General features: G+C 39.3%; 3 protein-coding genes across 7 annotated transcripts in view; 2 read left to right on the plus strand and 1 right to left on the minus strand.

Moving 5' to 3' along the window:
- Positions 1-1,955, minus strand: part of LOC133640371 (kinesin-like protein KIF26B) — a 71,384-nt gene extending 69,429 nt beyond the window's left edge. Inside the window, exons 1-2 of one of the 2 annotated variants that reach the window (XM_062033755.1) lie at positions 1,728-1,955; positions 1,312-1,562 (exon numbers count right to left, since the gene is read on the minus strand). In XM_062033755.1, the coding sequence (XP_061889739.1) occupies positions 1,312-1,500 (189 nt within the window). In that variant the 5' untranslated portion in view covers positions 1,501-1,562; positions 1,728-1,955. Of the gene's footprint in view, positions 1-1,311; positions 1,653-1,727 lie in introns of both variants that reach the window. The other variant, XM_062033754.1, reaches the window with a different exon arrangement.
- Positions 1,956-7,822: 5,867 nt separating this feature from the next.
- On the plus strand, positions 7,823-34,524 carry LOC133640919 (heterogeneous nuclear ribonucleoprotein U-like). Its single transcript, XM_062034619.1, has 14 exons — positions 7,823-8,342; positions 10,617-10,731; positions 12,465-12,544; positions 16,657-16,796; positions 16,897-16,996; positions 18,708-18,820; positions 22,300-22,563; positions 22,646-22,765; positions 24,463-24,591; positions 24,658-24,826; positions 24,884-25,174; positions 26,597-26,898; positions 26,963-27,100; positions 33,923-34,524. Exons 1-14 carry the CDS (start codon positions 7,949-7,951, stop codon positions 33,971-33,973), a joined length of 2,406 nt encoding a protein of 801 aa, XP_061890603.1. The 5' UTR covers positions 7,823-7,948; the 3' UTR covers positions 33,974-34,524.
- A 14,853-nt stretch (positions 34,525-49,377) lies between these two features.
- On the plus strand, positions 49,378-97,435 carry hmbox1b (homeobox containing 1 b). Of its 4 annotated transcripts, none has more exons than XM_062034700.1 (10): positions 49,378-49,602; positions 69,224-69,868; positions 87,609-87,694; positions 87,824-87,934; positions 90,642-90,795; positions 90,938-91,020; positions 91,134-91,229; positions 93,988-94,082; positions 94,301-94,384; positions 96,359-97,435. In XM_062034700.1, exons 2-10 carry the CDS (start codon positions 69,225-69,227, stop codon positions 96,500-96,502), a joined length of 1,497 nt encoding a protein of 498 aa, XP_061890684.1. In that variant the 5' UTR covers positions 49,378-49,602; position 69,224; the 3' UTR covers positions 96,503-97,435. The 4 variants fall into 4 exon arrangements, with proteins under 4 accessions (XP_061890684.1, XP_061890685.1, XP_061890686.1 ...); XM_062034701.1 differs by having other exon boundaries at positions 93,991-94,082; XM_062034702.1 differs by having other exon boundaries at positions 96,325-96,430.
- Positions 97,436-105,000: the final 7,565 nt, after the last annotated feature.

Here is a 105,000-nt window from a genome sequence, read left to right on the forward strand (position 1 = left end):
ATGGCAAACACAAAATATGCAACATTTTCCCCAAAAATATCTCAAACGTGACGTAATTGGAGCCTTGAATAGGTCAATAATTCATAACGACACTGATTTTGATTAGGGATGTCCGATAATGGCTTTTTGCCGATATCCGATATGCCGATATTGTCCAACTCTTTAATTACCGATACCGATATCAACCGATACCGATATCAACCGATATATACAGTCGTGGAATTAACACATTATTATGCCTAATTTGGACAACCAGGTATGGTGAAGATAAGGTACTTTTTTTAAAAATGAATCAAATCAAATAAGATAAATAAATTAAAAACATTTTCTTGAATAAAAAAGAAAGTAAAACAATATAAAAACAGTTACATAGAAACTAGTAATTAATGAAAATTTGTAAAATTAACTGTTAAAGGTTAGGACTATTAGTGGACCAGCAGCACGCACAATCATGTGTGCTTACGGACTGTATCCCTTGCAGACTGTATTGATATATATTGATATATAATGTAGGAACCAGAATATTGATAACAGAAAGAAACAACCCTTTTGTGTGAATGAGTGTAAATGGGGGAGGGAGGTTTTTTGGCTTGGTGCACTAATTGTAAGTGTATCTTGTGTTTTTTATGTGGATTTAATAAAAAACAAAACAAAAAAAAACGATACTGATCATAAAAAAACGATACCGATAATTTCCGATATTACATTTTAACGCATTTATCGGCCGATAATATCGGCAGACCGATATTATCGGACATCTCTAATTTTGATTAATTATTATTTTTTAAAGAAAGAAACAGCCCGCATGGCAGCTTTGTGTTATTAGAGTAAACATTGCGACATTTTCTTGTTACATTTCACCTGTTTGCTCTTTTATACCACTTATCATGTTTTTCATTTTTTTCAATCCTATTTTTAAAATGTGCCGTGGGGCCGTTAAAAAAATGACCTGCGGGCCACAAATGGCCCCCGGACCGCACTTTGGTCACACCTGCCATACCTGGTTGTCCAAATTAGGCATAATAATGTGTTAAGTCCACGACTGTATATATCCGTATCGGTTGATATTGGTATCGGTAATTAGGAGTTGGACAATATCGGATATCGGCAAAAAAGCCATTATCGGACATCCCTAGTTTTTAGCATTCAATCAGACATTATTGTGAGGTTTTGTATTAGTGTTCCTAAAAATCAGATATACCGGCCCCCAGGCACATTTTTTTCTCTAAATTTGGCCCCCAAGTCAAAATAATTGCCCAGGCCTGGTCTATATATGGTACCAGTATTTGACAGAGTCTACATGGTACCGACCTTGCAGGAGAAGTGGTGATGCACGGACAGGCTGAGGGCTTGTTTCTTCAGAGCCACAAGGGTGGCTGAGCATCTTTCACAGCTTGCGTCTTTCCTCTCACAAAGTCCAAGTCCGGCACTTCGGTGTCCTCCTCCGGAACCAGGGAGAGACTTGTAGGACGGGACGGGCTCGGCTCTGTGGTGGTACATGCTGGAGGTCCCTGGACCAGCTCCTTTTGGATGCCTCAGAGTGTGCAGGACGCACAGTGGAGCTGGAGACAAAACACCAGGACGCATCAGAGCTTCATCGGTCGACGTTGCAACCACACCCACGAGGATTTGGATCAAACGGATCGGAGCCACTACACACAAAGCAGTATTTTTTTTTTTTTTAAAGTTCATAAATCATGTTTTTATTCCAATGAAAGACGACTTACCGGGAGCTTTCCTCCGGCCGAGGCAGTAAATGTCGGACCTCCTCCCGTCACTGACGACATGACAACTTGTTAATATTTTAAAAAAGATGTCCGAACAAAGGCGGGCCCGCACTTTGCTGAGTGTTGTGCCGACGTTTGGCTCGCCGAAGGCGGGAACATTTCCTCCCTCTTTGGGCAAAGACGCGGCGGGAGAGTCCGGAGAAGAGGCGAGAGAGGTGCGTGGATGAAAGTGTTGCAGACGGGAATGAGCGCCGCTCGCACGCTCGTCAGTTCACACCTTCAGTGTGCGGCACAGGTCGCCAGAGGGCGCCAGAGTGCAAGCTGCAGCATCATGATGACGCTGCTGCATATAAACCACTTTCGGGCGGCTTGGCCATACATAAGATTTTATGTTAGAGTGTTTTACTTGTTTTAAGTGTGTTGGTCCTAAATGATCTCAGTAAGATATTACAGTTTGTTGCTGAGATTTGATGACCTATATTGAGCAAAACATGCTTGAAACTAGAATATAAACTGATGCAAAGCTCTGTCATCAACACTCACAAGTATAGAACTACTTTTTTAATGTAATAATTTCTTATTTCAAGCATGAAAAAAAATCATGATTTTGACACATTTGTGTCTCATTATTAAAACAGATGACAGCCAAATGGACTTTGCTGTTTTATTTTCAATGTGTGAATGTGAGTGTGAATGTTGTCTGTCTATCTGTGTTGGCCCTGCGATGAGGTGGCGACTTGTCCAGGGTGTACCCTGCCTTCCGCCCGATTGCAGCTGAGATAGGCTCCAGCGCCCCCCGCGATCCCGAAGGGAATAAGCGGTAGAAAATGGATGGATGGATGGGCGGCTTGATATGGAAGTAGAATTGTCTCACATCAACTTATATATACCAATATGATATTAATTAGGGATGTCCGATAATGGCTTTTTTGCTGATATCCAATATTCTGATATTGTCCAACTCTTAATTACCAACACAGATATCAACCGATACCGATATATACAGTCGTGGAATGAACACATTATTATGCCAAATTTGGACAACAAGGTATGGTGAAGATAAGGTCCTTTTTTTAAAAAAATGATAAAATAAGATAAATAAATTAAAAACATTTTCTTGAATAAAAAAGAAAGTAAAACAATATAAAAACAGTTACATAGAAACTAGCAATTAATGAAAATGAGTAAAATGGACTGTTAAAGGTTAGTACTATTAGTGGACCAGCAGCACGCACAATCATGTGTGCTTACGGACTGTATCCCTTGCAGACTCTATTGATATATATTGATATATAATGTAGGAACCAGAATATTAAAGGCCTACTGAAATGAAATGTTGTTATTTAAACGGGGATAGCAGGTCCATTCTATGTGTCATACTTGATCATTTCGCGATATTTCCATATTTTTGCTGAAAGGATTTAGTAGAGAACATCGACGATAAAGTTCGCAACTTTTGGTCGCTGATAAAAAAGCCTTGCCTGTAGCGGAAGTAGCGTGACGTCACAGGTTGTGGAGCGCCTCACATCTGCACATTGTTTACAATCATGGCCACAAGCAGCGAGAGCGATTCAGACCGAGAAAGCCACGATTTCCCCATTAATTTGAGCGAGGATGAAAGATTTGTGGGTGAGGAAAGTGAGAGTGAAGGACTAGAGGGCAGTGGAAGCGATTCAGATAGGGAAGATGCTGTGAGAGGTGGGTGGGACCTGATATTCAGCTGGGAATGACTAAAACAGTAAATAAACACAAGACATATATATATACTCTATTAGCCACAACACAACCAGGCTTATATTTAATATGCCACAAATTAATCCCACATAACAAACACCTCCCCCCTCCCGTCCATATAACCCGCCAATGCAAATCAAACACCCGCACAACACACGCAATCCCACAGCCCAAAGTACCGTTCACCTCTCCAAAGTTCATACAGCACGTATATTTCCCCAAAGTCACGTACGTGACATGCACATAGCGGCACGCACGTACGGGCAAGCGATCAAATGTTTGGAAGCCGCAGCTGCATACTCACGGTAGCGCGTATCCAACTCAAAGTCCTCCTGGTAAGAGTCTCTGTTGTCCCATCTCCACAAGCATGCGTATCCAACTCAAAGTCCTCCTGGTAAGAGTCTATGTTGTCCCAGTTCTCCACAGGCCAATGGTAAAGCTTAACTGTCATCGTTCGGGAATGTAAACTATTAAACACCGGCTACGATGTAGCCGCTACGTGTTTGTGTTGCTGCAGCCCGCTGCTAATACACCGCTTCCCACCTACAGCTTTCTTCTTTGCCGTCTTCATTGTTCATCAAACAAATTGTAAAAGATTCACCTACACGGATGTCCAGAATACTGTGGAATTTTGCGATGAAAACAGACGACTTAATAGCTGGCCACCATGCTGTCCCAATATGTCCGCTACAATCCGTGACGTCACACGCAAAGGTCATCATACCGAGACGTTTTCAGCAGGATATTTCGTGGGAAATTTAAAATTGCACTTTACTAATCTAACCCGGCCGTATTGGCATGTGTTGCAATGTTAAGATTTCATCATTGATGTACAAACTATCAGACTGCGTGGTCGGTAGTAGTGGCTTTCAGTAGGCCTTTAATAACAGAAAGAAACAACCCTTTTGTGTGAATGAGTGTAAATGGGGGAGGGAGGTATTTTGGGTTGGTGCACTAATTGTAAGTGTATCTTGTGTTTTTTATGTTGATTTAATTTAAAAAAAAAAAAAAAAAAACATTTTTAAAATAAATAAATAAATAAAAAAACCATACCGATAATAAAAAAAAACATACCGATAATTTCCGATATTGAAGTGAAGTGAATTATATTTATATACGCTTTTCTCCAGTGACTCAAAGCGCTTTACATAGTGAAACCCAATATCTAAGTTACATTTAAACCAGTGTGGGTGGCACTGGGAGCAGGCGGATAAAGTGTCTTGCCCAAGGACACAACGGCAGTGACTAGGATGGCGGAAGCGGGAATCGAGCCTGGAACCCTCAAGTTGCTGGCACGGCCACTCTACCAACCGAGCTATACCGCCTATACCACCTATACATTTTTTAAAGCATTTATCGGCCGCTAATATCGGGAGGCCGAAATTATCGGACATCTATAATATTAATACACATGCATATATTAATAAATATACAAATACAAATGTGAAAAACAAATAAATAAATAATTTGTATAAATAAACGCGTATTTGTAAATATATTTTTGAGATTTGAAAATATATACAAATAAAATGTATAAATATAAAAATGTGACCTACAAATAAATCAATAATTTTTATAAATAAACATGTATTTGTAATTATATTTCTGAGATTTTAATATAAATATGCTTGATTTTGTATTTGTGTTTGTATTGAACTTGCAAATGTGGATCGCTTTTTTGTAGGGATGTCCGATAATGGCTTTTTGCCGATATCCGATATTCCGATATTGTCCAACTCTTAATTACCGATACCGATATCAACCGATACCGATATATACAGTCGTGGAATTAACACATTATTATGCCTAATTTGGACAACCAGGTATGGTGAAGATAAGGTCCTTTTTTAAAATAAAAAAAAAATATGATAAATAAATTAAAAACATTTTCTTGAATAAAAAAGAAAGTAAAACAATATAAAAACAGTTACATAGAAACTAGTAATTAATGAAAATGAGTAAAATTAACTGTTAAAGGTTAGTACTATTAGTGGACCAGCAGCACGCACAATCATGTGTGCTTACGGACTGTATCCCTTGCAGACTGTATTGATATATATTGATATATAATGTAGGAACCAGAATATTAATAACAGAAAGAAACAACCCTTTTGTGTGAATAAGTGTAAATGGGTGAGGGAGGTTTTTTGGGTTGGTGCACTAATCTTGTTTTTTTTTATGTTGATTTAATTTTAAAAAATAAAATAAAATAAAAAACGATACAGATAATAAAAAAACGATACCAATAATTTCCGATATTACATTTTAAAGCATTTATCGGCCAATAATACTGAGTGAGTGTAAATGGGGGAGGGAGGTTTTTTGGGTTGGTGCACTAATTGTAAGTGTATCTTGTGTTTTTTATGTTGATTTAATTTTAAAAAACAAAAAAAACGATACCGATAATAAAAAAGACGATACCGATAATTCCTGATATTACATTTTAAAGCATTTATCGGCCGATAAAATCGGCAGGCTGATATTATCGGACATCTCTAATATTTATACATATACATATATTAATCAATATAAAAATACAAATGTGATATACAAATAAATAAATAATTTGTATAAATAAACGTATACTTGTAAATATATATTTTGAGATTCGAAAATATATACAAATAAAATGTATAAATATAAAACTGTGACATACAAATAAATCAATAATTTTTATAAATAAAAGTGTATTTGTAATTATATTTCTGAGATTTTGATATAAATATGCTTGATTTTGTATTTGTATTTGTATTGAACTTGCAAAAGTGGATCGCTTTTTTGCTTTTGTGTCGATGAGACATTCCTCCCACAAACCAGATGCACAAATAAATGTGACCTACACACTCCCCTGAACAACCAGCAGAGGGCACTGCAGCCTGATAAGAGATCCGTATCTACATCGGGACAAGGTCATTAACGGCATTGATACAAAAAAATAAGCAGCTAGCACGGTCTTTTAGATTAACTGGATGAATTAGCATTAGCTAATACAACGCTAACGTTAGCTAGTTCAGGCCCGTTGTGCGTTCTTATTGTTTTTGTGTAGAGAACTCCGGGCAGTCCTGCGGTGTGTTTACTTGTGTGCGATATCGTGTGCGATACAAGCAGTCCTGCAGAGTGTTTACTTGTGTGTGATATCATCTGCGATACACGCAGTCCTGCAGTGGGTTTACTTGTGTGTGATGTCATGTGCGATACACTCAGCCCTGCAGAGTGTTTACTTCTGTCATATCATGTGCGATACAAGCAGTCCTGCAGAGTGTTTACTTGTGTGTGATATCATGTGCGATACAAGCAGTCCTGCAGTGTCTTTACTTGTGTGTGATACAAGTAGTCCTGCAGAGTGTTTACTTGTGTGTGATATGATGTCCGATACAAGCAGTCCTGTGGTGTGTTTACTTGTGTGTGGTATCATGTGCGATACAAGCAGTCCTGCAGAGTGTTTACTTGTGTGTGATGTCATGTGCGATACACTCAGCCCTGCAGAGTGTTTACTTCTGTCATATCATGTGCGATACAAGCAGTCCTGCAGCGTCTTTACTTGTGTGTGATATCATGTGTGATACAAGTAGTCCTGCAGAGTGTTTACTTGTGTGTGATATCATGTGCGATTCAAGCAGTCCTGCAGCGTCTTTACTTGTGTGTGATACAAGTAGTCCCGCAGAGTGTTTACTTGTGTGTGGTATCATGTCCGATACAAGCAGTCCTGCGGTGTGTTTACTTGTGTGCGATATCATGTGCGATACAAGCAGTCCTGCAGAGTGTTTACTTGTGTGTGATATCATCTGCGATACACGCAGTCCTGCAGTGGGTTTACTTGTGTGTGATGTCATGTGCGATACACTCAGCCCTGCAGAGTGTTTACTTCTGTCATATCATGTGCGATACAAGCAGTCCTGCAGAGTGTTTACTTGTGTGTGATATCATCTGCGATACAAGCAGTCCTGCAGATTGTTTACATGTGTGTGATATCATGTGTGATACACGCAGTCCTGCAGAGTGTTTACTTCTGTCATATCATGTGCGATACAAGCAGTCCTGCAGAGTGTTTACTTGTGTGTGATATCACCTGCGATACAAGCAGTCCTGCAGCATCTTTGTTGGAGATGTTTGGAGTCTAGATTAGATACCAGCAGGGCCGAGTCATCCGCTAACTGCTTCTTCCTACTCCTTTTTCGGACGTGCTATAATGAAACAACTGGAAATATGTGACGTGTTACATTGTATCGTATGCATGTTCGAAATAAACTGAAACTGAACTGAACTGAACAATGTTGTTGTTATTTAGATGCGCTCTTATTGAAAGGAGCGGTAAAAATCCCAGTCATTACGGTAGTGACGTCACCGCGAGACACCCTCCCCACCCCTTTATCCTACCCTGGTGCTGTTTGGCGCAGTTTCTACTCGCAGCGACACCCGCTGAACAAAGGCCGTCCGGTTATTTATTTCTTCATTTCACATATTCGTCCATCTACGACCAAGGCAAGATGAGTTCCATCAACGTGAAAAAGCTGAAAGTGAACGAGCTGAAGGACGAGCTGAAGAAGCGCAGTCTGTCCGACAAGGGGCTGAAGGCCGACCTGATGGACCGCCTGCAGGCCGCCTTGGACGAGGAGGCCGCCGGCGACTCGCTCGACCAGAAGGCCGCGGAGGACGAAGGCGTGGAGCAGTCCACCGACCAGGAGTCCATGGAGGAAGAAGAGGGCGAGGGTACGGAGGCTCTGGCGGAAGAAAGCATGGACGCGAACGACGTGGAAACCCTGGAGGAGGCGGAAGACGAAGAGATGGACGACGACGAGATGGACGCCATGCTGAAGCCCGACGCGGACGACTTGGAGAAGACCGAGGCGGATGATGAGGGTGAGCCGGAGGCCGCAGAGGGTGAGTCTCCCGATGTGCTGCTTGCTACATTCAATCTGACCATATACAGAAGGCGCGCTGCACGGCGGCCATGTTTTGTTCAGCACGGCGGCCTGACCTTAGCTTCAAACGGACGCCTTTTTAATAGCAACACATCAAAGCTCACATTATCTCGGAGCTCGACCTTGTTTTACGTTCTTCCCTCCCCGCTGATAAAATAAAAAAAAATTGTGAAATTTGGACAAAAATGTGCGTCGAATAGGCGACCACGTGACTTGGCTAATTAGCTAGCGAGCTAGCGGCGTTTTCTTTGTCTAGAACCGACCTGGGGCGCTCATTAACCGGATGGTTAAATCGATGCTTTCTGCTTAAAAAATAAAAATAAAAAGGGTTTTTGTTTTTTGTGCCTCGTTTATATTACTTTTTCGACGTATATTTAAGAAGTACAAAACAGCGTATTTTCCCGTTGATTTCTTCAGGGTTAAGCCCATTCGCCAAATGGACGGTCTCGACATGGACATTTAAAAGCACAGCGATTTGTTTTAAAGGGCATTGGTATGTTGAACTAGAGAATATAAAATCATGTGGGATAATTGTCGCTAAAGATTACTTACATACAGGTAATCTGAAATGTTTTAAAGTATCGGCCGCCATTTTAACGACACCGAAAGTATATGAAGGGAATGGGGGGTGTCAGTGAAGCTAGCAGGCTCACATTTCCTTGCATGGTGCAATAGCCATTTACAAACCCCGTTTCCATATGAGTTGGGAAATTGTGTTAGATGTAAATATAAACGGAATACAATGATTTGCAAATCCTTTTCAACCCATGTTCAAGATATTTGACGTTCAAACTCATAAACTTTTTTTTTTTTTTCAAATAATAATTAACTTAGAATTTCATGGCTGCAACACGTGCCAAAGTAGTTGGGAAAGGGCATGTTCACCACTGTGTTACATGGCCTTTCCTTTTAACAACACTCAGTAAACGTTTGGGAACTGAGGAGACACATTTTTTAAGCGTCTCAGGTGGAATTCTTTCCCATTCTTGCTTGATGTACAGTTTAAGTTGTTCAACAGTTTGGGGGTCTCCGTTGTGGTATTTTAGGCTAAACAATGCGCCACACATTTTCAATAGGAGACAGGTCTGGACTACAGGCAGGCCATTCTAGTACCCGCACTCTTTTACAATGAAGCCACATTGATGTAACACGTGGCTTGGCATTGTCTTGCTGAAATAAGCAGGGGCGTCCATGGTAACGTTGCTTGGATGGCAACATACAGTATGTTGCTCCAAAACCTGTATGTACCTTTCAGCATTAATGGCGCCTTCACAGATGTGTAAGTTACCCATGCCTTGGTCACTAATACACCCCCATACCATCACAGATGCTGGCTTTTCAACTTTGCGCCTATAACAATCCGGATGGTTCTTTTCCTCTTTGGTCCGGAGGACACGACGTCCACAGTTTCCAAAAACAATTTGAAATGTGGACTCGTCAGACCACAGGACACTTTTCCACTTTGTATCAGTCCATCTTAGATGAGCTCAGGCCCAGCGAAGCCGACGGCGTTTCTGGGTGTTGTTGATAAACGGTTTTCGCCTTGCATAGGAGAGTTTTAACTTGCACTTACAGATGTAGCGACCAACTGTAGTTACTGACAGTGGGTTTCTGAAGTGTCCCTGAGCCCATGTGGTGATATCCTTTACACACTGATGTCGCTTGTTGATGCAGTACAGCCTGAGGGATCGAAGGTCAAAGGCTTAGCTGCTTACGTGCAGGGATTTCTCCAGATTCTCTGAACCCTTTGATAGCACGGACCGTAGATGGTGAAATCCATAAATTCTTGTAAATATGTTGTCTTTGTAGCATATTCAACTGAATATGGGTTGAAAATGATTTGCAAATAATTGTATTCCGTTTATATTTACATCTAACACAATTTCCCAACTCATATGGAAACGGGGTTTGTAGTACAGTACCCTTTTTAGGGTTATGCTTCTCTTTTTTTTAAAAGCACAGACCTGTTTCCCCATCCCCTGTGATCACTGTTCATAAATGTACAATAAGACCAGTTTGCCTTGTAAACACCATCTGGTCATTGCAGTTGTCTCACTTGACTGTGTAAACTGTGTAACTATGATGAGGTGTTTCCACTTTTAAGCTAAATGATGGTCGACTTTATGTAACTGATCTTTAAGCGGGCTTTGTGGGACTTGAACCCCACTGCCAGTCCGACCTCTCTCTCACTCAAAGGAGCACCTCATTCTATATCTTTGTTCTATTTTCAAAGGGGATGCGGACAAAGACACGAATGCTGATCAGAAGAATAAGAAGGGTGTTAAGAGACGCCGGGAGGAACATGGAAGGGGCTACTTTGAATTTATTGAAGAGAACAAATACAGCTGGTAAGGATGGGACAGAGCAAAATGGCCTTCAGCATCCCTGAAGTGCCATCCATAGCTTTGTTGACATGTATTGGCGTTAAATGCCAATGCACATATTTATATATATATATATATATACACCTAGCTAAAGGAAAATCCTTTTCATAAATAACCACTTTCTCATGTTTTGGGGGTTATCCCTCTTACTGCTCAAAGAACCTTACCATTTATCTTTTTACAGTGCCCATTCACATTGTTTTCACTGCAATTCTGTAGCAGACGTGCACCTGTAAAGTAAATTTTACGTCTGTTCCTCATGACACTTAATGTTTTGGTAAGCCAGTTGTGTCCTCAAGGTGATTCAAGGCTGCCCTCAAAACAACCCAGAGGGATGTAGCAGATGTTCATTGAATGGAGGGGCGGGGCTTGGCTGGGGTCAGTAGCTGAGAATTGTGGGAGGAGGGGTCCACTGCTGCAGGGTCGCACACAAGGACGCTGCAAAATGTTTATACGTCCACGGAGGAACTCGCTCTTGACCGTCCATCGTTTGCCTCGCAATGATCAGTTTTTTTCCATTACCCCCACTCTTTGTATGAAGTCAAGATGCTCTTACTGTCTCATGGATCGTGTCTTGTGAGTGAGTGATTTCATGGTGTGTGCGTGCAATGTGTTTTACAAAGTTGTTTTTGTTTTCCCCCCATTATTCCCCCCGTGCTGGTGACATCATGCATGGTGCGCCTGTGTACGCACATACCTTCTTCCTGACCAGTGTCTTCATTAAGTTATATGAGATGCTTCATGCTAATTTTCTGCCATTTAACACCTAGTTTCCTTTATGTAAGAGTAGGCACAACTTCCAATTATTTATATAAATATTGTAGTAGTGTAGTTATTGCATATGGCATGTTAACAGTAGCCTGTCATGAGCATTTAATTTATGAGTGGCAACCAGTGTATGAGTTTTTATGAGTGGCAACCAGTATATGTGACCCACTGGCTGTAAGTAACAGTACTGAGCTCAGTTTTTTTATAGCCCCTCCTATACACACCCCTACAACTCTACTAGTCTTGCCCAGGAATGCCTCATCTTTAAGGAAGAGTATTCCAAATGGACAAGGTTCTATAAACCCTCCAGTGATTTAGGGGCCTGATACGGATTGGTAAGTTACTGTAGCTTGCATTTCTCCACATGCATTCAGTCAACACTGTGACAACTTTAACTGCATTTTATCAGGTCACATGCTAAAGAATACAACACAAATAAATGAAACCAATTCCGTATTTATTTGTAAGATTAAAAGTGGATTAATGATTTAGGGGCCTGATACAGATTGGTAAGTTACTGTAGCTTGCATTTCTTCACATGCATTCAGTCCACACTGTGACAACTTAAACTGCATTTTATCAGGTCACATGCTAAAGAATACCACACACATAAATGAAACCAATTCTGTATTTATTTGTAAGATTAAAAGTGGACCATTAATCTATAGTTATTCATCAAGACTTGGAGAGTAGCTGTTTTCTGTATCTCTTGCATTTAGATTTCATTGGATGCTGCAAGGTAAGTGTCTCCCAAGGACCACAATATACGCCCACAAAGGGTTGTAGCCTCTTTAAATGTTTATTTTCGCTCTGTTCCCCCTACTTCTTTACAGCAAGTGGTACCCCTGCAGCTCAACTTTGCAGCAAGTGGTACCCCTGCAGCTCAAACGACCATCATCTAATTGACTATATGGTCTGTCTTTTTTCAGGGCTTCGTTTAAGTCTCCCGTACCACCTTTGGAGGAGGAGGATGAAGAGTTTGACGAAACTAAAGTCTGCTTGGACAACTGTGAGTAACCTCGTGGGAATTTTTCCTTTCGTACACAATCATTATGAGAGACAAGAAAACCAAAGGTTTTTTTTTTGCATTCCAAGTAGCAAAAAATTGGTTCGCTCTTGATGGCTAGCAATTCAGCTAATGGTAGTGATCCATTCTGCCTCTAAATCGCTTTAAAAATACATTAAAAAAAACACCAACAGTACTTCATTTACATTCTGAAACCTGTATACAAACCAAGCTGTAGTGACATTGATATTGTAAGATTGAACAACTGGGGAACTTTTTTTAGCGTAGTCACAGATCGTCTTGCAATGGCATTAGCCGTAAAGTAGCTAAGGCAAGAGGTGTGCCCACTTTTGCTTTAGCAGTTGAATGGACTCACCCGATATACTGTAGTCTGTTGGGCCAGCTGTCCGAGGACGTTTTTTTTTCAAGTTGACTTTGGGTTAGCACTCCATTTATGTCGAAATAGCTTGGCTTCAAGTTCCAAATTTGCAGCTGTAAGCCACGCCGACCTCACTCTCTCGGTTTCTGTCTGCTCCAATGTTTCTCTCTCTCTTTGTGCTCTCTACTATAAGCAGTAGTTCATCCTCCGTATATCCATCTTCAAAAAGATACGCTTGTAAATCCTCCTCTACTATAAGCAGTAGTTCATCCTCCGTATATTCAGCTTCAAAAAGATACGCTTGTAAATCCTCATTTATCCAAAAATAGTCGTCTTCGTTGTTTGTTACCGAATTTGCCATGATTACAACACACATTTGTTGCCGGAAGTCGGAAGTGTACTGCTATGGAAATGGAAATAAATAGAAAGATGTTCTGGTAATGCATCAAATGACCAAAATATGGTAAACACTTTAATGTCATATGCAGTTGAGAGAAATATCATGAGAGCAACGTGTGTATACTTTTAAAAGGCAGTGTCAGTTGCCAAGCAATGTGACGTCAGCAAGGGGTTCACTGTATTTGTTAGCTTTAACAGTTCGCACTGCAGCAGCTGTTTGTCAGCTCTGACGGCTGTTCTGTTGAACCTTTTCACCGGCTCGTGCTTCCTCTGGTTAATAAAGAGAAGCTGGTACGTTGACTTCTTCCAAGCGTTTTTATAATCTTTAGGATCCTAAAAAAAAGGCATGTGAGAAATCTCTCATGATTGTGAACGATGGGCTAAAAAAGTACATTTCCCCTTTAATGTAACTGAATGTAGCGCTATGGAAATGTAACAGCCACACCTTAAAAATAAGTGGGTTTTTTTACGTGAAAAGTAATATAATGTATTGTAGCCTCCAAAAGAAGTCAACGTCTGATGCTATTTTTAACTTTTATTGCCAATCTTATTCTAACAAACGGCACAATTCCAACAGGTTTTACCTCCTTAGCAAACACTTTTGTCTCCGTGCTTCCCAGTGCACACAATACTTGTTTTTTCCCCCTCAATCCGCTTTCAGGCACGGACAGTGTATTTGTGATCATGGGAAAAATTAACATCAAAACATTACCACCAGCAGATCGTTATATAATTAATGGATTTATATAGCCTATTATGTCTGCACTACTGACTAGTGATGCACCAAAATACTTTGGTTGACGAAACAGAATGTAAACAAGACGCACATGAGTGTCTGGAGCTTAGTCGGCATGTCTGCAATGTGGACGAAACTTTATAATATAACCCAGCTATACCACCAGACAGCCATCTACAAAATGTGCAAATATTAAAAGAACAGTGGCAGCTTTTAGGGAGAGAAAGTCCAACTGGAGCAGCAGCGCCAAGCAAGTGTGACTTCATGCTCGCTGCAGCTATTTTTGTCAGGGACAGAAGTAGAGTCTCTAACCACGAATAGTCTATAATAACACCAGAAAAAGGTGCTAGATTGGTTGCTAGTCGTTTTAAATAAAAAAGTAATTTAAAGTCTCGAGGCTCTTGAAAAATTCTCAACAAAGTGCATTGTACAATAATCAGCAACTATGGCAAAAATATATGTTAATACTTATTAACAGATTTGTTTTTAAATGTTTATAGATTTTTGAGCCATTTCAAAGATAATCGTATCATCATAGCAGATTACGCAAATGACGCGATAGGATCTTGTTGACTACGCCCCCACCGCCACAGGTATCTTGGCAGTCTCGGGGAAACCCTGCTACACCTTGACTTTTATTCTTCTGTTTTTGAGTATCAAATTACTGCTCTTATTTGCTCCGCTGCCCACCAGATGCGCGTTCTTCTGCGTTTCACTGGATTCCGTTTCGACTTCAGTCGGTGAAACCAGGATCATACTACCGTTTGAAGGCACCGGTAAACGTGCGCCTCCAAAGCATGTGTAGCTTCACAAACCATGAAGGCTTTCATTGGTCGGCTCATAGAACACTCTCAATTCTGACAAAGAGCTCTAAAGTCCAAAAGGCGGCCCTGTAGCCACTGCGATTAGGTTTAAGGTTTTTTTGAATGGCCAGTGGTTAATTGTAGAAATCAACCCAAAAAAAACCCATCAAATCTGGGAAGATGGAGCAAAAGGCATAATGTAAAGAGAAAACTTGAATGTCGTTTGGACCAACTAATAACTGGATTTATTACAAAATGCTGTTATTTTTTGGTACTGGTTCCTAATTGGATTGGTCCAGAAAGACTGTTAAGATTCTGGAAAGATTAGTGAACTATATTAGATAGCGCTTTACATCGTGAAACCTATTGTCTACTTCTTTAATTTACATTTAAACCTGTGTGAATGGCATTGGGAGCAGCTGGATAAAGTGTCTTGCCCAAGGACACAACGGCAGTGGAGTGGGGATCAACCCTGCAACCTTCAAGTTGCTGGCACGGCCGCTCTAGCAACAGAGCCACGCCGCTATCTGTATTTTTCTAATCCCGCTGACCGTGGTAATTATGACACGCTGTCACGTTTAATTCAAGTACCGCTGCTACGCATAAAAAGTACACAAGTTTGTAACACAACAATATTTCCTCTTAGTCCCTCAAAGTCCCACACGCTAATGACTTAGTCAGTTTGAAGTGATCGCGGTTTACTCATTAACTGTCCTCCCAGCGATCCAGTAATCCACAGGCCGATATTAACCCGCTCAAAAAATGAAAATAATCACTGGATCTTTTTATTTATATAAAACACATTACACAAACACTCAATATGGCCACTAGTCCGTCACTTAAATACTATTGTGTACAACATAAACACAGGTAACAATTCCTTTTGCTCCATAAATCACACACACTTACTATGCTAATTGATTGTATTGACTTATATATTTGATATGAGATATTAAAGGTCTGAATGAATGTGAATGCCATACATAAATTATTTTACAACTATTTAATATATTATAGGGACAATCGGTGGAAATAGGTGGGTTGTAATTGTAATGAACATAAACCCAGTGATGGATCTATGTGGTCTTTACAAGCTGATGACATAAGTTAATTGCACCTTGCACTGCAACACTTGTTTAAGACTTAAGAAGCAGGTGTTGATTACAGACGTGCCTGCTGTGAGATATTATATCATTATTTTGCTGGCTTACAACCTCTTGTGCTGATAAAAATTCATATTTTCACATATTTTTTCACCACACAAATTATGCATAGTACCGATAAGGATACCCTTGAATACCGGTATTGATACAATCCTTAACGGTTATCCGTTTGAATAAAACAAAGCTTTGTCTGTAAATACGTAACAATTTATTTAGCCTATCTCCAAAACTACAAGGGATGCACAATATTTTTCCCCAAGCTGACACCTATCTGCTACTCAAGGCCAATGCCAAAAATTGTATTTAAAACAAGATATTCAGATTTAACTTAAATTTGTGCACACCTGACGGTAAGAAAGACTCGAAGGTGTGTTTGACAAAGTGTACCTGTAGATGACATCATTACCATGGTAGTGCTGACATCTAACATCCATAAACCAATAGTGACTCTCATGTACTTATTTCCATCTATCAGTATGCAGGAGTGTGGCGACCAAGCATATAGCCCCAAAATAGTGTTTTATTTGCAGCAGCAGGCACAAAGATTAGTAAATTACAGGAACTTATGCGCATTGTAGGAGGATTTTGTAGGAACCCTGCAGATGTTCATGTATTGTCTGTGTGTTGCGTCACAGACAACTGCGACCTGCACTTTAAGGTGTCACGAGACCGCTACAGTGCCTCATCCCTCACCATGGAGAGTTTTGCTCACCTCTGGTCCGGAGGAAAGGCCACATACGGCATAAACAAAGGCAAAACCTGCTTTGAAATGAAGGTACGTGGAGTTCAGAGATTTGTTTTTTTATGTTGTACTGCAGCCATTTCCGTATTGCAGTTGGGTAAAAAAAAATTGTAACGCATGGTTTGCCTGACAGATCACAGAAAAGATTCCAGTGAAGCACATTTCCACCAAGAACATGGGAATCCATGATGTGCAAGTTGGCTGGTCCCTGTCTGCTGCGTCACTGATGCTTGGTTGGTTTCTTCAATATTGAACTGTGTATTACACCATGCATGTGTTGCAACATTTCATGTACAGTCCATTTACCAACTTAGTAGGTACATTAACAGCGCTTGTAAATAGGAAGATAAATAGTTTCTCCATACAAAACAATGTACACATGAATAAAGGGGGCCTGTCTCGACAAAAGTGTCACAATCGGTAGGACGCCAATACAGAGCAAAAAATAAATAACAAAAAGCGCTCTCAAAAAGGAGTGAGGAAAAATAAGTAAGGATGCACACTTGAGATGTGAAGAAACAGATCGCACACAGAAGGTGTAGAGAAGTAACAGTTAACACTACATGGCAACGCCAGGACTGAGCCACAGAAAATGAGAAGCGTGAGTGGAGCCAAAGCAGAGGGAATACTCTATTTTCAGATGCACCAAAATTTGGACATGGACGATTTTAAAATCGATTTGTAAACGTCAATAATCGATGATCGGTTTACTTATTGTAAATAAAGTAATGCAGACTGTTTGAAAATTTGACTGACAGCAGCTAGCCACCTCACCGCGAGATCCGACCAGCTCCTTTATTTCAGGGAACTAATGTTCCAGTTTAGCACACATTTCCATTAATTTAATCAATTTGGGATTCATTTAACTGTTTGTTATTACAATGCGCTGTTTTTAAAGTTGCAAGTGATAAACGTTAATCGAGTGAAATGAAAAGAAATGTAAAACTGCATCAATATTATATATTTAAAGATGCATCAATAATAATTTTTTAATCGAGTCGTAGCTCCTAAATCATAATAAAATCGTGGGGTGCCCAAAGATTCCCACCTTTTGGGTGAACTGGCGCCGAGTGAAGGGACTGGAAATCCTAAAGCCCCACTTAAGAACTTTCGGTTTTGGTTGATTTTGGTGGCAGTATTTTGCCAGAGGAAGACCACATTACCCATGAGGGCTAGCACATGGTGTCCGCCGTAATATTGTCTCAAATATTAGGTCTCTAATGGCTATACTGATGTTAAATAGCAGACACTGTCAATGAATGATCTTGGATTGCGCTACAAACGCGACACTACTACCAAGAATGTATCGGGGCGGATGCAGGTCCGAAGAAAAAGACAGGCGGGAGAGTTTTTCCAAAGGAAGTAGTATGGAACTGGGAACTAGTATTTTGATTTGAGCATAGAAAGTCACTTAGTAGTTTAGCAGGAACAGAGCCAAGGCAGCTTTTGGTCTGAAATTCCCCGTCTTTGAGCTCACGCCAGCGAGTGACAGCGGGGACAATGACGATCCTGACTGTCCTTTTAAGCTCCGTGTCTCCTCGGATAAAACTTTTCATTTCTTTGGTTGTTTTGGAGCTTTGACCATGAAAGCAGTACTTGCACATAGGCGTTCGCATCCACTTCTGTATTTTAAAAAATGGGGAAAGACAGAGTGATGTATGCCTTAAAGCAAGTCAGCACATATGTATTTTTTTGTGTGTCAGGGTTCCTTCCCCCCCTCCTAAAAAACTCTTAAGAAGCACACAAAGTAGCAATTAGCTGAGTAGCTAACGGAAATCAATATGCCTACCCACAGTTAATGGTCTTGCAACAAAGCATATTCCTATTCGGCCTGTGGTTCGTAAATGGAAAAGTTAGGTGACTTCATTTGAAGAGTAGATCTTTATTAGAGAATATTTGGGCTTGTTGACTATGGCACTATGATGGACTCCAATCACTGCTTAGGTGAAAGCGTCCACTCCTACGCCTACTCTGGGAAGGGAAAGAAGACCACAAACTCTGTGACAGAAGACTTTGGTGAAACCTTTGATGAGAATGATGTCATCTGCTGCCTTGCTGTAAGTCCATTTGCTTATTTGGTCATTTGTCAGTTCGCTCTGCATTCTAAAGGAAACTTTTGCCAATCTAATAATGATTTATTCTCTATTTTGTGTATCCAATGAGGATTTATTCAGGGGCTGAACCAATAAAAGGATATATCTATCTAACTTTTTTATATATATATAGATAGATATATCCTTTTATCAGTCCAGCCCCTGTCCAAACATTTCTTATATGTATGTATTAGGGTTGTTCGGTATACCGGTACTAATAAAGTAACGCGATACTAATTGATTGAAATCGGTACTAAACTGCCTTTTGAAAAGTACCTGTACAGTTCTTTCATCTAAGTGCTGCTGTGTGGCGGTGACTACAGAGCCGAGGCGCATGATGTTGAGTGTGTCAAAACGCACACACAGAGTGCATACAAGCAATAACTTCTTGGAAAGGGAAAATGGCAAAAAAAAAAGACAATTCTACTGGTTAATAAAGCGGGTGTGTGAAGTGCCATACGGCGGTATTTGGATTTCAAAACTAACGGGTAAAGTGACTCTTCAAACAAGGAAGCGCCGCGCTTCAAGTGTTGCTTTAAAACACGCCTCGTCTCGCCTTTGCTTCTGGTTACTTTATTATTAGTTTTGCAGCCCACAACCAGACCCATTCATCGCTTTACTGCACACTGAGCTCGCTCCTCTCTCTGTGCATGACCACTCACTCACTGACGTCACTCAGACAACATGTTGACATTCTCGCAAACACACATACTGTTTGCTCATAAGTACACCAGCTCCCCTGTTGTGCACGTGTAGATACGTAATATGTAGATACATATGTAGATGTGTAGACGCGCACACAGCTGCTTGGCTTGATGCCAAATATTAGTGGAGTTAAGACCGCCCATTTAACGTCCACTAGTGCAAGTAAAATGACTGAATTTGGTAACAAATTACTACAATTTGTGTTTTATTTTTAACAGAAGTGTTTTACCTGCTATATGGCTTATCTGTACATTTATCCATAGTTTTGTTTTTAGTACTTACTAATAATTATATTTTTCTTAAAGCACAGACCAGAATTGGCAACCATAAATCATGAAGCATTTAATATCTTGTTAATAAAGTGTTTTTATTATATTCCAATCTAATCCTTGATTATGGCAGACTATATGTAATATGGAAAATTGTAAATTGTTTGAGTGCAACAATAAAAACACAATGTGTTTAATGCCCTTTAATTTATATAATAACCTTCTAAAATTGTTCATTGAGTGCAATAGGAAACATGTGTTAATTGTATTGTAATATTTTCTGTTAAAATTAAACCATAACTGGCACTTTTTCGTAGTTCCCTTTTATTTGTAAAAGTATCGATATATATTTTGGTACCGGTACCAAATTATTGGTATCAGAAGACAGTAGCAACTAAACAAACAAGCTGTCTTTTCTTTAATCCCTTCCCTATATCGAGTACCGGTATACGGAAACAGGTTGGAACTAAAGTGTAGGAATGTGTTAAATAAAATAAATTACAAATATAAGTGTGCTACTTTGAAATAATATTAACTTTGTCCAATAATATTTAAATAACTACATCACATAAATTCCTTTCCACACTTAAATAAGAATAACCGACCACAGCTGCATCATCCTGGCACTAAACCTGCAGAAAATAGTTCTTCTCAGGTTTCTGTTTACCGTATTTTCCGCACCATAAGGCGCCCCGTGTTATTAGCCGCACGTTTAATGAACGGCATATTTCAAAACTTTGTTTACCTGTTAGCCGCCCCGTGCTATTAGCCGCACCTACGCTACGCTAAAGGGAATGTCAACAAAACAGTCAGATAGGTCAGTCAAACTTTAATAATATATTACAAACCAGCGTTCTAACAACTCTGTTCACTCCCAAAATGTAATGTGCAAATGTGCAATCACAAAAATAGTAACACTCAAAATAGTGCAGAGCAATAGCAACATCAATAACTCAACGTTGCTCATACGTTAGTGTCACACAACACACAAAATAAACATTTAAAGCTCACTTTCTGAAGTTATTACTCATCTACAAATCCCTCAAATTATTCTTCTTCGGTGTGCTTCACTTGTTTTTTGACACCATCTGTGATGTGGACGCGCATGCAGTCGTAGATCAACAGGAACGGCGCTGCGTGAAAAAAGTCACCCGGTGTCTTCGCGTAAACGTCTATCAACCACTCGCTCATCTTTTCTTCATCCATCCATCCCTTCGAGTTAGCTTTTATGATGACGCCGGCTGGAAAGTTCTCTTTTGGCAAGGTCTTCCTTTTGAATATCACCGTGGGTGGAAGTTTCTGGCCGTTAGCATGGCAAGCTAGAACCACAGTAGGACGACTTCTCATTCCCTGTGGTGCGAATATTCACCGTACGTGCTCCCGTTGTATCCACAGTGCGGTTCACATGAATATCAAAAGCCAGTGGAACCTTGTACGCGTGTCTCTTAGTAGGAGACATTTTGTTGTCTTTACAGAAAAACAAATGAAATTAAATATCCGCGAGCTTCTTCTTCTCCGGGGGCGGGTGCTCACCTTGGCGGTTGCTTACAGTAGAAGAAGCGCTTCCTCTTCTATGGGGCGGTTGCTTACCGTAGAAGAAGAAGCGCTTCCTCTTTTACGGGGAAAAAAGATGGCGACTGTTTACCGTAGTTGCGAGACCTAAACCTTATGAAAATAAATATGAATATTAATCCATATATAAGGCGCACCGGGTTATTAGCCGCACTGTCTGCTTTTGACAAAAATTTTGGTTTTTAGGTGCGGCTTATGGTGCGGAAAATACGGTACACTTTCACACTTTGCACTATTGTCTTACACTTTAGCATTTTTTACATATTCCTTATTTTGTACCTTCATTTTAAGAGCTTATTGTTGAGTGTTCAATGTAACATTACTATTTTGTTTACATTTTCCATTGCCTTTCCTTTTTGTCTTGATAGCTGAGGGATTATGATCAGTTAGATTTCAAATCAAAATGTTTACATTTCATAAATTTTTCTCCCGCTCTTTATTTTTCATAGGTCATAGAAATATCAAGTATTGGAATCGTCCGATATAAAACACTTATTCTGTATCGCCCAGACCTACTTAACTCTATATTTGTGTATCCAATAATGATGTGTTCTATATTTGTGTATCCAATAAAGATGTGTTCTATATTTGTGTATCCAATAATGATGTATTCTATATTTGTGTATCCAATAATGATTTATTCTATATTTGTGTATCCAATAATGATTTATTCTATATTTGTGTATCCAATAATGATTTATTCTATATTTGTGCATCCAAAAAATTGTTATTCTATATTTGTGTATCCAATAACATTTTTTTATATATGTGACTTATCCAATAATGATTCTATTCTCAGAGGACAGTACCATTTTCCAGTTGGGAAGTTTGAGGTCCTGCACGTCTTTGCCAACGTTGACTTAAATGCCAAGACTTGTCGTGTGTGGCTCTGTGTAGGATTTTGAGGGGGAGGAGGTGGTTCTATCCTTCTCCAAGAACGGCGGGGAGCCGGCCGAAGCTTTCCGCGTGATCAAAGATGACCTAAATGGCCAGGCTCTCTTCCCTCATGTCATGTGCCACAACTGTGCCGTGGAGTTGAACTTTGGCCAGATGGAGACGCCGTACTTCCCGCTGCCCCCAGGTTATACTTTCATGCAGCAGATTCCTGTTGATGAACGTTTGCGTGGGCCTCAGGGTCCGCAGACCAAGGCCGACTGTGAGGTAAGTGGGTGAATATCGTGAGGAAATGTCATATAACCTGATATTTGTGTTAACATCTTTCCATCCTCCTTGTGTTGTGTAGATCATAGTGATGGTCGGTCTGCCGGGGTCAGGCAAGACAACGTGGGTGAAGAACCACGTGCAGGAGAATCCTGGCAAATACTACATCCTGGGAAGTGACACAATCGTGGAAAAGATGATGGTAAGTTGTAACAGGCTAGTTTTAGTAATACATTCTCATACTAAGTCTTTCATATTATTCCTTCGCCTGGGCCCTGCTGCCATTCGGTGCCGTTACTTGTACATTTCCCTGACTTAGTTCATTATTTCCTATCTTGTAATGAGACTAGAGATGTCCTATAATGGCTTTTTTGCCGATATTGTCCAACTCTTAATTACCGATTCCGATATCAACCAATACCGATATATACAGTCGTGGAATTAACACATTATTATGCCTAATTTTGTTGTGATGCATTAAACATTGTAACAAGGTTTTCCAAAATAAATCAACTCAAGTTATGGGAACAAATGCCAACATGGCACTGCCATATTTATTATTGAAGTCACAAAGTGCTTTTTTTTTTTTTTTTTAAACATGCCTCAAAACAGCAGCTTGGGATTTGGGACATGCTCTCTCAGGGAGAGGTGTGCGGGGTTGAGGGGGAGAGTAGCGGGGGGTGTATATTGTAGCGTCCCAGAAGAGTTAGTGCTGCAAGGGGTTCTGGGTATTTGTTATGTTGTCCCGAAATGTGTTTGTCATTCTTGTTTGGTGTGGGTTCACAGTGTGGCGCATATTTGTAACAGTCTTAAAGTTGTTTATACGGCCACCCTCAGTGTGACCTGTATGGCTGTTGACCAAGTATGCCTTGCATTCACTTGTGTGTGTGAAAAGCCGTAGATATTATGTGATTGGGCCGGCACGCGAAGGCAGTGCCTTTAAGGTTTATTGGCGCTCTGTACTTCTCCCTACGTCCGTGTACACAGCGGCGTTTTAAAAAGTCATACATTTTACTTTTTGAAACCGATACCGATAATTTCTGATATTACATTTTAAAGCATTTATTGGCCGATAATATCGGCAGTCCGATGTTATCGGACATCCCTAAATGAGACATTAATATGAAACTTTGTCTGTATTTTCCAGGCTATAAAGCGGACTGGTATTAAAGCTGCGCTCACCAAAAATTAGGAAAAACAATTATTTATTTTTTACATATACTATTATTACATATTAGCCGCACCAGACTATAAGGCAGACTCAATAACTCCACGGTGACATTTTGGTGAATTTACGAAACTGAAACAATTAAAAGTATGCCCTTGCAGACTCTTGTAAACATGTTAGCATATTAGCAAATGCGACGAACACTAGGTTGATTACATTAAGATAGCATGTACAAATATGCATGAAAACACTCCTACAGACGTCACACATGGGACGGTTCAGTAAGTAAGAACTGTTTTAGTTGCATTGTAAGACGTACAAACGTAGCTTGGAGAGATGAATGAAGAATCCTTTCAAGCAAAAACGCTGTGGGAAGGGTATACTTCCTGTTCAGGGCACAAAACGAGACATACTTTTCAACCCGTGTACAAGGACTGCTTGTATCGCACATGATATCACACATTTAGGGTTTTTTTCTTGATATTGGAGCAATATCCGTATTAACTATTTAACCCTTTGTAGCTAAACCGGGTTTGACATTCTTAAAACCGTTATTCCCAACCACTGTGATGGGGTGGGAAATTCTGCAATTCAAAAAATAAATGTATGATTACAAGTGTTTATGGGTGCCAGCAACCTGTTGTGACGGACTGAAAACAATGAACCGACCTTCCACTAATGAAGGTTAAGAGGCATGAATTAAGAGAATATTACATCATTCTGTCTCACAGATCAACAACCTGAACCGCCAGTCGAAGGAGTTCACCAAGCTGACTGCCATTTCTCAGCGAGCACCACTTTTTTTGGGAAAGTTCATTGAGATTGCTGCCCGCAAGAAGAGAAACTACATCCTGGACCATGTACGTGAGCAACGAGACGTGTGTGTGGCGCGACATACGAGTCAACTTGTTTTCTTCTTGCTTCAGACCAACTTGTCCGCTCCGGGCCAGAAGAGGAAGATGTGCTTGTTTGCGGGCTTCCAGCGCAAAGCAGTGGTGGTGTTCCCGTCTGAGGAGGACTACAAGGAGAGAGTCCAGAAGAAGGTGGAAAGTGACAGCAAAGAAGTACCTGAACACGCTCTTCTCAAGATGAAAGGTGAGCAACTCCTTGAAGAAACGCAGAGAAGATGCTGACTGTGTCTTTTTCTCCCAGGCTTCTATAGTCTGCCCGAGGAGGGCGAGAGCTTCAACGAGGTGCTCTTTGCAGAGCTGCAGAAGGACGACGCCGTCAAGGTCCTGGAGCAGTACAAAGAGGAAAGCAAGACGGCCCTGCCGGCCGAGAAGAAGGCCAACCAGGGCAGCACCACACCTAAGAGGGGTGGGGGCCCCCGTGGTGGTGGAGGCGGCGGCCGCGGAGGCAAGAACCAGTTTGGTCGTGGTAGCGGTCCTGTGCAGAGGGGCGGAGGTCGTGGAGGCTTCCAGAACAGAGGCAACTTCAGAGGAGGTACCATTCTCAATTATTCTGTCTTAAGGGACTGAAATGTTAATTTTTTTGTCTCAAGATAGTTCTCTACTAACCAGGGTTTCCGGGGGTCATTAAATGGATTTTGGGAAAAATGAGGGTGCATTAAATTGGATGTCCAGAGGCATTAAAACACGTCATACAATTGTATTCCTGGGCTGACAGTCAATAAGTCCATTCATAGAACCTATGGTAACTTTTTTGTCATGGATAAATTGCTATGTCAGTTTCTCTTTTGTCTCTGGGTTTCAAACTGGACACAAGAGGTTTCAGTGAAGCCTCTTGTCAGTCAATCACAATCTGTGTTTTGGTACACACACCTTTTCCTGTGTGTGGTAGTGGTCGTAGTAAACAACGACCTTGATGTTGTTCAATACAAGGCCCACATTTAATGTTCTCATTGCATCAAAACCGTAAGAGAAGACCCTCTCAAAAAAGGTGGGCTGTGCAAACTTAGGAAATTATGTCAGAACAAGCTGACCAATCACAGCTCTTTATTTTTTTCATACATGAAATCCAAACAATCGGAACATAGACAAATATTTTTCTCTGTAATTTTCAAACCGTAATTAAGAAATTGAAACAAAACTACCATAAAGAAAGAAAAAAACTAAGGAACACGTGAAAGGGATAACAAAAGAAAATAGACAAAAAAATAAAAGCATCTTATTACAATTTTTAAGATGTCTGTGTTGGAAATTCTGTCTTTTAGGATGATTTTTTTTTTCCTTAGTCATTAGTGAACGCTGACGCAAAGCTAGATTTTTTTGGACGTGCACGTATAGATCTGCAGTTACGCAAGAGGATATTAGAGGTGGGAATCTTTGGCCAGCTCACGATTGGATTACGATTTAGGAGCTACGATTCCATAAAAAATTGATTATTGATACATCTTTAATTCATGTATATTGATGCAGTTTTACATTTCTTCTCGTTTCACTAAATCACTTGCAACTTTTAAAAACTGCATTTGTAATTAGAAATTCCATCACATTTATTAAATTCATGGAAATGTGTGCAAAACTGGAACTTGAGTGTCTTATAATAAAGGAGCTGGTCGGTGAGGTGGCTCGCTGCAGTCAGCCAAATTTGACAAATGTCTTTTATTTACATTAAATTAATTGATTATTGACGTTTACTAATCGATTTTATAATCATCCATGTCCGAATTGCGATGCATGTGAAAGTTGATTATTTCCCCCACCTCTAGTATATATGTATGTATACAAACACGTGGGTATGAAACTCTTGTAAGTGGCATTAAAAGGGCGTAAAATAAATTATGAAATGTCATGTGGTGAAACCCTCCTAACAATAAAAATGCTAGTACGCTGTTGCCGCTAACATCTCTCAATTTGAGAAGCGCTGCCATAAAGTGACACGTCACACATTGTCTATCTGCAGCGCCCCCTCGTGGTGGCTACAGCCGTCCTCCTCGCGGCTTCCTGCCTCCCCCGGCCTTCAGAGGAGGCTACCCCAACCGCGGGAGCTTCCACCGTAGCAGCGGCTCGATTCCCATCCTTGGCGGATCCCCCCGAGGTGGAGCCATGAGGGGCAACATGGGACCCCGAGGCGGCCACATGAACAGGGGCGGCCACATGAACAGGGGCGGCCACATGAACAGAGGCGGCCACATGGTGAGAGGAGCGGCGGGCAGAGGAGGAGCTGGCATGGCTCGTGGCGGAAACCGAGGACATCCCAACCAGGTTTGCTTCAATCTTCAAACTGCTGACACAGTATTTTATTGACGCGACATGTTTTCTTGGCCAGTTTCAGCAGAGAGGTGGCGGCCGTGGTAACTACGGCAACAAGAACAGCAATTTTAGCAACAACAGGACTGCCGGCAATTTTGGCAACAGGAACGGGATGGACAAAGCTCAGGCATTCAACCAGAGCTGGCAGCAAGGGGTCAGTACAACACCACTTTTATCTGACATGTTTCATCTCTCATTTGATTATTCATCAGCTGTATTGGCAGATATTACAGTTAATAAATAGGTTTCCGATGACGTCATAATAATAATAATAATACCTGGGATTTATATAGCGCTTTTCTAAGTACCCAAAGTCGCTTTACATGTAGAACCAACCCATCATTCATTCACACCTGGTGGTGGTAAGCTACTTTCATAGCCACAGCTGCCCTGGGGTAGACTGACGGAAGCATGGCTGCAATTTGCGCCAACGTCCCCTCCAACCACCACCTATCATTCATCATTCAATTCACTAGTGTGAGTGGCACCGGGGGCAAGGGTGAAGTGTCCCGCCCAAGGACACAACGGCAGCGATTTTTTTTGGATGGTAAGAGGCGGGGAGCGAACCTGCAACCCTCAGGTTTCTGGCACGGTTGCTGTACCCACTACGCCATGCTGTACCCACTACGCCATGCTGTACCCACTACGCCATGCCGTTCATCCGACGACGTCCGCCATATTGTGTCAAAACTTAACACAAACCCGTTCAAGATTAGACAAACAAACTGTACAGGGTTACAGAACAGGAACGCTGATGGGTCGCCAAAGGCGCCCCGTAAAAGATAAAAAGGTAAAACGCTGCGGAAGATGAGTAAAAAAATACAATCTAGACTGGGCTCCTAAGGGGGCCTAGTCTGGAGTGGGAAAAAACCTCCATGCAATGCACACAAACACGTTACATTTAATCACGACAACTCGCAACAGAGGGGCGGGGAGTTGGGGCCCTGGAGGGCGACTGCTGCTATGAAGCGCTGCCAGCCGTCCATCACCATTGTATGCAAACACTTTTAACCAAGCACACCTCTATTGTTATTTTTGTGCAAAATGGGTCACACGTGCGTCGTGTGGGGTTGTAGAAATTGCGCAAATTCAGCACAAGGAACCTCAAAGTGCTACGATATTCCTAAGGGCATTGTAAAGCAGGCAAAAGAAAACCGAGCAGCTGTCGACAGAAAGGCTCAATCTGTTGCTGGCTAGAATCAATCGAGCTGGATTTACTCCCGATCCAGCAAAACGACACTATAAAGTTTGCACTGATCATTTTGTGCTTTGAATTATGTTGTTTTCCTTGTCGATGGTAAAGGCTGTTATGCAATTGAATGTGTTTATCAATCTTCCACAGTTGTTTATTAATATTAGGGGGAAAAAGCAGACCTTTATGATGTTACCCACCCAAACTGGGTAACATCATGAGCGATGGGCACACATTTATCTTCCTTTGTAGCCAGTTTAATTTCCTCACAAAGTAATTGTACGATTTCAGCGACTTGTAGACCTTGAGCACATCCAGAGTATAGGCACTTACATTGTTCACCAAATAGTTGACGATGTCCGGGTAACTTATATCAGGGTAAGATTCGTCTTTTCCCCATCTCATACAGATCTTTATCCTTCAACTTCAGTAAATCCCTGGCTTTGCAAACCCTATCTAACGTCTGTCTGTAGGAAACTTTCACGTCCTCTTTCAAATTTCCCGAAGTTGAAGTCAATTGTCGAAGCAAAAGTGCGGAAAATACTTAGAATAAACAAAGTTAAGACACAAGAGATGGCGGCTGCCGCGAGGTTTACCCGAGATCCTTCGCTAACGGAAACCCATGTATAGTGAAGACTCGCCTTCATTTGTGAAGAAAAAACTTAACTTAAAAATGTATATTTTTCATAGTGTGTCTCATAGTTACTCTACACATTTTAATTGTGTTTACTTACAGTTATACAGTAATATAGTGCTGGTCAATTAATGGAATTTAGATTTCGATTCTGTCTTTTCACGATCATGAAAATATATTAATCGGAAGAAAAATGATTACGGGCCACACAGCGTGCTTGTGACGGTGAAACACGAGGAGCAAATGAGTGGTTGGAAAAAGCACGTCTACTAGAAGTTTGGGATGTCACCATGGTTACTACTTATACTTGACACAGCGCCATGGTTAATCTACAATCACTAAACTCGACCAAAAAAGTAAGACACTCGAATTCTGCGTTGACGTAACTGAGTCACATAATTGGCCAATTAAACGAAACCCGCTATTAGAGGCAGAATATCGGGGAAATTGACATAAATGAAATGTTGTTATTGTGAGGAGAAGAAACATTTGTTTGGGACAATAATGTGTCGTGTCGCCCTCAACCAGCCCCGACACACTCAGTCACCCTGCCCTAAACTAAACAATGTCGAGACGGCCCTATGAAACAGCGACTAAACTATGGAGTTAAAGCGAACAAGAACAATCCATTCTCCCACAACACATGTCAAATCTGCCTATGTTGTTGTGAACGACATCATTGATGTAAGTACAAACCGCAGTCGCCACTTCAGAGGCACTCTTTTCATCTTACTGAGACATTTACATAATTATTATGCCATCCATCCATCTTCTTCCTATGCTTTGACCTAAAATACCGTATTTTCCGCACTATAAGACGCACCAGATTATAAGGCGCACCTTCAATGAATGGCCTATTTTAAAACTTTGTTCATATATAAGGCGCGTAGAATAGACGCTACAGTAGAGGCTGGGGATACGTTATGCATCCATTAGATGGAGCTGCGCTAAAGGGAATGTCAACAAAACAAATAGTGATTGTATTGACACTTCTACTTGCTGCTCTCTGTTCAACAACCCACTGTTCCAGTTTGTCCTCCAACAGTAGCCATCTCGCTTTTTTCCCTCGGAAACTCTGTTTAGTCTTCTTTACTTGGCGCAGGTCATCATGTTGCTTCCTCCACTTCCGCACCATTGATTCGTTAGTGTTAAATTATCTCGCTGCTGCTCTATTCCCGTGTTCTGCTGCGTGACTGATCGCCTTGAGTTTAAACTCTGCGTCGTAAGCGTGTCTCTAAATAGGAGCCATTTTTGGGTCTTTACATAAAGTTTAGGTCTCGCAACTACGGGACTTCATTTTCCGCTTCTTCTACGGTAAGCAGCCGGCAACTTCATTTTCCCCCGTAGAAGAAGAAGCACGGGGCATAATGAAGTCGGCGGCTGCTTACTGTAGTTGCGAGACCTGTTGTGGCTCAATATTGGTCCATATATAAGGCGCACTGTCAGCTTTTGAGGAAATTGGCTGTTTTTAGGTGCGCCTTATAGTGCGGAAAATACGGTACTCATCAAAATTTTACAAATAAGTATTGCATTTAATTATTGTCCCGATCAGAATTCAGCTTTGAGCCGAACGTGAGTGATTGGGTCAGAATATTCCAAATGGCATGTTTACATGAAGCATTTGTATTCCTTTTAGGCTTTTAATCCGATTAAATCTGTCCATGTGCACCTAGAGTAAAATGTGATTTTGATCACACTCCAGTGTAAACACGCACAGGCCCCAATGTGGCTTTGACGTCACTTGCATGCGCAGGTCAATAAAGTGAAGACAAAGGAAGTTGACCCGGGAGGAAGTCGCTACTACTACAAAATAAAAGTTGCCACACCTGAGAAAAATTATATTTTTTTTATGTGAAAGTAATGAATGGATGTATATAGTGTAATATATTTGGGTGGGCTGTAATATTTTAATGGCTGTTAAGTAGAGGAGACAGCGTGGATCTAGGTGAGCTTTATTTGTCAACTCACGTGGATGCAAATAAGCCACAGCGTCAATTCCGGTCCTTCAACAATTACTATTTCTTCTGGATCTAAATATATATTCATATATTGCATATAGATGTTATTTGCGCACTATTGACAAGTGATGCACCGAAAATTGGGCCGTCGTGAATAGACTTTGCGCACCGAAACCGGATGTTGTGATGAAGTATCCGCCTCTGCTGGCGGTCTGCGTCTTTCCCCGCGCACACGAGTGACGTAGTTCGTCCGAAGATGGCGCAAAAGTCACATTAAAGGTCACGTTGCGTTTAGACTGAAGTCACATTTGTAAAGATCAGATCAGATTTGCACTACCTCCTGAATCTGATGTCAAAAGATCCGATTCGCAGCACTTGCAGCGTTTAGACTGGCAGAACAAATCAGAATTGGTGTGCAGAGTAAGAAAATAGACAAAAAGGTGGTGATTGGCGAGAAAAGTAACGCACTGACAAGTGACGACCGAGTAACGGATTGCGTAAACAGGATGTGACGTAGAGGGCTATGCCTCTCCTAATGTGTGGACTGTACTGCACAGGAAGTGATGTCATAAAAATGGCTTCCAGCAGCACACAAAATGAATAAATGAAGCAGCACGGAGGCATATTTCACAAATAAAGACGTTGGTAATTGGAGGTTCCACATTGAGAATAATATATGAATAATAATTGTCAAGGATTCGCCTCATGATACTATTAGACAACTGCCAATACATTTGATGATAAAACTGTTTTCATGTACACTGTAAAAAAAATAAAGTATTTTACTGTTAAAATTTTACTGTAAATATTTGTTTTTTACAGCATATTATTGTGAATTGCAAAACAGTACCACAGTTTTTACCGTATTATTCTAGCAACTGAGCTACCAGTCTTCTGTACCATCAAATCTAAGGTTGTTGTGTATTACTGTAAATGAAAAAATGGTACCATTTATTAAAAAAATAAAAAAAGATGTAGTACATTTCTGGAAACTGAACTTTAATGTTTTTTTTACTGTAAAATCTGCAGTTGTTTATTTTATTGTGTATTACTAGTGTAAACGGTACCAATTTCCATATGGTTGAGTTCTAGAACAGAGCTGTCTGTTTGTTTTTTATTATATTTTTACAGTGTACAGTTTCATGGATAACTTGATTTGAAAAAGGTCAGATATTTTTATTTCAACAAAAAAAAGTTTGGAAAATATGATATATCCATACATTTTCTACAGCTATATTTGTTCCAATATTAGATGATACAAAAGTTTAAAAGTTATGCAATTTCATGCAGTACATGCATTTTTATCTGTCACAATGGAACATATACACTTGGTAAGAAAAGATACTTGATTGATGCATATTTTAAAAATCCAGGCTTTGATGGCCATCTTTGGTATAATATTAAATCAAGCCTTGACTGGGGATACAGTGCCCTCTGCTGGAATTACAGCTGCAAATTACTTACTAGTGAAGTTGAAAAAAACTCTTATAAAGCAGAGAAAGATGAACTTGCTCAGATGTTGTCGACTTATAATTTGATAGACAATGGTTAGGTTTTATAATGATTCTAGTAATAAATGGGTAAAAGTATCTTGGTTAATGTAATTAATGGGTTAAAAGTATCTTGGTTAATGTAATAAATGGGTTCAAAGTATGTTAATGTAATAAATGGGTTCAAAGTATCCTGGTTAATGTAATAAATGGGTTAAAAGTATATTAATGAATGTAATAAATGGGTTAAAAGTATCTTGGTTAATGTAATAAATGGCTTAAAAGTATATTAATGAATGTAATAAATGGGTTTAAAGTATCTTGGTTAATGTAATAAATGGCTTAAAAGTATCATGCTTATTTAATAAATGGCTTAAAAGTATCATGTTTATGTATTAAATGGGTTTAAAGTATCATGGTTCATGTTATAAATGGGTTTAAAGTATCATGGTTAACGTATAAAAATGGCTTAAAAGTATCATGGTTAATGTAATAAATGGCTTAAAAGTATCATGCTTAATGTAATAAATGGGTTAAAGTATCATGGTTCATGTAATAAATGGGTTAGAAGTATCATGGTTCTTGTAATAAATGGATTAGAAGTATCATGGTTCATGTAATAAATGGGTTAAAAGTATCATGTTTCTTGTAATAAATGGGTTAAAAGTATCATGTTTCATGTAATGAGTGGGTTAAAAGTATCATGGTTCTTGTAATAAATGGGTTAAAAGTATCATGGTTCTTGTAATAAATGGGTTAAAAGTATCATGGTTCATGTAATAAATGGGTTAAAAGTATCATGGTTCATGTAATAAATGGTTTAAAAGTATCATGGTTCATGTAATAAATGGGTTAAAAGTATCATGGTTCATGTAATAAATGGTTTAGAAGTATCATGGTTCTTTTAATAAATGGGTTAAAAGTATCATGTTTCTTGTAATGAGTGGGTTAAAAGTATCATGGTTCTTGTAATAAATGGGTTAAAAGTATCATGGTTCATGTAATAAATGGTTTAGAAGTATCATGGTTCATGTAGTAATAAATGGTTGAGAAGTATCATGGTTCATGTAATAAATGGGTTAGAAGTATCATGGTTCATGTAATGTCTTAAAAGTATCATGGTTAAGGTAAAACAAATGTCTTAAAGGTATCATGGTTCATGTAATAAATGGGTTAAAAGTATCACGTTTCTTGTAATAAATGGGTTAAAAGTATCATGGTTCATGTAATAAATGGGTTAAAAGTATTACGTTTCTTGTAATAAATGGGTTAAAAGTATCATGTTTCATGTAATAAATGGTTTAAAAGTATCATGTTTCATGTAATAAATGGTTTAAAAGTATCATGGTTCATGTAATAAATGGTTTAGAAGTATCATGTTTCATGTAATGAGCGGGTTAAAAGTATCATGTTTCATGTAATGAGCGGGTTAAAAGTATCATGTTTCATGTAATGAGCGGGTTAAAAGTATCATGTTTCATGTAATGAGCGGGTTAAAAGTATCATGGTTCTTGTAATAAATGGGTTAAAAGTATCATGGTTCATGTAATAAATGGTTTAAAAGTATCATGGTTCATGTAATAAATGGTTGAGAAGTATCATGGTTTATGTAATAAATGGTTGAGAAGTATCATGGTTCATGTAATAAATGGTTGAGAAGTATCAAGGTTCATGGGTTAAAAGTTGTTTTTGGTCTGTGCAGTTCTGGAGCCAGAAGCCTTGGAACCAGCAGTACCAGCCTGGATATTACTGACACTGTTCTAAAGGACTGTTGGTCGCTCTGAAAACCACTCAAGCCACGGACCACCTTTTTTCCCCTCCCTTCCTTTTTTTCACACAATCTGCTTTTAAGAATCTTAAAACAATTCCCGACAAAGAACGTGACTGACGAGCAAACGTGGTCAACATTCCACTGCGGAGGAAGCAGAGAAGATCTAAAGACACTTTTTTTATTTGTTATTTTCCATTTCATTTGCTTCTCACTCCTTTTAAACATGCTTTTAATATACAGAAAACACAATGTTTGTAACATGAAGAACCACAAAGCTTTAGTTTCACACCTTTGTGACATTTTGTGTTTGTTCTTTTGCTTTGTTCTGCCGAATTGTAAATATTTGTTTTAAAGTGAGAGCTTGTTGGAAAGGAGCACACTGCCTGCGAGATCATGTCCAAGTTCTGGCTGCAGATGAAAGTTCACACGTTCATATTGTTTTCTTCAAATTACAGCAAGTTTTGTGCTCTATAAACTGTAAGCCAAACTTCATAGATATACAATAAACTCAACATTGGCTCTTTCTTAAATTATTTCCTGTCCAGTCTATGAATGTTCTCATTCACCATGTCATTGTCATCTCAGGGCGCTCAATTGTTTGCAACTGGACTGTTTGGTTTCTTAGAATACTTTTCACCTCTCATCTGAGTTGACTTCATCAGTTCATGATCTTGGACTTAGATCGCTCACATCTAGTCTTAGACTTAGTTTGGTCACATCGAGTATTAGACTTAGATTGGTCACATTTAGACTTAGATTGGTCACGTCGAGTCTTAGACTTAGATTGGTCACGTCGAGTCTTAGACTTAGATTGGTCACGTCGAGTATTAGACTCAGATTGGTCACATCGAGTATTAGACTCAGATTGGTCACATCGAGTCTTAGACTTAGATTGGTCACGTCGAGTCTTAGACTTAGATTGGTCACATTGAGTATTAGACTGGTCACATCTAGTCTTAGACTTAGATTGGTCACATCGAGTCTTAGACTTAGATTGGTCACATTTAGACTTAGATTGGTCACGTCGAGTCTTAGACTTAGATTGGTCACGTCGAGTCTTAGACTTAGATTGGTCACGTCGAGTATTAGACTCAGATTGGTCACATCGAGTATTAGACTCAGATTGGTCACATCGAGTCTTAGACTTAGATTGGTCACGTCGAGTCTTAGACTTAGATTGGTCACATTGAGTATTAGACTGGTCACATCTAGTCTTAGACTTAGATTGGTCACATCGAGTCTTAGACTTAGATTGGTCACATTGAGTCTTAGACTTAGATTGGTCACATCTAGTCTTAGACTTAGATTGGTCACATCGAGTATTAGACTTAGATTGGTCACATCTAGTCTTAGACTTAGATTGGTCACATTGAGTATTAGACTGGTCACATCTAGTCTTAGACTTAGATTGGTCACATCGAGTTTTAGACTTAGATTGGTCACATCGAGTATTAGACCTAGATTGGTCACATTTAGACTTAGATTGGTCACGTCGAGTATTAGACTCAGATTGGTCCCATCTAGTCTTAGACTTAGATTGGTCACATCTAGTCTTAGACTTAGATTGGTCACATCGAGTATTAGACTTAGATTGGTCACATCGAGTATTAGACTTAGATTGGTCACATCTAGTCTTAGACTTAGATTGGTCACATTGAGTATTAGACTGGTCACATCTAGTCTTAGACTTAGATTGGTCACATCGAGTCTTAGACTTAGATTGGTCACATCGAGTCTTAGACTTAGATTGGTCACATCGAGTATTAGACTTAGATTGGTCACATCGAGTCTTAGACTTAGATTGGTCACATCGAGTATTAGACTGGTCACATCTAGTCTTAGACTTAGATTGGTCATATTGAGTCTTAGACTTAAATTGGTCACATCGAGTCTTAGACTATGATTGGTCACATCAAGTCTTAGACTGGTCACATCTAGTTTTAGACTTAGATCGGTCTCATCTAGCCTTAAACTTAGATTGGTCACATCTAGTCTTAGACTTATATTGGTCACATCCGGTCTTAGGCATGGATTGGTCAGATCTGGTCTTAGACTTAGATCGTTCTCATCTAGCCTTAGACTTATATTGGTCACATCTAGACTTAGATTTGTCACATCATGTCTTAGACTTAAGATCGGTCACATCTAGTTTTAACCTTAGACTTACATTGGTCACATCTAGATTTAGACTTAGATTGGTCACATCGAGTCTTAGACTGAGATTGGGCACATCTAGTCTTAGACTTAGATCGTTCTCATCTAGCCTTAGACTTATATTGGTGACATCTGGTCTTAGGCATAGATTGGTCACATCTGGGGCCGTATTTATCAAGCTTCTTAGAATTACTCCTAAGAAGTCTGCTAAGAGTTGACTTAAGAGTAAATAAATTCTTCGCTGAAAGCTGCACTTAAAAGTTAGTTATCAAGCGTCTTACTCACACTTTCAGCGAAGTGTAGGACTGAATCTTAAGTGTCACACTCAGAGCTGAATTACGACATTACTATGTGCCGTAAACGGAATTTTAGGTGACGTAATTTCTGTGTCCAAAGAAATGACCAATCACGGAAGGGAATCCGTTGTCTAAGAATAAAGAAATATCTTAGAAATATTTAAGTGGACAATGGGAGTGTATATTTTGACAAACTACAAAATAATACAAAACAAACTAGTCCCCGCACTCGCGCTACCACTCCCTCTCTTCTCTCGCCCATACACTGACGTCACTCACCTCACATGTTGTCACCTATTAAAGGGCCACACACATACGCTACTCTCATAACATTTTCTTTCCAATTCATTAATTAGGCAACTAATTTGAAACTGGTGTGGGTGGCTCTATATATACTAGCCCATTGCAGCCACATGCAGAAATCAACAAGGAATCGAAAATGATTAAATCTGTGACAAAAATAATACCCGCTCTGTCTAAACGATACCGTTTGATCAGCTGCTCGTCATCAAACAAAGCTAGGACATCCTTCCGCTCCCTGAACGTTCGCGCACGTCTCTCTCGCCTCAGTGCCATCCCCTGCTGGCAACTCCTAACCACTTAAGACACCTCTGAAGGTCTCTTAAATATCGTGGAGAGTAGGAGTGGTTCTTAGACTTAAGAAAGTTGATAAATAGCTTTTATTCTTAAGTTTGAGAGTAGGACTAAATTTCGCAAATTCTCAGGACTTAAGTGTAAAATGGCACTCTAAGACGCTTGATAAATACGGCCCCTGGTCTTAGACATAAATCGGTCACATCTAGACTTAGATTTGTCACATCATGTCTTAGACTTAAGATCGGTCACATCTAGTCTTAACCTTAGACTTACATTGGTCACATCTAGTGTTAGACTTAGATTGGTCACATCGAGTCTTAGACTTAGATCGTTCTCATCTAGTCTTAGACTTAGATTGGTCACATCGAGTCTTAGACTTATATTGGTCACATCTGGTCTTAGGCATAGATTGGTCAGATCTGGTCTTAGACATAAATCGGTCACATCTAGACTTAGATTTGTCACATCGAGTCTTAGACTTAAGATCGGTCACATCTAGTCTTAACCTTAGACTTAGATTGGTCACATCTAGTCTTAGACTTAGATTGGTCACATCTAGTCTTAGACTTAGATTGGTCACATCTGGTCTTAGACTTAGATTGGTCACATCTGGTTTTAGGCATAAATCCTTACACTCTTAATGTTCATAGAAGTGTATATAGAATACTCGATCAGAAGATATGAATATTTATGACCATGTGATTTACTTTATTGTCAACATCAAAACTTGCGATGTTAAATATTTGATATAAAAACAATAGTTAAAGTGTAGTGTCACGTTTCAGACGTGCGATCTGATGTACGTGGACAATTCTGACATCTGCCCCTACTAGCTTCATATCAATGCACGGACACGCCCCTTTGGACTAAGCTAGTAGGGGCAAAGCAGAAATCGACTGAATTGTCAAGTAGCGTTCCTTTACAGTAGGACTCAAGTTATATTAATAATAATATTTTGTAGCTATATTAAAGTCCCCAACATTTGTGAGAGTCCATTTTACATGAAGTATGACAAATATGAAATGTTTGTTAGCTAGCAAATTGTAATGTATTTGAGTTTGAATAATATTAATGTCAATTATATACATATAAATAACAAACATTGACATTGTTTAAACTCAAATACTTTATAATTTGCATATTTGCTGGCACTTGTTCTTTTTTTTTTTTTTTACAAATAAAAGTAAAAATAATTTTAAAAAGTAAAAAAAAAAAGAATAGAAAAGCAAAGTTAAAAACATGATGTATATGGTTGTATGTATATTCTGGCCACTTTGAATTTTTTGGCACTTAAAACGTAAAAAAAATAAATAAATCAAACATAAAAAACAACATAAAAAAAAAAAAATAAGTTTGAGAAAAATTTTACTAAAAAAAGAAACCAAAGAAAGGTTACTAAAAATATATACATTTGAAAATGATGTATGTACAAACAAATTATATAAACAAATACAATTTTATATATATATAATTGACATTAACGTTAACATTATTCAAACTCAAATACATTACAATTTGCATAAACAATTGATGAGGACGTTATTGTATGACAGGCAGGTTGCTGAATCCTACTTAACCACTAGATGACGACAAAGGTACATTATACGTTGTACACGCACAATCAGCATACAATGTGCGTGGTCGCCATCTAGTGGTTGTTTTGGGGAACTTCGGCAAGCTAGACTCGGGAAGATTCATTCCCCATCGTGCATTGCGGCTTCCACAAGCGCCGTCAAAACAAAACACACTGGTACAAAATAATTGTCAACTTCCTGTTGAGAAACATCGAACTTCAGTATAAAAGTGGTTTTAGATAAATATAAAAAGTGTGTGCGTGTTAATGGAGACAAAAATGACGAGGAAGCTTATTTTCCTTCCTTCGTACTTGTCGCCTTTTTTCGTTTGTGACGTATACAACCGTGTCGCCACTGTGACGTCATCCTGCCACGCCCCCCACTTCTGAACTCACAAGGCAACATTAAAAATACAGTATTTTGTCATTACGATTATATTATTCATGCACACATCTATGAATAATATCTATATTTACCATGATCAGCCCTTAAACATCTGACAGTAAATATGTGCTGTGACGTCACTTGATTAAAAAAAACATGTTTAGTGTATTTAGCAAAGGGCTTCACAATAAAAGCACAAGATCCTGAAAGAACAACATGGCGAATAAGTTTTTTTTTGTTTTTTTTTACCAACAACGGTGACTCCGATGGCCAAGAGGAGGGCGATACAACAGATTTTTTTCTTAACATTTATATAATGTGTGAAAGTGAGTGGAGTGACGCCGCCGCCTCAACATGTCACCATGGCAACATGGAGCGTCTCCTTTGGCTCAAATTTTAATTCTTATTCAATCATAACAAACTTTTACTGGTACTTTCTTACTTTTCTCAATAAAATTCTGATTCATGTTGCTATGTTAATATAGTATTATATTAAAGTTCACAAACTATTATATGATTGTTAATAAAATACTACATAAAGCTAATATAGTATTATATTAATTTTCATAAACTGTTATATGAATGTTAATATAATACTATATAAAGCTGATATAGTACTATATTATTGTTGATATAATATATGAAAATATAACACTATAATGCAAACATAGTATTATATTAATGTTCATAAACTATTATATAAATGTTAATATAATACTATATAAGGCTAATATAGTACTATTTTATTTTTTATATAATATATGAAAATATAACACTATAATGCTAACATAGTATTATAATAATGTTCATAATGAGTGTTAATATAATACTATATAAAGCTAATATAGTACTATATAATTGTAAAGCAAATAGAACTAGATGTTTCAATCCCTTTGGTAAGTAGGAACAATCTTGACGGTAGCAGTCGGTGTGGAGTGGTGAAAGGGAGGGTAAGTATGTCATTGGGGTCTTCAGGTGGGCACCCTGCTTCATCGACGTTTCGTTGATTGAAGCCCACGACGTCTCCAGAGGGCTCAACGATGTACCTAGAGTCCCAGGTACACCCCCCTCCATGCCATACCCTCCATATCCTGTTGGACTCTGCATGGCAGGGTCGTCCTTTTCCCTGAGTCGGGCCTAAGCCTGACCGCATACCATTGTCTGTCATTTTACTGCCCAAATGGGGTCCTTGCGCTTAATCCAGAGCCAGTTGCTGGCTTTTTCGGCAGCTCTTGACATGGACTTGATAGTCTGTTGGAGGGAGCGTCCTTTCACCCCCATTTTTCTCAACAGACTGATGGTAGATGTGGCAATAAATCCCCTGCATCCCACCTCTACTGGGAAAATGCTGGTCTTCCAGCCGTTCTGGGATGCTTCAGCTGCCAGGTCAGAATATTTGTTGTTTTTTTTTGTCCGCTAACTTTTTGCAACTCAACGCTAAGAAAACGGAAACGCTGATTATCGGTCCTGCTCAACACCGACATCTATTTAATAATACCACCTTAACATTTGACAACCAAACAATTAAACAAGGCGACTCGGTAATGCGGGATGGTTTTCTGTTGGCCCCGCTGTGGACTGGACTCTCGCTGATGTGTTGGATCCACTGTGGACTGGACTTTCACAATGTTATGTCAGACCCACTCGACATCCATTGCTTTCGGTCTCCCCTAGAGGGGGGTGGGGGGGGGGGTTACCCACATATGCGGTCCTCTCCAAGGTTTCTCATAGTCATTCACCGACGTCCCACTGGGGTGAGTTTTTCCTCGCCCGTATGTGGGCTCTGTACCGAGGATGTCGTTGTGGCTTGTGCAGCCCTTTGAGACGCTTGTGATTTGGGGCTATATAAATAAACATTGATTGATTGATTTGTTTCCCTTCGTAAGCCTCTTCAACCCCTTCTTCCCATGGTACTGTCAGCTCCACGACATAAGCCAGTTTTGCTGTTGGAGACCACAGAACCATGTCTGGCCGGAGTGTTGTAGCCATTATTTCTGGGGGAAACACAAGCTTTTTATCTAGGTCCACTTCCAATTTCCAATCTCGAGCCGACTGCAGGATGCTTGCATTATTTGGTGTTGTTTGACACTCTTGATGTTGGCCAGCTGGTACAAATTGTGTGAAGTGGACCTTTCCTGCTGGTGTTTGTGGGAGATTGTTTGTGGTGGTTCGCCTCTGTTCCAGTGTTGATGCAAGCTCTCTGAGTACTTGGTTATGCCGCCAAGTATAGCGTCCTTGGGTGAGACTTATAGTACACCCTGATAGGATATGCCTTAGAGATGCAGGTACTTGACACAGGGAACAGGCGGGATCTTCTCCGTACCAGGTTTTCAGATTTATGGGGGACGGTAGCAGGTCGTACGTGGCTCTGATGATAAAACTCAGTCGTGCTCTCTCCATCCGCCAGATGTCATACCAGTTGAGCTTTATCTTCTCCAGGCTTTACCAGTTGGTCCATCTCCCCTGCTTGGCCATTGAGACGGCTTTAGCATGTCGCCCTCCCTCCTCCTGTCTCCTGACTTCCTCTACTACTAGCCGTCTCTTCTGCTCTGATGTTGCTTTGTGCCATAGGGGAGGTTTCGGGATGAGTCCGAGCCCTGCTCTCCCATGCTGTACTTGCCCAACCACATCTCTGAATTGAAGAGCAGACTTTGCACTCTGAACAGCTTCTGATGGAATCCACTTCCTTCCGGCTGTTACTCGGGGGGGCCGCTGTTCGAATGACTGCATCCTCAGTTTCAGTTAGCGTCATGACCAGCCTTGCTTTGGTGCATTTGAATTCTTCCACCAGTCCTGAGATTGGTCATTCCAATTTGCCATGCCCATATAGTCCAATAGAACTGAAGCATCTTGGAACTCCAAGCCACTGTTTCAGCTGTGTGCTTATCACACGTTCCTATTTTTCAACCTTGGTGATGGGGATTTCGTACACAGTTAAAGGCCACAAGAGTCTTGGGAGTATGCCAAATTGAAAACACCACAACGTAAGTTTTCCTGGCAACAAGGTTTTATTGATGCGATCCATGTAAGTGATGGTATCCTTTTTTAGTTGCTCAAACTGTTCGGTGTCTTTGAGCCTTGCGTCGTACCACCTTCCCAAGCTCTTTACTGGCATTTCTGAAACAGTTGGTACTGGTGTTCCGCTGACATGAAATCTCTGGTCTGTGACTTGGCCTTTCACAATGGAGATACTTCTGCACTTGCTGGGCTTTAACTTCATCCGTGCCCATGTTATATTTGAATGAATATTTAATTAATATAATACTATATAAAGCTGATATAGTACTATATTATTGTTGATATAATATATGAAAATATAACACTATAATGCAAACATAGTATTATATTAATGTTCATAAACTATTATATAAATGTTAATATAATACTATATAAAGCTAATATAGTACTATTTTATTTTTGATATAATATATGAAAATATAACACTATAATGCAAACATAGTATTATATTAATGTTCATAAACTATTATATAAATGTTAATATAATACTATATAAAGCTAATATAGTACTATTTTATTTTTGATATAATATATGAAAATATAACACTATAATGCAAACATAGTATTATAATAATGTTCATAATGAGTGTTAATATAATACTATATAAAGCTAATATAGTATTATATAATTGTTGATATAATATATGAAAATATAACACTATATTGCAAACATAGTATTATATTAATATAGAATTAATGTTAATATAATATTATATTAATGTTAATATAATACAATATTGTTAAATATAGTTTTATTGTTAATGTAACACTATATAAAGCTAATATAGTATTATATTAATGTTGATATAATGTATGAAAATATAGCACTATATAATGCAAACACAGTATATTAATGTAGAATTATGTTAGTGTTCATATATTGTATTAATGTTAATATAATACAATATTGTTAATATAGTTTTGTTGATGTAATACTATATAATGCTAATGTAGTATTATATTAATGCTCATATAATATATGAAAATATAACACTATATAATGCAAATATAGTATTATATTAATACAGAATTATATTCATACAATATATAAATTGTAATACAATATTGGTAATATAGTATTATTGTTGACGTAATACTATATAATGCTAATATGGTATTATTGGGGCGGCGTGACTCAGATGGTAGAGCGGCCACCAACCATGTCACTGCCGTTGTGTCCTTGGGCAAGACACTTGACCCCCCTTTGCTCCCAGTGGGAAGTCCACTGGTGTGTGAATGTTTGAGACTCCCTTGCAAGACCTTCTTCATCTCAGTGGGACTGTCCTGACTAAAGGATTCAGTTGGTAACACTGAATAGTTCCATGACTAAATGTTGTCTGTGTTGGTCCTGCCATCCAGGGTCTACCCCAACCCCTTGTCCAGGGTCTACACCGCCCTCCTTGTCCAGGGTCTACACCGCCCTCCTTGTCCAGGGTCTACCCCAACCCCTTGTCCAGGGTCTACACCGCCCTCCTTGTCCAGGGTCTACTCCAACTCCTTGTCCAGGGTCTACACCGCCCTCCTTGTCCAGGGTCTACTCCAACCCCTTGTCCAGGGTCTACCCCAACTCCCTTGTCCAGGGTCTACCCCACCCCTTTTGACCAGGGCCTACCGTTGTCCAAGGTCTACCCTGCCCTCCTTGACCAGGGTCTACCCTTAAAAATAAATGGATAATGCTAATAGAGTATTGATGCTAATGCAGTATTGATGCTAATACAGTATTGATGCTAAGAGTATTGACGCTAATACAGTATTGATGTTAATGCAGTATTGATGCTAATAGAGTATTGATGTTAATGCAGTATTGATGTTAATGCAGTATTGATGCTAATAGAGTATTGATGCTAATACAGTACTGATGCTAATACAGTATTGATGCTAAGAGTATTGATGCTAATACAGTATTGATGCTAAGAGTATTGACGCTAATACAGTATTGATGTTAATGCAGTATTGACGCTAATACAGTATTGATGCTAAGAGTATTGATGCTAATACAGTATTGATGCTAAGAGTATTGACGCTAATACAGTATTGATGCTAATACAGTATTGACGCTAATAGAGTATTGATGCTAAGAGTATTGATGCTAATACAGTATTGATGCTAAGAGTATTGACGCTAATACAGTATTGATGTTAATGCAGTATTATTGCTCATACACTATTGATGCTAATACAGTATTGATGCTAATACAGTATTGATGTTAATGCAGTATTATTGCTCATACACTATTGATGCTAATACAGTATTGATGCTAATACAGAATTGATGCTAAGAGTATTGATGCTAATACAGTATTGATGCTAATACAGTATTGATGTTAATGCGGTATTAATGCTCATACACTATTGATGCTAATACAGTATTGATGCTAATAGAGTATTGATGCTAATAGAGTATTGATGCTAATACAGTATTGAGGCTAATACAGTATTGATGCTAATAGAGTATTGATGTTAATACAATATTGATGCTTATAGAGTATTGATGCTAATAGAGTATTGATGCTAATGCAGTATTGCAGCTAATAGAGTATTGATGTTAATACAGTATTAATGCTAATAGAGTATTGATGTTAATACAGTATTGATGCTAATAGAGTATTGATGTAATACAGTATTGATGCTAATAGAGTATTGATGTAATACAGTACAGTATTGATGCTAATAGAGTATTGATGCTAATACAGTATTGAGGCTAATACAGTATTGATGCTAATAGAGTATTGATGTTAATACAATATTGATGCTAATAGAGTATTGATGTTAATACAATATTGATGCTTATAGAGTATTGATGCTAATAGAGTATTGATGCTAATGCAGTATTGATGCTAATGCAGTAATATTGCTCATACACTATTGATGCTAATACAGTATTGATGCTAATACAGTATTGATGTTAATGCAGTATTATTGCTCAAACACTATTGATGCTAATACAGTATTGATGCTAAGAGTATTGATGCTAATACAGTATTGATGCTAATACAGTATTGATGCTAAGAGTATTGATGCTAATACAGTATTGATGTTAATGCAGTATTAATGCTCATACACTATTGATGCTAATACAGTATTGATGCTAATAGAGTATTGATGCACAGTATTCATGCTAATACAGTATTGATGCTAATACAGTGTTGAGGCTAATACAGTATTGATGCTAATATAGTATTGATGCACAGTATTGATGCTAATACAGTATTGATGCACAGTATTGATGCTAATACAGTATTGATACTAATATAGTATTAATAAAATACTGTGTATGAGATGACGTAATGTAAATAGTGCACATTGGACTAAGCTAGTAGGGGCAGCTGTCAGCCATGATGTGATTGTCTCTGGCTTCATGTCAATATTTGCATGTTTTTTCTTAGTTTTTTCCTTTCTTAGTTTTCCACATTTAGCATATATTAGCATCGTATTCCTGGCAACTGTATATGTCAAACATTTAAATAAACAAATGTTTAAAAAAAACAAGCTACAGGGGCTGCTCATATCGCACATGATATCACACACAATTAAACACTCTGCAGGACTGCTTATATCGCACATGATCCCACACACAAGTAAACACCGCAGGACTGCTTGTATCACACATGATATCGCACACAAGTAAACACGCTGAAGGACTGCTTGCATCGTACATGATATCGCACACAAGTAAATACTCTGCAGGACTGCTTGTATCCCAAATTTTTAGTTTTTATGATATCACACACAAGTAAACACGGTGCAGGACTCCTTGTATCGCACATGATATCACACAAAGAAACAGTTGCAGGACAACTTGTATCGCAGATGATATCACACACAAGTAAACACTCTGCAGGACTGCTTGTATCGCACATGATATCGCACCCAAGTAAACACACTGCAGGACTGCTTGTATCGCACAGGATATCACACACAAGTAAATACTCTGCACGACTGCTTGTATCCCAAATTTTAAGTTTTTATGATATCACACACAAGTAAACACGGTGCAGGACTGCTTGTATCGCACATGATATCACACAAAGAAACAGTTGCAGGACAACTTGTATCACAGATGATATCACACACAAGTAAACACTCTGCAGGACTGCTTGTATCGCACATGATATCGCACACAAGTAAACACGCTGCAGGACTGCTTGTATCCCAAATTTTAAGTTTTTATGATATCACACACAAGTAAACACGGCGCAGGACTGCTTGTATTGCACATGATATTACACAAAGAAACAGTTACAGGATCGCTTGTATTGCACATGATATCACACACAAGGAAAAACGTGCAGGACAACTTGTACCGCAGATGATATCACACACAAGTAAATACTCTGCAGAACTGCTTGTATCGCACATGGTGTCAAACACAAAATAAACACTCTGCCGGATTGCTTGTATCGCACATGATATCACACACAAGTATACACTCTGCAGGACTGCTTGTATCGCACATGATATCGCACACAAGTAAACACGCTGCAGGACTGCTTGTATCGCACATGATATCACACACACAAGTAAACACGCTGCACGGCTGCTTATATCGCACATAGTATCACACACACAAGTAAACACGCTGCAGGACTGCTTGTATCCCAAATGTTAAGTTTTTATGATATCACACACAAGTAAACACGGCACAGGACTGCTTGTATTGCACATGATATTACACAAAGAAACAGTTGCAGGATCGCTTGTATTGCACATGATATCACACACAAGGAAAAACGTGCATGACAACTTGTACCGCAGATGATATCACACACAAGTAAATACTCTGCAGGACTGCTTGTATCGCACATGGTGTCAAACACAAAATAAACACTCTGCCGGATAGCTTGTACCGCACATGATATCACACACAAGTATACACGTGCAAGACAGCTTTTATCGCACATGATATCACACACAAGAAAACATGCTGCACGGCTGCTTATGTCGCACATGATATCACACACACAAGTAAACGCGCTGCACGGCTGCTTATATCGCACATGATATCACACAAGTAAACACGCTGTAGGACTGCTTGTATCGCACATGATATCACACACAAGTAAATACTCTGCAGGTTTGCTTGAATCCCATATGATATCACACACAAGTAAACACGCTCCAGGACTGGTTGTATCGTACATGATATCAAACACAAATAAACACTCTGCAGGACTGCTTGTATCGCACAGGATATCACACACAAGGAAACACATGCAGGACAGCTTGTATCGCAGATGATATCACACACAAGTAAACACTCTGCTGGACTGCTTGTATCGCACATGATATCACACAAGTAAACACATTGCAGGACTGCTTGTATCGTACATGATATCAAACACAAATAAACATTCTGCAGGACTGCTTGCATTGCACATGATATCACACACAAGGAAACACGTGCAGGACAGCTTGTATCACAGATGATATCACACACAAGTAAACACGCTCCAGGACTGCTTGTATTGCACATGATATCACACACAAGTAAACACGCTGTAGGACTGCTTGTATCGCACATGACATCAAACACAAGTAAACACTCTGCAGGTTTGCTTGAATCCCATATGATATCACACACACAAGTAAACGCACTCCAGGACTGCTTGTATCGCACACGATATCACACACAAGTAAACACGCTGCAGGACTGGAGCTGGTTTGGAGCGACTGGACAGGACAGATTCTTAACTATTATCCCGAGGGCCCGACTGTGGACGCTGGAGGGCCGCATCCGCCCCTGGGGCCGTTGTTTGTCAGTTCTAATCTATCCTTGCAATTAAATTGCATTTAATTTATAGCAAAGTCTATCCTATCATATCATATTTGGATCTTTTTCAAATTAATTGACATTTTTAAGTTAATTGAAATAATGCCAACAAGCATTAGTAATACAACTATACCCATCCATCCATTTTCTACCGCTTCTATCTCTCTATGGCAGGGGTCACCAACCTTTTTGAAACCAAGAGCTACTTCTTGGGTAGTGATTAATGCGAAGGGCTACCAGTTTGATACACACTTAAATAAATTGCCAGAAATAGCCAATTTGCTCAATTTACCTTTAACTCTATGTTATTATTAATAATTAATGATATTTACACCTAATTGAATGGTTTAAAAGAGGAGAAAACACAAAAAAAATGACGATTACATTTTGAAACATAGTTTATCTTCAATTTCGACTCTTTAAAATTCAAAATTCAACCGAAAAAAAGAAGAGAAAAACTAGCTAATTCGAATCTTTTTGAAAAAATTAAAAAAATAATTTATGGAACATCATTAGTAATTTTTCCTGATTAAGATTAATTTTAGAATTTTGATGACATGTTTTAAATAGGTTAAAATCCAATACGCACTTTGTTAGAATATATAACAAATTGGACAAAGCTATATTTCTAACAAAGACAAATCATTATTTCTTCTAGATTTTCCAGAACAATTTTTTTTTAAAAGAAATTCAAAAGACTTTGAAATAAGATTTAAATTTGATCCTACAGATTTTCTAGATTTGCCAGAATATTTTTTTTGAATTTTAATCCTAATAAGTTTGAAGAAATATTTCACAAATATTCTCCGTCGAAAAAACAGAAGCTAAAATGAAGAATTAAAATAAAATGTATTTATTATTCTTTCCAAAAAAAAAAAAAAAACTTGAACATAGATTTAAATTGTCAGGAAAGAAGAGGAAGGAATCTAAAAGGTAAAAAGGTATATGTGTTTAAAAATCCTAAAATCATTTTCAAGGTTGTATTTTTTTCTCTAAAATTGTCTTTCTGAAAGTTATAAGAAACAAAGTAAAAAAAACAATGAATTTATTTAAACAAGTGAAGACCAAGTCTTTAAAATATTTTCTTGGATTTTCAAATTCTATTTGAGTTTTGTCTCTCTTAGAATTAAAAATGTCGAGCAAAGCGAGACCAGCTTGCTAGTAAATAAATAAAATTTAAAAATAGAGGCAGCTCACTGGTAAGTGCTGCTATTTGAGCTATTTTTTAGAACAGGCCAGCGGGCTACTCATCTGGTCCTTACGGGCTACCTGGTGCCCGCGGGCACCGCGTTGGTGACCCCTGCTCTATGGTATATGTTTGTAATTATACACATTTAAGTCATTATTTAAAAATGCATTTTTTATTCTGTCTTGGTTGACCCTCCATTGCAAAGAGGAAACATATATATAATATTAATATATCATTTCTGGTACAACCGTCAAGTACATAGCATACGTATTCAACGTATTTAAGAATAAGTACGAACGTGCCCATAGAAAAATGTACCTTTTTTTTAGCCAGCGGCACGGCGCCTTTAGGGGATTTGTAGTTTTAATGGCAAGAAGTTCATGGCCTGGCGAGGAGGGTTTCCGCAGGGAGAAAACTACAATTCCCAAGGAGCTCCGCCAACGTGTTCCTTGTCAATATGGCTGTTGTCACACAGACAAAGCGCACACTAATCATTCGCCTCTGATTAGAAATCCTCGGGAAACATTCAGACATCAAAACTGCATCACAACGCGGCCTCGGTTCCCTCCGAGGTGGGCCCTTCGGTCGTGTCGTGGACTGCAAATGTTCAAGTGGACGATTTAACGCCAGGTAAGCGTGTAGTTTGTCACACAGCACGCTGGAAATGATGCTATATGTATATCAAATCGCCGCTAACCGAAGCTAATGGCACAGTTAGCATGTTGTGCTAACTATTAGCACCGCTAGCATGTCGTGCTAACTGTTAGCACGGCTAGCATGTCGTGCTAACTGGCACTTTAATGTTTCCAAAACAAACCAGTTGCTGCTCATTTGCCTTGTTTTTTTTAAAGACCCTGGGGGCTAAACGGAATGGTTAGCATAACGTAAGTTAGCAGGTAAGAAGGGCGTGAAAGAAGCTACTTGTCTTGCCCTCAAGTGATGAATTAAAAACACACATTTGTGCTCTTGAATGTAATCAACAAACACATGCTGGGAGACGACTTACGCAATAGAAAGTGGATATTAGGACAGCAACGTGTACAGTGGTGCTATAATATAGAATAGAATAGAAAGTACTTTATTGCAGTGTTTTTCAACCTTTTCTGAGCCAAGGCACCTTTTTTTTTAGAGATGTCCGATAATGGCTTTTTTTGCCGATATCCCGATATTGTCCAACTCTTAATTACCGATACCGATGTAAACCGATACCTATATACACAGTCGTGGAATTAACACATTATTATGCCTAATTGTGTTGTGATGCCCCGCTGGATGCATTAAACAATGTAACAAGGTTTTCCAAAATAAATCAACTAAAGTTATGGAAAAAAGTGCCAACATGTGCATTATTTTTAACATGCCTCAAAACAGCAGCTTGGAATTTGGGACATGCTCTCCCTGAGAGAGTATGAGGAGGTTGAGGTGGGCGGGGTTGAGGTGGGGGGCTAGGAGGTGGCGGGGGGGGGGGGGGGGTATGTTGTAGCGTCCCAGAAGAGTTAGTGCTGCAAGGGGTTCTGGGTATTTGTTCTGTTGTGTTTATGTTGTCCAAAGACATGCACCTGGGGATAGGTTGATTGGCAACACTAAATTGGCCCTAGTGTGTGAATGTGAGTGTGAATGTTGTCTGTCTATCTGTGTTGGCCCTGTGATGAGGTGGCGACTTGTCCAGGGGGCACCCCGCCTTCCGCCCGAATGCAGCTGAGATAAGCTCCAGCGACCCCCCCGCGACTCCAAAAAGGGACAAGCGGTAGAAAATGGATGGATGTTTATGTTGTGTTACGGTGCGGATGTTCTCCCGAAATGTCAATCAATCAATCAATGTTTATTTATATAGCCCTAAATCACAAGTGTCTCAAAGGGCTGTGTTTGTCATTCTTGTTTGGTGTGGGTTCACAGTGTGGCGCATATTTGTAACAGTGTTAAAGTCGTTTATACATCCACCCTCAGTGTGACCTGTATGGCTCTGGACCAAGTATGATTTGCATTCACTTGTGTGTGTGAAAAGCCGTAGATAGTATGTGACTTGGCCGGCACGCAAAGGCAGTGCCTTTAAGGTTTATTGCCGCTCTGTACTTCTCCCTACGTCCGTGTACACAGCGGCGTTTTAGAAAGTCATGCATTTTACTTTTTGAAACCGATACCGATAATTTTGAAACTGATACCGATAATTTCCGATATTACATTTTAAAGCCGATATCGGCAGTCCGATATTATCGGACATCTAATTTTTTTCATTGAAAAAATCCAGACGGACACCACCAGCAGAAATCATTGAAAAATGATAGTCAGTAGCCGATGTTGACAATAAAAAGTTGTTCTCGCAATTGTTGGATATCAATTCAAATCATAACCAAGCATGCATCACTATTGCTCTTGTCTCAAAGTAGGTGTATTGTCACGACCTTTTCACATCAAGCCGTGACTTAGTTGGAGTTTTTTGGTGTTCTCCTGTGTGTAGTGTTTTAGTTCTTGTCTTGCGCTCCTATTTTGGTGGCTTTTCCTCTTTTGTTGGTATTTTCCTGGAGCAGTTTCATGTCTCCCTTGAACGCTATTCCCCGCACCTGCTTTGTTTTAGCAATCAAGACTATTTAAGTTGTGCGGACGGTATCCTTCTTTATGGGGACATTGTTGATTGTCATGTCTAAGTCTTTGCTGTTGTCCAGCATTCTGTTTTTGTTTACTTTGCAGCCAGTTCAGTTTTAGTTTCGTTCTGCATAGCCATCCCTAAGCTTCAATGCCTTTTCTTAGCGGCACTCGCCTCTTATTTATTTTTGGTTTAAGTGTTAGATACCTTTTTACCTACACACTGCCTCCCGCATAGTCTGTTCACCACAAACCATGTTCCTGTGGTTGAAAAACACTGCTTTATTGATACCTGGGGGAAATTCAGCACCAGAGTTCGCTCACAATAAACAATAAACACTTGGGTATTTTTTACATGTGAATAATATAATTATACAGCATTATTCACATGTGAATAATATAAATACAGTCTATTACACAGCATTATTCACATGTGAATAATATAAATACAGTCTATTACACAGCATTATTCACATGTAAATAATATAAATAGTCTATTATACAGCATTATTCACATGTGAATAATATAAATACAGTCTATTATACAGCATTATTCACATGTGAATAATATAAATACAGTCTATTATACATTCAAGTACAGTCAAAAAGGAACATATGCATTATACCAGTGGTCCCCAACCTTTTTGTGAAATAAATTTTTTTTTTATTTGAATTTTTTTTATTTAATTTTTTTTTTCATAAAGAAATACAATAATGTGTGCTTACGGACTGTATCCCTGCACACTGTATTGATCTATATTTATATATAATGTATATATTGTGATTTTTATGTTGAATTAATAAAAAAATAAAACATTATTTATTTATTTTTATTTCTTGTGCGGCCCGGTACCAATCGGTACCGGTGGTTGGGGACTACTGCATTATACAGTCTGATGGCTGTTGGTATGAAGGACTTCCTGTGATAAGAGAAACGCAATATGGCCCAAACTGCACCCACATGCGACCTGTCATAGACGGGGTTCGTATGGGTGCTTAAAAACCTTGAAAATGCTTGGATTTTAATGTTGTGTTTTCAAAGTTTGAAAAATGCTTGAATTTTGGGTGAAGTGCTTGTAAATGCTTGGACATGTTCATCATATTTCTCGGCAGTCTGACTCAATAGGTTAATTGTAAAATGGAAAAAAATTAAAATAAGTTTCCTTAAAAATGCACGCTTTATCTGTTGTCTTTGCATGAGCCCTTACATTAGGTTGTTGTCATGCGGCTCTGTGTCGCCCCCAAGAGGACAGTGGTGCATCGGTCCATCATGCCGGGAGGTTGTCGTTTTAATAAACTTTGGATGGAAAATGACCAATACAAAACTTTGGATAAAACGTGGACCAAATCCACGTGTAGCCTGCTGCAAAGTGTGCGAAACGGAAATCCAGCTTTTCGCAATGGGAGAGTCGGCTCTCTCGAGTCATATGAAAGGTAAACCACAGAGATTACTAGCCCTACAAGTTAACTCACGTTTTGCTTTCTAACCTTTTGGTACATGCTAGACCTAAACTGTGAGATCAGCGCTAGATGACATGTTAATTACAGACAGTTATTATGAGCTATAAAAGGAAAAAAGCGAGCGTTTGTCAATGATAAATTATAATGTTAAGAATTTCCCTCAACTAAAAATCGTTGTTATAGCCACAGTTATAAGGCTAGATATGCTTAATGAAAGGTGACTGAGGTGTTGTGAAACAAACAACATATTTTCCTTTAATGTATTATCCTTATATTAATGTGGAACAGTTTTGTTAATAAATGAGTGAAATTGACATTCTGAGGGTGCGTGTATTTATATCACATTATGCAGTTTACAAGCACAAATACGGTGAGAATCAATCCGTGCTGTTCAATGTCATTGAGTGGTGGAAGTAAGAAAAAGAACAAGACATTTGAAAAACAACACAAATGGAGACACGTTTGCAAACACCAATGACATTGAATAGTCACACTGTTTCATTTTCTATGCCCCATTCAGTTAATAACTGCTGGTTCAATGTTAGGCTTAGGTTTTAGCAGATTTTCCTTATTTTTCCTACAGACAGCATTTGGTGACCTCAAACAACAAGGCTATGGATTGATTCACACTGGTTTTCGCCTTTTGAAGGGTACTGTAAAAACTGGAAAATTGATCTTGAAAGTCCTTAAAAAGTGCTTGAATTTGGCCATGGAAAAGGTGTACGAACCCTGCATATTCTCTAGTCTGCAATAAATGCAAGCACCGTTTTCGTCATTGTTTTAAAACTATTGCTGAGTAGTTACACAGTCACGTAAATGCCTGAAGGCATGGCTAATGATCACTGGAACAGTTTGGTGAGTAACAAAGTCTCTTAGAAAAACACCAAAATCACTGCAACTTCCGTACATGTGTATGTTTTTTTTTTTTAAAGAGACCGGTACTAACAAAGTAGTGCATTATTATTTAATTTAAATAGGCACTATAATGCCTTATTTATTTTTATTTTTCATGGAAATAATGGTGCGTTGTGGTGACATTGTTGGTAATATGACCCAAAGTGCATGCGAGGCAACACACACACACAGAGCACTTGCAAGCAGAATCAGTGTAGATAGAGAAGAGAGAGAATATTACAATATACAATTAATAACCGACTTGTATTCGTCTGTGTTCACCAAGTTGAAGGGGAGGAGATTTTTCACCATCATTCTCGTTAGCTTGTGAGTAATGTTGTTACTCTCCTCCTCACTCATCTTGCTGCGCTCTGCGTTATACCTCGCCATGATAAATGGGTTAACGCTCTGTGCCACAGAGCAAACACTGCCCTGGTCACTCTGGCTGTCATGAATGTCATCATCTGAAATAGGATAACGTTAACATTATCTTAATTCACATCTTGCAAGCACTAGTTTATTAGACAGACCTGCAAACTCTGGATTGATAGATTGATTGAGACTTTTATTAGTAGGTTGCACAGTGAAGTACATATTCCGTACAATTGACCACTAAATGGTAACACCCGAATAAGTTTTTCAACTTGTTTAAGTCGGGGTCCACTTAAATTGATTCATGATACAGATATATACTATCATATATACTATCATCATAATACAGTCATCACACAAGATAATCACAATGAATTATTTACATTATTTACAATCAGGGGTGTGGAGGGGGGGGGGGGGGTAGGATATGGACATCAAGTAGTGGAGAGAGAGAGAGAGAGAGAGAGAGAGAATCTGCATTTGATTGTTTACATTTGATTGTTAGCAATCCGGGGAGGGTGTTAGTTTAGGGTTGTAGCTGCCTGGAGGTGAACTTTTATTGCGGTTTTGAAGGAGGATAGAGATGCCCTTTCTTTTATACCTGTTGGGAGCGCATTCCACATTGATGTGGCATAGAAAGAGAATGAGTTAAGACCTTTGTTAGTTCGGAATCTGGGTTTAACGTGGTTAGTGGAGCTCCCCCTGGTGTTGTGGTTATGGCGGTCATTTACGTTAAGGAAGTAGTTTGACATGTACTTCGGTATCAGGGAGGTGTAGCGGATTTTATAGACTAGGCTCAGTCCTAGTTGTTTAACTCTGTCCTCCACCTTGAGCCAGCCCAGTGGAGTGGTGTAGGCTACAAGATGCCGTTAACGTTATCAGACACATACAAAAAGGCTAACGTTAACGTTACCGTTAGCCACTGACTATGCTTAGGTAATGTTAGTCTAGCTAACATTACTGCAGTCCTGGTTGACATAAGAGGTAACGTTATTTTAGCCTAAAGGCTACAAGTGAGCAGATATGGAAATTAACCTGCAACAGTTAACGTTAGTTACTCACCGGCACTATCACTGGGACTGCAGGTTGAAGCAGAGGAAGAGGGGCGTGCTTCGTCATCTCAGTCGCTGCTTCTCCACGACACGTTTCTCTAACCTTCAGGTTATATACGGCCTGAACATGTTTCAACATGTTTGTTGTACTGCTCCCCTTACAGGAAAGCGAAGCCGGGCAATAATTGCAGATAGCCGTTTCCTTGTTGTATTTCTTAGTAAAGTGAAACCATGCCTTGGAGCGTTTTTTTCCGGTCCATTGTTGTTGCTGCTTCTGTATCTGCCGCCGAATGACTGAGCTACGTCATTTCTTGTGACGTGCCACAGGACATTTCCTGTGACACGGGATTCGTTCCCAGGGATTCGAATAAAGAACCAAATCTTTTTCTTTACTATAGTGGCTTCGATAACGGGAACCGTTTCTCAAAAAGGGATTCGAATCCGTGGAATCGGTTCTTTTCTTATCGAACAATTGGTAGAACCGGTTTTCGAACATCATCCCTAGTGAGGATTGTGATTGAATCTTCATCTAAACAAAATTATGTGAGCGTCCCGTCAGTCGGCATCCCAGCGAAATATTACAGTAAGTGTTTTTGTTATGGTTAGTTTGCATGTTGCTAATGCTATAATGTCACAATTAAGCTACATCCGTTTCGCACTCGACTTCTAAAACTTACTGCTCATCCTCTTTGTGTTGGGGCTCAAAAATATGTGGTCCTAGATCATAATTGTTCCCAAAGTAATCGTTGTTGGCTCTCTCAAAGTCTGCTTGATTAGCATTGTTGTTGATGGGGAAGGGATCTGTGGTTCCTCCTCTACGTCACGGATCTTGTGACTGGCTTGCTCATTTTCTCTCAAAATGTCTCCGTGAGATTAATACTATTTTGATCATATCTATTTACTCGCAAACTTGGGAAGTATATGTGCTGAAGTATATGATAATATCTTCAATATAGAGGCCACTTGTTTTTACACTCTACTGGTAATTCAAAACATAGCTAGCTAGCTAGCAGCTAACGTCTGTCCACTGTGTTTTAGCTGCTTCTCAATCACTAATCCTCGCCTCCATGGCGACAAATAAATGACTTTTCTTACAATAGGGCTCGAAAAGGGATGTGATTTTGCAGTGCATTGTGGGTCCGCGGTAGCCATTTCTGTTGTCAAATATTTTGTTTACATGGCTCTACTGCAACTGAGGCAATATGAGAGACAACTACCAACTCCGAAAATAATACAAATTTATTTTTGTGCAAACCCATATTTTTTCCCAAAACACTGTACATTGTTTGTTTTAGTCATCGAGTAATCTATCGATTAGTTTGTTCGATTGAGTATTTGGATAAAACAAAATGTATACCCGTAATTTAAACAACAGCATTTTTTTTTTTGCTTGCCATTACCTTAATTTTTTGTCTGCTAACTAATCAACATTTTAATTAGGCTGGATGATTATGGCAAAAACAATAACCTTGATGGTTATTGTAATCACGATTAATAACACAGTCATGTATTCATTTGAAAACATGAGTATTTCTGGCGCCACCAAAGCTCAACTTCAAATATTGTTAAAAAAAAACGGTTATAAATTAGTTAGGAATAAACCACAAGTAAAATAATAAAAATAGTAATAACAATAAATTAAAATAACAATGGAAATATAAAAAACAATACATTTCAGTTTTTCCGTTTTGTTTTGAATTTGTTTTTTTTTTACCTTTTACACATATTTTACCACCATAGAGTGCACGCTTTTTGTGTCAAATACAATTTAATAAAATGTTTGTTAATTAAATGAAAAATCCTCACATTTATTGGTGCAATACATCTGTGAACAATTGTGACCAGTGTTTTAGGTCAAAGCATAATAATTGTGTAAATGTATCAATAAGTGCTGCAAGTACATTATACTTTGTTGAAGGTACTTTTTGAAACCTTTATTTTGTTAGCACAATCAGGCTGGATGTAGCGCACCGCTCTATTATTGTGAAGGTGGGAAGTGTACTGTGCAGCTCTTCTCAGCTTGACGAGGAAGGAGACGAATTGAGGATGTTTAGAAAAAATAAAAACACGAGTGCCTCTCAGGTTGCAAGCGCTGTTCTTTTTGTACATTGATCTTACATCCATGATGTCGTTCACAACAACACAACAGATGAAATGTGTTGTGTGTGTATTATTGTTCGTACATTGATGTTACATTCATGATGTCGTTCACAACAACACAACAGATGATGTGTTGTGTGTGTATGATTGTTTGTACATTGATGTTACATCCATGATGTCGTTCACAACAACACAGCAGATGAGATGTGCTGTGTGTGTATGATTGTTTGTACATTGATCTTACATCCATGATGTCGTTCACAACAACACAACAGATGAAATGTGTTGTGTTTGTATTATTGTTCGTACATTGATGTTACATTCATGATGTCGTTCACAACAACACAACAGATGATGTGTTGTGTGTGTATGATTGTTTGTACATTGATGTTACATCCATGATGTCGTTCACAACAACACAGCAGATGAGATGTGCTGTGTGTGTATGATTGTTTGTACATTGATGTTACATCCAGGATGTTGTTCACAACAGATGAGATGTGCTGTGTGTGTATGATTGTTTGTACATTGATGTTACATCCATGATGTCGTTCACAACAACACAACAGATGAAATGTGTTGTGTGTGTATTATTGTTTGTAAATTGATGTTACATTCATGATGTCGTTCACAACAACACAACAGATGTGTTGTGTGTGTATGATTGTTTGTACATTGATGTTACATCCATGATGTCGTTCACAACAACACAACAGATGAAATGTGTTGTGTGTGTATTATTGTTTGTACATTGATGTTACATTCATGATGTCGTTCACAACAACACAACAGCTGTGTTGTGTGTGTATGATTGTTTGTACATTGATGTTACATCCATGATGTCGTTCACAACAACACAACAGAAGACATGTGTTGTGTGTGTATTATTGTTTGTACAGTGATGTTACATTCATGATGTCGTTCACAACAACACAACAGCTGTGTTGTGTGTGTATGATTGTTTGTACATTGATGTTACATCCATGATGTCGTTCACAACAACACAACAGAAGACATGTGTTGTGTGTGTATTATTGTTTGTACAGTGATGTTACATTCATGATGTCGTTCACAACAACACAACAGCTGTGTTGTGTGTGTATGATTGTTTGTACATTGATGTTACATCCATGATGTCGTTCACAACAACACAACAGATGAGATGTGCTGTGTGTGTATGATTGTTTGTACATTGATGTTACATCCATGATGTCGTTCACAACAACACAACAGATGAGATGTGCTGTGTGTGCATGATTGTTTGTACATTGATGTTACATCCAGGATGTTGTTCACAACAGATGAGATGTGCTGTGTGTGTATGATTGTTTGTACATTGATGTTACATCTAAGGCTGAAACGACGCGTCGACGTAGTCGACGTCATCGGTTACGTAAATACGTCGACGTCGTCTTTGTGTGTCGACGCGTCGCATATTTACGTCACACTACCGTCATGGTGGAGCGCAAAGCAGACTGTGTGAGCGAGCCAAAAGTCGTCAAAAGTGTGGGAGTATTTCAATACACAGCCTAATAATGTTGTTGTATGCACACTGTGTCGAGCGGAAATGGCCTATCATAGCAGCACAACAGCTATGAACGAACATTTGAAAAGAAAACCATCAACTAGTCAATCGTCCGCGTTAGCATACGTTGTCATCATTACACAAAACATGAATGTGTCATTTGTATCTGCTAGGGGTGTAACGGTACATGTTTTGTATTGAACCGTTTTGGTACGGGGCTTTCGGTTCGGTACGGGGATGTACCGAACGAGTTTCTAAGCTAAAGCTAACTTTAGCTGCTAAAGTCTTAACAAGCTGCTTTGCTCCTTCTGCCTCTGTCTCGTCAGCACGCAGCATTGTCCCACCCATACAACCATCTGATTGGTACACACAAAGCTCTACCAGCCAATCAGCAGTGCGTATTCAAAACGTTACCAGCCAATCAGCAGTGCGTATTCAGAGCGCATGTAGTCAGCGCTTCAGCGTCTAGCAGATAGGTGTTTAGCAGGTGAGCATCAGGCAGCGGATTCTCCCCAAATGATAATAAACACCTCCCAGTCAACTACTAGTAACATCACTGAGCTAGGGATGGGCGATACCACACTTTTAGGATTCTATACGATACCGATACTTTTTCTTGCATTTTCATCGATACCGATACAGATACCATTAATTTCTTATTGGCAATTTTTGTCAGTCAAAAATATTATTACTATTATTATTTAAGACAAATCACAAGACAAATACAGACCATTTATACCACATGTATTATGGTCCATATATAATAAAAGTAAAATTAAAATAAATAACATAAATATGAAAAATAAATTAAATATTATATATAATAATAATAATTATATATTATATATAATAATAATTAGATATTAGGGCTTTCCAATTAACTGTCAAATCCGAATCGCAAGAAGCTGCAGTTATTTTTTAAAGTTTGTGATATAATTAGCAATTAATGAAATATGAAATAGGCTAATGTTTTCGAAATGTAATAAATCATGTTACAGATTAAAACCAAAATCACATTCAATCATATATTTCAAGATTTTCTTGGAAAAAAATAAAACTGTAATGCAAAGATGAAGAATCTCCAAATTGTATCTCTTTCTTATCTTGTTTTAAATATTTAAGCAATTTTCAACTAAGAGTAAATTCCCCTGTGTGGAAATTATTTGAATTTAGGATAATCATTTAAACAAAAATATTCAGTAAAAAAATAAAATCAATCAATCAATCAATCAATGTTTATTTATGTAGCCCTAAATCACAAGTGTCTCAAAGGGCTGTACAAGCCACAACGACATCCTCGGTACAGAGCCCACATAAATAAACAAAATAAAATAAACAATGCCTGACACTGGATATGCCTGGCTGCATCGCTGTCTGCTGGCTGTGTGTGTGTTGCACGTTGACGACGCGCATTCGCTGTCTCCTGTGACGTGACTGGGCCAGCTCTATACTCTGCCAGGTACAGGGGTGTCCCAGCACATAGTAAGTTAAAGGCCTACTGAAATGAATTTTTTTTATTTAAACGGGGATAGCAGATCTATTCTATGTGTCATACTTGATCATTTCGCGATATTGCCATATTTTTGCTGAAAGGATTTAGTATAGAACAACGACGATAAAGATTGCAACTTTTGGTATCTGATAAAAAAAAAGGCTTGCACCTACCGGAAGTAGCGTGACATAGTCAGTTGAACATATACGCAAAGTTCCCTATTGTTTACAATGATGGCCGCATGAAGTGAGAGAGATTCGGACCGAGAAAGCGACAATTTCCCCATTAATTTGAGCGAGGATGAAAGATTTGTGGATGAGTAAAGTGCAAGTGAAGGACTAGTGGGGAGTTGAAGCTATTCAGATAGGGAAGATGCTGTGAGAGCCGGGGGTGACCTGATATTCAGCTGGGAATGACTACAACAGTAAATAAACACAAGACATATATATACTCTATTAGCCACAACACAACCAGGCTTATATTTAATATGCCACAAATTAATCCTGCATAAAAACACCTGCGTGTTTGTTATGCTAGCTCCTAGCTCCTCTGCTAGCTCCTAGCTCCATAGAACACGCCAATACAATTCAAACACCTGATCAACACACACAATCACTCAGCCCAAAAGACCGTTTACCTAACCCAAGGTTCATAAAGCTTATATATTTTAAAAAAGTTACGTACGTGACGCGCACATACGGTCAAGTTATCGAATGTTTAGCAGCCAAGGCTGCATACTCACGGTACCTGATATTCAGCTGGGAATGACTACAACAGTAAATAAACACAAGACATATATATACTCTATTAGCCACAACACAACCAGGCTTATATTTAATATGCCACAAATTAATCCTGCATAATAACACCTGCGTGTTTGTTATCCTAGCTCCTAGCTCCTCTGCTAGCTCCTAGCTCCATAGAACACGCCAATACAATTCAAACACCTGATCAACACACACAATCACTCAGCCCAAAAGACCGTTCACCTAACCCAAGGTTCATAAAGCTTATATATTTTTAAAAAGTTACGTACGTGACGCGCACTTACGGTACGGTACGTGTTATGCTAGCTCCTAGCTCCTCTGCTAGCTCCTAGCTCCATAGAACACGCCAATACAATTCAAACACATGATCAACACACACAATCACTCAGCCCAAAAGACCGTTCACCTAACCCAAGGTTCATAAAGCTTATATATTTTAAAAAAGTTACGTACATACGCAAAAAAAAGCCAAAGCTGCATACTCACAGTAGCACGTCTGCGTCTTTGTCATCCAAATCAAAGTAATCCTGGTAAGAGTCTGTGTTGTCCCAGTTCTCTACAGGCGTCTGTGTATCCAAATCAAAAGTCCTCCTGGTTAGAGTCTCTGTTATCCGAGTTCTTCCATCTTGACTGCATCTTTCGGGAATGTAAACAAAGAAGCGCCGGCTGTGTACTGTTGTGGCTGACTACGTTCGAAAAATACGTCCATTTCGCACCGACAACTTTCTTCTTTGCTTGCTTGGCTTCCTTCTCCATAATGCAATGAACATGATTGAAACAGATTCACGAACACAGATGTCCAGAATACTGTGGAATTATGAAATGAAAACAGAGCTTTTTCGTATCGGCTTCAATGTGGAAGGCATACCCGTGTTCGCCGGGCTACGTCACACGCATACGTCATCCTCAGAGGCGTTTCGAACCGGAAGTTTAGCGGCAAATTTAAAATGTCACTTTATAAGTTAACCCGGCCGTATTGGCATGTGTTATAATGTTAAGATTTCATCATTGATATATAAACTATCAGACTGCGTGGTCGGTAGTAGTGGGTTTCAGTAGGCCTTTAAGTAAGTCATCAAAAACATCTGAAAGTGATGCTTGCACCCCCCACACACCGTTTTTTGGTTTATATCGATACTTTTTTCAGAAAAGTGATGCCAAATGAGTAGCGTGTGAGTATCGATATATCGATACCACAGGATCGATACGCACATCCCTACTATGAGCCCGTTGACCTTCTAGAAACGTAAACTGCAGCTCAGCTCGCTCGCAGTCCTGGTTTGAGGTGAAGGCTAATTACCTCTCAGTTCCAGCCACATCGACCCCTTCTGAGCGTAGACATGCTAACCTTTCTTCATTACAACTGTTAGTCACTCACTGGAATGAGTAGAATTGGTTATTGTGTACTGTGTTGGACTGGATGTTTATTTTGCACATTTTAAAAGCAATACTTAATGTTTACAGTGCTCCAGAATATTTAGATTTGCACTTTTTTTGTATTGGATGTTTATCTTTATTTTTGCACATTTTAGCAAATAAGCAATACTTTCACTTTTGTTGAAATGTTTACACTGTTGTTACAGAATATTTCGTTTTGCACTTTTTTGTATTGGATGTTTATCTTTATTTTTGCACATTTTAAAGCAAAATAAGCAATACTTTTACTTTTGAAATGCTTATACTATTGCAGAATATTAAGATTTGCACTGGATGTTTACTTTTATATTTGCACATTAAAAAGCAAATAAGCTACTTTTAATATTGTTAAATGTTAAAAGTTTTAAATGTTTAGATTGTTACAGAATATTTTGTACTGCCTGTTGATTGAATATAAACATCAGTTTATTGCCATAAAAAGAATCTGGGAGAGACTAGCAATTTGAATTCCCCATTGGAGGAATGCTGGTCGACGCAACAGTGGCCATACTTTTTTTTTTTTGTAAATAAAAGCCATGCCTTTTGAAAAAACTGGCCTACATTTATTTTTTCATCTTCATTTTAAATAAAATAAAATAAAATAAAAAAAATCTGTAAAAGGAAAAATAATCTATAGATTAATCGAAAAAATAATCTATAGATTAACCGATTAATCGAAAAATAATAATCTATAGATTAATCGATAGAAAAATAATCGTTAGCTGCAGCCTTAGTTACATCCATGATGTCGTTCACAACAACACAACAGATTAAATGTGTTGTGTGTGTATTATGGTTTGTACATTGATGTTACATCCATGATGTCGTTCACAACAACACAACAGCTGAGATGTGTTGTGACCGTATGGATTGTTCTTGCGAGCCTTAGCTTCCTACTTTTAAGTGGCCGTCTCCACATTGTTTAGTTCAGGGCGTGTTTTAGGGATGAATGAGTGATACAGGACATATTATTTCACCAAACATACCGTGGCTTGGTTGGTTGCTGTGCCAGCAACTTGAGGGTTCCAGGTACAATTCCCATTTTTGTCACTGCTGTTGTCCTTGGGCAAGACACTTAACCCACCTGATTCCAGTCCCAGTGCCACCCACATTGGTTTAAATGTAGCTTAAAGGCCTACTGAAATGATTTTTTTTTATTTAAACGGGAATAGCAGATCCATTCTATGTGTCATACTTGATCATTTCGCGATATTGCCATATTTTTGCTGAAAGGATTTAGTAGAGAAAATCGACGATAAAGTTCGCAACTTTTGCTCGCTGATAAAAAAAAGCCTTGCCTGTACCGGAAGTAGCGTGACGTCACAGGAGCTAGTATTCCTCACAATTCCCCGTTGTTTACAATGGAGCGAGAGAGATTCGGACCGAGAAAGTGATGATTACCCCATTAATTTGAGCGAGGATGAAAGATTCGTAGATGAGGAACGTTACAGTGAATGACTTGAGAGGCAGCGATGGACGTATCTTTTTTCGCTCTGACCGTAACTTAGGTACAAGCTGGCTCATTGGATTCCACACTCCTTTTTCTATTGTAGATCACAGATTTGTATTTTAAACTACCTCGGATACTATATCCTCTTGAAAATGAGAGTCGAGAACGCGAAATGGACATTCAGTGCCTTTTATCTCCACGACAATACATCGGCGAAATGCTTTAGCTACGAGCTAACGTGATAGCATCTTGCTTTAACTGCACATAGAAACAAAAGAAATAAACCCCTGACTGGAAGGATAGATAGAAAATCAACAATACTATTAAACCGTGGACATGTAAATACACGGTTAATGCTTTCCAGGCTGGCGAAGGTTAACAATGCTGTGCTAACGACGCCATTGAAGCTAACTTAGCAACCGGACTGCACAGAGCTATGCTAAAAACATTAGCTCTCCACCTACGCCAGCCCTCATTTGCTCATCAACACCCGTGCTCACCTGCGTTCCAGCGATCGGCAGAAGGACGAAGGACTTCACCCGATGCGTTTGGCGGCCCGGAGACGTAGGAAGTCAAGGTGAGGTCGGCGGCTAGCGCGGCTAGCGCTCCAACAAAGTCCTCCTGGTTGTGTTGCTGTAGTCCGCTGCTAATACACCGATCCCACCTACAACTGTCTTCTTTGCAGCCTTCATTGTTCATTAAAAAAATTGCAAAAGATGTCCAGAATACTGTGGAATTATTAAATGAAAACAGAGCTTTTTGTATAGGATTCTACGGGGTACCATAACTTCCGTTACTCGGACTTCGTCACGCGCATACGTCATCATACCGCGATGTTTCAGCCGGATATTTCCCGGGAAGTTTTAAATGTCACTTTATAAGTTAACCCGGCCGTATTGGCATGTGTTGCAATGTTAAGATTTCATCATTGATATATAAACTATTAGACTGCGTGGTCGGTAGTAGTGGCTTTCAGTAGGCCTTTAAAGATGAAGATAATGGATCTCACTATGTAAAGCGCTTTGAGTCACTAGAGAAAAGCACCAAATAAATATAATTTACTTCACAAGTTGATAATGTTAGGTGATTGGCTGTTAGCGTGTCCCTCCCATTGCTCAGTGACACTTCCTGTTTTGCTGCAGAATCTAAGTTTAAAGGCCTACTGAAACCCACTACTACCGACCACGCAGTCTGATAGTTTATATATCAATGATGAAATCTTAACATTGCAACACATGCCAATACGGCCGGGTTAACTTATAAAGTGACATTTTAAATTTGCCGCTAAACTTCCGGTTCGAAACGCCTCTGAGGATGACGTATGCGCGTGACGTAGCCCGGGGAACACGGGTATGCCTTCCACATTGAAGCCAATACGAAAAAGCTCTTTTTTCATTTCATAATTCCACAGTATTCTGGACATCTGTGTTCGTGAATCTGTTGCAATCATGTTCATTGCATTATGGAGAAAGAAGCTGAGCAAGCAAAGAAGAAAGTTGTCGGTGCGAAATGGACGTATTTTTCGAACGTAGTCAGCAACAACAGTATACAGCCGGCGCTTCTTTGTTTACATTCCCGAAAGATGCAGTCAAGATGGAAGAACTCGGATAACAGAGACTCTAACCAGGAGGACTTTTGACTTCGATACACAGACGCCTGTAGAGAACTGGGACAACACAGACTCTTACCAGGATTACTTTGATTTGGATGACAAAGACGCAGACGTGCTACTGTGAGTATGCAGCTTTGGCTTCTAAACATTTGATCGCTTGACCGTATGTGCGCAACTTTTTTTTGCGTATGTACGTAACTTTTTAAAAATATATAAGCTTTATGAACCTTGGGTTAGGTGAACGGTCTTTTGGGCTGAGTGATTGTGTGTGTTGATCAGGTGTTTGAATTGTATTGGCGTGTTCTATGGAGCTAGGAGCTAGCATAGGAGTTAGCATAACAAAGACGTAGGTGTTTTTATGCAGGATTAATTTGTGTCATATTAAATATAAGCCTGGTTGTGTTGTGGCTAATAGAGTAAATATATGTCTTGTGTTTATTTACTGTTTTAGTCATTCCCAGCTGAATACCAGGTACCTTGAGTATGCAGCCTTGGCTGCTAAACATTTGATAGCTTGACCGTACGTGCGCGTCACGTACGTAACTTTTTAAAAATATACGAGCTTTATGAACCTTGGGTTAGGTGAACGGTCTTTTGGGCTGAGTGATTGTGTGTGTTGATCAGGTGTTTGAATTGTATTGGCGTGTTCTATGGAGCTAGGAGCTAGCATAGGAGCTAGGAGCTAGCATAACAAACACGCAGGTGTTTTTATGCAGGATTAATTTGTGGCATATTAAATATAAGCCTGGTTGTGTTGTGGCTAATAGAGTAAATATATGTCTTGTGTTTATTTACTGTTGTAGTCATTCCCAGCTGAATATCAGGTACCGTGAGTATGCAGCCTTGGTTGCTAAACATTTGATAGCTTGACCGTATGTGCGCGTCACGTACGTAACTTTTTAAAAATATATAAGCTTTATGAACCTTGGGTTAGGTGAACGGTCTTTTGGGCTGAGTGATTGTGTGTGTTGATCAGGTGTTTGAATTGTATTGGCGTGTTCTATGGAGCTAGGAGCTAGCAGAGGAGCTAGCATAACAAACACGTAGGTGTTTTTATGCAGGATTAATTTGTGGCATATTAAATATAAGCCTGGTTGTGTTGTGGCTAATAGAGTATATATATGTCTTGTGTTTATTTACTGTTGTAGTCATTCCCAGCTGAATATCAGGTCACCCCCGGCTCTCACAGCATCTTCCCTATCTGAATAGCTTCAACTCCCCACTAGTCCTTCACTTGCACTTTACTCATCCACAAATCTTTCATCCTCGCTCAAATTAATGGGGAAATTGTCGCTTTCTCTGTCCGAATCTCTCTCACTTCATGCGGCCATCATTGTAAACAATAGGGAACTTTGCGTATATGTTCAACTGACTACGTCACGCTACTTCCGGTAGGGGCAAGCCTTTTTTTATCAGATACCAAAAGTTGCAATCTTTATCGTCGTTGTTCTATACTAAATCCTTTCAGCAAAAATATGGCAATATCGCGAAATGATCAAGTATGACACATAGAATAGATCTGCTATCCCCGTTTAAATAAAAAAAATTCATTTCAGTAGGCCTTTAACACATGTAACATGAATGAATGAATGGGTTATACCCGTATAGCGCTTTTCTACCTTCAAGGTACTCAAAGCGCTTTGAAACTATTTCCACATTCATCCATTCACACTGATGGCGGGAGCTGCCATGCAAGGCCCTAACCACGACCCATCAGGAGCAAGGGTGAAGTGTCTTGCTCAAGGACACAACGGTCGTGACTAGGATGGCAGAAGCTGGGGATAAAACCAGGAACCCTCAAGTTGTTTGCATGTTCTACCAACCGAGCCAGGCTGTACGACCAAAACTAAGTCATCCTCCCTAACACAACACAACACTACACACACATGCACGCACACACACACTCCCTCCGCCTTAACTTTATTATCCCCGTCCGTACAATGTACCGCAGTCTGATCTACACATTGATTTGGTAGCATAGCAAATAGCTAATGAAAATCAATGCGTGTGTGTTGTGTACACACTTAAAGCACAGCAGTCACAATGTGAAGATGTGTGAGTGTTGTGCACACACTTAAAGCACAACAGTCACAATGTGATGATGTGTGTGTGTTGTGCACACACTTAAAGCACAACAGTCACAATGTGATGATGTGTGTGTGTTGTGCACACACTTAAAGCACAACAGTCACAATGTCAAGATGTTGTGCACACTTAAAGCACCGCTGTCACACCGTGAAGATGTGTGTGTTGTGCACACACTTAAAGCACAACAGTCACAATGTCAAGATGTTGTGCACACTTAAAGCAAAGCTGTCACACCGTGAAGATGTGGGTGTTGTGCACACACTTAAAGCACATAAGTTACAATGTGAAGATGTTGTTCACATACTTAAAGCACAACAGTCACAATGTGATGTGTGTGTGTTGTGCACACACTTAAAACACAACAGTCACAAGGTGATGATGTGTGTGTGTTGTGCACACACTTATAGCACAGAAGTTACAACGTGAAGAAGTGTGTGTTGTGCACACACTTAAAGCCCAACAGTCACAATGTGATGATGTGTGAGTGTTGTGCACACATTTAAAGCACAGCAGTCACAACGTGATTATGTTGTGCACACACTTAAAGCACAACAGTCACAATGTGAAGATGTGTGTGTTGTGCACACACAGCACAACAGTCACAATGTGATGAAGTGTGTTTGTGTTGTGCACACACTTAAAGCACAACAATCACAATGTGATGATGTGTGTGTGTGTTGTGTACACACTTAAAGCACAGCAGACACAATGTGACGTGTGTGTGTTGTTCACACACTTAAAGCACAGCACTCACAATGTGTGTGTGTGTTGTTCACACACTTAAAGCAGAGCAGTCACAATGTGATGATGTGTGTGTATTGTGCACACACTTAAAGCACAGCAGTCACACTGGGATGATGTGTGTGCGTGTGTGTGTGTGTTGTTCACACATATAAAGCACAGCAGTCACAATGTGATGATGTGTGTGTGTGTGTGTGTTCACACATATAAAGCACAGCAGTCACAATGTGATGATGTGTGTGTGTGTGTGTGTGTTCACACACATAAAGCACGGCAGTCACAATGTGAAGATGGAATCAGCTGTCAAGGTGACTCCTGCACTCTGCTTGAGTCTCTCACTTGTTCCCAAAAATAGAAGATTTTTTTTTTAATGCCTGGCCCCTCCCTTCCCTTTTCTTTTCACACTTCTGTCTCTCGCTCTCAATTTTCTTATCTGCTGGCTGCTTTATTTTGTTCTTGTTTTTGTTCTCTCTCTCTCTTTCTCTCTCTCTCACACATTTCTCTCCACTTTCCTTCCTCTCTGCCTCATCCTTCACATTTTCTCTTCCCATCCGCAACTGCTTTCTTTTTCCACCCCCTTAATCCTCTCATTTCCTCCTCGCCTATACATTCATCTATTTCGGTCTCCTCGCACTTCCACTGCATTTCCTGCTCTTTCTTCTTCTCCTCCGTCTCACAGCCCGTCTGTTTCCATTCAGGATGTCGGACTTCAGCGAGGAGCCGCGCTTCACGATCGAGCAGATAGATCTGCTGCAGCGGCTGCGTCGCTCAGGCATGACCAAGCAGGAGATTCTCCACGCACTCGAAACTCTGGACCGGCTGGACCGGGAGCACGGCGACAAGTTTGGTCGCCGCACCTCTTTCTCCTCCTCTTCCTCCTCCTCCTACGTAGTAGGCGGGACCAACAGCTGCACCAACAACTCTGCCTCTAACAACACTGCCTCGGCAACCACCACCTCTTCCGCCATGTGCAATGGCGACACTGGCGCCATCAACAGTGCTGTACGCGGCCACTCCACAACCACTGCCTCCTCTACGACCTCCAAGATCTCCACCGCCACGCAGACCCAGTTTGGAACCGGCGGGGCACTCTCGCCCTCGCCAAGTAACAGCTACGACACGTCCCCGCCTCCAGCGCCGCCGCCACCTTCCACCATCCTGCCCTCACCTGTGTCGCTGGTGGCGCTGTCACAGAACGGGCGTGACAGCCTAGCCGCCACACCTAATGGGAAGCTATCTCCTCCTCGGTACCCGGTGAACAGCGCCGCAGCAGCAAGAACCTTCGGGTTTGAGGCTACGGAAGATGACCTAGACGTTGATGATAAGGTGGAGGAGCTGATGAGGTCAGTAGCAACAACGACTCAACTTGTTTTTACCCTTTCTCCAAATATAGCCTTTCCCAGCTTAAAGGGGTCATATTAGGATTACCATATTTACCGGGCCACACCGACCAAATTTGAGGAGAAATAAATATGTTTACATGTATAAGTCACAGATATATACTGGTACGAAAGATTTAGTAAATGTTTATTTACATACCTTAATTGTGTCCCAACGGTGTCTGTAACACAGCAGTAAAACGGCTGATCAAACAAAACAGAAGTCATCGTCATGGACCCACTAGCTGCGGAGGCTAGTTCTCCAATCAGCTAAACAGACTCAATAACTCCACGGTGACGTTTGAATTAAATTACAGAGGAATTTGTGAAACTGAAACAATACAGAAAGAATGCCATTGTCAGTTAATAATACTGACAAAGACACTCGTAAATGTGTTAGCATATTAGCTAACACTAACGACGCTAGCTTCATCACATTTCGACAGCATGAAAAAATCGATTCGAATTCTAATCGCGATTTTCACGTTGTGCGATTCAGAATCGATTCTCATTTTTAAAAAATCGATTTCAAATTGTATTTATTTTTATTTTATTTATTTATTTATTTAATTAATCAATCCAACAAAACAATACACAGCAATACCATAACAATGCAATCCAATTCCAAAACCAAACCCGAACCAACAACACTCAGAACTGCAATAAACAGAGCAATTGAGAGGAGACACAAACACGACACAGAACAAACCAAAAGTAGTGAAACAAAAATGAATATTATCAACAACAGTATCAATATTAGTTACAATTTCAACATAGCAGTGATTAAAAATCCCTCATTGACATTATCATTAGACATTTATAAATTAAAAAAAAAAAAGAACAATAGTGTCACAGTGGCTTACACTTGCATCACATCTCATAAGCTTGACAACACACTGTGTCCAATATTTTCACAAAGATAAAATAAGTCATATTTTTTGTTCATTTAATAGTTAAAACAAATTTACATTATTGCAACCAGTTGATAAAACATTGTCCTTTACAATTATAAAAGCTTTTTACAAAAATCTACTACTCTGCTTGCATGTCAGCAGACTGGGGTAGATCCTGCTGAAATCCTATGTATTGAATGAATAGAGAATCGTTTTGAATCGGGAAAATATCGTTTTTGAATCGAGAATCGCGTTGAATCGAAAAAAATCCATTTTGAATCGAATCGTGACCCCAAGAATCGATATTGAATCGAATCGTGGGAAACCCAAAGATTCGCAGCCATAGCAATTATGCATGAAAACACTCCCACAGACATCACACATGGGACGGTTTAGTAAGTAAGAATTGTTTTAGTTATATTGTAAAACTTACAAACTTTGCTTTGAGTGATGAATGGAGAATCCTAACGAATAGAAACACTGTGGATGAATACTTCCGGGTCAAGGCACAAAACAGGAAGTACACTTTCAACCTGCAGTGAGCAAACACGTCCAAAAGATGGCGCCATGGCGCAAACAATACCACACCATTTCAGTGTCTCTGTTAGTGTTCTATGACAACTATTTGTTCAATACAAAACTTTAGGGTGGTTGGGGAAGGAAAATCCATAAATTAGGTGCACCGTTTTATAAGCCGCTTTCTGACCGCCTCTTCAGGATGCGCCATTTTATGGGCGGTCTTGTTTACGTGCCTCCACTTCGATTGCATCTTTTAGTCTTAAACTTAGGTTGGTCACATCGAGTCTTAGACTTAGATTGGTCACATCTAGTTTTAGACTTAGATTGGTCAATCTATTTTTAGACTTAGATTGGTCACATCTAGTCTTAGACTTAGATTGGTCACATCTAGTCTTAGACTTAGATTGGTCACATCTAGTTTTAGACTTAGATTGGTCACATCTTGTTTTAGGCATAGATTGGTCAGATCTGGTCTTAGACTTAGATTGGTCACATCTAGTCTTAGACTTAGATTGGTCACATCTAGTTTTAGACTTAGATTGGTCACATCTTGTTTTAGGCATAGATTGGTCAGATCTGGTCTTAGACTTAGATTGGTCACATCTAGTCTTAGACTTAGATCGGTCACATCGAGTCTTAGACTAAGATTGGTCACATTGAGTCTTTGATTGGTCACATCGAGTCTTAGATTGGTCACATCGAGTCTTAGACTTAGTTTGGTCACATCTAGTGGTTGGTTCCAAAACCCCAAATATTTATACTTTAATACCAGGAGGGTGTGCATGGGCAAGAATGGGTTTCGCCCTATCGTAGTGAGAAAAACAACTGTTGAGATGCAAACAAGCAATCCTAACTTATCGCAGGTAGACAGCTGAGTCTTGGTCTGAAGAGTTTGCCTATCTATGCTGTGCCATGTGTCGGCTTAGTGGTTGTTTTGTTTTTCCATTATATGAATCAGTGCATTGATTGATTGATTGATTGATACTTTTATTAGTAGGTTGCACAGTGAAGTACATATTCCGTACAATTGACCACTAAATGGTAACACTCGAATACGTTTTTGAGAAACTGTATTATGATGATAGTATATATCTGATAGTATATATCTGTATCATGAATCAATTTAAGTGGACACAAAAATATTGTCATTCCAATTGGTCACATTGAGTCTTAGATTGGTCACATCGAGTCTTAGATTGGTCACATCGAGTCTTAGACTTAGTTTGGTCACATCTAGTGGTTGGTTCCAAAACCCCAAATATTTATACTTTAATACCAGGAGGGTGTGCATGGGCAAGGATGGGTTTCGCCCTATCGTAGTGAGAAAAACAACTGTTGAGATGCAAACAAGCAATCCTAACTTATCCTTGCCCATGCACACCCTCCTGGTATTAAAGTATAAATATTTGGGGTTTTGGAACCAACCACTAGATGTGACCAAACTAAGTCTAAGACTCGATGTGACCAATCTAAGACTCGATGTGACCAATCTAAGACTCGATGTGACCAATCTAAGACTCAATGTGACCAATTGGAATGACAATATTTTTGTGTCCACTTAAATTGATTCATGATACAGATATATACTATCAGATATATACTATCATCATAATACAGTCATCACACAAGATAATCATCAGAGTATATACATTGAATTATGTACATTATTTACAATCCGGGATGTGGAGGGGGGGGTTAGGTTTGGTTGTTATCATCACTTCAGTCATCAACAATTGAGAACAGAGAAATGGACATTGAAACAGTGTAGGTCTGACATGGTAGGATATGTACACCAGGTTGTTTTTGTGGGTGTGGGGTGTCCGGTCTTTAGGATGCACCAGTCTCTGTCTCAGGGTGTTGTCTGATTTGAAGTGTACTGGGATGTTGTGTTGCTTAAAAAATCTTCTGAGTTTCTCAAATAGACCTGATACATATGGAATGACAATATTTTTGTGTCTGTCACCTTTTTCCTCCTTATCCACTCCTGTTTCTTCTGAAACTGGTTGCACTTTTCACAAACGACCACATCTCTGCGAATTTTAGAATGATATATCAGGGTTTCCCCTAGATTGCAAGATACCTGTGTCGGTGTGGGCGTGGTTAGGGGTGTGGTCACTTGACGTCATTGTGTAATTTGTATAATTTGCTGCTCAGTATTTCCCACACATTCATTTATTTGTGGCGGCCCGCCACGAAAGAATTAAGGCCGCCACAAAATTATTATTTTTTGTCCTGTCCAGCTTCTCAGGCAAATCATATAGTTGATGTAGATGCCCATATCGGCTGTTCAGATTTACTTTACAAACGAGAAGTGTAGGATCAAGATTTTTGGAGCTCTTTGTTCAGTGGATGAGATGTTTGATGAAGCTTTGTGTCTATCTACCACCACTTCTGTTTTCTGTTTATTTGTTACTGACTGTGGCAGGACACCTCTGCCTCAGTTTCACTTTATGTTGCTGGTAAATAATATGGTTGTAGTAGTAGGCTAAAGTTAAATTATTTAGTATGCACTAATTAAAGGGGCAGAGCTTTAAGAGACATTTTAGCTTTTATATTTTTATAAGATATATTTTTTGTAAGAACCACAATTAATAAATATATTTCAGTGAATAACTTATTGTTCAAATCTGTATATAAATATGTACATAAAGTGTTGTAATTATATTGTAAAATGGATGGATGGATGGACGTTTAAAACAAAACTGTTATTATTAATTAGTAAGTATACATTTTTTGAGCCTTTTTAGACAAAATCATATCATTGTAGTAAATTATGCGAATTACTCGATGATGTCATGGTGACCACGCCCATAGCCACGCCCCCACCGCCACAGGTATCTTGGCAGTTTATGGGAAACACTGCTGCTATGATGATTTTTTTTTTAAATACTTGAAAAATGTATACATTTAAAAGAAAATCTGTGTTATTATTAATTAGTATTAGCATCATTCAATCAATCAATCAAAGGTTATCTATATAGCCCTTAATCACGAGTGTCTCAAGTGCACAAGCCACAACGACATCTTCGGCTCAGATCCCACTTTGTTGAAAATTTTTCGAGTGTCTAGATGCTTTTAGTGACTTTTTCATTATTAAAAAGGAATAGTAACAAATCTAGCATCTTTTACTGGTGTTATTACAGACTGTACTTGTGTTTAGAGACTACTTCAGTCCCTCAATGTCCCCGACAAAAGAGGTGAGCTGCAGCGAGCATGACGTCAGACTTGCTCGGCGCTGTTACTCCAGTTGCACTTTCTCTCTTTAAAAGCCGCCACTGTCCTTTATATTTGCACATTTTGTAGAGGGTTGCCCGCGGATATATCTGGGATATATTGAAGTACGCCCACATCGCAGAACTGCTGACTACACTCTAGACCAGGGGTCGGCAACCTAAAACGTTGAAAGAGCCATATTGGACCAAAAATACAAAAAACAAATCTGTCTGGAGCCGCAAAAAATGAAAAGCCGTATATAAGTCTTATAATGAAGACAACACACGACGTAAGTGTCTACATGAGTTATAGTAGCCTACATTCAAAATGACTGTGTCGCAGACTGAAGCAAATCTTCGTTGACAGAAATGTTGACATGTAATATTTATTGTACACATTTTTACAACATTAGAAACCATTAGTAAATCACAGGCTACTCAAAAGGTGAGATAACTCCTGGAAATTACTGGCTTTTAATGACCAAAGGTATATATGTGTGTGTCCAAGTTAAAGGAAACGGCAGGCTGTCTTCTTTTAATAGATTTATTACAATCTTTGGCAAGCTAGGTAATGTTTGCTGTGGTCTGGAACAACATGGCACACAAACAACTATCTGAAATGCAGCCAATATTACATACATTATGATGTGTCATGAGACATGCAAAACTAAATTATATACAAAGAGGATAAAAGTAAAGAATATTAAATGAGCTCAAATATACCTACAAATGAGGCATAATGATGCAATATGTACATACAGCTAGCCTAAATAGCATGTTAGCATTGATTAACTTGCAGTCATGCACTGACCAAATATGCCTGATTAGCACGCCACACAAGTCAATAACATCAACAAAGCGCACCTTTGTGGATTCACGCCCAGCATGAAACTTTTGGAGGACAAAATGTGACAAAGAAGTTTCATTAGTACCTAGATCATGTCTACAAATATGAATTGATGTTGTCATAGACTTTGGTGTCTTTTTATTTCCATGACCTGATGGTTTTGATTAGTATTTAGTCACACTTGAACTCCGTCTCTGTACTGTTCTTCAAGGCCTACTGAAACCCACTACTACCGACCACGCAGTCTGATAGTTTATATATCAATGATGAAATCTTAACATTGCAACACATGCCAAAACGGCCGGGTTAACTTATAAATTGCAATTTTAAATTTCCCGCCACACTTCCGGTTGAAAACGTCTAGATATGATGACGTATGCGCGTGACTGAATCAGTTGATGTGGAAGTATTGGTACTCCATTGAATACAATACAAAAAAGCTCTGTTTTCATTTCAAAATTCCACAGTATTCTGAACATCTGTGTTGGTGAATCTTTTGCAATTTGTTTAATGAACAATGGAGACTGCAAAGAAGACAGTTGTAGGTGGGATCGGTGTATTAGCGGCGGACTACAGCAACACAACCAGGAAGACAGAGATGGATAGCAGATGCGTTAGCCGCCGAACTCACCTTAACTTCCTCCGTCTCGCCGACTGCATCTGTGATCGGGTGAAGTCCTTCGTCGCACCGTCGATCGCTGGAACGCAGGTGAGCATGGGTGTTGATGAGCAGATGAAGGCTGGCGTAGGTGGATAGCTAATGTTTTTAGCATAGCTCTGTGATGTCCGGTTGCTAAGTTAGCTTCAATGGCGTCGTTAGCAACAGCATTGTTAACCTTCGCCAGGCTGGAAAGCATTAACCGTGTAGTTACATGTCCCTGGTTTAATAGTATTGTTGATCTTCTGTCTATCCTTCCAGTCAGGGATTTCTTTATTTTGTTTCTATATGCAGTTAAGCACGATGCTATCACGTTAGCTCCGTAGCTAAAGTGTTTCGTCGATGTATTGTCGTGGAGATAAAAGTCACTGTGAATGTCCATTTCGCCTTCTCGACTCTCATTTTCAAGAGGATATAGTATCCGAGGTGGTTTAAAATACAAATCCGTGATCCACAGTAGAAAAAGGAGAGAGTGTGGAATCCAATGAGCCAGCTTGTACCTAAGTTACGGTCAGAGCGAAAAAAAGATGTCTTGCACTGCATTCTAGTACTTCACTCGAACGTTCCTCATCCACGAATCTTTCATCCTCGCTCAAATTAATGGGGTAATCGTCGCTTTCTTGGTCCGAATCGCTCTAGCTGCGTTGAAAACAATAGGAAAATGTGAGGAGCCTTTCAATTGACTACGTCACGCTACTTCCGGTAGGGGCAAGGCTTTTTTTTAATCAGATACCAAAAGTTGCGATCTTTATCGTCGTTGTTCTCTACTAAATCCTTTCAGCAAAAATATGGCAATATCGCGAAATGATCAAGTATGACACATAGAATGGATCTGCTATCCCCGTTTAAATAAAAAAAATTCATATTTCAGTAGGCCTTTCATGTCGTCTCTTCAAGTGCGAGACATGAATAAACATGTCACTAACAAGTCCCTTGTAACATGTTTTGGAGACTTCTGTTGTTTGCTCCATGTCTGACTTTTTTCATCCAAAGGACTTCTTTCTTTTGGCATTAATTCCGCTTCGGTTTTTGTTAGTTTAGCTTCCATTGATACCCATGCTCCTGCTGGCTCTAGCCGTAAAGTTCTTTTCAAGTGACGTAAAAATGCTACAAAGTCACATAAGCTGCAGATGTTAAAATGAGTATATAAACAATAGTGAATTGTATTGATATTTCAATGTTGTACTATATGGTCGCCGTGTTAAGAACTGTCCCAACACATGATTAAGAAAGAAAAGGACAGCGAGGAAAGTGGTCTGACTCTCCCATCATCAATCTTGGTGAAAAATGAATGCAACTCACAGAAATAAATGTTCTGACACTGAAAAAATGTGTTGCCATAGGGAATGGATACCCCATCAAAGCTAAACTTGGTATGGTATGGTATCTAGGCCGATATTCCATAAGCCAATTTACTGACTATAAATGAAGATGAAAGTCAGTAAGTTTTCCAGCTTGGATAAATCGCCATGTGCATGCTTCAAGAGCATTCACGCTCTTTGTCACCTTTAGCGGCTACGCTACACCGTAGCGAAATGAAAAGAAGGGGGTGAAATTGGTGAATTATCATGTCCTCATGAAGCGTCTTTTGTCCAGCGAGGCGGGTTCGCTGGCCTGTTAGCATCACACAGTGCAACTAGTTAGCATGTTGCAGCTAACAAAATGTACACAAAACCAAATGCCGCCGCACCGGTGTGGGAATATTTCTGTTTAAACCTTTGGTTCAACACCAAGAAGCCACTTTGCCGAATGTGCGCCACCGCAACAACGCCCACTTGGAACACAACTACAGATGTCCGATATTGTCCAACTCTTGATTACCGATTCCGATATCAACCGATACTGATATATACAGTCGTGGATTAACACATTATTATGCCTAATTTTGTTGTGACGCCCCGCTGGATGCATTAAACAATGTAACAAGGTTTTCCAAAATAAATCAACTCAAGTTATGGAAAAAAATGCCAACATGGCACTGCCATATTTATTATTGAAGTCACAAAGTGCATTATTTTTTTTAACATGCCTCAAAACAGCAGCTTGGAATTTGGGACATGCTCTCCCTGAGAGAGCATGAGGAGGTTGAGGGGGGTAGGGGGGGGGGTATATTGTAGCGTCCCGGAAGAGTTAGTGCTGCAAGGGGTTCTGGGTATTTGTTCTGTTGTGTTTATGTTGTTACGGTGCGGATGTTCTGCCGAAATGTGTTTGTCATTCTTGTGTGGTGTGGGTTCACAGTGTGGCGCATATTTGTAACAGTGTTAAAGTTGTTTATAAGGTCACTCTCAGTGTGACCTGTATGGCTGTTGACCAAGTATGCATTGCATTCACTTGTGTGTGTGAAAAGCCGTAGATATTATGTGACTGGGCCGGCACGCAAAGGCAGTGCCTTTTAAGGTTTATTGGCGCTATGTACTTATCACTACGTCCGTGTACCACTACGTACAGCAGCGTTTTAGAAAGTCATAAATTTTACTTTTTGAAACCGATACCGATAATTTCCGATATTACATTTTAAAGAATTTATCGGCCGATAATATCGGCAGTCCGATGTTATCGGACATCTCTACAATTTACTTGTGATACATCATATAGCTTGCAGATTCTCATTTCTCTTTAAAACATGTCCGAAAAGGAGTAGGAAGAAGCAAGGCTTATTTAATCCTACCGCTTTTCTACTTCATATGAATTTCTAACGCGCGTGTTCACTTCCTGTTGTCATCTTGTAACACACTTTACATTCTACAGTGAGTTCCAAATACAGAAGTTCTCATTATAAGTCTTCAGATCAATTCTGATTCTCATAATGAGATGAGTTACCGTATTTTTCGGACTATAAGTCGCAGTTTTTTTCATAGTCATTATTAACACATTACCGTAAAATATCAAATAATATTATTTAGCTCATTCACGTAAGAGACTAGACGTATACAATTTCATGGGATTTAGCGATTAGGAGTGACAGATTGTTTGGTAAACGTATAGCATGTTCTATATGTTATAGTTATCTGAATGACTCTTACCATAATATGTTACATTAACATACCAGGCACGTTCTCAGTTGGTTATTTATGCCTCATATAACGTACACTTATTCAGCCTGTTGTTCACTATTCTTTATTTATTTAAAATTGCCTTTTAAATGTCTATTCTTGGTGTTGGGTTTTATCAAATACATTTCCCCAAAAAATGCGACTTATACTCCAGTGCAATTTATAGTCCGAAAAATAGGGTATATACAATTTTCATCAACATTTGGCTTCTTTGTACTTGGTATAAACACTGGTAGTTTGAACAGCATGTTGAACTGAGTCATATTAGTACATTGTTTGTTTTCTTTGCTTAATCCACTCCATAATTTACTTCCACATACTGATATGCTAAATGTCTTAAGTGCATACAGATGTTTTACATCTAAGGTTATGTTTCTCTTTTTTTGTTGAGAAGAGTTGTTGTGCATTCTTGGGTAGCAGGTTATGATTGGACATCATTTTCGCTGCATGCAGCTGCACCAAATCATAAAATTGTAATAATTTAGATTCCATAGATAAAGCATTTGTATGTTGTCTGTAGCTAACATTATGTATTATTCTCACCGCTCTCTTCTGTAACACAATTCTTGTATGTAATAATCCCACACATTTCTACACAATACCTCAGTTATGGTAACCGTAGTGAATATGAAGTGATTTTTGGTCCAGAAAGCACTTTTGCTTTATTCATTATTGAAATATTTGTTGCCACTTTATGTTGTTCCTGTTTGGAATGAGACTGCAGGCCAATACTTACTTCTGCAAGGAACATGATTCTTCCGCTGGGTGTTGGGGAGCGAAAATGCAGTCCCACTTTAGGAATGAAGTCACAAAACATCCAATAATAATAGAGTAGGTCTTGCTCAAAGTATCGGCTCAGTACTTAGTTAGAGATCATTACAGTCCATCAGTATCCTCCCGTTAGCCACCTTTTCCCCAGCCTCCAAGCACTTTACGCATTACCGTCTGATGCTTTCACGTCTTCAGAGCCGGCGTTTAGACCTCAGGACGTCCTCACCGCACTGCTACTGTTCCTCACGCTTGCTTCTTTAAGTTCAATGGCCTTCTTAGAGAGCCCAAGACGTTAAGCAACATTCGAGCCCTTGTCCTGTCCACGTGTCGGCTCCTCAGGTGTTATGTCCTGCAGTCTTCCTCACTTTGAAGCAAGAACTACATTTTGGCCTTTTCAGAGTTGACGTCCATCGCCTGTCCTCCTTTCATCTGCTTTCCACTCTTGTTCAGCAGCGTGTCACACATCGATTCACTGGTGTCGATACAGGCTTTTCTAATTTTAGCAGTGCTGCAAGAGTCTGGACGGATACTGAAGCTGGATGACTCACTTGTCTTTGAAAAGTCTGCTTAACAAGTGCTCAGGCGAACTTGGATGTGTGTTGTTTACGTTGACTCGAGCGTCAGATTCTTTCTTAGCTCTGTGAGGAGTTTGGATTTGTTTTTCTTTTGATCTATTAAGAATCGTTACAAATAAGAATCGCGATTAATTCAAAAATCTAATTTTTTGGACACTCCTACTTTAATGTTGCAACAAAAATGCTGTTTGATTTGAATGTCATATGTCATGTCACTTTTCAGAGTTGGAATTTTGTTTAATTTTAGATACATTTTGAACATACCGTATTTTTCGGAGTATAAGTCGCACCGGCCGAAAATACACTGGAGTAGAGGTCGCATTTTTGGGGGAAATTTATTTGATAAAAGCCAACACCAAGAATAGACATTTGAAAGGCAATTTAAAATAAATAAAGAATAGTGAACAACAGGCTGAATAAGTGTACGCTGTATGAGGCATAAATAACCAACTGAGAACGTGCCTGGTATGTTAACGTAACATATTATGGTAAGAGTCATTCAAATAACTATAACATGTAGAACATGATATACGTTTACCAAACAATCTGTCACTCCTAATCGCTAAATCCGATGAAATCTTATACGTCTAGTCTCTTACGTGAATGAGCTAAATAATATTATTTGATATTTTACGGTAATGTGTCGCTCCTGAGTATAAGTCACACCCCCGGCCAAACTATGAAAAAAACTGCGACTTATAGTCCGAATTATACGGTACATGAATATATAACCATATCATACCACAATCAAAGGAGTTTAACACTCAATAAAATTAAAAAACAGAATACTATAATAAAGAAATACATTTTTTAACTGGGGAGTTATTTGAATTTGAACATTGAACATTGAATTTCTGACTCACTACATTGAAAACCTATCAACGTCACTGTATGGTGTGAATTTACCCAATGTGCTTTGCGGGAGTCCGAGTCAATAAATGAATCCTTTCACTATCCTCTGGGGCAGACTGGCTCGTACATGCACATGCATCCTCCGCTGTTGCCATTTCTACCACAAAGTAGTGCACAGTTCTTACTTACATCTGTCAGTAGACTCGCTATGGAAAATAAAAACTACAACATGGCTGACGGGGAGAAGACACAGTCAAAGTGGAGGCACGTAAATAAGCGCGCCCACAAAATGGCGCATCTTGAAGAGACGGTCAGAAAGTGGCTTGAAGATGGTCTGTAAAACATAATTGATGCAGCATTTTGAGCAAATAACGTTACATGTTATATAGAACAGTGGTTCCCAACCTTTTTTGCACCAGGGACCGGTTTAATGTAGGCATTATTTTCAGGGACCGGCTTTCCACTTGTGCCTGATAAAAATTCAGCAAAAATAAGTGCATGAACAATACAACTCATTATAACGCTGAATTAGTGGGAGCCCTGGGCTTGTTTCTTTGAAATGAAATGAGATGCAGATAGAAATCAGCCTTTGGCTACAATCTGTCACATTTATATTTGGTATGTTCATTCATGTGCTTTGTATCATGCCACAAAGTTATAACAAATATAACAAATGGCAACTTACTATGAGGGTTTTTTTTGTACATCTATAAAGAAGCTTATTGGTGTGTCTAGTGGGACAGGTGAAAGTTAAGTCAGAAAAAATGCAGTCATTTATAAATTATTTCATGTTTCTCTGCGGCCCGGTAGCAAATGCGTCACGGACCGGTACCGGTCCCCGGACCGGTGGTTGGGGACCACTGATATAGACCACAAGGAAGTCTTTAAATGTAGAAAAATATCATATTATGACCCTTTAATTGACAGAATATATAACAATATTGAGACGGTTATAAGAATAGCAGAACTATGCACAATTAGCACATTTTCATTGATAAATTGTTATTTACACTGCTTAACAAATAGAGCTATGCAGTATGGCTGAAAACTGTATCACGGTATTGTTGCGCTTGTAGCGTGAAAGCAAGACAACTTGAAGTATCGTTTGACACACAAAAACGTGTGCGTCGTTTATTCATCAAAGACGAGAATGAATGACTCCTAACATGGAGCGACACAAAAATGGCGGTCACAACAAACCCCCACCTTTGGGAGAATCTCCTGACGGTCATTTAAAGGGGCCGCTCCGAATTACTCACTCTTAACTGCATATATGAATGCTAAACAAGAACAGCATTGTTATGTGCACAATCGAACAGTGACAGTAAATAATGATGGCAAAGTCAAGTAAACAGGTGTGGTGAATTATGTCCTTAAAGCAACCGCTATAGTATAAGTATAACAATATCAATATTTTTTTTAACGACCTATGAAAAAAGGAGCAGGGGAAAAATATATGAAATGTAAACATTTTTTATGTCCTTAAAGCAACCGCTATAGTATAAGTATAACAATATCAATATTTTTTTTAACGACCTATGAAAAAAGGAGCAGGGGAAAAATATATGAAATGTAAACATTTTTATTTGAATTGTAACCTTCCTCTGATTATAATCCCTCAGCTATCAAGGCAGAAAGGAAAGAACATATAAACAAAATGGTAAAATCACATTGGACACTTAAATAAGCTCTTAAAATGAAGGTGCAAAAATAAGGAATATGTAAGAAATGCGTCATAAAATGTGAGAAAATAGTGCAAAGTGTGAAAATGTAAACATAGAGAAACCTGAGAAGAACAGTTTTCTTCAGGATTAGTGGCAGGAAGTTACCACTGTGTGACATTTAATTTGGTCTGTTATTCTTATTTAAGCATTGAAATAATTTTTTGTTATGCAATAATTATTATTTAGATTTTATTGACCTAATTACTTTTCTTTACTTTTAACGCATTTGTTATACTGTGTAATTTTTTTTAAATTTCAGTAGGACTTACCCGTTTTATCAAACAGGAAAAACCCGCCAGGTGATAGCTGATTTTACTACTTCCTGTTCTGACGTAAGACAACTACTCACTAACTAATGAACTAATTAACTACTCAGTGGCCTAGTGGTTAGAGTGTCCGCCCTGAGATCGGTAGGTTGTGAGTTCAAACCCCGGCGGAGTCATACCAAAGACTATAAAAATGGGACCCATTACCTCCCTGCTTGGCACTCAGCATCAAGGGTTGGAATTGGGGGTTAAATCACAAAAAAATGATTCCCGGGCGCGGCACCGCTGCTGCCCACTGCTCCCCTCACCTCCCAGGGGGTGATCAAGGGGATGGGTCAAATGCAGAGGACAAATTTCACCACACCTTGTGTGTGTGTGACAATCATTGATACTTTAACTTTTAACTTTTAACACGTGACTCACGTCCCATATGTGACCATAGGATGAACAATTATACTACAGTACTAAGACTATAGTGGCCATAAACAGTTAGCTTCGACAGCAGGGGTGCCCAACCCAAAGTGCGGCGCAATATATATATATATATACACACAGTCGTGCTTATAAGTTTACATACCCTGGGAGAATTTATGATTTCTTGGCCATTCTTCAGAGAATATGAATGATAACACAAAAACCTTTCTTTCACTCATGCTTGATGGTTGTGTGAAGCTATTTATTGGCAAACAACTGGCATTCTCAATTCCTTGGATATCTTTTTATACCCCTTTCCTGTTTTATGCAGTTCAATTACCTTTCCTCGCAGATCCTTTGACAATTATTTTGCCTTCCCCATGACTCAGAATGCAGAAACATCTGTGCAGCACTGGATGAAAGATGCAATGGTCTGTCAGAAGCCCAGAAACTCACTGACCTTTTATACACACACACACTAATTACAAACAAACAGGTCACAGGTGAGGATTGGAACCTTGATTAGCCATTCAAACCTGTTTGTGTCAACTTTTGTGCATGTTATCAGATCAAAGTCACTGGGGTATATAAACTTTTGATCAGGGTCATTTGGGTACTTTCTTTTGTCATTTTGATTTAAAAAGAGTAAACACAGTTGTTTGCCAATAAATAGCTTCACACAACCATTAAGCATTAGTGGAAGAAAGGTCTTTGTGTTATCATTCATATTCTCTGAAGAATGGCCAAGAAATCATAAATTCTCCCAGGGTATGTAAACTTATGAGCATAACTGTATGTATGTATGTATGTTTGTATGTACACACATATAAAACATAGGTAGATCTTGCTTTGGTTTTTGGCTGAGACCAGTGATCTTTGGCTCAAAAAGGTCGGTGACCCCTGCACTACGCATGCATCGGTAACTGTCAACACTCAATATGCCTTCGGTCCGTCAGTCAAATACTTAACATAAACATAAATACAACTAACAATTCCTGTTGTAACAAAATGCACACGCAATAACATGCTAATTGATTGCATTGATTTATATGATATATATTTGATATGTCATGTAAAAGGTTGCGTGCCATATATAAATACTATTTCCAGCTGAGTGTAATTGTAATGAATAGAAACAGGGTGATGTGTGACATAAATGCATCTCACCTTGCACTGCACACATAGTTGACAAACAGACTTCCCTGCTCTGAGATGTTACAGTACATCATGTTGGATGTGTTCAACCTCTTGTGCTAATGAATGCTAATTTAAAGGCCTACTGAAATGAATTTTTTTTATTTAAACGGGGATAGCAGATCTATTCTATGTGTCATACTTGATCATTTCGCGATATTGCCATATTTTTGCTGAAAGGATTTAGTATAGAACAACGACGATAAAGATTGCAACTTTTGGTATCTGATAAAAAAAAGGCTTGCACCTACCGGAAGTAGCGTGACGTAGTCAGTTGAACATATACGCAAAGTTCCCTATTGTTTACAATGATGGCCGCATGAAGTGAGAGAGATTCGGACCGAGAAAGCGACAATTTCCCCATTAATTTGAGCGAGGATGAAAGATTTGTGGATGAGTAAAGTGCAAGTGAAGGACTAGTGGGGAGTTGAAGCTATTCAGATAGGGAAGATGCTGTGAGAGCCGGGGGTGACCTGATATTCAGCTGGGAATGACTACAACAGTAAATAAACACAAGACATATATATACTCTATTAGCCACAACACAACCAGGCTTATATTTAATATGCCACAAATTAATCCTGCATAAAAACACCTGCGTGTTTGTTATGCTAGCTCCTAGCTCCTCTGCTAGCTCCTAGCTCCATAGAACACGCCAATACAATTCAAACACCTGATCAACACACACAATCACTCAGCCCAAAAGACCGTTTACCTAACCCAAGGTTCATAAAGCTTATATATTTTTAAAAAGTTACGTACGTGACGCGCACATACGGTCAAGTTATCGAATGTTTAGCAGCCAAGGCTGCATACTCACGGTACCTGATATTCAGCTGGGAATGACTACAACAGTAAATAAACACAAGACATATATATACTCTATTAGCCACAACACAACCAGGCTTATATTTAATATGCCACAAATTAATCCTGCATAATAACACCTGCGTGTTTGTTATGCTAGCTCCTAGCTCCTCTGCTAGCTCCTAGCTCCATAGAACACGCCAATACAATTCAAACACCCGATCAACACACACAATCACTCAGCCCAAAAGACCGTTCACCTAACCCAAGGTTCATAAAGCTTATATATTTTTAAAAAGTTACGTACGTGACGCGCACATACGGTCAAGTTATCGAATGTTTAGCAGCCAAGGCTGCATACTCACGGTACCTGATATTCAGCTGGGAATGACTACAACAGTAAATAAACACAAGACATATATGTACTCTATTAGCCACAACACAACCAGGCTTATATTTAATATGCCACAAATTAATCCTGCATAATAACACCTGCGTGTTTGTTATGCTAGCTCCTAGCTCCTCTGCTAGCTCCTAGCTCCATAGAACACGCCAATACAATTCAAACACCCGATCAACACACACAATCACTCAGCCCAAAAGACCGTTCACCTAACCCAAGGTTCATAAAGCTTATATATTTTTAAAAAGTTACGTACGTGACGCGCACGTACGGTACGGTACGTGTTATGCTAGCTCCTAGCTCCTCTGCTAGCTCCTAGCTCCATAGAACACGCCAATACAATTCAAACACATGATCAACACACACAATCACTCAGCCCAAAAGACCGTTCACCTAACCCAAGGTTCATAAAGCTTATATATTTAAAAAAAGTTACGTACATACGCAAAAAAAAGCCAAAGCTGCATACTCACAGTAGCACGTCTGCGTCTTTGTCATCCAAATCAAAGTAATCCTGGTAAGAGTCTGTGTTGTCCCAGTTCTCTACAGGCGTCTGTGTATCCAAATCAAAAGTCCTCCTGGTTAGAGTCTCTGTTATCCGAGTTCTTCCATCTTGACTGCATCTTTCGGGAATGTAAACAAAGAAGCGCCGGCTGTGTACTGTTGTGGCTGACTACGTTCGAAAAATACGTCCATTTCGCACCGACAACTTTCTTCTTTGCTTGCTCGGCTTCCTTCTCCATAATGCAATGAACATGATTGAAACAGATTCACGAACACAGATGTCCAGAATACTGTGGAATTATGAAATGAAAACAGAGCTTTTTCGTATCGGCTTCAATGTGGAAGGCATACCCGTGTTCGTCGGGCTACGTCACACGCATACGTCATCCTCAGAGGCGTTTCGAACCGGAAGTTTAGCGGCAAATTTAAAATGTCACTTTATAAGTTAACCCGGCCGTATTGGCATGTGTTATAATGTTAAGATTTCATCATTGATATATAAACTATCAGACTGCGTGGTCGGTAGTAGTGGGTTTCAGTAGGCCTTTAAATATGTTTTTTCATATCTTTATTTCCACAAATTACATATCGTACCGAAAAAAGAGTACCGGTACCAATAAATACAGATATCGATGAGTGTATCGTATCGATAAAATCTTAACGATATACATCCCTAATGACGTGTTTATCGCAATATATATTGGTATCGTTTGATCAACCCAGGCCTAACAAGTAGTTAGGTATTGTTTAGAAGTGTCCCAATCCGATATTGAAATGGAATATCAGTTTGATATCAGCAAAAATAAGTCTCTTCCAACAAACTGTCATAGGGCCAAGACAGAAAACCGTCAACAACCCATGTAGTGTATGACAGGAAACTACTAAGCAGCAGTGCATGCGACTGCGTACGCTCTGATGCCTGCTGACATTTCGCTCCGCCAATAGTGCACTGGAGTCTGCATTGCTAATACCACTGAGCGTGTACTAATGAAGTCACGGGTGCAACTTCCAGGAGGGACAGCAGTATGGTGAAAGAAGAGATCAAAGCCTTCCTGGGTAACCGCCGGATCTCTCAGGCAGTGGTGGCACAAGTCACGGGTGAGTGCCAACCAGCCTCACAGGCAACACATTGTAGGAAATACAAGCAAGCTGCATCCATGTTGAACTTGTGAACATTGTGTGATTTCAAACCAAGGAACACAAGAATGTGACACATTGGTCTTGCAGGCATCAGTCAGAGCAGGATCTCCCACTGGCTGCTGCAGCATGGCTCCGACCTGAGCGAGCAGAAGAAGAGAGCCTTCTACCGCTGGTACACGCTAGAGAAAACCACGCCAGGTACACGGAACATTTCACTGCTTGTTTTGGCCCAGTGCAGAGAAGCTGATGGATTTGAAATACACCAATCTGCTGCCTGCACGTTCCTCTAGCATACTTTCACCCAAGCATCTCCAGATAAGTGCTGCTATTGCAGCTGCAATCAGGAAATGGCAACAGGATCATGTCTAATTTGCGTTATTGTGTTGAAGAGGGTGTGACTAAATGCAGGCACAGATTGAAGTCTCCAGCACCGAATGTAATATCCCCCTTTGCTTGTTGTTCTTTCTCTTGTGACAAGATCACATCCTTCTTTCAGCTAAAGTTTGAATGACATCTGTCTAATTTGCATAATTGACAATGGCACATATTTAAAGACACATCTTTGTGTTATTATTAGTTAGTATTTCCACTACAGATTTTCTGATTGCATTACACTTATTTGTTCATTTTTGTATTTCTACCATGAATCCATAAAATAACAAGTGCCGCGATTCAAACATCCCTGGTTTATGACGCGTGACCAAAAGTCAAGTCAATTTGATGTAGATAGAAAGTTATCTGAGGGCACCTTACGCATGGAGCAGGTTTCGAACTCTGCACCAACCTCATTTTTCAGCCTCAGTCTTCATACCATCGCTCGTCATGACTCCTAGCTGCTAGTCAAATGCTGGGCGGCATACATTCTGCATGCTTCCACACACTCCCGGCGCTTGTGGAGGTGCACTGCATGCCTGCATGGATGCCCCCCCCACACTGATATAGTTCCTTTTTTTGTGTTCTTTGATTACCGAGTAAAAGCATGACGCAAGAAACACTTTCTAGCTTTTGACAATTTAATGTGCCTGTGTACTGAAAAATTGGAATTTGGACACATTTACTATTACACCCTTAGAACCTCAGGCAGAGGTGTCCAAACTACGGCCCATGGGCCAAGTGCGGCCCATACAAGTCATTAAAGAATACAAATAATAATTTACCGTTTGAAAGTGTTTAGTAAATGTTAACTTGAAATACATTTTTTGTAGTAGTCACTACACCAAAAAACTAGGGATGTCCAAAAATGGCTTTTTGCCGATATCCGATATTCCGATATTGTCCAACTCTTAATTACCGATACTGATATCAACCGATACCGATATATACAGTCGTGGAATTAATTATAATTATGCCTAATTTGGACAACCAGGTATGCTGAAGATAAGGTCCTTTTTAAAAAAAATAAAAATAAAATAAGAACGTAAAGCAATATAAAAACAGTTACATAGAAACTAGTAATTAATAAAAATGAGTAAAATTAACTGTTAAAGGTTAGTACTATTAGTGGACCAGCAGCACGCACAATCGTGTGCTTACGGACTGTATCCTTTGCAGACTGTATTGATATATATTGATATATAATGTAGGAACCAGAATATTAATAACAGAAATAAACAACCCTTTTGTGTGAATGAGTGTAAATGGGGGAGGGAGGTTTTTTGGGTTGGTGTACTAATTGTTAGTGTATCTTGTGTTTTTTATGTTGATTTAATAAAAAAAATTACAAAAAAAACCCGATAATAAAAAAAGCGATACCGATAATTTCCGATATTACATTTTAAAGCATTTATCGGCCGATAATATCGGCAGGCCGTTATTATCGGACATCTCTACAAAAAACCCAAAATAACTTTGAGAGGAAAAAAAGTTGTTTCCCTTACTCCCACAAAACATATTGAAAAAGAAGCGAAACCATGGCCCAGGTACAGAATGTAGCGTGGATTACCTGTACTGTTACACCTCTAGTAAACACACAAGATATATATCAACACAATGTTAGCATATATGACCTCCATCAAACATGGTGGAAATGTCTGTTACAACATGCTGTAGGGATGCAACAATACTCGCTATAATCCTGTACGGCACAATCCGCTTTAATTTTTTAAAAAAAAAGAAAAAGTGATATTAATCGAGAGCGGATGATAATAAAAAAAATAACCGTGATAATTTTTTTGCCATATCGCCCAGCCTTAATCCTAACCCTAACCAAAAATCGGAATTGAAACTAATCGTGAATTGCTGAAAGATTCATGTGCTGAAAATAGTATTTATTTTGTGAAAAATGAAAATAATCTTGCCCTTCTAAATTCATGTCATATCTGCAGTAAAATAAGCACTCCTGTGCATGTACAAACAAGAAGGCAGTGTAAATGTTCTCTCCAACCAATAGCCAAGCAGCAGACGTCCCACGCCTTGTCCTCTGCAGCATGTTCCTTGATGGATGTCTGCCAAAGCTATCAACGCTGGAAACTGCTTTTTCCTTGTGATATTTATGGCCACACTGAGCCAGCGCCACACACACACACACACACGTACACACACACACTTCCATCAATTGTGCAGAGGAAACTGATGTCCTTTCATGCTGATTGCATAGATCTGTTAACTCGTTGGGTCATGACTCTTCAAGTGTGGTTGCAATTAAAGCTTTTGCTTTGCATTTATTTTTTCTCTGGTCTTCATTAGCGATCGACCAATTGTGTCATTGTGAGGAGAAGGAACATTGTGTTGAAGAGGGCGTGACTAAATGCAGGAAGGTTTTTTTGAAACTATATTTAAAGTTGAGTTTTGGTGGTACAATAAATGCTCGTGTTTTCAAATGAATGAATAGTCGTGTAATTCATCATGATGACAATTTTAATCCAAAGAATAGGTGTATTTGCTAAAGTGTTTGTTCTTGGCACAGGTGCTACTTTGAACATGCGACCTGCACCCTTGCCTCTGGAGGACATGGAGTGGAGGCAAACCCCTCCTCCCCTCGCCACTGCCCCAGGAACATTCCGACTTCGGCGGGGAAGCCGCTTCACCTGGCGGAAAGAGTGTCTGGCCGTGATGGAGAGGTGAGGGGATTTTGAAGCGCAGGGGATGGATGTTTGCTCGTCTGCCTTCCACAAAGAACACTGGCAGCATGTTCAAGCAACAGTCTGATGTCCTGCCCTCGTCCTTGTGTCAAATGAATTCAATCAGTTGTGCTATTTATAGCTACTTCAACGACAACCAGTATCCCGACGAGGCCAAAAGGGAGGAGATCGCCAACGCCTGCAATGCTGTTATTCAGAAACCAGGTAAGCTTTATGTGTGCATCACCTTGCAATGATGATCTGTTATGGAGCAGAATATTCAATGGTAAGCGAGAATTTGCATTCCGGTGGCATCAAAGTGTTGCCATGTGTTTCAGGGAAGAAGCTGTCTGATCTGGAGAGGGTCACCTCCCTCAAGGTGTACAACTGGTTTGCTAACCGGCGCAAGGAGATCAAGAGACGAGCTAACATTGGTAATGTCTTTGGGAGTCTTTTGATTGATTGATTGAAACTTTTATTAGTAGATTGCACATGCATAGTACAGTACATATTCTGTACAATTGACCACTAAATGGTAACACCCGAATAGGTTTTTCAACTTGTTTAAGTTGGGTTAGTCAATTCATGGTATATGCGCTCCTGTTTCAAATCATTGGGCTCAAAAGAAGCATACTTTTCTCAAATTTTACCAGTCAAATGTGGGCTTATTCTATTGTCATTTATTAAGAATCTTTATTTATGAATACTAATCATGAAATGCTGTTATTATATTAACGAAATACTAATAAAAAAATATATTTTTTTACAAAGTTACAGGAATGTACACACGATCCCATGCTTACATCTCATTGTGCAACATGTGAATGTTTTAATGGGAACTAAATGCAATATCTGAAAGTGGTACAAATTATTTCCAAAGCAGGACCTCCACCCAGACCTACAATACTAGTCCACAGCTCATGAAAAACAATATTTGTTGTTATTGTCAGTGTAAGTGGGCAAAAACATTTATATTAGAAAATAATCGCATGGAAATGACTGCTGTCATTTCATTGTAATAATAACACATTTAACTTATTTAGTCAGGTGTGCTGCAGGTGTGGCCACAGTGTGCCTGTCTGATTTTGCTCACTTGTGCTCCTCTGAATGCTTAAGGACTTTTTGCGTTTGCTCACACACATGAAATATTAAAGGGAACATTGCGTATGACTAATAGTAGCATTAGACTTTACATGTGGTGTGAGAAATCAGACTAATTTAGTGCATGGAAACGTAGTCATTGTTTCACCTGTATGTGTATAGATCTGGTACACCTCCAGGACCACCACATCCACAGCAGTGCAATAATAGGGCACCCTCATAAGCACGTGTTTGATACTTTCAAGTATAATGTGCGTCTCACAGATATTGAACACATCTGAAATGCGAGGGATTGAACAGATTATGAAAACAATCCAAGTCGTTTGACCTGACACGGTTCAGAGTGCATGCGTTGTTCTGATCATGATTTTTCTTTGTGTTACTAATCCGTTTGTAGTATACGCTCCTGTGAGAGTGGATGAACTCACGGATTTTTGGCCAATAAAAACAGAATCTTGTACTAATCAAAAAAACGTCGGGGAAATTATCGTAACGTGAGTGAAATGTTGTCATTTTGACGATAAGAACTGTTTGGGTCAATCATGTTTACGTGGTGCCGCCATGCAGCCCTCCGAGGCTCCCTGCCTGCCTCCAGGACTCAGCCAGACCTCAAAGTGACCGCCTCACACACACAAAAGTGAGAAAAAACTACCAAACCTATCTTACTCCAAAGAGTTGAACGATTCTTAAATGTCATCTGATATGTTTTAATCAGTTCATGGCGACTTGTTGTCCAAAAGTCGAGAGAAAAACATCAACACGCCTCACACACACAAGTGTGAGAAAAAACTACCAAACCTATCTCTTACTCTAAAGACTTGAACGGTCCTTAAATGTCATCTGATATGTTTAAATCAGTTCATGGCGACTTGTTGTCCAAAAGTCAAGAGAAAAACATCTTGCTAATGTTGACGTGAGTACTGATGTCAAGGTCGTAGCATCTGAAACATTGTCATTGCTAATTTATTCACTTAACAGCTTCTAATACTATAGTTATTATAATAACTTATGCATCCTTTTTTTTCTTTAAAACCTTTACTTAAGGCACCTATTATTCCGTTATGTCACAATAATAATTACTATGCTATGACTTGAAATACTGGGAACAATTGTCAGATGATGATTTATATCAATATACATGTTAGGATTGTTGCAAGGCTCAGCGCTTTTTAGGTTGAATTTTATAAGACACTTTGGTAAAAAACACAACTGATAAATAATGGTGACTTACTGGGATATGAGATATTTGGGGGGGTGACAAAAAGAACAACAAAGTACACCAAACTAAACAAAACCTTAACATGATCCGAACTGTGGATTTTGTGGTTGGTTCCATGGCACTCAGTATCAAGCATTGAAATTGGGGGTTAAATCTCCAAAAATGATTCCCGGGCGCGGCCACCGCTGCTGCTCACTGCTCCCCTTACATCCCAGGGGGGGATCAAGGGTGATGGGTCAAATGCAGAGAATAATTTCGCCACACCTAGTGTGCGTGTGACAATCATGGGTACTTTAACGTTTAATAGTTACAGGCACACAATATTGAACTTACCCAGGGTTTCTGCTGCTCTTTAACAAGCATTACAAGTCATTAGATGGATTTGAAGACAATAAAAAACATTAAATACAATGTCCATTAAAAAAGTCCTACACTTGTAAGGCTGATGGTCAATAAGTCAAAGAATTGAACGATAAATGAAAATGAACTTGATAAATTGCTACGTCTTTGTGTTTCTTTTCTTCGTCTCTGGCTTTCAAAATGGTTAATTTGGCCACAATTATGGTAAACTTTTCAACAATTTAACATCGTCATTGACAAATGCTTACAATTTTGTCGACACAGATAATTGTACGTTTTTGACTAGACATAACTATCTGCAGTAGGACGTGGACATTACATTGGTTTTAAGTTGCATTAAAAAGCATTACATTGGATTTGCCGACACCTGCAGAAACCTTGTTACAAAACATGAAGTTACACAACATGACGTCTTGCCACAGCATCTTCGTACGACTGTAATAGTGTTGTACTAGTGTACTGGAGTCTGCAATGATGATAATAAAGCTTACAATGTGTCCTTTTCCTCCAAGAAGCCACAATCCTGGAGAGTCACGGGATAGACGTGCAGAGTCCTGGCGGACATTCCAACAGCGACGATATTGACGGGAACGATTTCAGCGAACAGGTAAGAGTAACATCTGGAGCTGCTCGCCATTGTCATATTTTCATATTTGTGGTCACAAAACATCTCAGTCTACAATAGATGATCAAAATGCTGAAGAAGAACTGTTTTATCACTGCAGGCCGTACTCCGCTATTAGTAATAGTAGACGATGGTAGTAATCTTCTAAATTGTATGAATTTGACTTACTGTATCATATTTGATGAATGTTTCTCCTGAAGGCGTGCGATCTGCCATATTTTGACAAGAGACCTCTCAGTCGACCGTTTGGCCTTTACCGCCTGGAGCCCACCTCACCGACACAGGTACTTGCTCATTTAGTTGTGAAAGACATGCTTGGATCGCAGCTGCTGTACAAAATGTAAAATGTCTTTTTGTCGTGTTGTACTCTTGTTAAGGTCATAGGGCTGTAACAGTGTCAAAATCTTACAGTACCATATTTTTGCGGTATATGCAGTGATGTTGCCAGGTACGCGTCCTGCATCCCTGACACATTAAAATCTGAAAGGACGCACTAAACCGGGGGTGTCCAAACTACGGCCCGCCGACGTCTTCAAATTGGCCTGCGAGACGTCAAGATTTTAGTAAGGAATCTTGCCCACAGAAAATGTGCCTTTATTCTAAAAGTCTAACATTTTTAAGATGCTATTTTGTCGCCATCTAGTGGGCATTATGAGTTTTTCCTAGTCAATGACCTTTTATTATGCTCTGAATGGACCCATCCGCGACATTTATTTATATGACCCAGTGCAAACAACCTTCCCTAGTCATGGTGCTAAAAAAAAAATTTTTAAAAAATATTCCAACCAACACAAAATGTCAACAGACATTATAGTCTACAGGCTTATAGTCCGGAATTTTTGATACACAGCATTAAACATACAACTGAGTGCAAAGTAAGCTTAACAATAAAAGCATGTTAGCTTTGACCTTGTAGTCAGGATATACAACACAATTAACGCAGCAGCTCTGCTTGATAAAATAATAAAATATATGAACACAGAAAGTCCACATCACATCAAAAACTTTGAAATATTTTTGGGGGGAATTAATACATATTTTGGGTTTTTGTCAAATAAAGACATTTTCTTTGACAGGGCAAAAAACATGATGCATATTAAACATTTATAAAGGACGTATAGATTTGAAGTTGATCTAGAGATTTTTTTTTTTTTTTTGTCCTGTCCAGCTTCTCAGGCAAATCATAGAGTTGATGTAGATGCCCATATCGGCTGTTCAGATTTACTTTACAAAAGAGAAGTGTAGGATACTTCTCTTGTTGCCTTATTTGTATTTGACTTTATTAAATGTATTTATATTATCATTTGGTGCAGCCGGGCTGGAGCAGGAGGGGATAGAAAGAGAAAAAAAGGAAGACAGAGGGGGAAATTGTGGGGACAAGAGGGGTATTAGACAGAGAGACAAAAACAACAACAGCAAATACAACAACAACAACAATAGAGCAACATCAGCAAATACGACATGTACAAATATGATGGTAAAAGAAATAGCAAATAAGCAGTTAGCAAAAATAAGAAATAATATAGAAATGACAATGAGCATTATTACACTACAAATGGAGCAATACAAATACCAATCTAGAGATTTAAGCGGTGAAAGTAAAATACAAATAAAAAGTATAACTTTTAACACTGATGAGTGGGCCCTTTTGGATCCCCAAGAATTTCAGTGAGATTTGTTTAAACTGTCATTGCTCATCAATGTCGGTATGAATTATTGACCTATTTAAGGCTCTAATTACTTGACATCATTTTGGGGAAAAGATTGCACGTTTTGTGTTTTTGCCATAAAAGACCGGGTTTTCACAAAAAGTGCATAAAACATTTTTAAAAAATAACTATCGACAGATAGACCTGAAGTTGATCTAGAGACTTAAGCGTTACAAATAAAAAAATAACATTTTGATTTCTTGACCCTTACGTGTCCCTTGGACCAAACTAGAGGGGCGTCTAAAGGTAAAAAAATGTTTGAAAATGAAAAATGTCCGCATGTTTAGATTTTTCAGTGGAAAAATTTTGGAACCCCTGGTCTTAGACGTACCTAATTTGATTCACGCAACATTAATATTGAACTTTCACGGCTATATTTATTGCCTTTTTGAATAACCAATGTAGTCATACAGCAGGAAACACATCTTCAAAGGTCTGCAAACATTTAGAACACAACCCATAGGGGGAGCCACAGAGTTCTGCAGGGAAAACATGCTTTTATTTTGAAACTACAGCGCCTCAAGTGGTGACGTACGTACTTCCCACCAGGAGGACAGCGCCGCTCACAGCGAGCACCAGGACCCCATCTCCTTGGCTGTTGAGATGGCCGCCGTCAACCACACCATCCTGGCACTGTCCAGAACCGGAGGAGTCCCTGGCGACATCAAGACCGAGGCTCTGGAGGACGATTGAGCCGCGCAGGAAAGTTTTGAGGGGGGAGGAAGCGAAAAGAAGGGGAGGATTTCAAGAAATAATGTGAAAGTCCACACTAACCTGATATCTAATCAAAACACTAAAGACAAAGTCTTTAAAATATGTGGAGGGAAGAGAAGAGCAAAGATCTGTGGTTCTAGTCCTTGTTCTAGTCCTTTACTCTTCCTGACCCACACCCCTCCTTTACCTCCAAAGCCTGGTCGTCTGAGCCGGTTCTCTCTCAGTCTAACTCAGCGTCAACCTCAGAAGAAAAGGTGTACTGTATATAAGATATTTGGAACTACACGTGTGCTACCTAGCTACGGTCGGTAAGGTTGTACTTTTGCCTCACCCTTCACCTCAAGCGGGACGACCCGCCTGAGAAGTCCAAAAGACTATAGTCTGCTACCTGGTGGTTGTTTGAGCTCACTGCAGCTAGTTCCGGTTAAATACTCCTTAATGCAGGCGTGTCCAAACTACGGCTCGCAGGCCGAGTGAATTTAATGAAGTCCGGGGGTGTTTCCAGGTTAATTTTAAATATCAGACTATCTCGGTTGCTGCAAATTTTTCGTCATCATGTGGTCAATGCGAGTAAATCGGGTCAATGACCATGAATTGCACTTTCAAGTGAGTACAGCACAGCATCAACTTATATGACTCAATCCAGACAACCTCTCCCAGTCATGGCGCAAAAAAATGCAACCAACTCAAAAAGTCAATTTAATAAAGTCCGGGGGTGTTTCCAGGTTAATTTTAAATATCAGACTATCTCGAGTGCCGCAAATTTTCCATCATCATGTGGTCAATGTGTGTAAATCAGGGCAATGACCATGAATTGCAGTTTTAAGTGAGTACAGCAAAGCATCAACTTATACGACCCAATCCAGACAACCTCTCCCAGTCATGGTGCAAAAAAAAAAAAAAAAAAGCAAACAACTCAAAAAGTCAACACACATGCTCACACATAACACAACCTGCCCACTAAACTTTGTATATATTCTTTAAAAAAAAAGTCCAAACACAAATTCAAAATAACACCCATTTAAATCCATTACAAAGCATGATGGGAAACATGCAAAACACACTCTCCACACTTATCCATGTTCGGTGCATTTTAGCTGCTTAATATTTCTGATCGATTACAAAACTTTAAGAAGGTCATAAATAAGGGAAATAAACAAGGTAGGAGTCCAACTTTCACATATAATAATATTGATTATTAATCATACATACACTATATTTAATATAATTTGTACACATATGTATAGGCTATATATGTATTGTTGCAAGTTTCTTTAGCCCAATGCGGGCCCCCCAAGTCAAAAGGTCTGGACACCCCTGCCTTAACGTTTCGGTCACATGCAGGATTCTCACAGGAATGAGGCACAAATACTACCTTACCTACTGTTTGTACTCCAACGCTCATCGTGCAATTACTGGTAAGAGAAGCTTCCGGATGAATGGAACATTTGATTGGCAGGCAGTAGTGTTCGGTCCCTTGCGTGTACCCCATACCAACCCTCCTCGTTTGACGACTAGATTTGTAAGCAATCTGTATTATTTACCTTAGTTCATTGGTCAACGCACCCGGCAGCACCTTGCAACAGTTCAACTTGAAGGAGAATAAAAATGCAATTTTAGTTTTGGTGTACAATAACATACTTCACACGTAATGTGGCATAAAGTGCAATGGCAGCAAAAAACTAAAGATACAGGAAAACGTTTGTCTATTTTTGATAATCCTTATGTGAGACAAGAACACACCTCTTTTTAAAAAGTAAAAAAACAACCAACAAAGTTTTATAAACATGCTATATGTATATATGTCATGTAGTAACATTCATCATAACATGTAATATTTACATATTTGGATCGTTCAAAGCACTACATAGCTTAGCGGCATTTGCTACTTCCTTGTCAACAAGACTACTAATCATGGCAGACTTGAGAGACGACAAAGACTACTTTGATGACCTAGAAACATATATTTTTGAGCCTGAATATAAGGAGGATGACCTACAAGTTTTAGAAGCTGCAGCAGCTTTAGTCAAACACTAAGCATTATTGCTAAGTGCTAAACAAGAACATAATAAAACAATCACTTACTCTACAATTTCTGCTCTCACTGGGATAAAGACAGATGGGATGTTTATATCTTTCAGCACTTGCGTGCCCAGTTTAGATGAGGACTTCAACATAACCCCCACTCCACTGGTGAAAAAATGCTGCGAGCAAACAAGCGATGTTGTTTAAAGTCACTAATGCTGCTAATATTTTAAGCAAAGCGTGTGGAATTTTCTGTTGACCAACTCATTGCTGTGACCTTCTGCTGTACACATGTGAGATGCATAATTATTCATCGAGCATTAACTTTGGCAAACTGCCAGGCGATAAAGCTGGTGGTCGTATGAGCAGTGTGAGCAAGACAATGTGTCCCTACGCCAGAAAAGTAGTTCCTCAATGTTAGCCCCTACAATAACAATTTAGCTATAGCTTGGTTAATATGCATGTCACGGAATGTACTGTAAATAAAACATAGGTGTTTATAGGCCAAATAATTAATCACATGACCTGCATTGTCAGCTGCCTCTTGCTAGCAGTTGTTTTACTATTCAGAAGGCACTAAAATATAAACATATGTTCTTGTCTCACATAAAGATGGTGAATGATGGACAAACTCCAAAGAAGTGTAGTTTTCCTTGAATTAGAAGTTGGCGTATAAAAGTGTTGAAGTACCTTGGAGCACAGTTGCATGTGTTCCTGCATGGACCATGATGTCAATAATGGAATCTTCTCTGAAGGTGCACACATTCAACTTCTTCTTTAGATTTGTTGACTGTCAACTCTTGAAGAGAGGATCATTTTTATTCTCACTTTGACAGAAAAAAAGTTGTCTTGGGAACTTGATAGTGGGCAAACATGGTGTGTCAAGGTGGTAGGTCAGAATCCTGGTCAGTGAAGCATCCGTTGACGGTCAAGTGTCTTGCCCAAGGACACATCAGCAGTGACGGGTGGTCAGGAGGCGGGATTAGAACCGGTAGCTTGCCAGTTATTGGACAAGCATTCTACCTTCTGTCCCTTTGAGACGCTGCTGTTAAAGTAACGTAGCTTAGTTAGTTGGCATGGTTGTCATGGTAACGATGCTAATTAACATAGTTGTTAGGGTATCGATGTTAGCTGACATGGTTGTCATAGTAATGGTGCTAATCAATCAATCAATCAATGTTTATTTATATAGCCCTAATGAACATAGTTGTCATGGTATCCATGTTAGTTGACATGGTTATCATGGTATCCATGTTAGTTGACATAGTTGTCATGGTATCCATGTTAGTTGACATAGTTATCATGGCAACAATGCTAGTTGGCATGGTTGTCACGGTAACGATGCTAGATGACATTGTAACGATGCTAACTAACACAGTTGTCATGGTAACGATGCTAGATGACATGTAACGAAGCTAATTAACATCGTTGTCATGGTAACGATACTAGATGACATGGTAACGATGCTAATTAACATAGGTGTTTTGGCAACGATGCCAGTTGACATTGTTGTCATGTTCACGATGCTAATTGACATAGTTGTCATGGTACAGATGCTAATTGACATAGTTGTCATGGTACAGATGCTAATTGACATAGCTGTCATGGTAACGATGCTAGTTGATATGGTTGTCATGGTACTGATGCTAATTTACATAGTTGTCATGGTAACGATGCTAGTTGACATGGTTGTCATGGTAACGATGCTAGTTGACATGGTTGTCATGGTAATCATGCTAGTTGACATGGTTGTCATGGTAATGATGCTGGTTAACATAATGGTCATGGTATCGATGCTAATTAACATAGTTATGGTATCAATGCTAGATGACATAGTTGTCATGGTAACAATGCTAATTAACATAGTTGTTATGGTATTGATGCTAGTTGACATAGTTGTCATGGTATTGATGCTAGTTGACGTAGTTTTCATGGTAATAATGCTAATTAACACTTTATGGTATTGATGCTAGTTGACAGTTTTCATGGTAACAATGCTAATTAACACTATGGTATTGATGCTAGTTGACAGTTGTCATGGTAACAATGCTAATTAACATAGTTGTCATAGTATTAATGCTAATTGACAGTTGTCATGGTAACAATGCCAATTAACATAGTTGTCATGGTATTGATGCTAATTGACATAGTTGTCATGGTAACAATGCTAATTAACAGTTGTCATGGTAACAGTGCTAATTGACATAGTTGTTAGGGTATTGATGCTAATTGCCATAGTTGTCATGGTAACCATGCTAAATTAACATAGTTATGGTAATGTTGCTAGTTGACATGGTTGTCATGGTAACGATGCTAATTAACATAGTTTTCATGGTATTGATGCTAATTAACATAGTTGTTATGGCATTGATGCTAGTTGACATAGTTGTCATGGTAATGATGCTAATTAACATAGTTGTCATGGTAACGATGCTAATTGACACTTGTTATGGTATTGATGCTAGTTGACATAGTTGTCATGGTAACAATGCTAATCAACATAGTTGTCATGGTATTGATGCTAATTGACAGTTGTCATGGTAACAATGCTAATTAACATAGTTGTCATGGTATTGATGCTAATTGACATAATTGTCATGGTAACAATGCTAAGTGACATAGTTGTCATGGTATTGATGCTAATTGACAGTTGTCATGGTAACAATGCTGATTGACATAGTTGTCATGGTATTGATGCTAATTGACAATTGTCATGGTAACAATGCTAAGTGACATAGTTGTCATGGTAACAATGCTAAGTGACATAGTTGTCATGGTATTGATGCTCATTGACAGTTGTCATGGTAACAATGCTGATTGACATAGTTGTTATGGTATTGATGCTAATTGACACAGTTGTCATGGTAACCATGCTAATTCACGTAGTTATGGTAACGATGCTAGTTGACATGGTTGTCATGGTAATGATGCTAGTTGACAGTTGTCGTGGTAACGGTGCTAATGAACAAATATGACATGGTATTGATGTTAATTGACATGGTTGTCATGGTAACGATGCTAAGTGACTGTTAGTTTATTTCAGCTGCTTCCATGAAATGATATTTCAATGGATCTTCTATGTGCTATTTAGGATCTGATCGGAGGTTTGATGAACTAAATGTGGCCTGTATCGAACTGATACCGACACCGAGCATCAGATCGCAGCGTATAGTCCCCGCCCCTTTTGGGAAGTTCTCTTGTTGTGCCGTTGAATGCAGACTTTGCCCTCTATCAAATTCCAACGTGATGACCTTGCCTGTCAGGACTGAAGAATGCTGTTTTCATGAATAACACAAAGTGGAAAACACGCTGACCAATCACTTTTTAGTCATTTGAGGAAGTTTCCTACCACTTTTGTCGCTCGACGTGTTAGTTTTGTTGTGATGACGTCATCACAGTTGATAAACACTAGAGGCCTCTCTAATCCCCATGAGCTCATATTTAATATGCAAGTCCCACTGAAGGACAAACCTTCCGGATGACTCGGCATCTTCTCAGCTAAACAACTCAAATGGCATTCTGGGGAAAGACTTTCTTTTAAATCACGATCGTCGCCTTTTAAGTCGACTCTTCGGATCACTAAGACATGTCGACATGTGTTACTATTAGTATTTCATCTAACCGCGCTAAAATACACACTGTGGCTTCCTGTCCAGTGCAAAGGAGATTTCAAAGTAAAAGCATGGCAGTATTAACCTGGTTTCTACCACAGCATCAAAGTAAATGCACACTTTTTTTTAAATTTTGTGCTCGTCTGCTTACTTACGAACTCCAAAATGTTCCCCGCACAAAATGAACACACCTTTTCACTGGAAATCTGAAACAGGAAATGCGAGACAAATTGTTTTCTAAACTATTCTCTAAGGAGTTTCTCCCAAAAGTGTGAATGATTCCTTCCGCTATTTGTGTGCCAGTTAACGATGTGGAATACTGCACAGGTGTTGAAACAGGATGAAAATAGAGAAAGTGATTAGAGTTGCCATATTTTAATGAACACTCCTCGTTTGTGGCGATGACCTCCACGCACCTTACTACTCGTTTTGGAAGTGTTATTTCTCCACACGAACTCGTCACCTTAAAGGCCTACTGAAACCCACTACTACCGACCACGCAGTCTGATAGTTTATATATCAATGATGAAATCTTAACATTATAACACATGCCAATACGGCCGGGTTAACTTATAAAGTGACATTTTAAATTTGCCGCTAAACTTCCGGTTCGAAACGCCTCTGAGGATGACGTATGCGTGTGACGTAGCCCGGCGAACACGGGTATGCCTTCCACATTGAAGCCGATACGAAAAAGCTCTATTTTCATTTCATAATTCCACAGTATTCTGGACATCTGTGTTCGTGAATCTGTTTCAATCATGTTCATTGCATTATGGAGAAGGAAGCCAAGCAAGCAAAGAAGAAAGTTGTCGGTGCGAAATGGACGTATTTTTCGAACGTAGTCAGCCACAACAGTACACAGCCGGCGCTTCTTTGTTTACATTCCCGAAAGATGCAGTCAAGATGGAAGAACTCGGATAACAGAGACTCTAACCAGGAGGACTTTTGATTTGGATACACAGACGCCTGTAGAGAACTGGGACAACACAGACTCTTACCAGGATTACTTTGATTTGGATGACAAAGACGCAGACGTGCTACTGTGAGTATGCAGCTTTGGCTTTTTTTTGCGTATGTACGTAACTTTTTTAAAATATATAAGCTTTATGAACCTTGGGTTAGGTGAACGGTCTTTTGGGCTGAGTGATTGTGTGTGTTGATCATATGTTTGAATTGTTGGCGTGTTCTATGGAGCTAGGAGCTAGCAGAGGAGCTAGGAGCTAGCATAACACGTACCGTACCGTAAGTGCGCGTCACGTACGTAACTTTTTAAAAATATATAAGCTTTATGAACCTTGGGTTAGGTGAACGGTCTTTTGGGCTGAGTGATTGTGTGTGTTGATCAGGTGTTTGAATTGTATTGGCGTGTTCTATGGAGCTAGGAGCTAGCAGAGGAGCTAGGAGCTAGCATAACAAACACGCAGGTGTTATTATGCAGGATTAATTTGTGGCATATTAAATATAAGCCTGGTTGTGTTGTGGCTAATAGAGTATATATATGTCTTGTGTTTATTTACTGTTGTAGTCATTCCCAGCTGAATATCAGGTCACCCCCGGCTCTCACAGCATCTTCCCTATCTGAATAGCTTCAACTCCCCACTAGTCCTTCACTTGCACTTTACTCATCCACAAATCTTTCATCCTCGCTCAAATTAATGGGGAAATTGTCGCTTTCTCGGTCCGAATCTCTCTCACTTCATGCGGCCATCATTGTAAACAATAGGGAACTTTGCGTATATGTTCAACTGACTACGTCACGCTACTTCCGGTAGGTGCAAGCCTTTTTTTTATCAGATACCAAAAGTTGCAATCTTTATCGTCGTTGTTCTATACTAAATCCTTTCAGCAGAAATATGGCAATATCGCGAAATGATCAAGTATGACACATAGAATAGATCTGCTATCCCCGTTTAAATAAAAAAAATTCATTTCAGTAGGCCTTTAAGCTAACGTTGACAATTGTCGCTTGAAAATGAAATGTGAGCAAGAAAAACACCAAAAAAATAACTGCGGTGCGGGTCCTTCACAATAAAAGTATTATTGAGATGTTCGCTACAAAACAAAGCGCCGCGCTTATGACGTTTGTGGGAACAAAATGCGTCAAAGTCCTAAACGATGGGAACAGTTTGGCCAGGAAAAGTAACTTTATTGTACATTTTTGCCTTTTATTGTTGTCTTCATTAACACGGGAGCAAAAAGCTATTTCTGCATCAAATATTCTTTAGAAGACATATTTGGGTGCGTTGAACTTGGAGAGTGGAGTTGTCGGATGGAATGAATGGAAGTGTAGTCCAGTCCGTAGTCGTGCTTCTTCTGCCCTGCCGGCTGCGCCAGGGTCTCCATGTGACACGCCCCTGTTGCGCAACACTTGATCCCCATCTAACTCAAAAGCTACTTTACGTTCAATTTGACTGTATTGCCCATTTTGGAATTTAGTGCCTTTTTTGGACAGTAGACTGTTCTGTAATTAAGATATGTAGTATATATACATTTTTGTACAGTTTCTTTGTCCATTTTTTCACCTTGTGTTTTTAGTATGGTATATACACACACACACACACACACACACACACACACACACACACACACACATACATATATATATAGATATATATATATATATCATGTACAAGAGAATAAAGCTATATCAATGAAAGCAGATCTGTCTCACGTCGTGGATTCAAACAGAATATCGACAGTAGAATTTCAAAAATGAGTCCACCTCACATGTCAGCCATTCACCTTTCCCTCATTTGAACCGCGGATCCTCAATGTCTGCAGCACTCGTGCAGCCTCCATCGTTTTGTGTTGCCAGCAGTTCACACGATACTGCCGTGT

This window comes from Entelurus aequoreus, linkage group LG23 (assembly GCF_033978785.1).
Source record: "Entelurus aequoreus isolate RoL-2023_Sb linkage group LG23, RoL_Eaeq_v1.1, whole genome shotgun sequence".
NCBI lineage: Eukaryota > Metazoa > Chordata > Actinopteri > Syngnathiformes > Syngnathidae > Entelurus > Entelurus aequoreus.

What these genes read in the sequence shown, in the direction of transcription:
- hmbox1b (XM_062034700.1), top strand. Translation starts at nt 69,225, where the DNA reads ATGTCGGACTTCAGCGAGGAGCCGCGCTTCACGATCGAGCAGATAGAT. An exon ending in AAGGTGGAGGAGCTGATGAG is followed by an intron (nt 69,869 to 87,608) that starts GTCAGTAGCAAC and finishes TGCAACTTCCAG; the next exon opens with GAGGGACAGCAGTATGGTGA. An exon ending in TGCTGTTATTCAGAAACCAG is followed by an intron (nt 91,021 to 91,133) that starts GTAAGCTTTATG and finishes CATGTGTTTCAG; the next exon opens with GGAAGAAGCTGTCTGATCTG.
- LOC133640919 (XM_062034619.1), top strand. Translation starts at nt 7,949, where the DNA reads ATGAGTTCCATCAACGTGAAAAAGCTGAAAGTGAACGAGCTGAAGGAC. An exon ending in CAATCGTGGAAAAGATGATG is followed by an intron (nt 22,766 to 24,462) that starts GTAAGTTGTAAC and finishes TCTGTCTCACAG; the next exon opens with ATCAACAACCTGAACCGCCA. An exon ending in ACCAGAGCTGGCAGCAAGGG is followed by an intron (nt 27,101 to 33,922) that starts GTCAGTACAACA and finishes TGGTCTGTGCAG; the next exon opens with TTCTGGAGCCAGAAGCCTTG.